General features: G+C 38.1%; 6 protein-coding genes across 10 annotated transcripts in view; 2 read left to right on the forward strand and 4 right to left on the reverse strand.

Moving 5' to 3' along the window:
- LOC121895748 (low choriolytic enzyme-like) overlaps positions 1-3573 on the reverse strand; it is a 4920-nt gene extending 1347 nt beyond the window's left edge. For both annotated transcript variants that reach the window (XM_042409174.1, XM_042409180.1), the window contains exons 1-7: positions 3465-3573; positions 3108-3138; positions 2914-2979; positions 2495-2647; positions 1654-1771; positions 1284-1462; positions 875-956 (exon numbers count right to left, since the gene is read on the reverse strand). In XM_042409174.1, coding sequence (XP_042265108.1) covers positions 875-956; positions 1284-1462; positions 1654-1771; positions 2495-2647; positions 2914-2979; positions 3108-3138; positions 3465-3527 — 692 coding nt within the window. In that variant the 5' untranslated portion in view covers positions 3528-3573. The remainder of the gene's footprint in view (positions 1-874; positions 957-1283; positions 1463-1653; positions 1772-2494; positions 2648-2913; positions 2980-3107; positions 3139-3464) is intronic.
- An 11547-nt stretch (positions 3574-15120) lies between these two features.
- LOC121897434 (high choriolytic enzyme 1-like) lies at positions 15121-20440 on the forward strand. Its single transcript, XM_042411930.1, has 9 exons — positions 15121-15209; positions 15940-15943; positions 16103-16180; positions 17224-17379; positions 18148-18268; positions 18595-18773; positions 19477-19558; positions 20053-20177; positions 20318-20440. Coding segments are annotated over exons 1-9 (807 nt in total). The 5' UTR covers positions 15121-15149; the 3' UTR covers positions 20320-20440.
- A 1349-nt stretch (positions 20441-21789) lies between these two features.
- Positions 21790-25339, reverse strand: fadd (Fas (tnfrsf6)-associated via death domain). Of its 2 annotated transcripts, XM_042411950.1 has the most exons (3): positions 25197-25339; positions 24688-24940; positions 21790-22428 (listed from the first exon to the last, which is right to left on the reverse strand). In XM_042411950.1, the coding sequence occupies exons 1-3, from the start codon at positions 25236-25238 to the stop codon at positions 22151-22153; spliced, it is 573 nt and encodes a 190-aa protein (XP_042267884.1). In that variant the 5' UTR covers positions 25239-25339; the 3' UTR covers positions 21790-22150. The 2 variants fall into 2 exon arrangements, with proteins under 2 accessions (XP_042267884.1, XP_042267874.1); XM_042411940.1 differs by having other exon boundaries at positions 24688-25314.
- Positions 25340-28125: 2786 nt separating this feature from the next.
- Positions 28126-95388, reverse strand: ano1a (anoctamin 1, calcium activated chloride channel a). Of its 2 annotated transcripts, none has more exons than XM_042411918.1 (25): positions 95248-95388; positions 82784-82920; positions 71161-71508; positions 67205-67303; positions 65528-65679; positions 62043-62097; positions 61346-61397; positions 60258-60313; positions 60071-60112; positions 55582-55646; positions 54911-55045; positions 50371-50531; positions 49007-49092; positions 44796-44867; positions 43390-43464; positions 41914-42115; positions 40925-41036; positions 40625-40682; positions 39652-39752; positions 38495-38637; positions 34824-34976; positions 33872-33924; positions 33494-33678; positions 33120-33225; positions 28126-31699 (listed from the first exon to the last, which is right to left on the reverse strand). In XM_042411918.1, exons 2-25 carry the CDS (start codon positions 82871-82873, stop codon positions 31457-31459), a joined length of 2844 nt encoding a protein of 947 aa, XP_042267852.1. In that variant the 5' UTR covers positions 82874-82920; positions 95248-95388; the 3' UTR covers positions 28126-31456. The 2 variants fall into 2 exon arrangements, with proteins under 2 accessions (XP_042267852.1, XP_042267844.1); XM_042411910.1 differs by lacking the exon at positions 95248-95388 and adding an exon at positions 92791-93166.
- A 17674-nt stretch (positions 95389-113062) lies between these two features.
- zgc:153993 (uncharacterized protein LOC767645 homolog) lies at positions 113063-122944 on the forward strand. The gene is made up of 6 exons (XM_042410253.1): positions 113063-113274; positions 115878-115926; positions 116492-116653; positions 118057-118189; positions 120071-120175; positions 120306-122944. Exons 1-6 carry the CDS (start codon positions 113205-113207, stop codon positions 120402-120404), a joined length of 618 nt encoding a protein of 205 aa, XP_042266187.1. The 5' UTR covers positions 113063-113204; the 3' UTR covers positions 120405-122944.
- A 5886-nt stretch (positions 122945-128830) lies between these two features.
- Positions 128831-134556, reverse strand: fgf19 (fibroblast growth factor 19). Of its 2 annotated transcripts, none has more exons than XM_042415441.1 (3): positions 134015-134556; positions 133782-133906; positions 128831-129986 (listed from the first exon to the last, which is right to left on the reverse strand). In XM_042415441.1, exons 1-3 carry the CDS (start codon positions 134223-134225, stop codon positions 129666-129668), a joined length of 657 nt encoding a protein of 218 aa, XP_042271375.1. In that variant the 5' UTR covers positions 134226-134556; the 3' UTR covers positions 128831-129665. The 2 variants fall into 2 exon arrangements, with proteins under 2 accessions (XP_042271375.1, XP_042271384.1); XM_042415450.1 differs by having other exon boundaries at positions 133803-133906; positions 134015-134555.
- Positions 134557-144179: the final 9623 nt, after the last annotated feature.

Below are 144179 nucleotides of genomic sequence, written 5' to 3' on the forward strand. Positions count from 1 at the left end.
TCTCTCATAAGTTGGAGAGTCCAAACCACAGTTAAGTACAGAGTATTGGACATTCAAATGCTGATGTCTGCTGGATGTGTGTTCATCATGTTCACCACAACAACTTCACAAGGTGATCTTATGTCATTTGTTTTTACAGCTTGTTGTGCTGCCTCCATTGGCCAAAAAATGAATTAAGTTGATAATATCTTTAATTTAATTTTTTTTTTTTTTTTTTAATTTTAAGTTTTTTAAAATGGCATTGGAGCAGTAGCAAAAGTTTTAGCAGGCACTTAAAGGTCGAGTTCACTTTTTTTTTCAAGCCTGTCTTAAAACAATATTCACATGCCCATATGTACATAGAAATAGAAATATTTGCATGCTGCAATCATTCCTCTTGTCCATACTGGCCATGAAGAGATCCCCCTCTAAGGTGATATACTAATATATAATGCAAGTGATGAGGTACAAAATCCTCAGGCCTTGCTCCCTGCGTAAATGCATTTTAAAGTTCATCTGAAGCTAACAAGAGGCTTCAACAGTCTGATGGACAAATCAATGGAGTAGCAAGCTTCCAAATTTGTAGTCATTTTAATACAAAATTTTGAAGTAAATTATTGTAAGTGTATATATATATGTGTGTATTTTCCCTCAGCTTTTTCATTGGAATTGCAGTAGGAGGGGATCTCTTCATGGCTAGTAAGGAGAGTAAGAATGAAGGAAAATGTCCAGTAACTCTTGCAATATACATATGGGTATGTGACTATTGTTTTAATACAGATTTGAAAAAATGTCAACCTGTCCTTTAAAAATGGCTTGTCATGTTATAATTACATGACTTAATATTAATGATTTGCATCATTATACTGTTCAGTGAGTGAACTATGAGACCTACCTTCCATAGTGCATGACAGAGCTGTAGTCATAGGGAGTGCCAAGGTTATTTGTCCGAATCCTCCTGAAGTTGTGCTCCTGTCCTGCAGGGGAATCACACAAGTCATTCATATTTGATATCTGTTTGATTACAGTTTGACAGTCAAAATGGCTGAAAAGTGCAGTAAGTGAAAAGCATGAATAGCTATATCTGCAGGAACTACATATGTCACTATTTCTGTACAAATGGTTGCTCATTCATGAGGTTGAGTCATTTATTTGTAGGTAGTAAAGGTCAGCTGTATTAATTGCAGTACCCTGTTTTTTTTTTTTTTTTTTTGGAAAAGCATTATTAAAGTCATAGTCATATTCTACATAATGAAAATCTTTTTCAAATTGTCGGTCAAGACTTTGATTGTAACGTAACCCACCACGAATGACGTTCTGGAGGAGGATTCGAACATGCCGGTCCCTGTCAGAGCGAGTCTGTTCATGGTTGAAGCCCAAGGCGTGGAGCAGCTCATGTTGGACGATCTGGTGGAAAACACACCCCTGGCGACTCAGTGACACTATCTGGCTGTTACCACGACGCCCGACAAATGAGTAACACCTGAAACAGAGCAGTTGATAAAACTATCAAACCATAAAAGAGCCTTAGCATTCCCTCAAGAATATCCCACATCGTGTCCTTAGACACACCATGTTTGTTGACAAACTCTGGTGTAAGACCATAGGTGTAAACAGGGTCTCTGAGTGCATTCAGGCATGTGAATGTGGTATAGTGCATTGTGTGGTCCATACCCTGAGCGAGACTGGATGTCCACAAAGTCCCTCTGTCTATTCACGGGGGTGAAGCGGACGCAGGTGGACTGAGCAAACGACCGCAGACCTCGAATGATGATGTCTCTCTCTCTGCGGGCTTAACAGAAAAAAAAACAAACACTTATTATCTGTGTAGTTGGTTTTATTGTCTTAATCTTGATGGGCAGAAAGTGATTCGTTCTGCCACTGTTTTAAAAGGGGACTGTGTAACTTTTGCTGAACAGTAGCCACTGTAGTAAAAATGGGGCAACTACTAGAGATGTAAATAAGAAATCACTTTGCTGATCTGAATCATTTCGTTCAGTTCAAAGATTTGTAGTCACTAACTATGTAAATGCAATTCAGTACATACAAAAGTAAATGAACGGATCATCGTTCAAATGCACCACATATCGACATGTTGTTCAGCACCGATGACTGTCTTTGGTTCAGTTGTATGTCCAGTTTGTTGGTAGTTATTATTGAGTTCAGTAGCTTCAGTTTAAAGATTTGTTGTTCAAGATTTGTGCAACACCTCTAGCCATTAGAGATTATGGCACATTGTATTTGAATATTGATCTGACACATGCTAAAACATAGCGGATGAGTAGCACTAGAGAATAGCAATAGTCTGCAAACTCACTCAATAATGTCTGTTTTACATATACATCAATCAATTAAGCTAAGAGTTTAAGCTAACGGTCATGCCAAGAGAATTAAGGCCGTAGCAGCAAAACCCCTGAGTGTACTGAACTGAGCAAGGGTGCGTTATATTTTGCTCTTCCATCTTTCACAAAACCAAAGTAATGCCTTCAAAAGCTAGATGGTTAGTGAGACTTACAGTACTGGTTGGAAATGCGGTAAGGTACGTAGACGTTGCCATCACTGGCTTTAGGCCACAGGCAGCCTCGTGCGGTGCAGGGGTCAGCGTTCCCTAGACCCGTTGGCACTGCTATGTCTCCAAACATCACCAGAGGTTCATCAAGGTCCTTTCCTGTAAAATGACATGATTATGGTTGAGGAAAAGTTTTCATCTTTTTACTCAAGCATAAACTCTCCTTATCCACTGACGGTTTCAAATATTTTAAGGCTAATATACTGTAATGCTTGCATTATGTAATCTCAGTTTAGATGTAAAATGATTGTCTTGTTCTTTGCATTTGCTGCTGGAATGATAATTTCACCAAAGATGAGGTTTTATCATATTTTACTAAATCTGTACTTCATAACACAAATCAGCTGCAGTGGAGATGAACATACCCAGATTGGCATTTGCCTTCTCTAACAGTGTGGAGACACTGAAATCATCATCCTCAATGGTGTTGCCTGTGGAATAGAAACAGTTAGTTCATGTAATTTGATTTAACTTAATTAATTGCTATATATTTACATTAACACTATATATTTACATCAAGCAAATACATTTTACTTTATGAAATGTTGGCATGTCTTACCAGAGGATTCATCACTCTTTTCGAATGAAGCCTGTGATAGGATGCAGAATTAAAAAGGTTTGTCAAATGCAACTGAATTGATATGATGCCTCTGTGATCTTGTCTGAATTAAATATTGTCTTCTGTGTAAATTCAGATAGTCAGTTGAATTCCTGCAGACTTCAATTTCAGAGGCTGCTATTGGATGAACATATGCATTTCTTTGTGGAACCACAATGGAATACAATGTAAAAACTAAAAGTATAAAATGAAAGACAAAATCCTTTTTGTTTTCTTTTCTTTTGCAATTCACCAATTATCTTTTAGAAACATTCTCTTTCTGACCATATTAATATAAAGGTGTCTGTTGATGCTTACCTGTACGGTGAAACTCTGGGCAGAGCAGAGGAGGACGCTGAGCACAGCAGTCTGGAGGATCATGGCTGGTTACAGGACAGCAACAACAGACCAAGAAGACACCCAGAGAGACAGAAGATCTCAACCTTATATTGGTGGAGAGCCAACTACTTCTCATCCAAATATGGCATGTTGCTCAATAACAGTAATGCAAGAAGTACTCAGATCCAACACAACAGTGTAAAATACTCCATTACAAGTAAAAGTCCTGCATTTAAAATCCTACTTAAGTAAAGGTTAATACATATTGTCAGCTTAAGTTACTTAAAGTATTAAAAGGGTTAGGGTTTTGCAGAAAATTGGGATAGGAACAAAGATAAGTTTTCTTTTCTCTAATCTTTTCATTTCCTGTTAAAATATTAGAGAATTTAACTTGTTAGTGCCTCAACAATGAATTAAACAAAATAATCTGAGATGTTTAGAGGGAAAATATCTCTTTAGTGGCACTGCTAGGCACCACAAATACATACCACTTTTTTAAGAAGGGGTAACATGCCAAAAAGGTTGGGAAACACTGATTTTATCTTTAACAATGCATTTTATTTTATAAAGTTTATCATTTGTTTTTTTAATGTACAATTTTAAGTAGCAAGTGACTAAAGCTGTCAAATGAATGTAGTGTAGTAAAATGTACAATATTTGGAGTGGGTTATATGTGTAAAGTGGCTTATACTTGAGTAAAGTACAAGTGCCTCAGAATTGTACAGTACTTGAGTAAATGTACATAGTTACATTCCACCACTGCTCAACAGAGACTTACTGACAAATTCAGCTCAAGTGGAAGTGGTTATTATTGTTGAAATCAGGCTGTGGTTTTGTGTAAGATGTGGGCTTGTTTTGTATTCTGCTGTCTCATTTCCAAGCAGAAAAAGTATACAGCTTTTAACTGTAAATGATCTGTAGTGGTACAGGAAATACTTAGCCCCTTTACTGAGAAAATAGTCCATTACAAGAAAAAGTCATGCAATACAAAAGTTATATCAGTAAAAGCAAGAACGTATTATGAGCAAAACGTACTTAAAAGTATTAAAAGCAAATGTTGTCATTAGGTCAAAGAGCCCCTGTCAGTGGTATCATGTATTATATTATTGATGCATTAACATGTAAGCAGCATTTTAATGTTGTAGCTGTTGTTTTGTTACTATATTGATCATATGTTCTGTATGTAAAATCTTCATCAGCAAATTAACCAATAACTTAAGTAAATGTGGTAGAACGAAAACAATGTTCCTCATGGATGCTCTTCACCACAGGACATACTGTATGTGGGTATCACTTTATCTGCACTAAAATTATCAAATATTTTTAAATGTTTTTGAAATGCAGTGGTAGTGATAGAACCACAGGAGGTTCTGACAAGACATATCTCACTGTTTGGAAAATCAATATTGATCTTGAGAATATATATAAAAAGCCCATTAATAGCTCATAACGCCTCCCAAATGAACAGGATGTTAGATAACAGAAACACTTGTGTTTGGACTGCATAGCTTTTAATAATTAAAAGACGCCAATTTTAAACGTATTGTTTTCATTTATGATCGTTTCAGATGATTATCCATAACATTGAGAATCAGTTCTAGTCTGCACAACCAAACAACAGTTGTCTATGAATAGTGAAGGTGAGAAAATTTACAATAAAAGCCTCAGTTTTATTTAGTCATTTATGAATTTAGTGATCTAACAATCTGGATGATGAATAATTCATAAGCTACTCATTTGACATCGTTCAATGATTTATATGGTGTTGCACTGAAACTAAATTAAACAAAACACACAGTTTCATCTAAGAATTACAATGTCAAATGTAAAAATATTTTTAATATTTTTATTAGGAGGTTATTTCTATAATACTTTATTTTAGTTACTATGACTCTATCAATGAACAAGCTCTTGAAGGAGGGCCTGTAGCATGTAACACAACCAAACTGAGCTACACAAAGCAGCTGCACAGCAGTACGCATAACATGAGCGTAAGATACATCCTCATGTTAATGTTATTGCATTCACATTTACACAACCCCTCTGTGGCTAAAATCAGAGGTGCACAGTTGCAAGACAATGTGTTGTTATACGACTTCTCTAATTGTGGGCACGGTTGCGCTGTGTGTTTGGTTTGCACAGAATCTTGCAAAACCTTGCAAGAAGAGGAACAATGATTAAGAGGAATCTGAGATTGGACATATGTATCAACATTCGTATCATGTAATGGACTGTTAATGGACTCCACTTGCATTCGTAGTGAAGAAGAAAAGAATTCTTACTTGGTCTTCATAAATGCAGGCTTTTGGTATTTAGGACTGTATTCATAGTATTTAATACACATTGCAAAGTCCAGTTTGTATCTGAAATAGAGCGTATAGCCAGCAAATAGCTTTTTCTTAAAGGAACAACAATAATGAAAGTTTCCATTAAATGCAATCTGTTTGCAAATTAAGTACTATATTATATTCCATTTCTCTCATAACATAACATCATGAATTTGGCATTGCCTGGCATCGTTGAGCTTGTGGAAGTATATAAATGCATAGATTCATATTCTCTGGGTCTTGTTACGGTTTTGACAAAGGTCCAGTTAGGGTAGCCACAAGCTCTTTTCCCTTTCCTTTCCCTCTCTTTGGCCTTGGTACTTGTGGTGGTGATGCAGGGTTTAGATAACCCCCAGCTTGGTGAGAGTCAAAGAGTATTGATGTGTGTGTGTGTGTGTGTGTGCGTGTGTGTTGGGGTGGGTGGTGGTGGTGGTGGTTTGTAAGGGGGGTTGTGATCCTAACATACAATAATCTTGATGCATTTTATGATTATGGTGTATGGTAAAAAAAAATAACTGTGGCAAAAGGAATATTTTACAGGGGAATGTGACAATCAATGTTTATTTAAACAAACAAAGAACAAGTGGTTCATATGTTAATTCAACAACATTTTGCAAAACAAAGAACAAGTGGTTCATATGTTAATTCAACAACATTTTGCAAAACAAACATGAACTGTGTTAAAATCAGTGAAAGAAAGATAATGAATTAACATTTTGATTTATGTTTTATTACAGGTACCTCCGTATGCATTTACAAAGTACAAAAAAGTAAGAATAAATACTTCAAATGACCAGAGGATCTCCCATTTTGAATGTATAGCTCTTTGTCACTTAAACAGTGCTCACATAAATATTATTATAAAACACAACCGTTCATATTCTCAGTTCAGGTTTCAAAGATCCACTGGGGTATATGTCATTATTGTACATACACAACAACTTCTTACGCACATACAAGTTCTCATCACATTGCATGCAAAAGGGACATTTCTAAACAGGAAATGTGGCTCAGTGTTGACACATCTATTGATGTAAGAGGTGATAGTGTTGCATGATGGTTTTCTGTAATCCATATTTGTTCCAGGTTCATCTGCAGGCAAGTCTCTAAACTAGATGTCATATCAGGTATGTTCTATTGGTTGATGTGAGTGGAAATTATACAATGACCTGATTTATCATCAGGCCAAGTAAATGAAGAGGACAGATTCTCTGAATCAGACAGACTGTCTTTCCTCCAGCTAATAAATATTACTGCTTTGGAAATAAATGCAGGCTTTTGGTATTTTGGCCTGTATTCATAGTATTTAATACACATCACAAAGTCCAGTTTGTACCTTAAATAGAGAGTATAGCCAGCAAATAGCTTTTTCTTAAAGGAACAACAATAATAAAAGTTTCCATTAAAAGCAATCTGTTTGCAAATTAGTACTATATTATATTCCATTTCTCTCATAACATAACATCATGACTGTGGCATCTCCTGGCATCCTTGAGCTTATAGCAGTATATAAATGCATAGATTCTTTATCTTTCTGACTCCATGTACTGCATGATATGCAGGAGATTCCTGAGACTGATATATTGACATTCAATATATTAAAGAAAAACTGAAATAAGTAAGGTGATTTTGAATATCATCTGTATAAATCAATTTCTTACCTGTTTTTCCCACCTAAACTTACCTTTTTGGTTCAACTTTCACCTTAACCCTGATTATTAGATTAGAATTTATTTTATTCAACAGCTTTGCTGTGCAAATGTCCTGCTGCCTTATTCCCCCACCACACTTTGAAAAAGCATGAATTCCCACAGTATTTACACAGCTGCAAAGCTGTGGCAAGCTCCAATATCAGACATAACTCTGCATGCCAACAAAGTGATTTTGTACAAGTGTGCATTTCCCACCGTATTTCCATGATTCTTTGGGCCAAAGTGGCGCCAAGCGCAGTGCAAGTGTCTTTGTTATTTTAAGACCGACGCAGTGGTCATTTTCCCTTCCAGTGCCCACATTGTTAAAATAGCAATTGCACTTGCGCCCATCAGTGCGCCCATAGGCGTGTTAGTCTAAAAGTAAGGTGTGGTCAGGCGCATTGGCGGTGCATTGCTATCTTGAGGCAGCAGAGAGTGATTGCACTATTGACCAACAAAAACCTGGTCTAAAGTCAATGGCGCAGTGTTTCACTGTATTTTAAGGGCGCATTATCAGGACAGTAATATGCACCTACACAGACGGGTGCACAACATGCACTCTGCTTGTTACACACACAGGACGCGGAGCAGTGCACAAACATGCAAAAGGTAACAAATAAAAGGATTACAATGTGAAAGATTATTATTGTGTATATTAATATATTTAAAAAAATACATGTCATAATGCTTAGTCATAATATTTATCAGAATTAACTAAGCAGAGAAATGATGGATTAAATTGTTTAATTATTTGACCAAATCATGGTAATACACGTAGGTATTTAAACAGACGGACAACAATGGATCAGACACAGATTGACTTTCCTGCTGCATCAATACATGATGACATGAGGAACACATGAGGAAATAAATGAGGCGAAAACAATGATGAAACTAATGTGAAGGAAATAAATCTGCACAGCTTCTAGCTGCTGCCAGCAGCAGGATCAGAAACTTGAAGAGCTGATCAAGTCCTGATAACTGTGTTGATGATTCTTTACATGATTGAAATTAATGATTTAATTTTTAAACAATATTTAACAAATATTATTTAGCATTTTTGAGATTACAGTTATCAGGTTTCCATACTTTCAGCAATTAAAACCCTGCTGATTTGACCTGTTACTCCATGACTGAACAAAACCATTTTAAAGAAACCAAAGCTGTAATTAAAAAAATAAACCTTTTCAAAAACCAAACGAAGATAAATTTGCAAAAAATTAATGAATAGGATCTTAAACTGGTGGTCTGGGGCTGACCACAGGAGGGTCCAGGAGCAGCAGTTGGTGATTTGACCATGTGGATATATTTCTGTGTTTACATGATACTGTATAAGCTAAAACATGTATCTCAGCTTGTTTGCTTTATAACTCAGACAGTTTTAATGTGTCACTTTAAGACTCAGTATTTGGTTCTTTGGCTGAAGAGTTTTATTAGCTTTTAGCTGTTATTTCATGTCATGTGTTTCTATTAATTTCTAATACATGTTTGTTTTTTTCTTCTCTAATCCCATCCTGAACCTGCAGGCAGGTATGTAATCTATTCTAATTGTATTAATATTGTATTGTTCAGTATTGTAACTAATGTATCAAAGTGAAATGGTGTTGTTGATGTCACTGAGCAGAATACCTTGCAGAGGAGAACTCAGTAGAGTTTTCTGTCTCTGAACTTCTGGAAAGAGCCAACAGTAATCTGAGTGAGTGTGAGCTGCTGCAGTCCCAATGCTCTTCTTCTTCCTCTAAATATTATCAGTAGCAGTTCAACAGGTTTTAAACTGGCTGTTTGATGTGTTTCAGTCCGTTCCCAAGATGAACCCATCCTGACTGGAGGAGACATCGCCATCGACAGCGAGGCCGAAAGGAACGCCGACCCCTGCACCAGCCGAGGCTGCATGTGGGGCAAGTTTACTGATGGGAAGGTCTACATTCCTTATTACATCACCAATCACTCGCCCAAATATACTTTGTCTATAAACAGCAGGTTTTTTACTGGTGATGCAGCCTGTTGCAGCTGCATTTTTGGTGAACAAATTGAAATTGAGATTGGCCAGAGATCTGACATTTCATACTGCATATAATAAGCAAAGAGATAGGGACATGTTTGCTGTTTATTGTTAATAGTAAGCCCATTATTGGCAGCAGTCAGGCCACCTTCAGTCATGACATGACTGACATTCAAACACATGCACATGTCAACAAAAGGTAAAATACAGTGATGATTCACAAAACCAGTTAATTAGAAACCATGCATTCTTTACTCTTGTGAAATGAATTCATCCGTAAATCTTTCGTCTTGTTCAACAACCCCACACATAGACCTTCTTGGACCCAACATAAGATGACCCTGATTATAAGTTGTTGTTGTTTCGCAAAAGTTACAATTTCATTCATCAGAAATGTATTTCCGCCATGGCAGCATGCTATGTTAACATGCTAACATGCTAAACAATGGTGAACATGGTAAACATCTTTTGCTAACACATCCACATTTTATTAAGCAAAATGTTGAATGCAGAAATTAATGGATTTTTTTTATACTGTGGTTTTGTGGTGTGATACAACCCTGTCTGGTTTGAGACCAAAAAAGGATCAACATGAGAAGAAATAAAATGGTTCAAACTAGTGTTAAAAGATGTTTGACAAGACCAAGTACCCCAAGTACTTTCTCTCATCTCCACAAAATATACTCATGGTTAAAAAAAAGAAGCTGTAAGTATGGTGACTTCCTGGTGCCTCCTAGTGGACAAATAGATCCTGATCAGCATAATGAATGGGGAAATACAACTTGTAAAGGGACACAAATGATGAAGAAGCTCATTGTTTGACCGTGGTTTTCTGAATATGAAACTATCAACACTGAACTATTTAGCTCTGCAGCTAAATGGGATCCCTCTGCAGCAGCTGGACTCCTTTCTGAATTCAAATGAAACAAAGATGAACTTGTGTGTTTCTTTTAGGAATGGAGCACACCCTCAAGATTGCCACCCTCAACCAGGGCACTTCCTACGATTACAACTCTGTCATGCAGTACCACAGGTGAGAACAACTGGGTTTAACCATGAATATCCAGCACACACACACATGTTCACTCCAGCCCTGCTGTGTGTTATCATACATATGTGTGTTGTGTGTGCAGGATGTGTTGTGGTTCAGTCAAACTGCTGTGTGTTGTGCCGTAGGTATGCCTTCTCCAAGAACAACCAGCCCACCATTGTCCCCATCCCTAACTCCACTGTGAACTTTGGTAACGCACATGTGCTGACAGAAAGATCAGAGAAGATTGTCTCCTCATCCTCACCGCACAACAGAAGCTGCAGACCTGAACTCACCAGCACAACACTCAATCATCATACAATAAACTTACTTTGACTGGAAATTTTTTCACTCTCTCATCTTTGTAGGCCACTCTTAGAACTCCATGAATGAATTTGATTGTACATGCATGTTCCAAGCACTATTTTGGAGGCTCCAGACAGAATGCTACGACCTGCAAGTATGCAAGGCAAGGGTCATGTGACCTACAGTGGTTGCTGACAGTATTGGCTGCTGTTGTAATCTATCTACTAAAGCAAGGAATCTCTCTCTGTTTGTCTGTATGTGTGTGCGCATCTCTTGAACCATTCATCAGACCGACTTCACACTTGGTGGGTGCATTGCTGGCAAAAAAAGGGAGCGCAGTGTTGAATTTGGTGCAAGTTGGACATGTGAATGATAAATATTAATAAATTTAAACTCTGAATAAACAAGCCATCAGCTGCTCCGCTCTGCAGCGGCAGGGGGGGGCTTCTGGGCTCTGCTACTGCATATGTATATGCATATATATATATGTATATATATATATATATATATATATATATATATATATATGTGCAAGACATGCGTGAAGGACACACACACACATACAGACACACAGGGAGAGATTCCTTGCTTTAGCAACAGCAGCCAATACTGTCAGCAACCACTGTAGGTCACATGACCCTTGTCTTGCATACTTGCAGGTCATAGCATTCTGTCTGGAGCCTCCAAAATAGTGCTTTGCTCATGTGGCCCCCTGGTGGCCACAGGTCAATAAGCAGCTGTTTAATTATTATTTCTTCAGAACCACACACACACACACACACACATATATATATATATATATATACATATATGTGTGTGTGTGTGTGTGTGTGTGTGTGTGTGTGTGTGTGTGTGCGGTTCTGAAGAAATAATAAGCAATCTGCCTGTTCCGATCAGGCATGTTTTGAACGGGCACTGCACTAGTGTTATCTAATAGACACACTGACTGTGGCCCTGTTCACACCTGGCATTAACATGGGTCTTGGGTGATCCAATCACAAGTGGACACTCTAAGTACGTCAGTTCACACCTTTTTCCTGTGTTTTATTTTTTCAGAGACTTCTTGAAGAGATGACCTTGGAGGGGCACAGGCAGCTCACCAGTGAGCTCCTTCAGAGGCAGCCAGGGTTAATTTTTGATGCCTTGATGATGCATCAGCGCAGGCATAGTGTCCCACCTTTTGCTGCTACCATGGTGTACTTGTGGTAACTGTAAGAACATGCCTACGGACTGGGAGAGGAAATGCTGTGGCCAGGACCCTGCAAATTGTGTGAGCCTAATACCGCACTCCCAGGAAAAGTTCCCTGATCCTCCAAAGACATCACACTGGTTTCACACCTGGTCTCTGAGTTTCCTTCCAGGTCCTCTGGAACGTCCACACAGTATCTCAGGTATTCACACACCTGCCTGTTCATCATCAAATCATCTCATATTTATTTGTTACATTTTTTATATTTTATTTATTTTTATGCTTCTTCTATACATTTTCTATATTTATATATTTTCTATATTTATATATTTATATGTTTTCTGCATAATTATAAATTTTTTGTTTATATATTCACATTTGTGAATATATAAACAAAAATATATAAACAAAATAAAAGATATTCATCAAATGTACGCACTGTTATTCCCTCTTCTTGACGTTGCTGTCGCTTGGGATTGCTATGTCTATCACTGCCTTCTTCTGTTGTTTGTCGATCAACATGATGTCCGGTTGGTTAGCCATCACCAGTTTGTCAGTCTGGATCTGGAAGTCCCACAGGGTCTTGGCTTGGTCATTCTCAACCACCTTAAGAGGTGTCTTCCATTGTGACCTTGAGACCTCCAACCCATACTCAGTGCAGATGTTCCTGTATACTATGCCAGCCACTTGGTTATGGCGTTCCATGTACGCTGTTCCTGCTTGCATCTTACACCCTGCTATTATGTGCTGAACTGTCTCAGGAGCATCTTTGCACAGCCTGCACCTGGGGTCCTGTCTGGTGTGGTAGATCCCCGCCTCTATTGATCTTGTACTAAGTGCCTGTTCTTATGCTGCCCTGATCAGTGCTTCTGTGCTGTCTTTCAGTCCAGCCTTTCCAGCCACTGGTAGGATTTCTTGATATCAGCCACTTCTTCTATCTGTCGGTGGTACATGCTGTGTAGGGGCTTGTCCCTCCATGATGGTACCTCCTCCTCCTCTGCACCATCGGGTTTCTGCTGCCTAAGGTATTCACTTAGCAGTTCATCTTTGGGGGCCATTTTCCTGACCTTGGGACTGTATATATGTATGTATGTATGTATGTATGTATGTATGTATGTATGTGTGTGTGTATGTATGTATGTATGTATGTATGTATGTATGTATGTATGTATGTATGTATGTATGTATGTATGTATGTGTGTGTGTGTATGTATGTATGTATGTATGTATGTATATATATATAAGCTGTTGACAGAATAAACATTCCCTTTGCTGCATATTTGTATGTCTGGTCTTGTCAGGTCAGGGTGGGTGTTTTCCTGCAATGGGTGGATGGGTTTGCTGACAACAGCGTGTTGAATGTCCCACACTGATAAGAGCAGAGGAGTGGGTTTTTTTTTCTTGTGACAGATGTTTCAGATTCAGACTGTCAGCTCTCCAACATGCAAAAGGGGATACAGTGAAACTGCAGCTCAGATAACCAGACCAGTTGACAGGATTTCAGAAATGCTGAAGTCTGAATTCCCTCAGCACAACCCCAGCCCAGTCCCTTAAGAAACTTTGGACAAGTGACCAAAATAAGTCTGTACAATATATTAAATATTTTACCATTTTTATTTTTGTTACATACTGAGTGTAAATAAAACTCACGACACAAGCTTCACACTTCAGAGTTCTCTCCGCACTGCCAGCAACATAATTCTGCTGTAAAAAATACATATATTTCTTAAATACAAAGTACTGTGCAAAAGTTTTTACTTTTAGGTAAAGTTAGAATACTTTCAAAATAGAATAGTTTTTATTTATCAATTAATTTCATAGAAAGTTCAGTAAAAAGACGAGACCTAAATGAAATCAATATCTGGTGTGAGCACACTGCCGGTCAAGCATGTTGAGATCAGGGCTCTGTGGGGGCCAGACCATCTGCAGTTCTTGTGTGGTACTGCATGTACTGTACATCATGTGTAATTGTATAGTTTAAACTCCTCCACAGCAGGGCCGTAGCTGCCATTCAGGACACTGAAGATATGTCCTTGGTATATTTTTTGGGGGAATCTGGGCAGTTTGTCAACCTAGGAGGAGTAACTTTGACAAATTTAGAAAATAAGAACATGAGGTGATTTTTATGAGCTGATTCCATTATTTTAAAATTCAGTAATTTTAAATAAACATGTAAACAAAAATAATGTATGGCCAAAAGTATGTGGACTCTCCACATACTTAAGTATACTTTTGGTCTGGGCCCTCATGGTTAAGAGAAATGTTGATTCACATTTCTTATTGTTTTACCTTTTTATTTTTAAATTATACTTCCTCTTCTCCACATCACCAGTCATAACGGATATGGCTTATTAATATTATTAAAGAAACTCAGAACTTTCTTTTGTAGTTGCATTCAGAAAGGCAGTACTGTACACACCCACCGTCACACACCTGTGACAGATGCAATGTTTCACACAGGTTGCAAAGACTGTTTGAACACTGTTGTGTTCACGCGTTTTGATATAACATGTTGCGTATTAGCTCTTGTAGAACCTGGAGCGGTATAAAAGCTCTCATTGGGTGTCAGCAAGACACTCATTCTCTCTTCAGGCTTTCAGGTAAGGACCCACACTCCAGCTTTTATATACATGTGTCATTTACAGCCTCAGTCTGGCATGTTAGATTGACATGAGGTAACATTTTTTATGACGCCCATGCCTGTAATGCATTATAAACATATTTATATATGTTTTATATAACTCATAATGTGTTATAATCTGCTTAAAACACTGTATAATTATAGTTATAAGCACTCATAAATATTCATAATACTTTATAACAATAATCATAACATTATAAAGCATTTTATTATGACTTATAAGGTCAAGTATCATAATACTTCATAATTGCTGGTCACTCACTGACATTTGTTTTGCAAGGATCATAGTGTATTACAGTTTTCATAGTTGGAATACATTATAATCATTTTATAATGGATTATAATTACTATTATAATGCATTATAATGTATTATATATATTTCACTAATATAATGTTTTCCCGAAACTCACTCTGAAGACTAAAATGATTGAAATTTTGACTTCCCGTCTTCCTCCTCCTCTCAGGTCTGTTGTAGCCATGTTGGTTTTCTCTTGGTCTGTTGTGGCCCTGCTGCTGGTGTCCTCTTCCTGGGCTGAGGTAAAAAATACTAGAAACCACCACATCTCACCTATAGGACATGAGGCCTAGGTCAAACAGAAATGGAATATCATAAATGTAAATGTTAATGTGGAAAAATGGGGGACAAGGGAGGACAATTAAAATGAACTACTAGAGATAATCAGCCCATTAAATCTTAAATTGTTATTAAAACCCCAACCAAACCACTACTGTACCTATAGGCTGAAAATTAACCCTTTCATTTTCAATTAAATAAATAATTATTAAATAAATATTCACATGAATAAACTGAGTACACTTTACAAGTGAACCAACCAAAACTTTTGAAATAATTAATTAAACTCAACTTATTATAATAAAATGTCTTCCATTCTTATTTTCATTCTGTTTTATTAGTGTTGGTCACTGTTCATGACAGTGGTGTTATCACTAGTCATCGTCTCCTCACCTTTCATCCAATCACATACCTCCAGCCAGTCATGAGCAAGCAAACTACCAGATCTAACCAGTTAGCTCCTCTTAGCTAGAGCAATCACCAAGTTAAAGTAATTCTGAACTAACCAACTAGCTTACCAGGGTGACTCAAGCTACTTATCTAGCCAGCTAATTAGCTAGGCTGGGCTGTGAGCTTGGATTATTACTCAGCCTCAAAGTGAAAACCTGGTGTTAGCTGACTTGAATTAGGTCTTTGTGGATGTTTTGATGATGATGATTTTGCTCTTTTCCATGTCTCTCTGGATGAGTACAGGAAGGTAAGAAACCTGGTTTATTTCTTATTTCCTTTTCATAAGGAATATGTTATAATTGATGTCTGTGGAATTCCATTTGTAGTTGAAGTGATTCTGATGTCACTAGCATATCTGTTCAGAGTAATGATGTGCATACAATTTAATATACACTGTGTTGTGCAGACATTGCTTCCATTGAGGAGGACACATCCAGGGAGCTTTCTGTGAGTGAACTGCTGGAGAGAGCCAACAGAGACCGCTGTAAGTAGAGCTTCCCATAACTTAACTAAGTAGTTTTACTTGCCTATAGTTACCATTCTGCATTTTAAAAACATCACAGAATACAACTTTTTTTTTTTTGAGACTATGTAACTTTTGATAAGCAGTTGATACTGTGACAAACTCACAACGAGTGACAAATACAGGAAAATGTGAAATGCTAAAACATAGTGTAACAGTAGCACAGGAAGAATGATGAAGTCAACAAACTGATTGAGCAGTAGGCAGCAATGTCTATGTGTATTTCTACTAATGTATTGAATGAGCAAGGGTACGTTTGTTTGTTTGTAAGAGGAAGAATAAGCTATTTCCTTGTTCAAAATTTATATAGCCTCACTTTAAACATGACTGAACAGTTAAAGAGAAGACAAGTCTACCAGTATTTTTTATCCTACATTGAGCATATTTGGCTATCAACAGAAGAATGATTGTACTATCATTTGCCTCAATGCAATCTTTGTGTCCAGCATTGTTTTTCACTTTTCCACTATGAAGAAAAAGCAGGCATCTTCAAATCTACAAATGATAAGAGTCAGTATCTATGTATCTACTAAAGGAACGAATCCCTGTATGTATGTCCTTCATGGATCTCATGAACCATTCATTCAATCGACTCCACACTTGGTGGGTGTATGGCTAGGGAACAATGTCGAATTTGGTGCAATTTGGACATGTGATATGTTTAATATTAATAACCATTGAATAAACCAGTGATCAGCGAGCCGCTCCGCTCTGTGCAGGGGCTTCAGGGCGGAGCTTCAGGGCTCTGCTGACTGACTCCCACATGTCAAGGAGAGAGCAGAGACGAGGTGTGACACGAGTCAGAGAAAAGTGCTCTAAAAAGAGAAAAGTGGACGGTGAAAACAGAGCTTTTAATCAAGAATGGACATTCTTACCCCATGTCAAGACAAAAAGCGTAGCATTAGCAGTAGTTCAGCAGATCAGCAGCAGCGTGTGACTACACAGGAGGCGTTCAGGTAAATTTCTGAGCGTAGGTCACATCCAAACTTGTGTTGGACTTGCAGACCCTGACATTGATGAGCCCACCCTGATCGGAGGAGACATCGCTATCAAGTCTGAGGCAGACAGAAACGCTGACCCCTGCACCTCCCGCGGCTGCCTGTGGTTGAAGTGGTCTGATGGCAAAGTCTACATCCCTTACTACATCGCCAACCACTACTGTAAGCATTGATTGTTTTATTTAGATGGACAGATACATCCTGTTCACTACACAGACTAATGTCACATATCACTGCTTTTATAGTCACAACTAAATACAGATGGACTTGTATTTGTTTTTAATGCTTATTTTGAGAAACAATTTCCCTATATTTACATTTTTGCACATCCATCACTGCAACTATAATTTTCTACCATGAGTACATTTACTTTTTATATAGTGCATTTTCTTGTAATATAATACATACAATAGATTTTGAATGCAGGGCTTTAAGTTGACTCCACATTAGCAGATGAATGTGAAAACAGCCCTCTAGTGTCAAATTCTGCACAGTGAAACTCAAACACTCAAGCTTTAAACATCCAAGTAAAGTAACAATAAGCAAAACACATTTTTGAGTGGAGGGGGACTTTAAATTAAGAATTCAACACAGAAAAAAAATAAAACACAACTCGACTCTGCTACTGCACTTATTTCACCTCTTACTGTTACACTCACAACTGTCCCCTGTAAAACAACAGCAGGTAGGAACTAAAATGACCCTGAGTCAAGACATGAATCACCTAAATGTAAAAAGATATAAATGATAATGAAATGATTACTAATTGAGTAATAATAATGATACTTAAGTCTGCAACAGTACTATGTACTATCAGTTACACAACATGAATGAGCGAGGTAAACTTAAGTAATTCAAGTAAACTAAGATATAATATGTACATTAACTAAGGTTACAGATGTTCTCAACATCCCATATTTGTCCTGTCAGCCTCCCGAGAAAGGTCCATCATCATTCGTGGACTGGAGTCTTTCTCTGCAGTGTCCTGCATCCGTTTCAGACCCTACCAGGACGGCGATAGTGAGTGGCTGAGCATTGAGTCGAGGAGCGGGTAAGGCTCTGGCCGTATGGCTTTCTACACAACGGCAGGGTTTTAAACCATGCATGTTGGAGTTCTCCGAGTTGTTATTTGTAATTGTACACCCTCAACCAGCCTTGAGCCTCACTGGTACGCAGATAAAACCTCTGACGTAAATAAATACTTGAGAATAACAAAGAAATTCAGAATATTCATGTTTGAATAGAGATTTGAGAGAATGCAACATAATGACCTGCATACTTGTTACATTGTTGTGCTTTAAAAATCCTTGTAGAACAACACTTCATAATTCTACATGTATGATTTCTAAAATCTGCTTTACGTTTATGTGTTCACAGCTGCTACTCCTTTGTGGGTCGTCAGGGTGGTAGTCAGACCGTGTCTCTGAGCCGCCAGGGCTGTCTGTACCACAGCACCGTCCAGCACGAGCTGCTCCACGCCCTCGGCTTCAACCATGAACAGACTCGCTCCGACAGGGACAGCTACATCAGGGTGTACTGGGAGAACATCATCAATGGTTAGACTCACACACTCTCTCAGTTTCACCCTCTATTACATGACTTGTATTTGACATGACAAGTATTTCTAAAGTAAAGGCAGAAATAGCCTCACTGTTTGAAAAGAGAGAAAAAATAATCACTGTTTTCTGGCTGTTTCATTAAACAGAAGCCCAGTGAAAAAACATTTAAGAGGGAGCTCTGAAGCTATAGACTCAAACAGAAAACGTAAAGGGGTGGAGGCCTGGGTGGGACCGAGGCAGTTGACTGTAATAGGCTGAGACATAATATCTGCTTAACAGAGCAACGATTCTCAAAAGCCAGAGTATTTTCCCTCAGGTTGACCACAGTCAGTGGCTGTTAATAGAACTGCTTCTTCAAGGCTTCATCACTCAACCGTGTTTGTATAAAGAGCTGAATTTAACCATGTATGCAACCTACAGTCAGATCAACAGGCCTTCATTGTATCGTATAAGGTCATGAATGCAATGTGCGTGACAACATGAAAATAGGCATTTTTATATAATTATTTATTGATATTGAAAGTTCATTTTTTGCAGGCCAGATTTAACATTTGTCAAACGTGTGAAAAACTACTGGTGCTTTAGCTTAACGCATTAAGTTAATCTTTGTACAACTTTTTACAATCCTCTCACTCTGCATACTTAAATTTGAAAGTGTAAATGTATGATTTTACATGTACATTTTCTCTCATCTCTGCAGACATGAAGTACAACTTCAACACGATTAACACTCTGAACCAGGGGACTACTTATGACTACAACTCTGTCATGCAATATGAGAAGTATGGATAACTTCATGTTTGTGTCATCTACTATATTTGAAACATTTTCATTTATCTTTCACTTCCCCTGCAACTTCATACAGGTACTTGCTATCAGTGTCTGATAGCAATTAATATTGCATAAGATACGACTAGCAGCTTAGTTAGATTCAACGGTTGATTTCAGGTAATTCCACTGCCTGTACAAGACGTCCTTTATCACATGATAAGTGACTCTGGGGGAGCAACACGACTAATATGACTCCGCTTTTAATGGAATAGTTACGCAATTTGGGAATTACACTAATTCGCTTTCTTGCCAAGAGAGAGATGAGAAGATCAATACCATAGAGCGATTTCGATCTTCTCACCTATCTCTCAGCAAAAAAGTGGTTAAGCACAGTTCGTAGAACATCAAAATATTAAATAACAATTATCACATCACACTTGTCCCCTTTCAGGCAATTAAACCCAAACTCAACCTGCACTGAACTGCTGTTTCTATGATTCTCTAGGTACGCCTTCTCCAAGAACAACCGTCCCACTATGTTGCCCATTCCCAACAACAACGTGCCTTTTGGCCAGGCCACCCAGATGAGCAAGAATGACATTGATAGACTGAACAGGCTCTACAAGTGCTGTGAGTATACTATAAGCTGACCAGACTGAACACAAATACATTAAAGCACAGACACAACATTGTTTGAATATTCTATGAGTCCCACTAATGCAGTGTCTATCAAAAATGTTTCCTCCTAATGACATGCATTTCTTCTGCAGAAACTGCATGTCACCTTTGACCTGCCGCCCTGATGACATCACAGCTTGCTGATGAAGGAGATGAGGATGTGGGCCAGATTTAACTGATGGATTGTCCTGTAAAAATAAACATGCAAACTTTGACTTGCTGCTTTACTCTTCAATGAAATGGCAAAGAAAACAGACACATTATACAATCTGGTGATGTTACTGAGATAATGAATTTCAAATAACAGCCTTATGATATTTCTATGTCACATCAGAAATCATAACGGGCTTCAATCAGCTAATTTCCTTGTGTGATTATCGTTCCCACTCATGTTATTCTGAGTCAGAAAACAAAATAGTTTGACATTTTGAAAAATAAGCTATTACATTTTCTGGCTGGGAGTTTGATAAGATCAATATCACTCTCTTATCTGTCCTTTAAAGTCCCACTTCACTCAAAAATGTTTTTCTTCTTGTTCCTACAGTTGGATGTTTGAGCCTCACTGTGCAGAATGATGTCTGTGCAGAGTTTCAAACTAGGAAGCTGTTTTCACATTCATCTGCCGAAGCTTTCTCTGTGCTCACCAAAAATCTGATTTTAATGCATGTACCTTCAAGCATGATTTGTGACATCACAACTAGTTTGGATCCAATCGTGGTCCAGTATTCAAGTCTCCAGTACACATACACTAATAATGGACTTTGTGTCCAACTGTTAAACTTCTGGAATCTATGAATATTTGCATATTCATAGATTCTGGAGTTCTTAATGCGGGGGCAGTATATGTGATTTTAAGGATTTTAATGAGGTAATCATGTTAGACACAAATTATTATTCAAAGTAGAGCATTTTATATACATTGTAGAAAAGTCTGGAGGGGATCTTTAAAATATGAAGCTACAGCCAGGAGGCGATTAGCTTAGCTTAGCAAGAGGACTGGAACCGGGAAACAGCAAGCCTGGCTCTGTCCAACTGTTACAAAACCTGCCAACCAGCACTTCTAAAGCTCACTAATTAACACAACCATTCTTGGTTGTTTAATCCTTACAAACATTAGTGGGTGGACTTTCTTACCTTTTAAAAGAGCTAGACTAGCTGTTTTTTGGTTTCCAGTGCTAAGTTAAGCTAGCCAACTGCTGGCTGTAGCCTCATATTTAACAGATACAGTGCTATGGAATAAATGTATTTCCCAAAAAGTTCAACCATTTCTTTAAATATCTCATGATCTATAGAAACAAAGTCCAGTACAGGGATACTAATAAAAATCACTACCTCTGCTTTAAATATCATCTTCACAGGAGTTTTAAATGGTTGTACAGTATTGCACACTGAAGACTTTTTATTTTGGCAGCCAGGTCCTCTAACACTTTTTTTCCCTTGAAGTCTAAAAAAACAGTTCATAGTTTGACCTCCACCTTCTCTCACAAAAGCAGAAAGACTCGACTTGTCCTTCTAATAACACTGATGACATTAAATTGGAAAGTATGAATGAACATGGCACATGTAGATAAGATTTGTATTTTAATACAGTATAGTACAAAAACTGATTTCTTGGCCAACCTGTACAACAAATATCTCTCTGTAACAGGCAGAAGTGTTTGTTAGTGGTGTTGGATGCTGACATGTCAATACTAGCTAAAAGTCAAGGACAACTTGGATTGAAAAGAAACATCAGTTCAGCTCTTTATGAACACTTATCTTTCTAGTGCATATTTTATGATACACAGAAAGTTGAGGGTAAATCCCCAACAAAGCTGATTTTTCTTTTTTTGCAACATTTAATAAATCTATCAATAATATCCCTGATATTGCAGTTGATTTCTTTACTGTAAAGCTTTCATTTCTGTTCCAAAGCCTTATCTCCATCAAGATCCAGAATTTGCAAGTCTGTCCTCCAATTTATCAGCAGTGAGGTTGTGCTGACAACCCCTCAGGGCTTCAATCAGCTCCTTTGTCTGGGCCTGGGCTCCTCGACTCTTTCTCCACTCCTTCAGCAGCTCAATCACCGTCTCCTCCAGGTCTGTGGGATGCTTCAGGGAGATGGACTCCAGCTTCACTTCACTAAAACCCAGTTTGCGGCCCAGCTTACGCCAATTCCTCCCGAGATTCTCTGCAATCAACTGTGTGGCGATCTCCAGTTTGGCTGAAAAAAGAAGGGGAAAAATAGAGGGTTTAGAGAAAGAAATGTTTTGGGACAAAATTAACTTTGAAACAAAGAATTGTTAGGCAAAGCATAAAAAGCAACTATTCAAACACCCTCCCCAGGCAAATAGTGGCATTTAGCAGTCAACAGTGAAAAGTGGGAACAGGCCAAAGCTAATTTAGCTCATCCAACTTCCCCTCTGGAATTCCAAGTAGGTTTTTGCAGATGGTAGTCAGCTGTTCCAAGCAGATCAGAAAGCTACAAATCAACAGCTTAACATTAAACTGTAGCTAAACCATAGCAACAATACTGATGATCCATGCTACATTATCAGTTAACTCACTGGTTAAGGTAATCTAACCATTAGTTAAACTGACTACAAACACTAAAAACTGAAGCCTCTTTTGTCCTTTGCCCATGTTGGCTGCACATTTTACAAGACCTCCATAAGGCTTGTCCAGCTTCCCAGGCAACCTCCAATATTTGAAGCTACATTAATCAGTATAAAAGGGTTCATAAATCTTTCTACTGCCCTCCGATTGGCTGATCGACAACAACAAGAGACTACAGCTCCTGTGCCATTTGAGGAAACTGTGGTGGTATCATACTGACAAGAGTTGCACTAAGAAGAGAGAGCAGGCTAATCTAGGAGTGCCAGATGAACTCCTCTGTTAAAAGAAATGTTTTGTTCACTTTTCCACTCCCGGTGCCTCGCCTCTACAGGTTCATCTGTGGTGGGGCTACATAGTCTGCGTACGACACAGCTTTAGCTTTATTTGGCTAATGTCACTTCACTGTCTTAGGTGTGTTAGGCTATGTCGTTTTAGTTTGCAAAGCAAGTATTGCCCCCAACCCAACTGCAGCTCTCATACACAGAAGACCCAAAGATATTTAATGTACTACTATGTTAAGAGAAGAAAAAGCAGCAAATCTACATGACTTACTGAACAACACATACTGTGAAGTTCAGACAAAAAAAACTGTATCTAAGTTAAACTGACTGTCAGCTCAGCTAGCAGTGCTTCAGAATATTTCATCTCAAAAGATAATATGTTAGAATTCTGATAGATGATGTTTGTCCAGCTTTGTTGTCAGTCATGAGTATTGTTAAAAAATATCTACTGAGTGGACTGTATGGAGATGACAAGGAGAAAAGAAATAAGGGAAAGACTTTCACAGATTATGTTTGCATTGGCTGCTGACATTAAACGTATTAGAATGTAAATGCTATGCATGCATGTTTTCAGCTGAAGCAGTTCTGTTCCAGTTACACAATAAAGGCACCTGTAAATACTGAATCTTGTCAAGACATGGAAGAACAGCCACATAAGGAATTAACACTGCTATGGTGCAACTGGGCGTTCCCAGTGTATACAGCACATTCCATGGCAAGTTCACAGTGATATTGCGACATGGGCCTTTCACAGTAATCAGAGACACACTAGAGGCTGGATCTCTGCAGATTTACACATCAAACTATGACGTTTATTGAAAATAATGAACATACTGATATTAAGACTACATCTACCAGTCTACAGTGACTACATGTTGATACCAGGATATATGAAAGCATATACAAAAATATACAGCTGTCAGAGCAAACTACAAATTCAGTTGAAGAACAGATTTCTTTGACTGATTTTGCTCAGTGCATTGTCCACTTCCCTGAACTTAAAGGGACATTCCACCCACTTTATATGTCAAAGCCAAATTACATGTCATGATGAGTATGTGAAAACAGATATGATGTCATAGTCAGCTGATCTCAGCTTGGGCTCAGAGACAAGAAAATCCTAACAGAAAACTTGCATTACAGACAGAGTCTGAGGATCTGAGGGGCAAATGAAGACACCCTATTGCATTATGGGAAATGTAGAATCCAGTGTTTTTTTTTTATGTTGACCTATACTAGGGACTAAAAGTTAAGCTATCTCGGCCTCTGATGCCTAAAAACAATTCCAGCACATTATCATGATGAAGATCATATGATGGAACATTTTAGAGGTCACTGGGCAGCAGTAACAAAAATATCTCCATAACTTTATTCTCAATAATAATAATAATAATAATAATAATAATAATAATAATAATAATAATTATTATTATTATTATTGTTAGTAGTAGTATAGTTAGTAGTAGTAGTAGGGCCTAGTAGTAGTAGTATTAATAGTAGTATTATACTAGTAGCAGTAGTGGCCTGTCGTTTCCTTGAAACAGCAGCAGTTCCTTGAACACCTGCTCTGCGGGTTCATACTGTACCTCTCTCTGCTTCGTCCGGCTGATCGTCGGAATATTCAGACAGACTCTCAAAGCTGTTTAATTTCTCCGACAGATCGGGTCGTTTAATCCCGTCGAGGAGGTTGGACAGAAGCTTCGTGTTGTCGGCTGACAGTTTGCATCTCTCCCCCAGGACCTGAAACAGTCTGTGTCCGCTGTCGATCTTTTCCAGGTCTTTTTTTCCGATCACGTCTCGACACAGAAACTTCAGCTTGTCCAGCTCGTCCGGGGACAGCTGATTGGAAATATCCAGTAAGATTTTGTTAAACTGTGAAGAGCTCATGTCCCCGACAGAGACTGTACCTTCTCTGAAAGTTCTCGTTGTGTGAACGGTCTGAACTAGGAAATAATTCAGTTTTACTTTCACTTCCGTCTCTCTGTGTGGCTGTTAGTGCACAGGGTGCTTTTCATCTGGCTAATTTCTGCTTCCTCCAGTGTTCTTCCTCCAGATCTCACGAGTGAAACCTTTTTACGAAGCAAGTTCAACATACCTGGGATATCTTTTCGTTAGCTGGCTTCACTGAGCCTACCATTGGCCGTCCAGATAACCAGTGGTACGAAACTGGTTATCAACCAGCTCAGTCAACTCTGAGGTATCCAGCTACGAGCGCGTTCACGTGAAAGAGGCGGGGTTGTTAATTAGCAGTGACATCATCGGTGATACAAATACCTGCGGAAAACTTCTGTGAAAGTGAAATATAAACAATAGTCTGTAATCATACAACAGAATAAGAATATGGACAAACACTAGAAATGATTTCCAAATATTAAAAGTAGGCTGCGGCTTAAAGTACATGTAGGAATTATGATATATAACTTAAGTATAGAGGGAGTATTTTTTGCTATTTATTTAGAAACCATTCTGAATATGTCACATAAAAAAAGAAAGTTAAAAGTAATGCCAGACTGTTTCTGCTACCGAAGCAAAGAGTGGAAAAGCAGTTAATGACTGCTGAGTCTATCTGATTGTAATGTTGTATTTATAATCATGGGAGCTAATTAACAGTGTGTGTATTATTTTTCTTATAAAAGACAAGCTATTGTTTTTATTTCCAGTTATCATCACACAGTTGTCTGATGTTATTCTGAGCTGCAGTGATGGAATGAGAGTGTAAAATCATCCGCACTGTCAGCTGTCACTCTGGGGATAAAATCAACTTTGCACAATTAAAATGCAGCTAAAATCATCATCATGTGTTTAGTGTCGTAAATGACGTCTCTGTATGTTAGAAGCTCTGTTTTAAAACCAGAGTGGAAATAGAAAGCCTGGAACAATGAAATGTTTCTACTGACCTATAAAAATATATATTGCTCTTTTTTATTTGCTTTATTTTATTTATTTTATTTGTCACAATTGTAAACTCAAGACTTTTGTCCATTTCCATTTAATTTTTGAGATGGACATGAGAGAGGAGACACGGAGAGAGGAGGCTCCCGGAGGAGTTTAGAGCAACCACACATGTATCCTCTGCGGAAGTTTTTTTTTTTTTTTTTTTTTTTTACCGGATGGCAACATCCCTTTGATCAAATGTGTTTATTGATTGGTTATTGATTGGTCAGCTGATCTGACAGTCAAGCTGTTGTTGTAATACAGCAGATCAGGAAAACTACCTGTGGAACAGGAATAACGGCACCTACTTTTCATATTTATTCATAAAATAAAAATGACTGAGTCATGAATAAATCATAAACACTCTTGTAACTTTATTATTTTCTTCATGAGCCAAAAGACTTCTTCTTTCCTCGTCTCCGTTTCAGGAAAATATGACGTCACACAGCTGCAGTCTCCTATAAAATCTTCCTGAGCCTGAAAAACACATCAGACTTTCACAAACTAAATACGCAACATTTTATTTAAACATATTCTGCATGTTACAGCTGCTATAGATCTATAATCAAATGATAAAACATTTGAACAGTTATCGGGTGTTTTCCTTCCAGCTATCACTACATAGCAATTATTAAGTAACACTTTAAAGTCTTAAATAATTGTACATGAATTTTAAGTTTAAACTGTTAATTTACAAGTTCTGCATATTAATCGCAGACTTCTACAAATGTCTTACATCCTTGCTGGGAGCAGCTGAGACATGAGTGAGGAAAGCGAGGAGACATGTTAGCCAGATGAAAAGCACCCACAGCCTCTCTCTTTCTGCACACACGTTTCTGTGAAATTCCTGGAGAGCTGCTCATATTCCAGGTGTGGATCCAGGATAAAAAATATAGCATATAACTTTGTAACTTCACCTAAGCTTAAGCTCATGGAACTCCACTGCAAATTCACATTTCTCTGACAGATGTGGTCTGACACAGATGTGATAAACTCATTCTGATAGATGTTTTATGTCATGGTTTGATAGTAATTCAGTCAGTACAGTCTGGTTGAGTGTCTTGTTACCATCAGCTGCATTAGGTCTTAGCTGCAACGCATGAAGGGAAAGCAGTGCCAGGGCATGTACAGTATATTTGGGGAAGGCACCTTCACAGTGAACTTGCAAGTGAACTGCAACCTGTGAGAAAATGTATTTTACTGCAACATGATGTTAGTGGCCTGTACTGAACACTTATGCAATGATTACTACATCGTTTAAAAACTAAAAATATTAAATCTTTAAAATCTAAAAAATAACAAAAATGTGAGTAAGTCTAGCAGTGATACTTTTTATGGACGCCATGAGGAGATGTTTCAGCTGCAAATTAGACAGTACTCAAGAAAAAGTACTTTCAGAAACTGTTAATGCATTTGTTATAATGTAAGTACCTGGTCCAGGTGACGCCATTTCTAATTACAGTAAACTTGTTTGATGAGTAAAATCATTTCTGCAAAGGAACCTACTGTAACATACTGTATAAATGTAGTGTGAGCAAAAAGTTCAATATTTCCCTCTTAAATGTTGCAGACAGAAGTGTGAAGTTGCACGCAAAATGAAAATACTCAATTCCAGTATCTCAGAATTATACTTTTATTAATGTACTGGAATAACAGTACTTTTGTTACTTTTCAGCTCTGTTAGAATGAAAGTAGCCAGTGTGAGATAGATTAAAAAACAAACAAACATCAGTACAGTCAGTATAATGCAAATCTTTGTTTTTGAGCATTAAAGCAACATGATAAACCTGGTGCCTACGGGGTACCTGACAAGGTACAGTGCCATCTTGTGGCCTTATGGGGAATTGCGGCATTATATTACATTTGCTTTACACACTCTAGCACCGTCTACTGTATATATTATATAAGTGAATGTGGACATATGTCATTTCTTTAACATTATTTCCCCTTTCCAGCTCCATGGGAACATCAGCATTAAGTGGACAAATTACAATTTATGAATATCTGACCCCTGTGTATATTTCAATTAATTATAAATGTAATTACAAGAGAGTATTTGTTGTTTTTTTATATAAATGTCTCCACTCAAGGCAGGTCATCTTTAATTTATTTGCAGTTAGAGTTTAAACAAAAAAAGACTCAAAATATCAGAGACAGACAAGTTGGTTATACATGCATATACACTCACTCAATGTGCTTTGACATACATTATAATAGACATTTAGACATAGTCACAACTCGTAGTGTTTTATTGATGCTGTAAATACAACATGGCAACAGACGGCAGGACAGGCGACATCCCATGAAGGTCTCCACATGTGACATCAGGTTATCGGCAGCACTTAATCTATCACTGAATATCAACACTAACCCTACTTACATATACAGTATTAACAGCGTTAACATTTGGTAAAAATAACATGTGCAGTTATTGCTCAAAAGAGCAAGTCGTATCCCAAAAAGTACTGCCTTTTGTGATGTCTTTTTTTTGTATTAGAGGATGTTTTCCCAGGTACCTTCCAAGATACAGAGGAATAGGTCCATATCGATAGTTTCTAGTACATTAAATTATGAATTAAAATTAATAAAATAAGATACCACTGTCACTGTGAAAGTCTTGTAACTCTAGTAGATGGATCTGTGGTCCCCTGTGGGCTAATAAAACCCTTTCAACACATTAAATACACTAAATGCATTGTCATGACAACAGATATACAACATTTTGACCTAAAAGTGAATATATATCACTGAAAATTAAAAATTGAACAGTACATTCTATCAGTCTGGGTTGAGGGCTTACATTTGGGGTAGTTCTACACATCTACAGCAGGGCACAAGATTTCACACACACTGAGTGCAGACTGCACATTTCAGTCTACAGTACTGATATCCAGTCACCTCCATATGTTTTTGCAGTTTGATACACATAGATACATAAAGAAATATAATTCAGTCTTTGTGCTTGAATAGTTTTACTTGTAGCTTTATGAAAATGCCTAAGGATTTATAAGGTAAATATAAGGCAAGATAATAATATTGAAACTGTGCTGCCTTTTCAGGTACACTGTATCCCTTTGTATGAAAACTGTGCCAGTGAAGACAATCAGTCAACGGTTTGAACCCCTGCTGCAGCTGGGCGAAGACAAGGCAGGGAAAGTGAGTCAGTAACGCTGCCGCCTCACTCAACAACAGTCACTGTAGTGCTTATGAGTAAGACACTGGCATTGCTTTCCTGCAACGTAAAGAAGTTGCAAATCCCAACCTTTGCAAAAACAAGTCCCATTAAATTAAAATCCCAAATGGATAGGCAAGATTCCTCAATCCCATTTGTTCCAAGATGCAGTTTTCGGATGTCATATGAGCACGATGGCACACACTGTTAATGCTATACACACGTACCACTGCACGTGACTTTAAACATGACTACATTCACTTCCATTTTCAATACAAAGCCTTAAATCTGTCAGCGGTAAATGATTAAACATACATTTGAAATGGACATTTTAATTTCATTTACAGTTGCAAACTCTCTACGCTAACTACCAAAGATCATTATGAGCTGCTGCATGTGGAACAGGAACCTCCAATAAATGAAGCTGAGCAGCTTCTATGCACAGGTTTGTATGGCTTTTATGATCTTTATCAGTGAAACGAAAACAACCAGTCATCTCTTGGGCTATTTAAAGCTGTACTTTGACAGGTGACATTAGTAACCTGCACTCTGCCTCAGGTGGATGAGAGAGGAAAAACACTAAATGTTGGTGAGTCCAGATTCCTGTGAATGTAGAGCTTGGTTGCAGTTATTTCAAGCTGCACTAAGCATTTTTTATATTAACAGTGGATCAAATGACTATGTGCAGTGTCAAAGGTGTTGCTGGTAGTGATGAACCCACGGAGGATTTTCACCCTCTAGTTCCTCTCAGCTCTACTGAGCATTTTAGTTTGTTGTTTTGTTTTTTGGCGCAAACTCATAATTGACCTTGTTTCCTGCAGAAGCAGGAGGCTGGTTTCAGCTGATCAGCCCAGATGAACACACTGTATGCCACCTGCACAATACAAAATGGCAGACAAAGTTAGACATTAGTTTGTGTCAAGTCCAAAATCTAGCAGCTGAAAAGCCACATATTTTTTTCTGCTCATTAGCTGTCTTAGCTGAAAAGCCAGAAACATGACACCAAATGAATGTTAACGTTACTGTGTGTTGAATGTGTAAATAATCATTTGCTAAAATGTATTATAACTGTATAGGGAGATAATGTGTCAGATGCTGTATTATCAGCTTCTGCTGCCCCCAGGTAGCCAAAGAAAATTACATAATGCATTTTAAGTAACACTTCTGGAATTATTTTCAATTCACAACTTCATGTGTAGAAAACATTGCTCTCTATACCCAATACCAGAGGAGGTTAATAAGAGTAAATAAGACTTACAGTAAGTATGTACAGCATCTCAAGAAGGTGAGATGGAGCACTCCTATGTAATCATGACATCACTTTGTGTTTATAGCATAACTCTTGCCAATTGCAGCGTTAAGACTTCCAGTTCATTGGAATGAATAATAATGTGACTTGTGCTTCCAGGAATAATGCCACTGAGCACTGTTAGGCTGTTTGTTCGTACTCAGAAAGTAAAAAAAAAGTGAGCAATATGGTGCTTCTACAAGAGAATAGTACAAATCAACAAGCTGCTTTATGCAGACAGTTGTCCAAAACTTGCGATCCATGCCAACAAGCAAAGCACATGTGCCTTACCATAATGCATATTCAAAAATGTACATTTGTAAGTTCCTGCATTTGTATATAATTGTGCAAAAAAAGGGCCTATCTGAGCTTTACACTAGCAAGACAGAGTAGAAGATCTTCTTTTGCCTTGCATCTTACTGAGGAAAGGAGGAAATTCTGCTCAGCAGGACCATTTGGACGGATTGCTGGAGGCTGTCTTCTGTACAAAAGCTGCGTTCATGTCCCGTGGGAGAGATGAGCTCGCTCCTTGAGAACGTGATTCACATTAGATTCCAGGTGGGTTTTGGCTCTGTTTTCTCTCCCAAATTCCTGCCAAGTAAATGAAGCTAATGGCTTGTTCCTTTCAAATACATCCAACTTATAATGTTTTGTGATCACAAAACCTATGGCATTTTATTGTCTAACTAGTTGCTGGATTTTTGGTTAATGGTTGACACTGTAACACCGCAACATGGGAAAAGTGTTGAAAAGAGGTTTCTAAGGTGAAGGGATTCTAATGTGAACACGTCCAAGTCGCAGGTTGTAAATACCAGGTGATTCCTGCAGATATTCCCAAATAATGTGAATGCAGTAAAAGCTTTGCTGTTTAATGGATAACTTAACCTTTACCAGCTGGCTGCAAGCAGTTAGTTCGTTTACAGGTTGTGTATTTGTTTTCCCGTCATTGGTAGCTGGCAGTTCAACAGCAGTTTGCATGTGACACTGGCCGTGAGCGGGGCTGTGCGGGGCTGTGGTTGGCGGATGAGGGGGAAGTGTAGTTGTCCTGGTTGTGGTTGTCCCGTGCTGCGAGCCTCTTGCCCTGCTCCTCCTTCATGAAGAGCTCCACCATGAGGATCTTCTCCTTGTGGATCTGGAGGCTGATGTCCTTGGGGATGTCTGGGATCAGCCAGTCCACAAAGTCACTCATGAGCATCACCACATTCTGAGCAGGACGAAGGAAGAGAGAGCACATTAATACACCTCTACGACACTATCATCGCATAGGCAGAGAAAATGATTGTTTAAATTAAACTTCTATAGTAAAAGAACCAGAGAACCACACTTAAGGAATAGTTCAACCTTTTTGTAAAAAAAACACTTTATGCTTTCTTGCCTAGAGATCGATGAGAAGATTGATACCAGTCTCATGTCTGTGATGACTACAGAGTGAAAGCTGGGAGGTTACTATCTAAGCTAGCTGGCTCTGTCTAAAATTCAAAAACAGACCTAGCAACACCTCTAAAGCTTATTAATTAATACTGACTCAGTAATAAGTAGTAGTCAGTAGCACATCAGATCTATTTGTAGTTTGCTAACATTAGCTAATATTAGCTACTGGTTATACCAGACCAACTAAGGCTATAATAGTAGTGTACTGAATTGAACAATAGGGTATTATATCACTTATGAATTGTGTTATTTCTTCAAAAGTTAATAGCACCCCGTTAAACGAAAAAGCATAGGAAAGCAGTTAGCTATGCAGTCCAGTGTTTTTGCTGCTAACCTACAGTAACAATGTAATAATGAATTATCTTAAATCAATTTTTCTTTTTCCCCAGTTAACACTAGCTATCTGGGTAAGATGAGCTTCCAAAATACTGCAAATAAGTAATGAGTCAATAAAAAAAAATAAGACATTGCATCCCTCATATATTTTACTTTGACTAGGGTTCTTTGATTTTTTTTTTTTTTTTCCTTTTTTCTTTTAATGATTATCAGTATTAGAGGCCTCTTCCTGTCAGGAAATGTAATAGATTAAAAGCTATGAATGATTAAAATAAAACTACTGATAATTAATAAATATTAATAATTATTATTGAAATTATTATTGATAAAAATAATAATACAATTGATAATAATAATACAATTGACAATACATTTGATGTATTGTACCAGAGTTAGCTTATAGCTAATTTTCAGCTGCAGTCGTTTGGCAGGTCACAATTTACCGAATGATTTATTTTCCTGGTGGGAATGGGCTTCCATATACAGGCTTTACACAATTGAGCATTTGTATGAGTAAAACTGTAATCTATAAAGTAAAGATAGTAAATATTCTGTGTCCTGTTTTACAGACAAAGAGCTGATGGTGAAAAATATACACCAGTAAAAAATAATTCATGTGGGTTAGTGATAGTTGTACCCATGACGTGGAGATTTCATTTTAGGGTAATAATATTTTGCCGTCTTGTTTGGAGAATTGATTATATTTTCACTCAATTAATTACCCTATATTTCACTCAGAGGCCATAAATTGATTAAATGACTTGGCTGCATGTTTGTTTCTTTGCCTACATACAATATGAATGACAAAAGTGAGTGAACATTATCTAATTGAGCAATATATGTGTGTTGTTGCGAACCTGAAAGACAACAACGAAGGCGAGGCGGGCTGCCAGAACAGCCCAAAACTCCTTGGAGAGTTCATATGGTGTGCTGGACCAGGGAGGCTCTCTGTAGTCTTTATACCTGAAAATATGATTATTTTCAAAACATATTTAAAAAGGTTTCATTTGATGCTTCACAATTTGTCAGATGTCCATATTATATTCCCCATAAAAATCAGATCATCACGTTAGCAAATGCAATAGGGGTCTATGAGAGATAATAAATAATTTATTGGGGGATATTGGCAAAAAAAGGTCAATTTTAAATGGACAGAATATTGTCCCGATAGAATAATAATCTTAGTCCATTTCCCAAATCAAGTCCACCCAGCTGTAAATTGACATCTTACCTGCATATTTCTACCTTGTAGCCCAGGTGCATTGGCTGGAGAGGGTCTGTGCCTGGCTGAAAGTCACTGACATTGAAGTAAGACAGAGTGTGATTGACGAAGCCGTGCATGGTGCCGTCAGGGCTGTACATGTACTGGTAGACGAGCCGTGGGATGAAGTCGGAGGTGAAGGAAATGACAAAGGCCTGAGGACAGAAATTGAATGATTAGGTAAAACTGTATCTCCTTCTTGTTTTCTTGATTTACAGATGAAAAGAACTCCATAAGCTGATGCTGACTAAACCGTCATTTCCCAGCTCTGTTTTGAAGCATTATTTGTTTCAGATCAGCTTCAGCATGTTTTGCAAGCACATCTGTGGAGTGACTGTAAAGACTTACATTAACGATGACTGCTACCTTGCTGAGGCCTCTTAAGAGGTTGTACCAGATACCTGCAAAAAGAGAGACGATCCTTCATTATAATCAAATCATCGGCTTCAACATGCTGATAAAGTATGGGGTCAGTAAGGACCAGCCACCACTAGATGGCACAAACACTCTGAGGATCAGAGGCAGACAGACAATGGTATGTTTTGTTTTAGGAATGTTACAGGTAGGTTGTTATGAATGTGAGATGCATGTTAAATGAAAGGTAAGTAAAGGACTTAAAAAAGTGTACTGGTTTACACCTGTAAATGCCCTATATCTGGTACATTTACAGATGCTTTGATGTTCAAGAATCACTACCTTTGCAATTATTAAATTATCATATCATAATGACATCCCAGTATGTTAAGGGTCATGTTATTATTATTATTACATTAGCTTCTATCATTATCTTATCATAGATTACTCGTTCTAATATGATATCAGTTTTGGCCAGTAGATGGCAGTAATGGTTATGTAATATCATTAACTGCATCGCTGTAATTGTTTCGTATGAGTAAGTTACATCCCTCTGACAGCGGGGCCGAGCACCGATTACACGGTTCAGTATTTTGTGTTTTTGATAGCAACAGCTACAAGCCCTGTATTCATGCTTCAACACTGTTCTGTGCTGTAATTGATGTTCATATTAAAATCATCTGGCACCTAAGTCGCCAGTGTCACCAGTGTGTGTAACACCTTCAGTGTGTCATCACAAATTTGGAACACCTTCCAAATTTGTGATGACATCAACGTTTTCAACTTGAATTGAGAATTGGAGTTTGTTTTGTGTAAGGTAGTGTAATTTGTATTATTGAATCCCCACTAATGAGAGCGATGAAGCTGAAAACATTCAGAGGAATAAGCAGCACATTGGAGAAAACTGTTTCTCAGTTTATTTTGGGCGGGGGTGGTGGACACCTACCAATGTCTTTGGCTTTGACTGCAATCGGCCTGCGCAGCTCCATAACAAACTTCTTAGCATCCAGGCGAATCTCTATGATGTTATTCAGAAGAGCGAATAGTGGAGCCAGAGGGAAGGAGGCCACGAAAAGAGTCACCATCCCAAACTGGATGACTGAAGAAAGAGAAGACAGGCGTAATGAGCGGTTGTGAAAGTTACTGAATAAGCACATTATCTTTTAAACAACTGGACAGACAGTTGTGTAACACTTGACTGTCAACCACCTATTTTGAGTGAAATAAAATCTGATGCTATCACTCAACACGGCACATGACACATAAAATGGTACAATTGATATACATTTTAAAAACAGACATATTGACATTGTGCAGTAAACCTGCAGATAGCTGATGATAGATAGTTAGTTATAGTGCAATCAAATACGTAAAAGAAGGCCAAAATCAACACAAGGTCTAACATTCTGTTTGCTCTAAAGCCCCTTTATCACTGCTCACTGTAAAAGTCAGTAAAACAAACACAACAGTAGTAAGTTATTCAATACTATTCTACTTCTACCTTGAGGAAATATCAGAGTGGTGCCAAAAATATGCCTAAATGCTCCACTGCCTTCCTGATCTCACACTCTAATCCACTGTTTACTACTACATGCATTTAAAATAATCAAACCTGCAAAACTGCTTCATTTCTGTTTGTCTGTGTACATGTTCAGCTGAGTACCCCTGGAGCTCTATAGATTTTCTGTTGGATAATATGGATGGAATCGCTAGAGCACTACAAAAGAGATTTGCAGTACAGAGCTGCACCACAGGCAGAACTTTCAGTTGATTTAAAGCTACATTCATTTATTTTTTGGCCACTTAGGGGCAGTATAGTTGCTAGGTCCCAGACATCTGAATTGCTGCCCACATCTCAGATTTCTTCAGTGATTCAAACGGGTCTGGTGTCAGGCTCACTGATGGATGTTTCCACTGGTTGGAAAAATAGTTGATCAATCAGTTGTTAGTTGGTGTGATTAAGAATGGAGATGATATCTTCTGACATAGCTAGCTACATAGTTACATCCATGAATGATAGCGACAGAAAAATGTTGTTAAGTGTAGAGCAGCTGTTGTAAGTCAACTAACACAAATAACTCTTAAAAAAACAGATTTATTTAATTTATGTGGAAAACAGTTAACTGTTCCTAGCAATCACTACCACAACTTCTATGCTGACTGAAAATGACTCTGGGATGAATACGCCACTAGGGCAAAACAACAAGAAATCAGCTGAACATGAAGCCTGAATGAATGAAGTGAAGTTAATTATCAGATTAACAGTAGAGTCAGCTGAAAAGTGACTTATTATCACCTTTAAAAGCAAGTGTGTTGGCAATAATTACCCATTTACACAGCTAGCAGACATGGAGCTATTTGGAGCCATGTTTTTGGTCACCTGATAACTTATTTGGTGCTAGGCAGTTAGTGTGCAGTGGGTTCATCCAGTTTTTTTCCGGCTGTGTGCTGCTACTGGAAATTATGTTGATGAGAACAGAATTTGTGAGCCAGAAAACCAAAATAATGAGCAAAAATAGGCTAAAAAGCTCAATAGAGCGAAAGAGGAACTGCACAGTTGGATTATAATTCTCTGTAGGTTTGTCACTAAGGATCCCTTTCACATTACACACAGTCATTTGATCCATTGTAAATATAAAAATTGACTAGTGTCGCTTTAAAGTGGTTATTCATGACATTTTCAACTACTGCACATACAAAAAAAATGCAATAGTGATTCAATCAATACTCAATTAAACAGAGGTGAAATGATCGATATGCTACTTTATATCAGACAGACTCTGCAGTGTAACCCACACTGATGCTCCTTATTTGCTTCACTGTCAGCTACTGTATGTTGCACTTTGCACCAAATAGTTTGTCAGATCTGACTCACCGCTGTTCACAGTTATGACAATCAATGCTGAGCCATTTGTGAAGTGATTGGTTTTGTGGCTCTGTTTAGAAAAGAGGGTGGAGGCAGGTTTTGTCATCATCGGACTTGTCATTCATCTCTGGTGCTGTCCTTCTTCACATGTTCAAATGTTATTTGCAGTGAAACACAATGTAAATTGTGAAAGACTGCAATCATTTTTTTGCTAAGACATTGTATCACAAAGACATGCTTAAAAGATAAGGCTGGGAATTTTCTATATTTTTCTTATTGTCAACAAATCTCATGTGCAGAGCCAAACCATCCTACTTTCAAGTATTGTGTGTGTATCTAAAGTCTGATAAAGCCATAGTTATCCAAAAACTATTAAAAACTTATTAGTGTTCCAACGTGGTTCCTTTTGCAGAGCATCACTATCTTGTTGTGCTGCATAACATGTACTACAATATACATATTTCCAAAAACTTCAGTACAAAGTCAAGAGATTGTGATATGTGGCAAAACAAGCTAGTGCAGCTCTGTAAATGGAACCGTGTTTCTGTGCACGTGCAGTGGCAAGTTACTATCTTATCACTGTTTTTACTCTTTGGAGCCATTTCTAAACAAACTACTGTAGCAACTAGTCTACAACACAAAGGAATAAAATATATCAGACTTTGGATACACACACAATACTTGTTAGTAGGATGAATTTATTGTTGGTATTGGTCTTTTCACCAGCCTTATCCTTTAACTCAAGGTTCACTGACTGGCCAGCACAGAGACATTACGTGCTACCAGACACAGTTAAAAATGTTCAATACCCAAATGGAATGCAGTTACTGCAGCAACCTTAAATATTGACGCAAAAGAGTAAGAGTGTTGAACTTGATGCAGCTTTAATTTTCTCAGTGGTATTGGGATGTTTGCTAAGATGATAAGCCTCAGCCAGTATTTATCATATAGATCTCTTCCCCTCTAGTGGGATGAATGGATCAACTGCTTATTAATGTAGATCCTTAAGGAGCAATTATATGGTTGCAACAATCATGAGCTTTCACCAGCCACATTAAAACAAGGACGCTTTAATCTACTTATCTTCATTAAACACACACACACACACACACACACACACATGCATGCATATAAATCTCTGCTGTGCGTGAAGCATGGTCTGGCCAAGGTTTCCACATCACTGACTGACACTGCGTGTTATGAAATTGGATTTTTTGTTAACTTAAAGGTCAACACAGCGTACTTCAACATGGAGATTAGTTTGTGTGCTATAGCAGTTGTTTTTTATCAGACAAATATGTTTGCTAGTTTATTCTATGAAGCCAACAAATTGTGCTGACACGAGCTGGCATTTACAATGTCAAGCAACGGTCAGACATGAAGCAAGAGCAGAGAAACAGGCATGACTGAATGTGTTTGTTGATACATAGAAGCTGTGTATTAAGATTATGATTTCAAAGTGGTTACAGCTATTATGCTTGTTAGTTTTGACCTTAACATGACATGATGTGCAAAGGTTATAGTGTTAAAAGGGCTGATGTTAACAGAGAGCACATGCATCTCTCCAGCATCATCTTTGAATCAGAGTAGTTGATTCTAATAGAAGAGATAAATATGAGAATTGCTGCTTGTTTATTCTATTAGCAAACACCTGGCACATTAAACAAATGTGTCAGCTATAAGAATGAGGAGGAAGCTCAGAATTAGGACTTTAGGATTAGACTGCAGATGACTATTAGCAGATGACTCACTCATTTCCATGTACTCAGGGCTGAGGCCAACAAAGGGACCCAGGATGTGGTCTTTTTCATGCCGATGCATTGTTTTGTTCAGCTCCTCTTCTTGCTTTGAGTCCAAGTCCGACTTCCTCTTTCGGAGCAGTTTCTTCAGCTTCCTGTACAAACAACAACAAATAACCACAGAAGTAAAATAGTTTCTCTTTTTACTGCTCTTGGGGCATTTTGGGTCTTTTTTCAATATTAAATATACAGTACATTTTCAATAATTGTACTTTTACAGAAGTTTAAAGGGAAAACTCCTGATCGTCCCCAGAATAATCCATTAGATAATTTGTCATTGCACTGCAGCTTTTGGGGTTTCCTTAGAATACAGTATGAGGACAATGAAAGTCAGCATTTCAATTGATTAATGTAAAAATCATGTTTATTTGGAAAGCTTCAGGAGGTTTGCGCAGCTTGTCCCAATATATCTTGTTTTTACGAATTCTTGTTTTCCTGAATCCCTACAATGGAGGAGGTCTGGCCAGTACAAAGTTAGCATGACCCATAAGGTCACAGTTGCCACATTTGTGAGAAAGACCTTTAAATATGGAGCTGGAGCCAAGCGGCAATTGGCTTAGCTTAGTATAAAGACTGAAAGCAGCAAGAAATAGCTAGCCTAGCTATAACAAACGACGCAGTAACTTTCCAGAGATGCTGCACAGAAGTAGAAGGATGGACAGATGTTGAAAGTGAGCAGGTATATTTTCTAATTTTGGATCACATTGATGCTGCTTGGGTCATGTTCTGCAGTAATTGGTTAATATCAAACAAGATGACAGACTTGGATATTACTGCATGTCTACAGTGTTATAACTTTTTACTGTCCAGTGCACTGCAAGGATGAGAGGACAGAGACAGAGAAAATTGCAGGCTGAAAGAGTTCAGCAAGGTGTCGTCTAGTTCCCAGGTGAAGAGAATCTGAAAACCAGACAGGCCTTCAAATGATTCCTCTCAGATGCAAGTACAACTGAGTGGGTGTGCATAATTTGTTCTATGCCTTGCTGAACCCACGTATTATGATCTATGCTGAAAGCTTTTGTAGTTACTGTATGCGGCTTGTTCTGTGTGTTGGAGTCATGGGAAGTTTACGTTTTGAGCATGCTGCATGGTGTATGCTCTGCACTCACGGTATGCCAATCTCGAACAAGTTGTTCTGGATGAGCTGCTTGCCGAGCATGGTGATACACAACTGGATACATAACTCCATGAGGCAGCCTGCATGGGCACACTGGAGAGAAAGAAATTGATGAAGTGTCAGAAAGTGACAGGAAATCAAATAGAGGCAGGGGGACATAGAGGGAGGATGATACTTTAAAGAGTTCACAGTGAAGAGTGAAGTTAAAATAAGTGCAGAAGTAGACCAAAACCAGTTCATACTGGGGGTACAAAGGCAGAAGCTAAATGTTTATGGAAGTTCAGGGTTGCCAATAATAAAATTTAAAACATGTAAACATTTAATTATTTTAAGATTTCACATGCCATTAGTGTATACAGGATGTACTACAAAACTCATAAACTATTTTAATGTGTTCTCAAAATTTGAAAGTCATGTTTGAAAATGCATAATTATAATCAAGTTTAAAGTTAGTTAACTGAAAGTTAACTGAAAAACAGTCAGTGAGGAGCACACTATTTTTTAGACTGTAAGCTAATCTGATCGGTTTTTCAAATCTGACATTTAGGAGTCAGCACTGTTATCTGAGATAATCAGGGTGTATCCGTGTGTGATGTCATCATAACTAAGGTGTCCATGCTAACTGGTGGAAGGTTTTTCCAAAATGGAACAAAAGAGGAAACCACAGCCTAGATAAAGAACAGACAAGTATTTTCTGGCTGTTGAGGAGGTCTGAACCTCTCAAATCAAACTTGCTGACTTTTTTTACTGTCATGTAAGAAAAAAGCCTCAGTAGCATCAGTTAATTGCAGCGTATACCAATAGTCTGCATGAGAGGTGTTTAGGGAACAGGCACTGTTCTCTTTAAGTATTGAGAAATTGGCCCATTCCAAACAGGCACATTTTGAACAGGCACTGCACTAGTTGAGAAAAATTTAGAATAACAGCCTAAACTTTTAAATTGCACTATGTTTAGTGTGAATTACCTCTTCCATTCTGTACGATCCAACAACATACAGGTAGTTTCCTGGCCGCCCAACAAGTCTGTGGACCAAACACAACCATCACATGCTGTAAGCCTATCAGTTGATAGACAGTATGGTTATGTTCACATGTACACAGTACAAACATACTCATGGTACACCATATTGTATTATGTGGCTAAGAAATGGTAGGCGAAAGCAGTAATCGATTAGCGTATTTGAATAATTAATGATCCACAGAAACTGTATATAAAATAACATGAAAATGTGAAAAAATGGAACAGTTAGAGGTTGTTTTCTTACCTGCCCCTGAAAAAGGCCAAATAGACAATGGGTGTGAAGGCATTGACAAACTTCAAAACAAAAGTTTTGAAGATCAGGCGCTGTTCAAAGCTCTTGTCTGTCTTTGGAACCTCTGAAAAAGTTGACACAACATGAAATGAAATTGATGGTCTTTACATGTTTGGTTGTACTTCCCTTCATTAGCCATTTATGTGTTTTTATTTTAAAATTCAAGTTTGTGTTTTCAAATGTAGCACTTTGCTGTAAGTGTAAAAAAAATGCTTAAAGTGAGATTTTGTAACTACTGCTGAACAACTGTGGCCACAAGTGGTGATTACAGCCTAACGGCATGCTGAATTTTCTTTTCCCAATATTCTTTTGACTCAGTTGCTTTAAAGACATAATCATAAGACGACCTGAACACAAGCTTGTGGAATACAACCACAAGCAGGAAACAAAAATTTCTTTTGGTGAGGAACTGTGTGCTGACTCATTTTTATTATTTATTTTTGATAAAGCTATTATATTGTTTATCTGTGACATGCTAAATCAGTGTAATTGTAGCACAAGTAGAAAGTCAACAAACTGACTCATGAACATCATAGCATAATATAAAGTTGACTAGCATTAGCTGACATTTGCCTCTATAAGCTGCTGATCATACCAGACTAAGTAAGGCTGTAGAAGAAAAACCCCTGGATGTTTTGAACTGAGCAAAAGTGCATTTTATTGGTTATGAATTGAACTTTTCATTTGTAAAAGGAAGATGTATTCTTCTTCTTCTTCTTCTTATTCTTTTCCAGAATGTTGTAGAATGCATGCATTTCATATGCAAACTGATGAAGCACTTTCTTTACTTAACTTTTATTTAATATCAAACATGAAACAAAGATATAAGCTTTATGTTTTACTATTGTTCTCTCTTCCCTGCTTGGTATGAGAATGATCCAGTCAATCTGCAGTCAGTAACAAATGCTTGATTTGTGTTTCAACAGTGAAATGTGCCTCACCCAGTGCGGTGAGCCAGCGGGCAATGGCGGCGTAGATTTCATCTAAAATGATGATGATGATAAGGTTGATGATGGCAGCGGTGGTTTTGACGGTGGCTCGAATGTTGTAGCGTGCTGCAGGGTAGGTGCTCATGTGCAATGCTGCCTTAATACTAATACGGTAAAGGATGACCCCGAAGACTATGGCAAAGGTCACAGTGATCTATAAGAGGGGAAAAAGAGGAGAACACCTGATCTGACAATCTGCTGTAAGATAAAAGGTGGGGAAGATGTTTACAGGGTCACTGCAGGTGAGACACACTGACACATAAACACCTACATTTAAAATAACCAGTTATTTTTTTTATTAATTATTTATTTTTAATTTAATTTTTGTTTTAAATGAAGTAAAAAAACAAACAAAACAGTTGTATCTCTAAAACAAATAACCCAGCAAATTTGAAAATATATTATGGTACTACACTTTAGCATTCAATCATTTTTATTGAAAATGTTCAGAATAAGAAGCCTTTTCTTTTAGAAGGCTGTTATTCTAAGAATAAACCTTTTCAGGCTGTCTATCTGTCTAGGCATGTGTCTACATGTGTTGTATAGGATGGAAATAGTGAGGGCGGCTGTTCTGACATGCATCATTACCCACCTGAGCCTGTTTTACTGAATTATTGCACTAGTGTGCAAAGCAACAAATGCTGCAATATAAAAGCTCAACCAGTCCTGATAAGTTGTGGGTTCAGAACAGCTTTTGATGATTTTGTTGCATAAAGCTTTGGGCTAGCTTCAGATTCAGTTTTGGTTTGGACATTTTAACCAGCCACAACATCATCAGCACCACCAAAAAATGAGAAGCCCACTACCTGAACTAGAGATAAAAGGTTCGCTCAAAGAACCAATAGCATCAGACCTTAGCTTTGCTGTGAGCTAGCATGATACACTTTTTTCATTCTAATTCATTCAAATTGTAATAAGTCACATTATTTTCACCTAATTTCAATGTCAGTCCTAAAATAAAGGAGGACCTAGCTAGATTTGTAGCCCATTTTGAAACCTTTAGCCACCAGCTACCTTCCTCTTTGGTTTAGGAAACACACTTTCAACTTGCAAGTGTAAAAATCTTTTTTATTGTGCAACAAACTGATTTTTTCTCTCATCTAGATGGGTAGAAGAGTCTTTCGGGATTCTGGGAATACCCCCAGAACAGCAGGTTTGTGTTGTTCTTTTTCAAACACTGCAGAGTATTTATCTTTTAGAGAAATGGATGCTTAGATCTGTGACTTGGATGTAATGTTAATACATGAAGCACACACTGGGTTTACTAAATGTGAACCCTGCTCTCCCTTGCTGTTTTGTTGTCTGGATTTGCAGTTATTTAAAGAAGAAAAGGAAAGGGTTAAAACAAATCATTGCTTCAAGTGTCATACATGTGTTAAAAATACAAAGGTTGATGATGAACACTGGAGGGAGACTGTTGAGACTCACCATGAAGCCCATCATGACAACTGTAGTCAGGTAAGCTGGCAGTCTGTCTGTACATGTCAGCTTCACCTTCTCACCCTAAACAGACACACACACAGATATGTGGAGGACATAAAATATTTGAATCATTAACAGCATCTTCAGCTGGTTAGATCTGCGTGTGTGTGTGTTTAATATGTGTCTTTATGCTGCCACAACCTCATGTCTTTCTGCCCTTTCAGCTCTTTATGCCCTGGGCACACAGATGCACACAGCATACACACACACACACACACACACACACACACACACACACACACACACACCATAAACATACACACCATAAACATACACATGATAAACCTACACACCATAAACATACACACACACTATGGGGCTCCAGTGGAGCACAGCTAATTCCGCCCTGAGCTATCATGTCACATTCAAGCCTACTGAGAATTGGGTCAGAAATCTCAGGCGACTGTATATGTGTGTGTGTGTGTTTCCTCTTGTGTATTTGATGAACAGGAAGACGTGACCTTGGTACGAGACAAAAGGCAAAAGGCTAATAATCAACACGCACACGCTCGACTCCAGAACATGTCAGAATAAATGTCGTCAGTGATTTTTTTACTACATAATACGTTTCATTGTTTCATCAGCGCTTTCTCTTCAAGACGCTGATTTAGCTGCAATTAGATTTTATTCCTACACTTGTCAGCTTTTTGACTGTTGCTGTGCATGTGTATGTGTGAGCCTGAGAGAATATCACAATGGAATATGTGGAATAAGTCAAAAAGAAAAAGACCCAGGTTTTCAACTTGGTGTGGTAATTTGAAGGGAGGGTTAAAATATCATTTATGGCAGATAAAAAAAAAATACTTCTATGATTCAAATGTATTATTATGTCAGATTTTCTCCAATTTCTGCTTCTTTAGGCTTGTGGTGATCAAATGAAGTAACCTGAAAAAGGGGAGTAATTTTTTTAGCTGAACAATTTACCACTGTGGTAAATTGAACCATGGGTTTGCACATCAGTCCATTAACTACAAATCTCCAGCATGCTATGTGTAAATTGCATCATACCTTAGTAAAAACAGTTACTCTACTATTTCTTTTTGAGGTTGGAACTGTTGGTGGTAGGTGGTAGAGATTAATGTTAGAAGAGACAGAGGTAGATTTCCATTGGAGCACACCATCCCTTTATATTTCTGATTACAGTGACATTCATGCTATGTAAAGTTACAGTTACTGCACTGACACTACTGGGCTGCTTGTAACAGAAAATGGTAACAGTTTATGTGTTGATTTGGTAGAATCTTTTTGCCAGGATTTCTGAGAGATGAAGTCTTCTGCTTTTTGGGATGACTCATCGGACTGTGCGGGGACGGTTTAAACACACAGCTAAAATGTAACTAAGTCAGTTTTACCTTAGGGGTCGAATGCTCCTGTCTCATTGTCTTTTTCATGACCCGGAACTCATACTCAGCTCGGTTGTGGTCCTGGAAAAACAATCAGTTTAGAAGTTACAGTTACTGATACTATTGTATGTTACTGTTTAGATCCTTATGGAATTTCAGAATGGAGACAGACATGAAAAACAAAATTAGTATAACGCTCTGTGCGAGAGAAGTGAGAGAAATGCATTAACCCACAATGAAGGATAAAGTGGACAAGATAAAAACTAAAATAAACTGTAGTTTGATGTTGGAATAGCCCAGTGATACCCACACTCATTTTTCAAGTCATGGAAACTATGTGTACTATGTGTGCATGTAAAAGCTTGTCGTACTTTGGCAGACACTTCAACCATAACTCTAACTGTACAAGAACAGCATGGCATTTTTAGAAATATGCTTGTTTGCTGAATCAGATAACAAAATCACATCGATATGATCTCTGTGTGTCCAGTACAGACTGTTCCGGTACATGTTTAGCCTAGCTTAGCAAGAAGACTGCTAGCTTATACTGTAGCTCCATAAAAATCAAGGAACTACACTTTCCAAAAACTGACAAACTGTCTTATTTAAATGTCATGTTAGTTAGCAAACCATTCTCACACCACTAAGAAACTACAGTGTCTCATGTTCATATTTCTAAAAAACAAAAAATGTCAAGAAGAGTTGCAAACTTTGGTTAAGTAGCTAACTCACTAGAACCAAACGTCCTGTAAATGTGTCTGTGGTGGACACACAGAGACTGATATCCATCTGACTCTGGGTAAGACAGCAACTATTCATGTTCCCTAAGATTTCAAACTGTTGCGTAAATCATTGTTTACTTTCCTAAACCCAGCATATCTTATTTGTAAAATAATCCTTTCATTGTGAGGAATATAATATTAACATTTCATGTCCATGTAATATGCAGCCAGAGGTGTGTGAATGTGCACCCATATAACAGTAAAAGTTCAGCCTGCAGTGAGCCCAGAGGAGTGAGAAAGCATTGCATATACAGAGGAAATTGCATCACTAGAAACTTGAAAAGAAAGCTGAGGGTTAGACAGTCACTTTTGGCCTGGAGGTCATGCTAATGTACAAAAGGACAAACAGAGTGAAACAGACAGACAAAAAGATCCAAATGCAGTTAAAAGGCTAACTGGCCTCAGAAAAACAGCAAATGACTATCTATAGAAACAGGAAATGTGGGGAAAGAGAGTAGGGGAATGACAAGCAACAAATGAACCAGGGACTCGCTGCTCAGGGAATTTACGCCCATGTGGTATGCACCCTAACCACTCAGCTATCAGGTCACCCCCTTAGTATTATTATTCTATTATTATTCTGGGCTGTAAAATCAAAACAATAGCTTGAAGATGCTAAAATGCTCAGTAGAGCTGAGATAAACTGCAGAACCTGGTAATAATTCTCTGTTGATTTGTCATTTTTCTTCTGCTGGTAGTACAAAAATACTGATCAATGCAGCTTGCTACAGTTCAAAGGAGTGAACTCTATACACTGCTCCAATCTCACATAAAGGGCAAATTAGAACCAGCTAATGCTTCTTTGATCTCTTTTGGTCCTGTCAAAGGTTGTGTGAATTTTGAAGAAGCATATTATAAGTTTTTATAATACCTATTATAAGTATACGTTTTTGAGAAATTATTGCTTTGACACACCACTGTCTCCTCAGCCAGCACGTCCATTTGGGACCGATAACAGCAAAACTGAGCTGAGCTGAGGGTCCATCTTTCCTACATGGCAATATCCTGTGGTCTGAAAAAAAGTGGAGCAAAGAGTAGGAGTGAGATGCGAGTTGAGTCAACAGACTGTTCTGTCAACTCTGCTGCCATCAGCAGACACAAACAACGGCCACACTAATGAGAGGCCATAGGGATGGCCAGCATCAGGATGTCCCTCAGAGAGTGAGAGAGAGAGAGAGAGAAAGAGGAGGTGAAGAGAGAAACTACGCGGGAGCAAAGAGATTAAGAAGATGTCAAGTGAAAGGACCTGAGGCAGATTGTTAAGACACCTTGAGGGAGAAAAGGTTAGCGTTAGGTAACAGCGGCTGCAAAAATGGATCTAAAACAGTAAGTCAAAAAGAAAGAAGATTAAGTTTAAATATAAGAGACGGCAAGAGATAAAGCAAGCCGGATCCAAACCTTATGTTCCTCCTGCAAAATACACCACACACATAAAAACATAAGGACAAGATGTCAGTCAGCGGTCTTTGTCTCTGGAGATTCAAACATTTCAGTGTCACTTTTAGAACATTACAGAAAAATTATAAGAGCAAAAACATTTTCATAAAAAGATTACATTGTTCCATTTCATTATGATTTAAAAAAGAAGCTTCAGTATTGATGTCTGGTGGTTTGATGTGTTGTGTGGGAACATTTTTGTTGAGAGATGACTCACTACAGAAAAAGCCAGACGAGTTACATTCATCTGCATATTCTGACCTGTGCCTTCATGTTAGCCCTATTGGTAACACTTTGCTTTCCTGCTGTTTAGCAGTATACAAACATTTAATAAATAGTTTTAAACACAATATGATGTAGTTATAAGCAGATATGGGATATATAAGGATATTTTAAGGCTTTATTAATGTACAGCTAAAACTTCTCCAATGAAGAAATGTGTTTTACAATTTTGTCATTCCTTATCTGTTTATCCTTATGAGTGCCTTTTCAATTTTCCAACTACTATTTGTCGCATTCATTTCGCTATGCAGGAATTCTGCTCATGATTTGCAACTTACTCGGTAATCCATTACAGAACATCATGCCTGCTTTGATTGTTGTCAAGGCCACATTGGCACATCAACCACATTGTTACATGGTAATGCATTTTACAGTGCAGATTAATATGGAAGGTCTACACTGCATCAGGTTTTACAACAATAAAAGTGACAAGTTGATTTCTGTAGCGCATTAAATTAATGGAGACAAATGGTTTTACTGAAAGAGAGGAAAGACATACAAAATCTAAAAAGTTTATGCTAGAGGATTGAAGAATATCATCCTTTGAGTATATTACGTAGCGTTAATTAGCCTTTTTGTTTGGTGACACAAGAAATGTCCATCTTCAAGGTCAAACAAGGACAAACAATTTATAGAAATGAAATAGCCTTACAACACATCACAATATGATTTGGATAATTAAACCTGGTTAAACAATGTTAAACCTGAGGGTTGCTATTCTCAACTCCCACAAGACATCTTCAAAGTCTAAAGATTACAACAAAGTACAAACAATTTGGATGAATGAAGTGGCTTCATAACTGACCTAAAAACCTATCACGAGAATTGTGAGAAAGTTTCAGAGTGACAGAGACACAGAGCGTCCCCGTAACCATAGTAACTCAATCTCACTCTGCCTGCATGTGCACAGCATGAGAGGAGAGGGAGACGGTGTGCTGCTGCCAGAAGAGCCCCTGACTGAGATTACTCTGAGCAGCATGCATGAGGATACATTACAATATAATAGATTTATATAATTTATGTTTCTGGCTTTTCCCCTGATGGTCTGAATAACTTGCTGCTGCACAGTGCTGCTATTGCATTGTGCTGCTCTGTCTTGTCTGTCTGTGTGCCCTCAGTGCCCTCTTTTCGCTCTGTGACGTTATCAGTTATAACTTTATTTTTCACTGCGTGAGAAAATTGGTGTATGGCATGAGATTGTGCGAAAAGTGTCAATTGCATGAGTCTCATGGTCAATGTGTGAGGGCTGGCAGCTTTGACTCTCATGTCTGTGCTCTAAATTTGAAGCTAACGTCAGCAGACAGTTAGCTTAGCTTAATATACCGACTGGTACCGGGGGGAAATATAGCTAGCTCTATGTAAACAAAATCTGCCTACCAGAACCTCTAAAGCTCACTAATTAACATATCATATCTTATTTATTTAATCCATACAAAAAGGAAGTCTCTGGCTAAGCCAAGAAATAGTCCCAGCACCTAATTCCCCATAAAACCACAACTTGTCACTCTTTAATAACCTGAGCTAACCACCTCTTGGCTCTAACTTAGGGTACAGACACAAGAGTGGTAACGTTAGCCTATTTATGTTCTCATGTAACTGTTCACATGAAAGCAAATAAATGTATTCCTCAACATGTTGAATGATTCCTTTAAACTACACTTGTGGGTATATATCATCTTTCCAGCTTGTATTTACAAGAGGTGCGTTCCATTATCTCACCTCCTCCTCCTCACCGAAGCCTGTCAGGTCCCAGATATAGTTGAGTCGCATCTGACGTCTCTTCCAGTGCTCCATGAAGAGAACCGCTACACAACCAAGCATACACAGATAACTGAAAACAGGCTAAAACACAAGCTTATTACATGGAAACTTTTCTGTATGTACATATACCACCACCGTCTATAAATGACAAAGAATATAGAGTGTGAACATGCCCACTATCATATTGACAGTCTTGCTATATATATGTTACCTCTGTTTAAAGTAACTGATAAGATGAACATGTAGTTATGCACAAATGTGTATATTCTGTACAATGAACAGATTTTATATAATTCTATTAATGAGATAAATATGTATTTTTTAACCTTTTGTACAAATATGCTGTACGCTCATTTATGGACTTGTGAACTTTCATTTACATTTTTTTTAAATTACATTTTATCCATCCAGTATGTAGGGTTCCCTCAGAATTTCACTATCACAATATCACAGAATTTTTTTAGATTCAAATATATATATATTTTTGATGGTGTCATATATGATTGACGCCACTTATGACTAATCATCAGCTGCTAATGTCATGGAAATTTCCTTGTTAGATGATTGTAGTGTTTGCAATTATAGCATTTTTTATCTGCAAGAGAAGAGAAACTTAAGGGATAAGGCTGACAATATTAATTTCTTGTTACGTCGACAAATCCCAAATCTCCTCTTACTGAAGATGCATATAAGGTCCCAAATATTTGTTTCATAAAAAAAATCTGAATGAAAAAGTTCACTGTGGAAGTAAGTGGAGGTAATGAAGAAACCTTTTTTTCAATTAGCAATGGCTGCATCATAAATGATTTTTCTTTTGTATACATGCACACACATGTTGCTATTTTACTATTCCAATGATGCATCTCTCTAATGAAGATAATTACATACAGTATGATGGGTTTCTTCCTCATCTGTTCCACAGGTCTAGGTGAACCCAGATGGCTGTCATGCTGTGACTCTGTCAGACACTAGCTTCATCTAAACACATAACACCTCCCTGGTCTGTAAGCCCTGCTGCTGCTAACAGATGGCAGCATGGTTTGGCAAGACATCAGAGGAGGACCGGCTACATTTTCATTGGGTGTGTTTATTCAGGAGTTACCTCTATGGATTCATATTGTAAATTTCATGTGTAACTAAGGAACAGTATCCAGGTTTTCTGCGAAAGCTGTACTGAATGGATTAAATAGTGCTGTATTAGCTGGTACAGTTCCAGCAATGCTTAGCTGCACAGCCTGCCTTTGTTATGTTCTACTCATCTAATGATCTTCATCAGACCCCTTGGTTGCTGTTTTTAATATTGGATGAGAATGTGTCCTTACCCCAGAGAGCCATGAAGATGGAGAAGAAGACGGTCGCTGGGTTGTCGAAGAGGTGGCTGGCTCGGGCTGTACCACATGCTGTCACCAGTTTCCAGTAGCTGCAGGCGCGGTCGCACAGCGGACACATGGTGATGTTGTTCCTTGGATCACAAATCTCCATACTGACAAAATAGAGGTGGATGGAGAAGAGAAGTGGAAGACAGAGGGAGGAAGGTGAAAACAGGTCAGACCAAGAGTCTAGATTGAGGCTACAGGGCTAACACAAAAAATAAATCAAGTGATTCCGCATGTTCTTTGACTGAAGTAAGCCTTGTTTATTTACAGCCTGTTCTAGCGGACAAATTCTGGGGTATCAAATATGATTTAAAAGAACCAAATATTGCCATCTAGCAGTCCTGCTCATGATTTGCGACATTGCAGTAAGACCTAATACACCCAGATGGAGTGCTACCTCAGGATAAACAGAATGGCAAAATCTCTGACAGTCAAAATTTCTATCGCTTCAAGGTATGTACTGTGTCATTGTATTGCACAACTCTAATTGACATGCTTTGCACATGTTAAGTCTGTAATGATTTGATGTAGCAATCACGTGTTTGTGTGGATAGGTGGAGTCATTCTGAGGTTGGTGTCTAAGCCTGATGTTTACCATCCAGATTCAGACCACACTGATAGAGATCTCCATATTAAGTCATTTGCTCAACTGAAATCTTATTTACTAAAAAAAACAAAACAAAACAACTAAATGAATGGAATCTTTTTGCAGCACAGAGTCAGGAATGAGACAAATCAAAATGCAGAAATTCACTTTGTACAGTGTTTGTAAAACTATTGCTATGAAAATGTCATCAGATTTTTATGCTGGCATAGATCAACAGCAATAAAGTGAATCAGTTGATTTGTATTATTTTTTCTATGCATTCATTGAGGATTATCACCAAGCACAGCTTCCCTCTGCTCTACTGAGTGTTTTAGCGTCTTTCAGCTCCTTGTTTTGGTTTTACAGCCCATAACTTTACTGATTTGTTCGGTCTCACTGTTCTTGTCAGCCTTGTTTCCAGCACAAACATTCCTCAAGTAGACAAAAAACATGACTCCAAATGAATGCTCATGTTGCCCTGTGTCTGCAGGATGTATAAATAGGAAACTACAAGGTGATAATACTACTAAAACCCAATTGGCCAAAAAATCAATGAATGTAGGTTTAATGTATTTAGCATTTGAACATTTGTTATGCTAAATTATTGCTAACAAATAAATAAATAAAGTTTTGGAGTAGAAACAACTTATGCCGGCTTTACATCAAATGACTTTTCAAATGATTTCACTGTCACGGACAAATTTCCAATGTCGGAATAAAACCATGAGAGTTTTGCTAGAGTTGTGGTGCGCTCCCATCATCTTGATCGTTTGGTGTAAGGTGGTCAAAAAATTCAATTTGAGCTGTCTTAAGTCTTAACTGACTTAAGTAATTTACGTTTTCTTTTGGCTGTTTTTTTTTTTCAGAACAAACCACTGCGCACACTAGGGCAGCTGTGGCCAAAAGCAGCTTCTGTTTCTGCTCCATTGTACAACAGTTTTTCTTTTAAATTTCCACAAGAAGCAGAACAGGGAAATAATTAGGAATCTAGTTATAGTCTTGAAAATAGTGACCCTGCCCTGATAGCAAATTTCCTTTGGTATGGATGTGGGCCAAATGAACAGCAAAGATGTGGTCCACATTTGGAAGTGAATGACGGGCCATATCCGGCCCAAGGGTACAACAGCTATAAGTGAATCATAACAAAGCCAGACTTCTACTAGGAGTAAGCCAAATACAAAAAGTTGATATGGCTCATAGCTGGGCCTGATATGAAATATCTGTATGGCTGAGTTCTGTTAAGGCCTTATGGCCCTTATGTGACCCACATATGGCTGAGAGACCAAAATCTGTACTTATCCCAGAATTTAACCTTAACTATACCACACCTGTGATCTGGCCCACATTAGAAAGTGAATGATGGGCCAAATCTGGCCCAAGACTGTAATAGCCTTAACTGAACCATAACACAGCCATGAGTATTATCCCAGAATATTACCAAATGGTCTATACTTTGAATCTTAAGGCAAACAGTCCAGAAATCCAAACATTTTAAAATGTCAATTTAATATGTCAAACTGGCAATTTACCTGTTTTTATACATTATGTGTTCTATATGTTCTGTATTTTCCCTAATAAAGCAAAGGTTATTAAAAGTAGTAGTTAATTAAGCCTTGGTTTTTGAAAGTGTTATTACTGCAATTTCGCAAATGTGGCATTTTGTGACACCTTTCATAGGCTACTAATACAAACGTAAAAAAACAAAACATGAGTAACTTTTTTTTTCATTCACGAAATCCTTTCAACACAGGTCTGTGAGCCAACCCACTGGCAATGACATTCCTGATAAAAGCCTTGGAGAACTTAGAGTGTCAATTGAGTGCAAATAAAAAGAACAACAAGAAGTCTATAGTCTCTTAATTGTCAGCGTCATGAGTTATTTTTTGTCTTTGTTTCCTCCCACCATCTCTGTCACCAGCCAGGTGAAGCCACTTTACCATCAGTATTTCCACCTCCTTGTCTGAAATGGTTGCCATCATAAGGTTTCGTCTGACAGTGTGTAATGAAGGTCCTCTTCATTACTAGTATTTTGTAGTGTGAGCATTTTCCAGCAAAATTTGCATACAGTACTGGTAAATTAAGAAGGCACAAACTTGAAGGGTGGAATGTTTTTTATTGAGATTGTTGCATATATTAATGATGTGTGTATTGTAGATATTGTAACTGCCTCAGCTGGAACTGATTGAAGGCCAGCCATGTGGAGACAGACATATGAGCTCATTATGTTGAGTTACCTCAACATAATGAGCTCATTCTGGTATAACCTTTGCCAAAATGATGGTGGACTGAATATAGCTAACTGAGGCTTGATTATGCAATAATATAATGTGTCATGTTTGTGTAGGTCACAGACCTCTGTTCTGTCTCCTCTCCAGGGTGTTCAGGCTAAAAGAGTCCCCAGGCTACCTGAACACCAATTTAAAGGTTCTGGGAGATACCATGTGGTAATTAGTGTAGGGGTGTTGATGTACTTTAATCTGCTGTTCAGGTTTTCTGTGATTCTATTGTAATGTGTAGCATAAATCTAGATCAGGTAAACTATTTGACATGGGTGTAGTATAAATGTATTTTAATGTATTTGTTGTTTTTGTGTAGTTTTGATGTTAGGGGAGGGGCAGATTTCCCTATACTGTGGTAGGGGTCGAGGTCGTTGCCAGTGGCAGGCTATATAAGGCTGCCAGTTTCCATCAAGCCCTGCTGCTGTCAGGATTACATGCTGCCCGTGGTCCACCGTATTTTATGGGGAGAATTATGACTGTTGTATTGTGTCTGTGGGTGAAATAAACACATGGTTGGTCGGCACCTAACCTCTGCCTCAAGCCTCCTGCTTTAAAGTCAAGCCGCTACATGGCCATCCTAACACAGCCCCATGAGAAAGCAGAATACATGAAACAACAGTAGTGTTATATTTTTAGTCATATCTTTATTATATCTTCCTATACACACACACACATTTACCCAACCATAAGTACTTATAGAAGTCATTTGATGCTATCAGGGTGCAAGATCCCAAGTCTTTGCAAAATCTTCAAGTCTGTGACTAAAAACTCAGTGACCTATGACACATTGTCTTTAGATGTGAGAGGGTGCCAGACTTAAGTCTTTTAAAAGTCTTTTCAAAGTCTTCTAGTGTATGGTAGGCATAGACTAAAGACAAAACAGTTCATCACGCCAGCAACATTTGGAAACAAAGCTGCCTTACAGTCAATTTTTCTTATTACAAAGCCTCAAATACAATCAATACTGTCTGAAATGTGTTTTGTAGGACTGAGTATTGAAAACTGGCTTCAAATGTCTGGTCAGATTCTTCTTTTTTCTTTTAGACTGTTTTATTAAGACAAGGTTAGTGGTTACTTACAGTATGCTTAGACAACATTCAGCATGTGAAAACTTATTTTGTTACATAAATAAATGGTTTTGTGGAAAAAAGTTTATGTAAGGTAATGTTTTGTTACAAATACACCAGTAGCGTATTGGCACCAGTAGAAAAAATCCAAAGACATCCAGCTGGCCTTCTATCATTAGTTAATGGAACACATCAAAACAATGTTTAAGTCAACTCTGTCTTTACATCCCTGCCAAATAAATATACTGTGCACTGTAAGTTGAATTAAGACATACTGTGCATCTCAGCTAGTTTTCTAATGGACCTCAGTAAACAAGCTACATGTTATGCTTGATGTTAGGAGATTTGTAACACACCTACAACACCAATTAAAATATTTAAGGATCGCTTCAGCAAGAGGAGACAGAAAATTACTTTAGATTTAGACAGAAAAGATAGAAATGTTTTTTTGGAAATATTTAGTTTGGAAATGGGGTGTCTCTTTCCGTTTGTGTTTAATACAAATTGAAAAAGCAAAACATATGCAGGATGCGTGTGTGTGTGTGTGTGAGTACCTAGGTATGTTATCATCCACAGTTGCACAGCCATAGAGGAATACAATGACTCCCACGATGGCTGCAGGGATCAGCATCTGTGTGTAGACTCCTAACCAGGCAAAATAGAGTCCAACCTTCTCCCCAAAATACTTCCTGTAGGAGGAAATACCATTGAAAAGTGCAACATTTTATCATAATACCATTCCCTTCACAAATGAGAATATGGTGACTATGATTTGGTAATGTTTCTAAATATCAAAGCCACATTTCCCTTAAGATCAGTCCCTTCCTGTGTTTTTGGCTTTACTGATGCTGGAAATAATTTCTCACCAGCCTTTCACTCCCTCCAGCAACTGCAAAAACATGGTTTCTGCAGCAATCTTGGAAGCAGGATCATGTTACGATGTTCATGAAGCCACTGATATGATTATTCAAGGGACTGATAACACCATGTTCCCACTCTTTCCTGGATCACATTCAGCTCAGCACAGGACTATTGCTGCTGCAGAAGAGCATCAGTGGGGTCTCAATCTGTGTGTGAGCATCCTCATCTGTGTTTTCTGCCTTCAGGCTTTGTGAAGACAGTTAATGCTGCTGTCAGAGCACCAGCCAGTGCAGACATATGAGGGTGGGAAATGTGTGTGTAATTCACCAGACAGATATGACGAGAACACTGCTATGGATCTGACCTGATGAGTCCAATAGGCTGGTACTTGTAGAAGCAACTGTAGCTGGCCCACTCCTCGTAAAGCAGCTGTGAAGAAAAGCAAGAGACAATAATCATTATTACTATATCATCAATTCTCATATATTATATATTAGACGCAGTGTGTAGTTTTTGTCTTTATGTCCAGAAGTTTTCAATCCAGCACAAATATCAATATATACAGATGTATGGAGGAGATTTTCAGGGTTCGAAGAAAGAAACATGTTGATGGGACATTCTGTGCCTTAGCAATGTAAAAAATATATTGATAATACTAAACAAACAAAATACAAAAACCCAATTTTCATTGATTTGATTGAGTGATTGTTCTGTATCAGCCAGCAAGGCTTTTGTGACATCATTATGATTGATACTATGTGGTGATATCAGTTTTTTTTTTTTTTACATTATGGTGAATCAGCATCTGCAGTTTATACACACGCATCAATGTAGCTGTAAAAAAATAGACTGGATCAGTTTTATTGGAGAAGATGTCATTTCTTTGATGATTATGAACCCAGATCTCAAATTATAAATTATAAATTATAATCTTTTTCTAATGGTTTTAAAGTGGATTTACTGATGCCCATCCTTAACAAATTACCATCTCTGTAAAAGGTAGGTTCTGCTGATTTTTACAGTGTGTGTATGACAACCGTGCATCTGGTTTGACTGAGTTATAATTTTTAAATTAAGGGGTACAAATCTTGACACAAATTGCCTCCCTAGGCCACAAAGGCTTTATATGAAACATGTGCAAGAAATACTTAGATTCAACAACAATAACTTGACCGTGAATGAAAGAACGGCAAAGTAGAAGTGAATAAATTAATAAATAGAAGCAGTACTTCGTGGAACAGCAGAGTGGTGAGCGTGACATAATTCTATTGTTGTGCAGATGAAATTGCGGAGGAGAAAATGAATTGATGAATTTACTATGTGGGCTTTTAGTGGACAATTCAGTTAAAGCCCCCTGCCTTGCATTTAAGAATTTATGGTATTATATGTCACTGTTCATCACAGCCACTTCTCCATGGGACTGAAGATACAGTATACAAGCATAACAGCAACTGATGCAACATATTCCATGATGACATACTCCTCAGGGAGCAGAGACATGTGACATACTTTGAAACCACATGAGTTGACAATATAGTCACACATGGTCCCAAGCAGGTTCTGTTTGACAAGAAATCAATGCAATCAAAAACAAGCCTGCAGGCTAGACCAGGGGTGGCCCATGGCATAGGCCACATAGGGGGTCACCTAGGACACCAAATGAGTGGGACATGTTTTTCTTATGTTTTTTTCTTACTGACAGGTATGCTTGCTTTTATATAGCTTTTGGAAATACACACTTGTTCTCCCTTCTTAATGTTTTTCCTTTCTTTTTCAATGAAACGAAGTAGTCGTGTGCAAACCCACAAAACCTCAGTGTTATAGATGCTGGATACAAAAAACAATCAAACTAGATACAAGGACAGTTTGACCAACCACAGGTCTTCCTCAGGCAAAGGAAGACCTGAGGAAGAAACTACATACTCGGAACAAATATGAATCACATGAGAATGGAATTGGTACACAGCCACCACCACTGTTATTTATTTAAGTCACAGGAAGATCTATTACTGTAATAACAGTGCTGTGTGAATAAGGATTGAGATGACAATGCGTACAAGATGTGTGAGCTTTAGAGGTGCTGGTAGGTGGATTGTTTTACCTTCGGACAGAACCAGTCTAGCTGTTTCCCTGTTTCCAGTCTTTAGACTTCTGACTGACAGATATAAGTGTGGTCTTGATATTCTCATCTAACTCAACAAGTTTTGAAAGTGAATAAGCGCATTTCCTAAAAATGTCAAACTATTCCTTTAAGATGCATTTCCCTCTTAAATATTTTAGTCTATGAGCATAGGAGTTCATGTTTGACCTTTAGTAACAAAAACGAAAATCACGAAATAATTTAAGCTTTAAATGTCTGCCTACCAGCTTTTCAGAGCTTTCAGCTGCATTTCATGCTCTTCAACAGCGAATAGAGCTGATATCGTCACATGACCTAGGTATGGAACTTGCTAACAGTGGTCATCATACAGTATGTATGTAACAAAATTGTAACCCTGGTCTCAGTCCAAGGATGTTCTTTTTCATCCTTGAACACAGGTCATGTGATGACACCTGAGCCAGATCCTATCACTGAAGAAGACTTTGGTATTAAGTTGGAAGCCCTGAAAAGCTTGTATGGACCTTTGAGCTTAGCGGATTTTGTTACACATGCTTTAGTCTTGTTTAGTTTACTGACTGAGGTGTTAGTAAAGCCTGGACCGTGGAATTGAGGAAATTATAATTAAATGTGGTATTCATTCTAGACATGAATGGAGCTATAATTTATAATATTTTATGAATGACTTCATGTGTTCATGGAAGTCTGACCAAATGCTTATGATAATTAAAAGAGCACTGATACGTGTGTGTGGGTGTGTGTACATGTTCTCCACTGTGATTAAGCATCATGTGGTCAAACACATTTATATGCAAATCACTGTTATGCAATGGTCTTTACAATTATCATCAAACAGTTGACTGGATTTGTGCTCTACTACTGGTAGTAGGAACAGAGCACATAAATCACTATGAAACTGTGTAACATTTTCACACACAATCACACACTCCATTCACAGGCAGAGTACCAAGCTGCCAGGCGACAAATGAAGGTTTTTAATCACAAGAGAGAGGCCCAGAGGAGCTTTCAGATAGCAGATCACAGCAGACTGAGCAACAGAAAACTACATATTTGACATGGAATCTCTACATTTGCAGCCGAGGAAAACCCATTTCTTAAACAAGTACACACACATGTATATGTGGGATTGGGATATACTGTATATATACTATAAGTGCATTGTTGTGGAGGCACTTAAAGCACCAAGCTAAAGCTTTTCTGATGCTTGAGAACAACAGAGGGGGAATTATAAGGCTGTTGCCTTAGTGACACACAGCCTACGGTATAATTATGGAGAGTGTTAGCAGGGGAGGAGATGACTTTAGAATCAGTGAGAGCTCTTTCTTTCCAGTCTTGCCTGGTTTTATTCTCATACAGTGGGAGGTATAGGCTCAAAAATGCAAAAATGCTGTCATGCTAGCATGGTAATCTGTCATGCTTTGTTAGTCATTATTTTAAGACAATCCCTAAAAGAAATTGATCGCATGTTTCACTATCAAATATTGTATTGCTTTGTCACATTTGGAATGAGGAAGAGGCCGAGCCCTCCTGAACTCAATTACACTAGCTAACGCTCTTATTTTCAAAATAAAGACACCATTTCAAACATGAACCTGGTCAGTGATATAGTGAAGGTATCTTTCGTTTGATCTGTTCCTGAAAAAAACAGGAAAAATTGTTGGAGTGAGATATTTGAATATTATTATAATATTATAATATTAAATTATTTGAATTTCCCTTCGGGGATCAATAAAGTAATATCTATCTATATATCTATCTATGTAACACATTTGTAAATCTTATTGTGACGTGAAAGAGGTGCAGTATTGTGTTACATATATGTGACCATTTTTGCATATACCTCCTACATTTTTGGCATACATAATGTAAACACAGATGGGAAACCTTTTTTTTTATGGTATTAAAGGATTTCATTTCAATATTGGCAGCACTGGACTTCCATATATACTATGGTAATCTCTGTCATGGTATTACAAGGAAAACCTCTAAGAAATCTCAACCAACTGAGTGGCATACTTTAGTCACTCATGAATAAAGTGTATTGCTTTGTTGCATTTTGAATAAGGATGAAGAGAGAGGTCCTTCTGAACTCACTTAAAGGGAAATTCTCATATTTTACAACTTGCATCTTATTGTTTACAATTGTGGCCATTCTGACTATGGTTCAAATCTGCACCTACATAGAGATCTAACTTACAAAGCCAGCTGTTTGGTTAACCAAGTGGCAAAATACCTATTCATCTGCATTCTGCTTGCCCAATGAACAAAGTTTTACTGGAGTCGCGTTTTCCTGAATTTCCTCGAACAGAGGTGGGGAGTGAAAGTTAGCATGATCCATAGACAGATTGGTCACAATTATGAGAAAAATACCGTAATTTTCCCTCCTTCATTTAAAGAATAAAAAACATTTTTAAGACATGAAGAATTGAGAGGATTATATTATGATTATAGCTTATCTCTAATTAAAATGGAATATGAAAACAACATTTCCATAGTCATGTTTGTTATGCCCAGATCCTGCCAAGCCTCTTTTGTGAACATGAATATAATGGGCTTGTTTTTCCAAAGAGTTCTTAAAAAGAAAGGAACAGTTGTCTGGTTTCAGATTGGGCTTATTTTTAATCTATCCAAACATTGTTTGGACTTGTTCAACAACCGACTGATGAATGTTAATGAGCTTAACATGCTGGTGGTGACCTCTGAATTTATTGACTCCTGCACCTGCTCTACTTACCTTCCTGTCGTTAGGTTCTGCATTCACCCCCTCGATGTCTCCCTGTAACACACACACAAATCCCATTTTCAGTGATTACACTTAGTTTTTCAGGCACGTAATGAATAATGCATTTAATTAAACACAAAATTATAAGTTGCCATTTGACAGAAAGCTGCCTGACTGAGAGTGTGATAGTGAGACTCACATCATGCAGAGGATAAGCAGACGTATAAACACCATTGGCTAGCAGACTGGTGATCCCTGTAAAAAGACATATTCAACAGGATTAAAATCCAAGACAAGACACGCACACACACACACACACACACACACACACACACACACATACACACAGTGATGTAAGATTCAGCAGAAGAGCTCTCTCTAAACCTGGGAATAATGTTACATTTCCTCTTTAGAGTTATACTGTAATCCTTATAGTGACAATTTTGCAGAACACTCACTGTAGGGGGAAGCTGTGCATGACCATTCCAAGTCATCAACGTGTTTGTGGTAAATGGTAAATAATCCCTATCAAGCTTGTTTAAACTATCATTGTTCTATCTAAACTGCTAAAGTGTACTGTTATTCCTCTTTGGTGTTTTTCAGCAGTTACCAACGCCCTCTGCACTGGAGCAGAGCTGACTGTGGCTTGCATGTAGCTGGGAAAACCAAGACGGATTGCAATCAGATTTGTTACCTGGCCAATAGAGATGTGTATATGTGGTGAAGTGTAAATAAAAGGATATTTAGTTGCATATGACACACTTGAAATAACAACTGTAGATGGGGCCAAAGATTTGAGCTTGATAAAATATGTATTTCCTTTATTTTTGTATACACTTTTACTGTTAAGCACTTTGATTTGTGTGAAAATTTGACTTCAAATATGCTCATTCATTTATTTTTATTCCTGTATTTATTTGTCATTTCTGCCACCAAAACACTAATGTGAATATATTTCCTCTCTACAACTGACAACAAGGAAGCACTCAACAGACTGTTGACCCCAGCCAAGGCCAAATAATCTCATGAGCTAGCAGCTAGCAGAAATGACAGAATAGTCACATATGCTAGTTTAGATGATCACCAAAATTCCTTGAATTTCAAACAAACCCAGACATTAGTTTTGAATGTATTTTGCTCACAGACACAGAAATACACAGACAGAAAGAGACAAACACACCCTGCACTGTTTGCTGGTAGTAATTACACTACACTCTGATGAAAACAGGACAGATTAATTGCATATTGATTATCCCTTGTATTAGAGATATAGGGGAGAGGTCTTACCCATTGAGTATTTGGCTCGGGTGCATCTTGTCCTCTTCAGTACCTCATAGACCTGACAACACAACAGACATTAAAAACTGAAACATGAGAATGGAGATGAGAAGGAGGAGCTGAATATTTACTTGTATAAAAGCAGAGGTGAAATTGTGAGAGGGAGAATGAGGCAGGCACATCACTACGTATTATAACTCCATCCTCAGAGATGCAGTTGATCCGCTCAGTGTAAAACACAGAGCCCTACACAGTTTTATTGATGAAAGCTGAAGCACAGCTGGGAGCCAACAGCTACTGTGATTGAGGAGCTCCATCCAATAATGAGAAGTCAATCACATTACCCAGTCATTAGTTAAGGACTGCTAAGTGTGTAGGTGTGTATGTATATGTGTGTTTATGTCAATACAGCAACACATGGATAATGCACATTCACAGATAGTTTCACATAGAGCTGAGAAGTCTTATTCGAGTGAACTACACATCAGAAATCACAGTGTGTCAGGACTTTGTTGTTAGATCTATGTAAAGAAACATACGGAATCAGGGGACATTAATAACAAACATTAATACAACAAATCATACACATTCTGTCATTGTAATAACTTCAAGCTTAATTAAACCCTGTTTCATTTATCTGGAGATCATATGTGGGCTCCTGAAGAAGCCACCTTTCAAATATGCATCTGCTGACACCAATACTTACTATTGAGCTCCTGGTCTTGCTGTCAAAGAATTTGTCCCTGTCAGACAGATCAAATCTGGCAATAAAGAACAAAACAGGCTCAGTTTAGGTTGCAAATTCAGAATGGCCCATTGAGCATAAAGAGGGCACACTGACAATAGCATTTACATTATGTTTTCAATGTGTCCAATATCTTCAACGTTCAGTCTGAACAGCTCATGCTCCCAAAATGACAAAAATGCAAACATGAGGAAAAAGTATTGTTAATTGTATGTTAAAGTACAGCGGGGGAGCTGGCATTGGTTTCACAACTAAATGATAATGAGGGGAGGAATCCTTGTTGGCTGAATCATTTCATGCAGCTCCCTCTGCAGCCACAAAAGGCTTTTACTACTTTTTCACATATTCAGTATTACTCCCAACACCTGGAAACACACTTTAATGTGTAAAATCGGTGGAGTTCCTCTTATATACTGGGGTGTTAAATTGGAGTAGCAAATACACAACTGTGTATCGTTACAATATCTGATAACTAAAAGATAATTCACACCTGTCAGCCAAAATTGAGAATTCTCACTGGTTGTGGTCAAGTGCAGCTAAGTGATAGCAGCCAAAGCTGGCCAGTTTTGCGAATAGCCAACATCATAAAAATGCTATTGAAATGAATGTAGAAGGGACAAGGACAATCGTAGCAAATGTGATAACCTAAAAACATTAATATGAACTGACTGCTGCAACAACCTGTGACTTCAGGTCCTAAGTCGAGAGAACAAATTACATATTTACTATGTGCATGAATTAAAAAAAGAAATTACGCCTGACACTCCGTACATACTGTGTGAACACAAGCACTTGGACATTAGAGGGTCAACAATGTACAGTAATAGTGAGTTCAAGCAGTGGCAAGATTTCTACTGCATTTCTTTGTAGTGTCTCAGAAGCTGATTTCATCAAAAAAATTTGAGTGGGTTGCTTCTGTCTGTCAGCTAGTACTAGTGTTGCTGGTGTGTTTGACATTCTGTGAGTGCCTGCCTCATTCTCCCTCTCTGTGAGTTTAATTTAAGCCTTTATTTAGTCCTGTAGTGATCTCCCTTCAGCACATCTGATTGGTTAAGTCAAAACTAGCTTAAATCTAGGAACATTAAACACCATGTCTGATAAAGCCAGATTTAGTTTATGTGGTTTAAAAGGTCACATTACAGTGTAATTTATAACTAGGCTTAATCTCAGGGAACTGGCCCTGAATGTTTTCTAAATTGATGAAGATTAAGTGATGGAGAAGATGTGGAGGGTGATCTCCTGCTAGCTGTTAGTCAGAGTTGTAAATATAGCTACCCACTGCCCACTCTCTCCTCCATACATCCCAGCAGGCTGACGTTTATGCTAACATATTCTTCTTCTCTGATCACTGCCTTTGAAGGAGGCTTGTTTTTACTTGTTGGAACTGAACAGGAAGCATCTGTAAAGTCAGCACTTTTGCCTGTCAATCCAATTATAGTTGATCAAAGTGCTTTATTTTGTTATTTTCAAAAGCCTCCAACAACGAGTTGAGAATATGTAGATTCTTTTTGTGGTTCAGGCTAGCTGTGTTTGTTTCCTCAGGGGAGTTTCGGCACAATGCAGCAGGAGAGTGTCACGCTTTAGTTTCCCTGCCATGTTTCAGTGAGACAGCTTGATAGGCTTGTTGGGTGATTTTTTCGTCCAATTTACACCTCTGTGGTTGTTACTTCTCTCTGCTGTCTCAATAATTAAAGTCCCTGTGTGGCTACAGCTGCCAGTTTCATATTGATTTTAACTCAGAGGTAAAATGAAATGAAATATGGAAGCATAGCTGCACTAGGGCTGATGTTCTGATTAAACAAATCCTAAAGAATTTAGGTTCTTCTTTCAGATTTGAACTTTTCCAGTTAATAACTTTTAAATTGCAAAACTGTGGCTCTGTTACTATAAGAATAGGATAAGTGTGACATTATTAACCATTAGGACAAGTGTGACATTATTAACCATTATATCGTTTTAAGATATCTTCATATCAGGGGTGCTGGATTCATTTCAGAAGTGTGGGGGCCAAAAAGTGTGTGTGTGTGTGTGTGTGTGCATGTGGTCGATAAACCAGAGACTCTCATTAAACTTTTGCAGAGTAACTCTAGCTTGCCTGCACCACAGGGTGGGGTTTAATTCCAAACACAAAGCTGCTAACGGCTGTTTGTGGGAATAGATGCAAGCTTTTTTGTTCAATTACCCAAAACTACGAGTTTACAGGACAGTAACAATTCTGCGGCTGAGTAACAACAAGCAGGCAATGCGAATGTTAACGTTGTCCTTGTGCTGTAAGCAGCCATGCTCAAAGTCAATATTTAACGACAAATTGGAAAAAAACCCATTACTTTCCTGCTGCTTCACCTTTGCAAATTATCAACATGTGAAAATGTCGTTCATAGCCTACAAAAGCCAAAATAAATAGCATGCTGAATAGGTTTTGCCCATGGGCGTACTTGTCCTATTAAGAAAAAGTCATTTCACTTAAAAAATATTCTTCCCGTTTTATGTTTGCTTGCTTTATTTTACCTAATGTCTTAGGACGTGAATGATTGAAATGTCTTTTTACCATAAGTGTTGCAATATAGGGGCATTTGTGTGGATACAGTGATTTGTGACTTAAAAAGAATGTGGGAGGAGGGTAAAGTGAGGGGGCCAATGAGCCCTTGGACCCCCTAATTCCCATGCTCCTGCTTCATAACCATATTCACATCATATTATTTGGTAGTTTTGGGGCATTTTCTCGTTTGAATGTGCTGAATTTTGAGCCAGTTTTGACATGCCATCTTTGTGGCATCTCTGTTGACTGACATTTAACTCCATAACACCACAGAAGAGGCAGAGATCATTTCTGCCTCTTTTAAATTTTCTCAACTCTGAGCCTGCACAGAGCAACATCATCTGCTAAGAAAATATGTTTAGATATCTCAAATGTTTCAACACATCCAGGTACATCTGATTTTCCTAATGTAAGCTGTATTAACAGATTTTATGACCAATTGGGGGCAGTGCAACAAGTTGTAAAGTCTACATTGACCTACCATCACAAAGTTGTTATGATTAACTTGCTAGCAGATAGTATACTATTGTTTACACATCCAGCAGACATAGAGCAACATCAGCATTTATTAGGAGTCATGTTTCTGGCCACCTGTCAAATCTAAGTCCAATATTCACTCTCCTTCCAGCTTTGTTTTGGTCTCCACCAACTCCTGAGAAAAATCTCTTTAGCTGCTAAATGCTCCACTGTGTTCTCTGGCTAGTTGCTAACTTTGTCTGTCTGCTGTTTGGTACAGTGCAGGTATCCTAAATTTGTAAGCTCATATCTAATTATTGTGTGTACATGCTTTAATAAACGGATTTCTGTTAACCAGGTTATGTTTACCCTGATGACCTTACTGATGACTCAAGGGGCGCAAAGCTACAGAAGCGAGATGTATTACACTCCAAAGTTGAGATTTACTCACAGATGCTGCTTCTCTCTGGAGAAAGGATGAGAGAGTGATTTGAAGCTTTCTGGCCGGTTGGCGTCCACTTTTGGGTGGAGAGGAGCTGTGACTTTGTGAATGAACAATCGTATCTTCTCCACCACATTACTTCCTTGTTTCACATCATAAACCTGCAGAGGAAGCAAAAGAACCATGTTTAATTGGAATTTAGGGGACTCAGTATGCAGTTAATCCAGGTAGTCTCATTGATATCAAGATCTGCTTTTCAAGCTCAAAGTTAAAATGCCCTGGACTCTGACATTATAATTACTATATTTATATGTGATCAGAGAACAGAGTGAGTTGGCAAATTTTTACAGTGGGGCCTTATAGATGAATGATGTACAGGGCACCTCTCCTCTGTTGGTGACAGAAGACCATTCCACTTTTTATTTGAGATACAAAGTTAAGTGAGGAATTTATCATCTATGATAAAGCAAAGTGCACTGTGATACACAGTGTCAAGAGGCTTTAAGGTGAAAGGAGAGGCATGTATATATACAATATCACCATAATCAAGCGCAGACACACTGGAAGATTTGCCATTGGTTTTGCGACTAGAGGAACGAAAACATTATTTGTTTATCTACTTTCTCTTTTGACTTTCAGTTTGCCAGCCAGGTGTTCCGCATGGGTCTTAAAGTGAGTCTGTTATTTGGGGTATGAATATGGACAGTGAACAGGATTCCTTTGACCTTGAGAATAGAAAACATTTTGTTTTGCCAATATTTAAAACAAGCTTATGTTTGATAAGAAAGAGATGAAATGCATCAAAAGCAGACTGCAGGATTGTAATGGCCAGGTTAAGAGAGGAGCCTGTAATATATAAAATTGTATCATCTGCATAAAAATGTACATTACATTGTGGAGTGGCAGAGACAATATCATTTATGTATATAGTCAATAGAGGTGGACAAACCCTAGTGGGACACCTTTACTAACCTTAAGAGCACTTGAATTGGAACCACTAGAAACTAAAGAGGATAGCTTTTCCAGTAAAATGTAAGACTTTAGATAGGTCTATAAAATGAGCAGTACGGTGCTAATTAAAAACATCATTAATACAAGTAGTGAAGCTTTTGTTGTGCCATGACATGGTTGAAATCCTGACTGCTGAGACAGTAGTAAATAATTTGTCTCTAGAAACATGCTCAGTTCTGAGATTACTTGGGACTCTAGGGGAGGGTTCAAACAATGTTATTGATGTTTTTGGACTAAGTCAGCAAATGTTTTGTGCCAATATTCAATATCTTTGCACAATTGACAATCTTTTAACAATTGTCTGTAAAATGCATTGTGGTTAGGTTTGTGCTGCACAGTCCCAAAGGAGGGATTGTGCATGTCACTTGACCAATGTGTGTTGTGATTATTCTTGCATTTTACATTCTTATTGGATTTCAAACAAATTCTCAGCACAAGGGATGTAAAAACTGTCACCACAAATGATCATCATTAGGGTGTTATAACACTACATGAATGCAAAGGACAGGAAACAGGAAACATTCATCTTCTCACTTTTCACCACTCAGCACTGCAGCTCTGAGAGCCAGTTAACTCAGCCTCAAGGCAAGAAGAAGCTGGACCATTATACAGTACAGTACATAGACATTTGACAAATTGATTTAGAGATGGACAATTCGCTGATGGGCGGGGTACCTTCTTTGTTGGCATCTTGAGCTTCATGAACTCAGCCTCCCGACACAGGACATTCCATGGAGCATGGATCTTCAAGAAGCCGATTCCAGGGATTTTACCCTGAAATACAACCAAAATTTGCAAATTCAGCGATTACAGTCTATAAAACCACTGCAGAGGCATGAGATAGTACATGACATTTTCCAAAATCTGTAAACCACCTATATAGACGTGCTTTGGTTGACATATTGGAACAACAATCCAGCTGGCAGAACAGCGTGTTACTTTTTTGTCAGATGTAAAGCTCTGCTGTCTGTTAAAGTCACAGGAAAATCCTCTGCATCCACTCCAGCACAAAATAACATCCTTATTATGAGATTGTCTCTGCATCCTCTACTGTTATGTAAAACCACTCATACACTGCCAGACTCACTTCACACCTTTTAGCTCGGCACGCTGACCCGTCTGGATACAGAAATACATAACAACCAATCCAAACTAGCAGACTTATATAGCAAATACTTTCAGCATGTATATCTGTATGAGACATGACACAACAGCTGATTAAAGTGTTGTAAAATGAAGTTGCTGTTACAGCAGCAACACAAAAAAGATAAGAAAATATACTACAGAAAAATCAGAATGTTATGGCAGATGTGCGTTATATAATGTAATATGTCATTAATATACTGTAAAAAAGAAAAGGAAACTGCAACCCAATTTCACAATTTAACTTTAATGTATGGAGGCTGGAAAGTGGCATAATTATACAAGTCTTTTCATGGGTAATTGTAATTTATTTATCATTATTTATTTATTTATTTAATACATTTACATGACTACTCATCACAACTTTATGAACTGATAGTCACCATTATATATGCATATCATTTATCCATTTTTTTAAACAATAAATATAGTCATGGTGAAAAAATGAGAATATGGTAAACGTTTAAAATGCTAACTGTAATGGTAGCTTATTGTTGTAGTAATTGCATATAGGCTGTCACTATAAGCTATATAAATTCACCTATGCTTTATTGAATTACTATTCCATAACCAAGAACTGTAATTTTTATTTCAGCATTAAAAAGAAGGGGAACTAACTTTACTCAGATGTCTAACTTCCACTGAACACTGTGAGTTTCTGCAGAAGAAAAACATGTTCAGGGACAGAATAAATTATTTTTTCTTCTGTGATTAGTCATTACCAAGATAAATTGTTCTGGACTGTTATTCCTTGTCACATTCACAATCATATTATTATTATCATATTATCTTATTGATTCTCTCAATTATATCTTGAGTTAAATAACATTTGAGGTAAGTGTGACCTAACACAGTGGATTACTGATGTTGACAAATGCTAAAGACAAGCATTTTATCACCATGACAGCAGCCAATCATATAGCTAAATATCATTTTGATTCCATAAAAATGCAAAATGTAAACACAGTTTCTTGCTTTTTTTCCTTTTGGTAGGTGGCCATGGTATTTTGTGATAATACATTTCAAGGTTTCATGATGGAGTTGGCAAAGGAGACTGTTTCCATTATTTCCATATAGTATATAAGGCTAGATTATGTATTATCCCCTTACCCACTGAAAAAGTCTTTAATAATAATTTTGGTACACTCAAGCCACCATACACCTCCATAGGATGCTGTCTCCAAAGTTTGCCCACACATTTTAAAGCCATTTAGAGTGACGCTGTATGACATTTAGAGTTTCATTTATTACACTGCGGGTTGCTAAAAGCCCTTTTCAGAGCATATGAAGATTTCCAAAGGATCAAATTGCCTTATGTCACAGTCTTGCTCATGCAGTTTTTAACGGATGATTCACTGTGTGGAGAGCAGTGGTTGAATAAGTATTCAGATCCTTACTAAGTACTTGAGTACCAATACAACAATGTAAAAATACTCCATACAAGTCAAGATCCTGCATGGAAAAATCCTACTTAAGTAAAAGCACATAAATATTAGCAGCAAAATGTACTTAAAGTAGTATATGTACTCATTTCAGCCATCTGACTGATGAAGATGATACTTTGAACATATATTGAAATGAAACCATGTGAGAATATAGAGGGAAAAATCACCATTTGGTGGATCTGTTAACATCTGAAATGCGACCCCAACTACACACTGTTTTTTGTAAGATGTCATTATATTATCCACTATGTCAAATCTTCACCTGAAAAGTAACTAAAGCTGTCAAATAAATGTAGTGGAGTAGAAAGTGCAGTATTTCTCTCTGAAATGTAGTGGAGTGGAAGTATAAGGTAGCATCAAATGGAAATACTCAAATAAAGTACAAGTACTTCAAAATTGTATAGTACATTATTTTAGTAAATGTACTTAGTTACTCTCCACCACTGGTGGAGGATGCAACACATTCTCACTCACAACTCTACAGAACAGTGACAAAGAAAATATCACAAATCACAAAAAGCTCAGTTTCTCCATTAGAGAAAACAAATCTCTTTGTGTCTGTGGGCTCATGTAGCAAACACACAATGGTGACACAAAAGCTACCTGGAATATTATCTAGTAGATATACATGTTTAGATGAGATAAAATGGAATAATAAACAGAGTAATGTCAAAGCAATGCCCTGAAGTCAGTTCAAAACTGTGGATTAACTAAAAAAAACTGAAAACAATTAGCTGACTGTAAAGCAACAGATAACCAACTTAGTTTAGTTCTTTTGAAAACATTCTAAACATATTTGATATTTATTTTATCATATTATTGAAAATTAAACATAACATCCACCCTAGAGGTTATTAAACAGATCAACTAAATTGTCTGAATTGTGCATTTTATTGCCTGTCTATACAAGAAGCTATCATGGATTTTGCTTACATATTGCTTACATATCCAACATATTAGACATGCACTGGCATCACCAGTACAACGATTATGTTTTCCATTCTTGGAGCATTTTGCTCTGATCCACTTTATTCCTAGTATTTAACCAGACCTGGTGCCTGAGTCAGGCTGGGTCTAATGCCAGGGTCGGTCTTCTCTCTTTCTCTCTCATTTTTGGATCTGGATTTCGTTTAATTATCCCCAGGTGTGTTTTTATCAGATGGTTCACTTTTTTTTGGAAAATGTATTTAGGTATCAGGTTTGGGGTGGTTTTCCTCTGGTCTGTTTCCTCTAATTTGCACTTTGTGTGTATTTGCTTTAAATTCACATTTCTTTTAATTACTTTCATTTTAAAGCATTCTTTCTTCATATGAGGATGTCAGTGTGTTTTTTTGTCCCCACTGATGTCATAATCAATTCAGTTTTCTACATTTTTCTTTAATCATACTCATTTTACTGCTTGAATAATTGTTTCTTTTTACTCCAAATTAATTCTTCTTTGTTCTAACCTATTTGATATGTCATTAAATGCTGCCCCTTCACCCACAAACACACACACACACATCCAAGGTACCTTCTGTTACTAACTGTGTGCAGCATCACATGCTGAGCCCTATCTTCAAGCTGTGCCCATATGTACAACATAATGGACTATTCTCACCTCCTTTCAAACTGCTTGACCCTCATCTATCAGTAAGTCAAACAGACAAACATGTTGTTCCAGACCCTACAGGTCAAACTCACTTGACAATGACAATATAGTGAATTTAACGCTTGGTCAGTGGTTGAAACTCTTTTGTAGTTATTTTGTATCAAGTGGCCCCTCATCTGGTGTAGTGCAAGATAATCAGAAAAACTCATTACATTGACATTAAGAGGGCGACATATTGATCTGTTCAACGGATGGAGGAGAAAAAGAAATGGAAATGGAAGGCAAATCTATGCCACACACACATTCAAATTCCCAGGAGGTCCAATCCTTTCACTCTCAAGTCCTCCACTATCACTCACTCAATGTATAAAGAAAAGCGTGACAGCGGGAGCAACAGTAAGGGAAGCAGAGCTTAGTGAAAGGTCAATTGACAAAATACCCTCCTTTCTCACCTCTTCATCCTTTTCCAGCTCCAGCCCTGTCTCCAGTAGGTTTTCCTCAAACTCTTCCCGCCTGAAGCGCTTGTCATCCTCGTGATAGTCAGTCCGTTGCTCCTGGGCGGCAATCTCCGGGTCTTCTTTGGGCTGCAGCGGCGCACGGCTGCTTCTCATGCTCAGACTGCGTCTAAGCCTTCGAATGAAGTTGCTGTCACTAAACCTGGATGACTGGCGCCGGATACTGCTGGGTTTCTGGATGTGGTATGCCAGCACGTAGTCCACCCGCCGCCGGCCATCAGAAAAGTATGGGCCCAACCGATGACACAGAGGCGAGCCGTCTTCAGCATAAAGATTTTTCATTGGCTAGAGGCAAGACAGGGAGAAACAGAATGATAGATTACTGTAATTATAGAAACACTTCTTACTTCTTAAAGATAAGCATAGCGTTGACAAAAATGTTTGCAGGAAAGCAGCTGTCACATGCAGCAGCCACTTTCAAAAAGTCTGTGACAGCAATCCTCCATCTTGCAAGCATAACTTACCAAACACACACACACGTATGACACACAAACACACATGTACGCACACACTCACACACACACACACACACACACACATACACACACACACAATGTGAAGCAGGAAGCACCATGCTCCCAGTGCACTCCTGCTCTGTTTTCCTTCAATATGTTTTTCCCAATAACTCAACATTTTTGGCAGTTTGGGCCATTTCTGCTAATGAGGGAAGCCCTAAAACACACCGTAAAACATATTTAGAAGATTATTAGTTTTAGTCATCTGACACCATAGACATTTTTTCCTTAAATTGTATCTTTGTTTTCATGACACTGGCTTTCCAGTGAGCCTAAAACAGATGCATCAAACAGTTCAGAACTGTTTCATATACTGAAGGAATTACTTGCTCTGACTCAAAACCAGTACTGACACAATCTGAGGGGTCTTTGCTTCAATAAAGTAATTCTAAGACATTAGATCACTGTTATTGTAAATTGGCAGTAATCTTTTCAAAGTTGCACTTGGTTTTATTTACGTTTCTCAGGAATTTCTCTTAGTACATCACTATAAAGTCCATTCATTTCTTATGTACTAACTGCCAATAGAGCGCTCTGTCAACATTACAACCCTGTGTGCATTTACATACTACTAATTTGCAACAGAAAATGCCTTTTGTAAGAAAATGTAATGCCATCCATGACAACTAAAACATGATTAACAATTTTATGGCTATGTTTAGGCAAACCAAAGCACTTGGTTAAAGTTAGGAAAAGATTGTGGTCTTCGTTAGATTTTAAAAAAGGCAATGGTGACACAAGGCACCATAATATTTAATAAAACTGCAGAGGCAAACCTTTGTCTTCTATGCTTTCTCCAAAGCATATTGGGCAAACCATAAGTATGTACTTATGGTGGTGAAAGGAAAAAAAAAACCCAACATAAAAAAACCCAACTGAAAACACAAACAAAGATGGAGAGAGACTGACAGGCAGAGTGAAAGCACAAGGTAGGGAGGAGGAAGTGGATGACGTTGTTGATGGTTGTATCATACTTCATTCTCTGCAGTATATTTACTTCATGGTTCACTGGACTAATGCACTCCTGGGCACCATACACTTTCACACTTGCAATGTAACATCATTTACTGTCCCAGTGGAGAAGACCAGTGCAGATAGCGTAGTGCCCTTTGTACACAACATCTTATTGAACAGGGAACGACATACTTATTCATGTGCTTCTACAGCTGAAACATGTTGTACTCTATGTCATCAAATATTGAATGTACATAGCGAGTAGTCTCTGCAGAGTGATATGCATCCTATTTTTGTTTTGCAATCCCCAACAGCATTAAATGAAAGCTCCTGTTGTATTAAACCACTGCGGAATATAAAAGAATGCAATATGTTGGTATGCAGTAACACACAAATTTCACTTCATACTTTATTACACATTGTTTTGCATTTTGCATGGTAAAGCATGCTGTACTTAGACAATAACAAACCAATAAGCCACATAGTTATAGAAGAGCAGAATGATTCAGTTGAGAGGATAATAATTTATTGCACTCATAACGGTGCTTACTGGCCAATGCTTAGTGATTTACTCTACCCTACGTTCAGCAGACCTTACAGTACAGAATTCTTAGAAGGCCGTTTGACATATAAGGCCTGGTTTACAGTTAATACTAACATTAATCACATCCATAAAGGCCTGGACACACCAGGATTTATGCCACACCAGTGGACCAGTGGATGCACTTGTGGGGATGAAGTAAATCTGTTTTCACATGGACTCAGTTTTGTGACTGCCATTTAATTGGTGGTGTATGGTCAGTCTGCATTCACTTTCAGAACCTTTTTGACTCTTGATGTAAATCTTGCACTGTATTGGCCCAAATATAAGACTATTTCATCCATCCATCCATCCATCCATCCATCCATCCATGCATTCATTAATTTATTCATTCATTCATTGAGGAAACCCAGACATCCTTCATCCCAGCAACACCCTCAAGCTCCTCCTGTAGGATCCCAAGGCTTCCCCAGGCCAGAAGAGATATGTAGTCCCTCCAGTGTGTTCTGGGTCTGCCCCGGGGTGTCCTACCAGTTGGATGTGCCTGGAACACCTCCAGAGGGAGGCGTCCAGGAGGCATCTTAATCAGGTGCCCAAACCACCTCAGCTGACTCCTTTTGATGTGAAGGAACAGCAGATTTACTCTGAGCTCCACCTGGGTCAGTGCAGCATAAGCAGCAATGTGGGCATTTTACCTGACTGTTGTGGTGAAGACAGAGCTGAGCCAGAAGGCAAAGCTCTCAATTTACCAGTCAGTCTACGTCCCAACCTTCACATATAGTCACAAGTTTTAGGTAGTGACTGAAAGAATGAGATTGTGAATATGAGCAGCCGAAATGAGTTTCCTCTGGAAGGTGAGAGATAAAACTATACCTTTTGTGGAAATCATGTTTGAAAAAGTGAGGACTGTTTTGATTTGAGGATTAGACAATTGTGTGTTTGCAAGATATCCTTTTTGAATTGAGAGAATACCAATGTAGCATTATGGGCTGTTTGTAGTAGTCCATTTATAGTGTGTCTGTTAGAGTCAGTCTGCACTAAAAGTATTTTGTTAGCCCAGTTTAACCTACAGAAGTGTAATGGACTTTCTGGATTTGGGAAAAGCCAAGGGAGAAATAAATTCCTGATGAGTGAAAATGAATTCTGAGTGTCTCACTCTTTAGGTGCACTGAATCATTTGTCAGGCAGCCAAGAAGTATTGCCATCACAGATGATGAGACAGTCTGAAAACCGCAGGAGAAAATAAATTTGACTGCTTCCAAGAGCCTAACAGGAGAGTGTGTGGGTGTGTGACTGATAGACAAGCTACACAAATGTGGGATTTACCTTCTGCTTTAATGGAAGTAATTCACTTCTACGATAGAGAGGAAAAGAGGGTTCTGTCTGAACACGCTTTATAGTCCTCTGTAGACAAACACTTTTTGCTGAGAAGGTTTAGGTGGTTCCCTGTTGGTCATGTTTTTAGCCACAATAACATCAAGGCTCTATAGATGGAAATTTCAGTCCGTCACTTTGATCAGGACTGAAATATCTCAACAGCTATTGAATGGATTGCCATGACATTTTGTACAACATTCAGGGTCCCCAGAGGATGAGACCTGATGACTGGTGATCCCATGATAACCCCAGACAGAAAATTCCTGAGGAAAAAGACATGAAATATGCACAGCTATCTTGATAACATACTACTATCAAGCAGTGTGTTGGAGTTTGGTTTTCAGTTGAATTTGTAGTTGTTATTTATGTTAAAACACTGAAGGACCTGACTTGAGCCTCTTCATTTCCATATGTATGTTTTCATTATATATCCGCTATGCACTATGTTACATGTTTTGTATGATCAAAATAAAAATAAATCCTCAAATGAACATTATTGGTCAATTTCATTATCTGCATATTTGTTACTGCACCATATAGCAGAGGACTGTTGACTATTTATTTCCAGATCCACTTTCTGATCTGAGTGTAATTCTAAGAAAAGTCCTCTGTCTGACCTTGTCCAGTCTTCAGTCATCTGACTACAGATGTGTGTAGTCACTACCACTTGATGAACTAAACTCCAGGCTATTTGTAGGCCGGCTAACCCTATACTGTGTGTGTGTGTGTATGCGTGCGCACTGGCTGAGGTTATAGTATTTAGTATAGTACTTCTGGAGGCCATCTGACAAAACAGTGAGGCACACAGCGGTTATACACACACAAACACACACAGATTCTCAGTTGCTTCACTGACCCTCTTTAAGTTGACATCCAGTACAAAAGGCTAGTTGTTTATCACACTGTATAAACTCTGACAGATAGATGTGTGTTATGATTACATGACATGGAAATTTATTGTGCCTTGGGAAAATTATGTCATTGCAGTACCAAAAAGAAAAAAGAAGGAGACCAAATGTAAAAAATAGAACACATAAAAATAGAATATAAACAACTGTGGGCTTGCATAAACACACAAAAATAAAAATGAAATATGTGCTACATATAGCCTACTGTAGAATTTTGTGTGTAAACAAAATAAATCAGGACTAAGGTCAACAGCCACTACAGCAGGTCTGTGAGACTCGAATGCTCAGTGTAAAAAAAACCAAATTGTAACGTAATGGATAAAAACGTTTTTTGATCCTTAGAAATTGTGGTAAAGTAAATGCAAAAATAGCATGCTAACACGCTCACAATGACAATATGAACATGGTAGCGTTTACCATGTTCACTATCTTAGTTAAGAGTGTTGGCATGTTAACAACTGCTGACATGCAGATTCGCACTAGACGTTAAGTACAGCTGAGGCTGATGGGAATGTCATTATTTATTTGGCCATTAACCAAATTGAGAACATTAATATCTTGACCTGATGAGATGATGATAAGACGTAAGATGAAAGGTCAAAAGATCACCTGAGTGATTATACTTTCATCCTGAGGGCGACATGAATGTCTGTATCTAAATTTGTGGTGATCTAGTTAGTAGTTTTTGGGATATATCACCAAAAATGTCAACCTGCTGGTGCAGTTAAATAAAAAGTTAAGAGATCACCAAGTTCTTAGGATTATCCTCAGGGAACCATGAATGTCTGTACAGAATTTAATGGCAATATGCTCTTTTTTTTTGTTTGTTTTTTAGATATATACTGTATATAGAGAGTTAAATTAAGTAATTAAATTAAAGCAATATGGAGAATACTTCCCAGAGCCCCAGTCCCTAAATCACACTAAATGCTCACTGTGTGGCAATTAGTGTGTGGTAATCTGATTACTTGCTAATTTGTCTGAAAATATGTACAACTAAAGCACATTATGGATTAAAACGATGAGGCCTTTCAGGTGGCTCCTGCATTTTCTACCTCATCATGAGGCCCTGTGTCAAAATCTAGTCTTAACACTTTTATCATTTCATCTGATTTTATGCTTAGTATATATTCCATACATTTGTATTTAACAAGATTACCACATATTAAGTGACACAAAGCAAACCTGGGACTGGTTACTGTTCCAGTACAGGAGCACTGGTGGGTTTCTGGGGCACTGGACAAAATATAATGAAACTGCTTTGTGTAGTCTTCTATGTGCTCTGGATACCGGATGTGCTCTGTGGATGTGCTTCTATGATACAGTGTGCACTAAAAATATTTTAATATTAACAATAGATCTAATGGGTATGTGTAATATGAGAAGTCTGCAGCTCCCCTCAGCTATGTTTTAGGATCTTCCAGCTCATTGATTTGGTTTCATGACCTGCAAACTCATTTACAGAGCAGCAGACAGCTGTTTTCAGTGAAAAAGTGAAACTCAACCTGCATATCTGACCAGCACCAAATAGCAGACACAGTTAGCAACTAGCTGGTGAACATAGTAAATATTTTCAACATATTTTCCTCAGGAGTTGGTGCAGACCAAAACAGAGCTAAAAGAGAGTGAATGTTGGACTTAAATTCATCAAGTGGACAGAAATATGACTTCAAGTAAATGCTAGTGTTGCTCCGTGTTTGCTGGTGTGTAATTAGGGGATAATATGTTAATGTTGTGTTTACAGGTTCTTCTACTGCCTCCAAGTGGCCAAAATATTGATTAATAATCTTTTAAAAGCAACGGGATACATACACAAGGCACAGAGAGAATCAATAGAGCCCCACAGTTCATTTTTTCCCCTCAGACCTCATCAATATCAGCCATCAATTCAAATACTCTTCTCACATTATAGCAGATAATTTGGCCAGTGGCCAGTTTGTTAACATAAATCATTCAAACAAGCCATGAAATATGCATGGCTATGTCCTGCTCCAGTACTATGCAGGTGTACCCGATGAAATGACCACTCAAAGCATATGGACAGAAATGGATATGGGAGTCTGACGATAGCAAGTACTACATGAGAGTTTATGACAGCTTTAACAAGCAGCTGATAACCAATAAGTGATGTGTACATACTGATAGAGGGACAATGACAGTACATTATATGCTGAGGATCAGACAAGCCGCTGTCAATAAAGGAATCGTAAACTCAGGCTGAGTGCAGGTGAATTACCTTCATGCTTGTAGATCAACAATGAATCACAAAACTAATATTTACACATAGCAGGCGCTGAAATTAAAAGCTTTTCCCTTTAACAGCCACTAACCCACAGTACAGCGGTGTATGTTCCTGCTTGTGTGTGTGTGATAGGAAGTATTACGAGGGGCTGGCTTATATGTGTATGTATACGTGTATATGGATGTTTTTTTTGTTGTTGTTTGAAGAACCCCCAGCCTCATCCCCACCACACACACATCTTCAGCACTCTCTCAACAGGAAGTAGTCATAGCTGCAGAGGTCAGAGGTCACTTCTCAGAGGGCGCATGAGGATGTGGTGGTGTATGCATCATTCACCAATAGAAGCTCTTTTCTCACCAAGCCACCGGGAAATGAGGTTCTCCTCTCCTCTGGGCTTCCACATGCACACAGCTGCCTACACACACACACACACACGCACGCGCACACAAATCTCTGAGCCATAATAAGCTCAAGGCTGAGACAACCCAGCAGTTTTCAAGTCGATAATATTTTTCACAGCAGCAGAAAGCTTGATGTAGCAGCTGGAACAGGCAGTTTTTGCATTTTGAAGAGTTCAAATCTCAAAAGGTTACTCTGGAATTTGGACTTCAGTGACCACTAAGGCAACTGCACCATAATACATCTGGCCTTCTTCTCCCAAGCCCAAGTAGACACAGGACAATGGTGTTTGTCTATGGACATGTTAACTTAAATGGTTGATTTGCCCAAATAAGAAAAAACACATACTTTCTCACTTACTTCTAGTGGTGTCTAGATCATTTTAGGTTAATTTGTTTTGTGAAATCAGCAAATAATGTCCTTGTTACTCTGGGTAATCCACTAAACTCACTGTCTACTGTTTTCATAGTGACTGTTTCCTTGATAGGAAGTATTTGCAAAGAAATCAGTTCACAGTAAGGGTATCTCAAAATCAGAGGAATGCACCCAAAACTATCCACAAGAGGTAAGTGATCCTTGTCTTCACTTTGCTGTAGAGCAGTCAGTTTGGGAACAAATACGTCTTGTGAGCCTACAGGGAATGGTTCCTAATTTCTAAAACATAATCAGTACCTTGCAGTAATGACCACATATAATGATCAATTATTCAAATGAACTCTTAAGCCCGATTTTATATGCACTGAAATTGCCCTTTGCTGCTAAATTGTCAGGCCTGATTTAGTCCTAATTATAAAATACATTTTCAGCCCACATCCCAAGATCACGACTCAGTTATCTTGCTGTTTTCAGATAAAATACAGTTGTCATATGTTTACAACTGATTGATCTTAATTATCTTATTTTCTTAAAAGAGAAAATTATATTTTGTGCTCATATTTATCTTTAAAGAGAACCTAAATTACACAAAACAGACCTAATCATTTCATTATGTCGAGACAACAAATGTTTCTATTCCATGAAGCACAGAGGACTAGATAATTAGATGATTAAGAAATTACAATATTTCATAAAACGTTAGACCTACATTCAATATTGTTTTTGGCCACAAAGTTGTTATGGAAAATGTGTTAGAAAACAGTTGCTTAATTACACATCCAACAGACACAACAACAATTGCATTCATTTGTTGTAGTCATGTTTTTCACCATCTGCTTAATGCAAGTCCAGTATTCACCCTCCATTTAGCTCTGTTTTGGTCTCCACTCATTTTCTCCACCAACTTCCTGGATCTTTAGCTGCTAAATGATCAGCTATGCTGGTCATGCATGAGAGAGAACCAAAACTGTAAAGTTGCAGGCTGTGAACCAAAACAATGAGCTGAAAGATGCTAAAACACTCCACAGAGCTGAGGAAAACTGCAGCGTTGGATGATAATTCTCTGCAACTTCATTGTTACAAGCAGCTCCTTTTACATACATGTAGTCATTTGATTCATTGTTAATATAAAAATATTCCTCAGTGCAGTGCCCTGCTCCCCAGAGGATGAACCCTTCCCATTTGGACATTCCATTAGTGGTGGAAGAAGTACTCAGTACCAACACAGCGATGTAAAAATACTCCATTACAAGTAAAAGTCCTGCATGAAAAATCCTACTACAGTAAAAGTACATTATCAAAAGTACAAGTATTGCAGTAAAAGTAGTGGTTTGGTCCCTCTGACTGATATATTATTATATATGACATCATTAGATTATTAATACTGAAGCATCAGTGTTCGAGCAGCATGTTACTGTTGTAGCTGCTGGAGGTGGAGCTAGTTTCAACTACTTTATATGCACTTAGCTAGTTTAGACTGAACCACCCCTCCCAACCTAGGGGTCGGGCCCCACCAAAGGATCATCAGATAAATCTTAGGGGTCGTGAGATGATTAATGGGAGAGGAAAGAAGAAAAAACAAAGTTCTGATACACAAATCTGTTTTCAGTTTTTGAAAAATGTCTACTGAAATGAAAGCATGTGAGAAGTTCAGAGGAACTTCTGTTAGTCTGTTCCACCGCACAACACTTTTGTATTATGAGGTTTAATGAACATTGCAGCCTTTAGGGGGCCACTAGTGAGGGTATAAACTATTAGTTGTGTTTAATTTAGATCTTTGTTCTCCTATGTAAATGCTTTTCTCAGTAGCGGCTGTCATAATAATAAGTCTGATTAAAGAGCGGCTCTGAGCTGGAACAAGTGAATATCCTTCAGCTCAGGTGGCTCTTTAAGTGCTACTCTCTTCATAGTCTGTTCACCACTGCTCAAGATCGTTACTCAAGAGCTCTGTTGCATTTTAGTCATTGAAAAAGTGAAACAAATCACTTCCTGTTCTCCAGCAAGTGAGTGATTATAAAAGCAAACGCAAAAGCTATAGACAAGCTTTTACCCAGATAACTGAAGGGTTATTACAGAGCAGAAGCTTGTGCATTTATTTATATAAAATACAATAAATGACTACACTGAGACAACAAATACATTCCATGAATAAAGATACAAACTAGCAAGGAGGAAGTCTATCTACTGTAAACAAGGAATCATTGATGGTTGTTTGTTGGCCCTTTGAAAAGATGTGTGCACTACATTACTTTGAGTATTCACTACTGATGCAGTTTGTATGAAAATGAATATGTTGAATATTATTTCCATAAATAACAGAGACCTGAGTGCCACAGAGCATGTGTGGAATCACTTATTTACGACACCGTAGTAACTGTGTGCAGCACAATCATAAAACAGACCCGTGATTATCATCAAGGGTGTCATAGGTAGACCCTTGGTATTGGCCTTTCTGTACTGTATGTACTATATACTGACCTGATGTCAGTCATCACAATACAACAGAGGTCTTGTCCAGAGAGCACTAAAGTGATGTAATGGACTCACTATTGCCATCGATGGGAGCTTTCTTTAGGAAATCATTACATTTTTATTGTTTGTGACAATGCTGCGCAAGCAGGTACTCAAATTGTTGTGTTGTGTGTGTATGTGTGTGTGTGTGTGTGTGTGTGTGTAAATGTAGTATCAGCACATTGACTGTGCATACAGTACTGTGGGTGTCGACAAGATTTAAATGAAATCTTTTCCCTTATTGACACTAGAACAAATTAAAATTCATCAACAGCTCTCCTTGGATCTATTTCTAACATAACTGTAAGTCCAAGCAAAACAAAAGATGATCATTACGTCATAGTGATTTTGTATAATGGTGAGTTATTATAGCCATCTCTTTTGCCTTTAACTCCCAGTGCACAGCAGAGGGTTCCCCCCAGCACCTTAACCCCTGGACTATCAGCTCTGCTGGTGAACGTGCTGTTTTTTGTTTTTACAACCTCAAAGTTTAATACAACAGAGGTCTGTGGGAATTAACGCAGCTGAAGTTAAAATATTCACCAAAATTACACATTTACAGATAAATAGCTGAAAGACTAATCACATGCATAGCAAAACTCAGACCGAGAATCTGAACACGTGCACCAAGTTTGGTTACAATAGCTTAAGCCAATTTTATGTAAAATTGAACTTAAAGACACAGGTTTAAAGATGTATAATTTCAAAACAGATTGACGTATCAGTATTTCCTTGATAACTTTAGATCAGTGAAGTCTGTAAATGTTCCTGACAAAGTTTCAGGACGATTGGCCCAACAGCTTCTGACGAGTTCTTGAAAATAGGATTTTGAGAAAATTGAGAAAGAGTTGCAAAACTTGACACCGGAGCAAAGATGCAGATGAACTGAGAGATTAAATTGATGAAATAATTTTAAGCAAGGCCAAGCCACTTTCGAGATAATTGTGAAAAGGTAAACTTGATTATTACAGCACCACTTTGAGGTCAGTATCATTTTATGAGCCTGAGTAGTGGGTGGAATTTGCAAACCATCTGCCAATTTTGGTGACTTTTGGTCTTATGGTTTTTGCTGCTTGAATGCTCTTCGTGGAGAAGAAAAAGAACAAGATGATGATGATGAAGAAGAAGAAGAAGAAGAAGAAGAAGAAGAAGAAGAAGAAGAAGAAGAAGAAGAAGAAGAAGAATGACAACAAAAATAATAGGGCAGCGAGCTTTGCTGCTGGAGCCCTAATGAAAGATTGAGTCACAGAAGCTAGTGGAACAGAGACTAGCCTGGATGTAATGTCATAATATCAGCTCTCTATATGTTGATGATTCTCTTGTCATAACTGTGGCTCTAAACCATGGTAGGGAAACTTCTGGTGTGCTCTAATCAGAGCTTTACCAGATATTCAGGGTTGATGAACATTAATGTTAATCACCCTGAACAGCATGGTTGCAACTGTGTACTGGCACGTCACTCTCTCTCTCTCTCTCTCTCTCTCTCTCTCTCTCTCACACACACACACACACACACACGCACACACAATTTTTTTCAAGTTTTAAATACATTTTTGTCCACCATCACTTACATTGAGAGCACTTTAGAAATTGATCTCTTAATGGCCAGTATGAACAGGAGAAATAATTACAGCAAGCTGAACCTGTGCCAATGTGGGCACTTGACTATCGTTTTAAATCAGACTTGAAAATTTGTTAACCTATTCTTTAAAATGAAAACATGGATGTATTGTCTTACTATGGACTCATTGGTCTTGGTGTTGACAAAGTCCACATCCAGGTTCTTCTCCTCGCCAGGGACTGGCAGGTAGGTGTCATTCCTCCTCATTATGCCGGGCTCCTCCTGCTGGGAGCTGCCTGAGTCCAGGGGAGAACCTGAGAGAGGCACAGATAGGTGGATTAAGCATTAGTCAAGTGTTTAATGAAGAGAATACTGCATAGGTTGAATTGAAGGCCAAATTTCCAAACTGCCTTTTGACTCTATTTCCCTGTATCCTAGTTTTGAATGGCCCTCATTGTGAATAAGCAAAGAGCTGCAATTGTTGTTGGCTGTGACAGACATATGTGAGTCTGCATATAGGAGAGTTTTTAAAACGTAAAAAATAAGTCATGTGTTCCCTGTCAGGGACACATTGCCTAGTGAGACTGTTTCCTGCCTCCTGCCCATTGCATGCTGGGATATAACCCTGGCTGAATCCACTTGCAAACTGAATCAGGAAGTCTGCAATTGATGTAAAAAAAAGTAATTATTACTGCTACTAATAAGGGTAAATGTTACTATACATACCAACCAAACCTGATATACTAAGTAAAGTAGCAGACGCTGCACATATCCTGCATAAATTGCTAATATCAACACTTTTAAGAACTGTTCAGGATAATTGACAGAAATTTCAATTACTAATAGTCACTAATAGCGTATTTCATCCCTCGCAGACTTGACGTGATGACAGTGAACACGTCACGGTATGTATGACAGAAGCCTGCAAAGGTTCAGTCCACATAAGTCTGGACTGTAGCCCTTTCCCAAACCGACTCCTCCTCATTAGCCCTTCACTCCACATGAAGTCACACTCACAGCCAGTGGTGTGTAGTCTACATGATACGCAAGTATACACCATATACCCACTAATAGACTAGGTGCGTATATTTAGCGGAGTCCCAGAGCCACTTCTGGGATAAGCTCCGGCGGCCGCATCAAAAACGGTGGGATCCCGATGTAAGAAAGCTCCAGGATTTACATATACCCACTTAAAAATGCGCAAGGATATGTAACAATATAGTTTTGTGACAGAACTTTAACTTCAGTGATTTTATTTCGCAAATACCAGGTAGAGTGTAACTGCAATAAAATTTACAAAGGCTTGGCACATCGCATGCAAAGCAAGGAATTTCTGTGTGACCTTGGACTCATGTATGATGCACTGTCTGAACTTGCAAACCTGTGCCAGCAACTCCAGGCCCACTCAATCACACTTTTGAGAGCGGAACAGCTTCTGTAGTGCATCGTCTCAGTGCTGGTGTTCAAAGACTCTCCAGGAGGGAAATTGCAGGAGGCACTGAAAGCACAGGCTCAAGAACATTTTGGATCAGTTTCCCTGGAGTCAAATGCAAAGTTCAAACCAATCAATGCAAAGCACTTCCTACAAAGTCTGATCAACAACACGGAAAAGTGCCTCTAATTTGAAGGTGAAATGCTTCGTGATCTCAGCATTCCACACACAAGCAAATGGCCATCAAAACCTGGCATACAGGATGGTGAGTCACAAGTGAAACAACTGACCGCGCTTCAATCTTTGTGAAGACCGAGGAGTTAATGGTATGAGAGATTTCCTTGAGCACCCACACAGTGAGCCTGAAAGCCTAAAACCACTCATACGATGCATGCAGACCATCCCTTGCAGTGCAGTATGAAAGGGGTTTCAGTCTTATGAACAATGCATGCACGGACAAGAGATTTACAATGTTGTTGTCCAGTGTAAATAATTTGATGACAATCAGCATCAATGGGCCCCCTGTAAGTCTTTTTGAGTGAAGGAGGTACGTCACAACATGGTTGAGGAGCCGTTGCTCTGCTATGCAAGCGAGGAGGCAAAGCACACTTCAGATGCCTGACTACAAACATATTTGGACAGCTTTGTAGACTACCAGGCTAGTTACCCCATGAACCCCCTTCTTACCCCCCTACAAACATTATGCTACTGCTCTGTAGCCACCCCACGCCTCCTCTTCTTACCCCACCCCAAGGACACTGCCAGCAAACAGAAGAAACTGGACCAGGTGGAACAGGAACTGGGCTGTCTGTAAGTGTTCCATCCTTTTTCCAGGGCTTGTGGGCTAACACACAGTGAACCCAGTATGCATTATTTGATGGTGTTGATAAATACCTTTTCAGCCTTTATTTATTAAGGAGTTTCGTCTTCGTCTCGCAGCAGTTCTTGGATGCTTTCCCCTGCATTTAATCCGATACGTAGCTTGAGTTTGACAATGGTTTGGATTGTGATGAAACTCAATGTGCAAGTGCACCATTGACTGTCAAAGCAGTTAATGACTCCTCTGTCTCCTCCAGCTGGGCAAAATCACCAGGGATGGTGATTAACACTACAATGGTAAAAAATCAGTCCAAAGTGTTTAAATCTCCCAGCTGTAAATGTCATTGGCTGTTAAAGTTTTGGGTTGCTTATAATAAATTGTTAATAACACATACCCAGTCTTTCAGAATGTTCTAAATTATGCGTGGATGAATGTACTGTATGCGTCAGTGAGTGTGGTGGTGCTTATGGGGTGTCGCTCCAGGAGGGGCTCGTATGAGGCTGGGAGGGAATCATCACAGTATACAACACACTAGACTACACCACTACTCACAGCTGTGGATGGCTCTCTGTATCAAGGAAGAGTGTATGCTGTAAATAAAGAGATAAACTCTCCACCATGTGCAGGAAACAGCTGTCACCATTGATACTGATAGACTCGCTTAACTGTTATTAGGTTATATTACGAGCAGTCACTGTAAAAGTAGAATATGCCCAAAATATGCATGTGCTTATTCAAGGTTTCTTTAAGACCTGCAGGACAAGCTACTGTCCACTTTCACAGTTTACAGATGTAGAACGTCTCCCGACAGGACAATGTTTTATTGTATTACTTTAACATTACTACCTACAGCAGGTAAGAGAAAATATTACATTAATAAATTAGTAATAATTAATTGAAGACTCTCTAGTATCTGTTTTTTCTTGAGGAAACTGAATTAAGTGCTTTTTAAAGTCGTTTTAAAACCTGCAGATACAATGTTATTGTTGTTGTGCAGTTATTGTGCTGTGATCCAGCTGTCATGTGATTTGTTTGATGTCGTCATTGTACAATTCCAGCCAGTACTGTCTATGAAAATATGTATTACTTAATAGTTTGTATTCTCCCAGGGGAACACAGATGACCCATCAAGAACATCTTCAGTGTGTAATGAAGCTCTGACCAGATGACAGATCAGTCAAGATACAGCAATATACTGAAAGCACACGATTAATTATCCAAGTCTTTATCTCTATCTGCACCTACAGTGGATCACAGTCAAGGAATATGATATTACAACAACTCTGACTCTATAGTTAATTAATAAAAACTCAGGAGGAACCATGATAAGGAACACAGTTTAATGTCTAACAAATTAGCATACTTCCCAAAATGTCAGAGATATACAATATGTTGTATCACTTTACTTAGATTAGTACAGTTCCTCATGTAAACATGAGGAACTGTACTAATCTAAGTAAATGAATAATAAATAAAACACATTTTGGAGTGGAGGGGGACTTTCAATGTTGATGAGGCTCAAAGTTGTGTAGTCGCTCTCTAGTCTTCTTATTGTTACATCTGCTTTTTCCGGACATTTAATCACAGACAATTTCCTCAACTTCAAGTGTAAATTAGCAGTGATAAATCAGTTTCAGCAGCCATTTGTACACATTTCTATTCCTTGTGTCCATATTTTGCAGCCCTTCATAAGAACACCCCAAAATACATACTGCATTCACCCAAACAGAGATTTTTAGAGGTGCCATTATAGCACTTTGACAATGAAAATTATTGGAAAACACTAGTGAATAAGGACAAACTCTATCCCACTCATTTGTGCCCAAAAAAGGGTCACAGATTCTAAATCAAGCTGACTGTTTGAACAGGTAAAGACGGCCGCCATACTAGTCAGAGGCTTAAACGATGGGTTCACAGTTTTTAAAGTTTGTCTTAAAACAACAGTCAGGAGCCCAAATGAGCATTGTAACAGATATTTCTTGCTGTAATCATTCCTCCTGTTCATACCGACCATTAGAAGATCCCTTCATAATGCACTTACAATGTAAATGATGGAAGACAAGAGCCACAATATTGTTTTAAGTAAAAATGTATTTAAAAGTTTATCTAAAGATAATATGAAGCTACAGCCATTTGAAATAGTCAAATAAAGTGGATATCTACCAAATTTAAAGTATTTTTAGTAAAAAATCTCCATCTCAACAGAGTGTTTCCCTCTTCAGCTGCAGTGGAAGTATAGTAACAAAAAGAGGAACTTGGACACCAAAAACACTAACTTTGAAAGATATCTAGTTGATCACTTTGGACAGCTGAAACCTCATAGTAGCCTCAGGTAAACTTTTAAATACATTTTTCATCTAAAAACACATTGAAATTCACATTGAATATTGATTCTAATGGTCTGTATGAACAAGAGGAATGATTATGGCAAGAAAAACCAGTTTCAGTGTTCATTTGGGCTCCTGACTGTTGATTTAAGACAGACATGAAAAATTGTGAGGCCGTCTTTTAAACATATGGGACCATATGTGACCATAATATGGTCATAAGTTTAGAAAAGTCATCTTACCAATGTTAGAGTGACCTTCTTTGCCCTACGATACACAGAACAGTCAGTTCCCATTACTTTACAACATACACAATGACATTTATGCACAATCATAGTGCTCACTTCCAGAAATTGTGAGTGTGATTGCAGTATGGCCTTCAGTCACCATTTGAAAAACTTGGTTTTCCTATAATTTAAAGTGAAATGAGAGCTGATGAAATCGAACTGTAAGAATAATCACAGTTGTTCCTCTGATTATGACATTATGACAAATAATAGACACACTGGGCTTAAAATTTACTTTGGCTGGATATTTTTCTTTAAAGGACTATGCTGGTGTTTTGATATATTGGAGCGCATTAACAATCACAAACTACACATCAAATACATTTTGAATAAGTCTGGTCTGTAAAACAGAAAAAAAAAAGAGCTGGGAGATGTTAAACAGCCTTGTTGAGCTCAGGGGAACTGCAGAGTCGGGTGATGATTCTCTATGTTCATCAGAATGAGCAACACCTTTCATATTATACAGTTATTTGGTTTATTGCTAATATAAAATATTGATAAGTGCAGCTTTATGCATATTTTTTTGACAGATTTACTACTTTTCAGGCAGTGAAATAATGACGTGACAGTGAAATAATGTATTTTTTTATTATTTGTATTATCACCAGGTCATAATTCAGCTGCAGGCAGTGACCATTTCAACAACTGATTGTTCTCTGAGGCAATGCTACTAGAAGATCAAATCCAAAGCAGCAGGCAAACATGGATGTTGTGAAAATGTGAATAAAATCACAAAAACATGTAATGTTCTTTGTAATGACTCACCCCTGTCAAGTTTCAATGCTCTGTAAATTGATGTTCATAGTGTCCTGAAATGAACTGAAACCAGTGACTGTCTGCAAGGTACAAAGTCTGTTTAAAACCTCAAAGTATGGCAATAATATAAAGTATAAGCAATTTAGTTAATGGGCTTAAATACACAAACCACCACTGTGGTCCATTAAAGCGGCGCAAGACCACCTCACGACAGTGGTTGCAAATGTTATTGAGTAGTAATCTGTTGAAGACTGTCTGAATCTCTGTCTTCAAAAACCTGTAAAGTAATGTTGGTGAGGTGGTTTGTAGTTAATGGACTAAAACACACAAACCCACCAGTGCTGTGTGGTTCTTTAAAGCTACATGAGACAACTGTGCATGCTGGTGGCTGCAAATGGCTGCAAAGGTATGTTTTCAGGAATGTTTCTTTCACTGTGTCTTCAGTTGGATGTTTGAGCTTCTCTGGCAAGAATGATGTATGTTCAGAATTTGTTTACACTTTCATCTGCTGAAGGGGAAAGTTTCTCCATGCTCACATGGAATCTCAGTATAAGACATGTACCTACAAGCATGATTTGTGACATCACAACTAGTATGTTTAGTATGATTTTGTAATTACAGGAACCACATTTTCCTGTTGCTTTAATGAGACGGAGTGAATAATGCAAAATTTGCGAGTAATCAGTGTAATTTCCCTAGTGCAGGTGCCCCAACAGCAGTCACACAATTGAGCTTTATTACTGTTGCTATGGCTATCCACAGTTTAAAGTGCCCTTTCACTCAAAAACATGTTTTTCTTGTTCCTAAAGTTGGATGTTTGAGCTTCATTGTGCAGAATGACGTATTGCACATACATCATTTTGACATTTTGAGTTTGACACTAAAAGGCTGTTTTCACATTCATCTGCTGAAAGTGGAAAGTTTCTCTGTGCTCACTGAAAATCCAATTTTAAAGGGCGGGCCTATGACAAGGATTTGTGACATCACAACTCGTTTGGAGCCAATCCTGGTCCAGTATTCAGCTTACACAACTGTGATGTGGAAACTTGAAGCCTCCAATGGACTTTACAGTGAAATAGGAAACAACTTGTGTCCAGCAGTTAAACTTTTAAAATTAAATATATTTGCATATTTATAGATATGGTATAACTTTTAAGTAGATAATTAACTAAAATAAATAACTTTTTGTGGAAAAACTATATCAGACACAAATTACTCAAAGTAGAATATTTTATATACATCTTAAAACATATCTGGAAGGGATCTTTAATATAATGCTGGTTACTTGTAGTCAATAGCTGATTGGATCTTTAAAGTGTCCAAGCAGGGGGAATAATCACTGGGAAGTAGGTTCCAGACTACCCTGGTAGTGAGTCCCCTCTTTTTGATGCTGCACATAAGAGATTAGCTGAAAATATTTACAGCCCCTCATAGCTGCTATATCTCATTTTACAGTGGGTGCAAGTAGCTTGTTTATTATACGGAACAAAAAAACTTTTAGAAGCCAAGAGTGGTGGATGGAGTGAAAGCCAGCATTTTAAAAAAAATCACTCTTGGGAAGGAGGTTGGTGTCGATGGTTGTGTGTACAAAGTGTATGACTTTGACACAGCAGACTGCAGTTCACATTCCGCCTCCAACCAACAGTCATCATGATCTTTCCCTCTTTACCAAGTAGTTTAGTTGCCACAACACAGCCAAACCTTAACCATAGAGGTTTTTGCAACAAACAACCTATTTTGTTGAGTGGAATATAATATGCAATGGGGTTTATGGACAATGTGGTCTTGTTTTAACAAGCAGTAAGAATACCACATTAGTTTTTTTTCCAGCTAGGCCTCCTTTCTTTAAAGCAAATATAAAGAGGCATCACAATTAATATGACAGTGAATCACTGAGGCCTATATGTGCACTTGACCTCCAAGCTGTGAGGTAATACCGTCTCAGACAGGGAAATGCCTCAGGTGAAGTGTGCAGTAAGCATGAGGGGATAGATACGGTTTGTTTATAGTCTATGCTGGTTCAAATACCTGAAACAAACTTGATTTTACATGTCTGGCAGGACAGGTTTGACCCTGTACAGTACAGCAGCCTCTTGTGCATGCCTTAACACGCCTACATTAATACAAATCAAACATGAATAAATTTCTATGCCACATTTAATTATAGTCCTTTTAACATATGTTTTTAATTCAATTAGACACAGTTAATGCACAGATAAAAAGGAAATACATAAGGGTGTGTAATGTATTTCATCTCATTTCATTTCTTTATTTGATTTGTTTTTATTTAAATCTTTTTTTTTATTTTAAATCTTCCATACTTATAAACCCAGTCGTGCAACTATTAATCAATGTGTGGTCTACAGTATGTCCTATGTAATATTTCATGTATGTTTCATTCTATGAATAATGCATTTGGTAAACTAGTCTGAGTTAGTCACAGGAAATCCTCAAGCCTGTAATCAGAAAACATCTTTTTAAAGTAATGTACAATAATATAAAATAGTTCTATTTTGTAGGTTATTATATGCAGTTATAGGTATTCCATAACAACACATCCCTGCCCAGTACTTGATATTATCTGCCAAATGTCTTGGAAGAGAGCCTAGACAGGCGGCACCCAGCGTGAGTCTTGGATTTACTATCACAACATGAAATGTTTTCAGTATAAATCAACTTTTACCACTACGATGAGTCCATCTGTCTAAAATTACAATCTAGTTGTGTACAATAGGTTGTCATTTTATTTTTATGTCCACCTAAATATGCAAAAATCAGCATGTTGGTATGGTAACAGGTTAGAAATTGTAAAATGTTTCCACAGATCAAGATATAATCAGCAATTTCTAATGAACAAGCTAATTAGATCAGAGGCCTGATAATGATAATGTCTCCATATAAAAACTGTAACAATCATTTTGTATTAAGAACTAGTAGGCTACTGGGAAGGCACAAGAAGGTAGCAGAAGCCAGAAAACACACAACCTGCTGAAATATGAAGCGTTAAACCTCAGGACAGCTATCAACCTGCCATGCCTGATGATCCGGGGCGGTTTACACTTATCATAAGAAAATCTACCAGGATGTAACAGTACTATTGACAATGATGACTCTGTGAGTGATGTGACCTGGCAGTGTGTTTACACAGCCATCAACCCCTGTCTGTACATATCAACCACTAATATTTATATGACAGAAAGTGGTCCTTATTTCGTAGGAAAGAGCTACACACCCACAATTCCCATAAATCTTTTCCATTTTAATTCTATGAATAAATGTCTCAGCATATTGCCTTCTTCACATTAAAATAATCAAATCAAAACAGATCATCTGAGTGACATTTATACTGTATGTTTCACTTCAAATTAATGTTTGCCTCATTGATCCAAGTTGTTATTTTGTGTTTAAAGCTGCACTCGTCAATATTTTATATTAACAATGGTTTGAATAATTACGTGTAGTGTCAGAGGGGTCACTAATAGTGACAAACCCCCAGAGAATGATCACCCCCCACCCCCGACCTGCCCAGCACCACACAGCAGACAAAGTTAGATATTTCACTCAGGAGTTGATAGAGACTAAAACAGAGCCAGGTGTACACAAACATGATTCCACATGAATGATAATGCGTCTCCATGTCTGTGGTTGTGTAAATAAGCGACTGTTTGGTAATGCACTCACCATAACGACTTTATACAGTGATAATATGTCATTGTTGTGTTAATAGATTGTTTTGCTGCCCCCAGTGGCAAAAGAAAACTAATTAACTCACTAACTAACTACTACTACAACAAAGAAATTGATGCAGCTTTAATTGTATTCAAATTCTCAAATGTTTCAAAGATCTCACTCTGAGAGAAATGTTCTCAGTTTATGAGAACTTTGATGTGATGATACATGTAAAGAGATGAGTGATAATATCAGGTTATTATCCAGCTGCCCTACTATATGTGAAAAAAAAAGAGAAAACAGAACTATTCCTTTAAGACAGGGTAAACTGTTTTGTTGTGGTTATGCTTGGGTTTACATGTCACACACAAATGACTTTTCCAACTAACTGCACAAATGTGGCATGAGACCAGGTTAAAGCAAACAGAGCTAGAGTGTGATGGAGCTGCTGTCAAAAAAACAAATATTGCTTGTGCGGGCAGCCTATTATAAAATCCGAACTATCCCTTTAAGGTTGTAAGAAGTAAAAACAGTAAACGGACATCCTTTCTGTACCAGCAGGCCTGTACTATGCTTGCATGGTGAAATTACTATCATGTGTAGCACTCATATCCATCAGCATCTTAATGTAAAAAGCTAAGTCGATGAACTCCAGGTAGCACTGATGAGAGGGCTCCCTCCATAAAAACATGTGGCGCTGTATCAGTGCGCCCATGTGCGTATTATCAACAGCCACAATCCAACTAGCTGAGCCAGAGGGAATGTAGGGACATCTCTGACAGTGAGTGCAAAGCATTATTTTCTCCCAACGCGTCTTAATTCAGCGAGTGCGCACAAATCCAACGTTTCTGACATTTTTAAAAGAAATCCATGCGGGAATAAAGCGCTCTTACCGGGTTCCTCTGTACTATCATGATGATTCAAGCTCCCAACCAGCTCATCTCCATCATCTCGACGCTCCATTTGGTTTAAAGGGGGCTCAGGGTCCTCACAGAGACCCTTACCAGATCTACTCTGCCGTCGCTCTCCACAACAGCATCTATCCCTCCGTTTACTCCGTGGCTTCACAGCCGCCTGCGCTGTTGCATGGAAACGCTGGACGGAGAGCTACCACTTATACATCCTTTGGGGAAAGCTGATAGACTAAAAGATGTCAAACAGTTCCTTGCTGAATCTGTCTAAAAGGAGTGGGAAAGGCTTGTATGCACACAGAGAATTGATCTAAATGAGATAATTGCAGAAGCTGTTCCCAGTCTGAGTAAATCCTGCCTGAATGACATGTGTCAGAATGAGACTATTCTATGCAAAGACACGTCTCCTCCGCGTGTGAGGACGCTCTCTGTCTAAATGACATTATCCACTCACGGCAGTGGAGTGATAACGCGCAGGGAAGCACAGTATAAATCGTGCCAAAACGGTTCAGAATGATGTTGCATTCAATTCCCATAGGAAAAACAGAATAGCTTGGATTCTCGGTTTACCTGCCCTCTGCTCTTCTAGGTTTTCAACTGGTAGAATTGAGACTGTTCATCTCAGCTGTCAGCTAGTTCATGATACGAGAGTTTTGGAGTGGAGCAAATGCCCTATAAAAGGCGATAGTGCTGTGTTATGTGGCCGGCTACAAATAGTCTATGAGTATTTGACCACTATTATTACTGTAACACCTGTATGTTTTAGTTCAGGTAAGGCTAATATAATGTTGGTAAATTGATTGCATCATCATAAATTATGCTGATAGGTCGGGGTTAGAGCAAGACTGGTCATAGTTTCATCAGCCATGACTTGAGAAACAGGTTAATTTATCAGATAATAGATGTAATACTTCCTCATCCAAATGGTTAAAGGAGTATTAGATGATTCTGGAAATATCTTCTCAACAGCAGTAAGTGTTGTTAAATTGTCTTCGGCCTTTTTCAGAGTTCACTGGGTCTTGTCTATAATGCATTATAAACATACTGTGTTATGATCTGCTAATAGCACTGTACAATTATAGTTTTAAGCACTCATAAATATTCATAATGCTTTATAAAAATAATGATAACACAAATAGGAAGTGTTACCGTTTTTTTAAATCAGATGGTTAGCTCTGTGACTCAAATGTGATGATAATACATGAAAAGCATGAACTAGAGATAGCGTAAAAGAGGGTTTTGCTCACAGCATATTGACAACTGACCTGACTGAATCTACATACTTTAACTTTACTCATTTTAAAAACATAAGACATCTCTTTTTGCGCAAATAAAGCTATTATGGGGTGACATATTAAGTGTGAAAAATTAGGGGAAAGTATGCTTCCAGTAGCTATAACCATGAGACTTTAAAGCCTTGGCATTTCCTATGGGTCTTGAATGCAGCATTGTTCTCCAGCTCGAGCATCACTGCGCCAGCTGGTGCCGCCCACACGCGCTGGGGTCTTCCAGTAGGCGCGAGGTGAGCAGAGCGCACGAGCGAATGCTGTAGTGGTCTCGCACAGAGACAGACAACATCACAGCAAACAGCAGAGCGGCATTAAAGGTCGCACTAACACCTCCTGGAATAGAATTTGAAGAGGCTCCCAAAACACATAAGCAACAGTAACTGATCAACATGAAGCAATTCTTTAAGTTCAGGTATGTTAAATAAGCTGCGTAATGGACAGTTTGTCGCTTTAAGTCGTTTTTACTACATCTCTCGATTCAATAACGACAAAAGGAAACATTTTCTTCGTTAATCGGTTCCTTTCCCTTCATCTCTACAACTATGTATGGATGTGTAGACTGTAGCCTGGCTGCTGTCAGTGACCACGACGCGCTCCTTACACCCGGAGCTTACAGGGAGAGATACGGAGCGCATTCACACTTCGCACAGCCCTTCATCGGACACCTATGCGGACCGTCTGCGCCCTAGGCGTACATAAAAAATAACGAGGCTTCAAATCCGAATGTAGATGCAGTATTATGTCCACAGATATTTTTTTCCCCTCGCTTCATACACACACCAACCATTGAACAGTCATCTCTGGCGTAATCAGACACATGGGAAACCTCAGAAATGCGCCTCAGGACATAAAGCATCAGTTAAGCCTCACGCGACCCTAGGTATAAAGGAAACTCCCAAATATTTACCACTTTCTTTTTTATATTGAAGTCAAAATCACCACCCAGTGACTGTTTACTATTATTCAAAGTACGGCAGAAACAATAATGAGACGTGACACATCATGAATAGCCTGAGGAAGAGAAACCTAACAAAAGAAAATAATGTGCCCAGCCATTAATAAACACAAAGAATGAAAGAAGAGCAATGAAATGCAGGTTTCAGCCCGATTTAAAGGAAAGTAATGAGTAGGATTTGAAATGAATATTTACCTTGTCTCCAGAGTTAGAGAGGATCCGTTCGGGTAGAAGGTAAAAAGGACTAAGTGCAGGTATTGGCCAGGTAACACTTCCCACTCACCTGTGCGCAGACAGGGCGGAGGAGGAAGTGCTTCTGGCCTCCTCAGGTAAAGTCTCTCCTCCCACACAGCAGCTCTGGGAGAACATGAAGTCATTGGTGGGTTATGCAACGTGACAATGTAAAGACCAAGGACTGCTGATTGGCCAGGAGCCCGGAGAGAGAATATTCTAAAATAAACCTACAGTAAATGTTCTATAAGATCCGCACCTGTGCACCTGTCTTTTATTTTGGTTGATGATCAAATATCTGCAGGTTTGTTTTTCTCATCTTTATGTAATGTTACTGGACTGAGATAACATGTTTTCAGCAAAGCAGACAAAGAGTCTCCACATGAGACAAACATTCACATACAGGCGTGTGTGGACTTGCAGTAGACCGCCGGGTGGCTTTCCAGTTCCGAAACACACCCCCACCCCTGCACTCACTCTGAGAAGAGGATGGTCATTCAAAGTGACATAGGAGTCAATGCAAAGCAATCGAAGTAGAGTTCCTATGAGAGAAATAATGTTGTGACTTATCAGCATACAGTGTATGGAAGAGTCAGATTGGCTTGTGCAAACCAACCAACCAAAAGTCTCCATCCAGGTGTGTTTTCCTATCAACATTTAAAGATAGATATCTAAATTTACATATATTTACATATAAATGGGTCTTTCCAAGGTGCTAGAAATTGTTTTTGACGTGGTTCACACAGTACACACAGAATAAAAACATACATGTGGCCAAAACATACACATAGTGTTAATATACTGTATTATACATGAGTCAAAGCGCTAAAAAATGGCAGGTGAGTGAGATAAATTGCAACACTTTAACAGGTGTGTTAAAGCCACAAGAGTGGCAAATCAAAACCAGGGAGTGCTGTTTGCAAAATATTTCCCAAACGGGTGTCAGTGTGGACACAGTGGGGGACTGATGATTGAAATTCAAGCCTTATGAGGGCTGTAGGTAAGCGCCGGAGCAGGGATTGTCTGAGGGAAGGGAACTGTGCATTTACACGATCAAGGCTTTGTCCTCCTATTGTGTTTCTCACGAATACCAAGACTTCCATGGCCCTGGGTGTTGTTTTACAGGCCACACCCAAACCTTCAACAAGACTCAGAAAGACTCAGAAAGAGGGCTGCCATCACTGAAATACAAAGTGGTAATGGCTACAGCATGGCTAGTTTCTTTTCCTGTGTAGCCATGATTTAAAACAAATCACAAAACACATCTGGGTAATACATTTTATTTCATACAACAATGGAATATTTAAAAGAAAATAAGATACAGATAAAGAAATCAGAAGAAACAAATTGCTAAAAAAGGACACAAGAGAAGTAGAAGCACACATAAATCTACTTCTGTGCATTGGGGTTTGTAATAGTATGGAGCCAATAAAAGTTTTATTTCTTGTCATGATCTTCCACAAAAGCACACCTAGAAGAGGTCACAGCACCGTACATCCACACGAGGATTCTCAGGTTTAACCGTGAGCATACACATCATCCCACACATGCATACTTTCAAGGAAAATCTTTGGTTCTGTCGTCACTACAGGTATGTGAAGTGTATCCTACTCTATGAGTCATAGCTGTTCTCGTTAACTAATGCTGATGCAAGAGTCACCACTGAAATCCACCCAAGAGTTTTAGCTTTCAAACCAGTTCTACAGAAGTGTGAATGTTATGTTAATTCACGGCATGGTTTCCACAGAACAGCAGCTAGTTTGTAATGTAGTTCTTTATTTAGCCAGCTGGAAAACAGGATTACAATAAGGAAATTACTATTATTTATTTGCATTTATCATTATAAATAAATTTACTTTATTAATTTCTCCTCACTATGACTGAGTAGAGAAAAAAAAGCCCAATCCCACCATCAAACAAAGCATATTAACACCAATAACCTGCCACACATAATGATATATATTATTTTAAGAGGCTGAATCAACAGAAAAACAAAATACATATTGTTAAATATCTTTGCTGATATACACTTTCCTTTTATACACATACTGTATATTAGTGACTTTGTGTCCACAAATATAAGCAAGATACAATGAAAACTCCCAGAGTGGTGCCCCGAGAAACAGCAGAATTCACTGTCACATTTCTTAAAATAACCTTGATGTTTGAAACGTCAGCCGTGAAGAATGCCTTCTGTTAGAACTATTAATAATAATAGCACAAGTTGTGTTTTGTTTTAAGATTAAAACCTACTGCCCTCACTGCAGCAGACTGGAGTCAGACTGCAGTAACTGAGAGATGCATGTTAAATGCATGTGTGAAGGTCTAAGATCAAGTCACGTCTAACCTTTCCCCCATAGTGCTGGTGGAAAGGGGCCCACCCAAGAAAACAGGTCTGTGTTGCAGTACAGTGCTAACTATGTCTGATACTCATTTCATCCACCCAACAGTAACTGTTTTGTTTTTTTTTAAATGAAAAAAATAGATTAACAGATAATTTCAACCTGGTGACCTGAGCTGTATGGCTTCAGAGTGTCATGTCAACACATCCCTTTATGTGCATCACTGTAGTATATCTGCAAAAAAAAAAAAAAAATTCCACACGAAAGTGCAGTTTCCTCACATTCCTGAGAAAAGTGACAAAGTGAAGTAAAGTAGTGGACAGTAGTGGAATGTTAAGAAATTCATCCTCTTGTCCTTGATCTTGACCTTGTAGTGACCATGAACCTGCTCCAGATGGGAGCCGGTAGAATCACACAGGCATCGTTTTATGAAAAAGTACTTACCCAGCATCCAAAGCCAAGACTATAGTATCTGATGTTGTCACGATGATGGATCCACAGCTGTAGAAAATCCCACCCGCCTAGGTTAAACAGTAGGTGGACAGGACTTAGCCTTAACCTGACACAGGTACACCTGTCAAAAGTTCCGTCTCAGACCATGTTCAGTCCTTTGTATCATTGTTCGGGTGGTTAATATCGGAGGACCCTTTTACTGTAAATTAGGGACTGATTAGGGGGTCGGAAGAGGAGGAGGGTCTTGTAATTTTTCTTTTATCTAAAGGTGGGGTAGTCTGACTTCTTTTGAGGAGCAGGGGAGGGTGTTTCATTTTTTTCTTGTCCTAAATGGATAATTTATTATATTTTAGCCTTCCTTTGCAATATAGTAAATGGTTACATCAAAGAGACAACTGTCAGCACAAATGCAGAGGACAACAGATCTATTTCTGTGCAGTGGGTCACACATTAGATATTTAAGTTTAAGTTCAGGTACATGATTAAACAAGTTGTAACATTTTAACACTATTATAGTATTTGACATATTGCTGGGAGGGTTTTACAGTTTTCAAGTCAAGAGGAAGGTTCGAAGAAAACTTCCATAATCTTGGGTAGGGCCTTGCTTTTTTCTGAAATTTTCTTGAAAAAAATAAAATTTTGCCCTCATGACCTCAGGAAGACTAGCGACCTCTTTGTGGAAGCTAATAGGGACCCAAATAAAGAATAAGAATAAGAATCACCACCCCAATAATGCTTGCACAGTCCCTAGTCCTGGTTGAATGAGTTTAACGTTACGTTATGCAAATTGCCATTAATTTAGATCAACTTTACTGTTCTTATCAATAATAGTTTCCAATTGTTTGTGGCTTACAAAACATCTGTAGCAGGTAAAGTAGAGGTGACACACTTGGGATCAAGTTTTGCCACCCAACCTCCAGCATCAAATTCAGCTCAACATTTCAAATAGTGCCAACAACCAACTCGGAATAATCAAGAAGCTTCTTCATCTCTCAGTTATGAGTGAATGTACTGAGCATACATGTCAAGTCTCAGACTGAAGGTGTGAGTTTCTCAGCATCCCTCTATTGACTCCAGCCACCTCTGTCACCTCCATGTGCTCCCATCTTCTCACCAAAGAACAAATTGTACTCTGGTGGAAATTTTGAAGAGGAATTTGGACCAGTAATACAGCAATATTGTGTTTCTGACCTCGACACAATGTGTGTGCTGTGATGCTGCCAGAACCTTTTGAATCTCTAACGTACCTTTTCAGTGCTTTTATTCCACGTGCTTTTCAGTGAGCTGGATTTATTCTTAGCATGAATGGCCTCAATGGTTCTGAGATTCCCAGCTGTCATCCACTACAACACAAGATCCTTGTCTGTGCTGGCTCTTAACATTGTGAATAAACACATGGAGACAGATACTGCCAAGAATTCAAATTCTTCAGGGTGATACAATACACAATCTCTGTATCAATGATTTGTTCTTCTTTGTAGGTGTTATTGTCCTGTGTAGAAAAATCACATTTAAGCCAGAAAATACAAGTTTCATCAAAGGAACCTGGAGTGGACCTCAGGTTGGATGAGTAACAAAGAAATATTTGGTAACACCTTCTATGACGCCCATAATGCATTATAAACATACTTATAATGTGTTATAATCTGCTTAAAGCGCTGTATAATTATAGTTATAAGCACTTGTGAATATTCATAATTCTTTATAACAATAATCATAACGCATTATAAAACATTTTATAATGACTTATAAGGTCAAGGTAATCGCTGGTCATTCATTGACTTTTTTTGCAAGGAAAAAGTGTATTATAATTATCATAGTTGTAATACATTATAATCACTGTTATAATGCATTATAATGTGATTATAAGTTACTCTTTAAGTAAACTAAGTCTTTCTTTAAGTAAAGTGAGAAAAATGTCATTAACTCTATGTGTAAAGAAGGAGGGTTCCCATACCAGGTCTCAAACCCCGGTCTCAAGCAAACGTGCCCAAAATAGACTTCCATTTAAGCCTGAATATTTCCTCAAGTGAACAATGATTCTCAAAATCCCGAGAAAACTCCTGAAACTATAACTTCCTGTAGAAAGAAAATATGCAATTTCAAGATAGAAGTGATGAGTTTTTGAATAGAAACAGTAGAGTCAGAGGGTTTAGAGCAGTATGTAGCAGACATCAGAGGAACTTCAGCACCGGCTTCACCACTCATCCAAGGTGACACTATGGTACATTTACCCAGACTAATAGTGTTGACATTCTCTAAATCTTACATTCAATTTCTTGATACAGAGTAACAATGAAAGCAAAGAGAATGTCTGCAGCGGAAATGAGTGCTTTGCTAGATGAGGGACAGCTTATTTGTCTAGCTTTAGTGAGAAGCAAGACAGTAGAGCTGAAGATTACGACCTGCTCCGTGTCATCTTTACTATCAACAAACTCTACACAGAGGAAACACATAGAGGGAAGTATGAGGCAGCTTCAGGGAACCAATATCATTTTGTTTGCGGCGACCAACACAATGTTAACACAGTTTCGAAGAGATGCATGTGTGCTACAAAATAGCCCTCTATTTACCTTTTTAAATATGCAGGCTGTAACTATGTAACACAAATAATTGCCTCACAACAGTGGTACTGTCAGTGTGTAGTGTTTCCTCATAAGAAATTCATGTTCCCTATAAATCCTGCTGATTCATTTATTCATTTATATATAGTTTTTTCATTATTAAGTTACATCAGTCATTTTAGGCTTTAGGGTTTTATTGTAGGATTTAATTGCATTATGATCATAGATATTCATGGTGTGTAGTTTTTTTTGGGCTATATTTAAATAGGGAGGGGGGACAGACTGCCTCACAGGTGTTTTTAGGTGAGAGAAGAAACTGCAGCATGCAACAATTATGTGCACCTGTTCATTTGCAACCTCCTCAGTAGATTCAAATCAGTGTGTAAATTAGTGTGAAGCAGATGTGCATGGTTCTGTTTGATCCTTCTCAGAGGTTGTTAGAAGACGTTTGCACATAGATTACAACAATATACACATGTACCCACTACAGGCTTTCATACAGACATTATACATCTTTTTTTATGTGCTGTGCAGTGCTCTCCATGACAAGTTGACTGATTTTGTAAAATCAGTGGAGTTCAGTGTGGAGCAATTACAGTGAACGAAGCCTAAAAATCAGTGGCTCAATGGAAGCTGCATATTAATGAGAGCTCAGAGAGTTTTATGGTCAAGCAATATCTGTGAGGTTATCATAACTTTATATGACATTACAAAGTTATCAGATAAAACTTCAATAACTTTAACCATTCGGCTTTCATTATATAATTAGCCAACAGTTTAACGTGAACGCGCTAAAAGGTCAAGATGACGCTGGTCGGAGATAGAAAATGATTGTTCCTAGAAACCGAATCATCAGAGGGTACTTACAGTGTGTGAGGTCTGTGTAAAGCATGGAAGCAGCAGCTACCAGAGAGGCAGAGGGAGGGGGTGGGAGAGAGAAGGGACCCCTAACCCTGCTTCTGATGATCTATAACTACCATTTCCTGTTGTGATTCTGAAGAGAAAACTTTCTTAAAGCTGTAATATGCAACTTTTTTAGACATGACACAATTAAAATATGCAACATTATCTTTGTCTGTGGTTTTGTGTATTCATTCTCCCCTGTTTGCATGAAACTGGCTTTGCCGGTGATGTCATAATGTTGTGGACATGTAGCATGCCAGGTGTGGTGTAAGAGTTTGGCTGACAGAGAGCGAGCCGATCAAGGCTGTGGTGGTAAGGGAGGAACATTCTAGAACACACTGATCACTATCATTGTTGCACTCATCGTCTTCTCCTGCATTTGTTTACCAGTGATCCTTCCCTCAGCCTCAGGCTAGATATCACCCTAAGATAAGTGGCAGGTACTCTGATGAACTTTACCAGCTAAGAGCAGCACAACTACCATTACACTTCCTGTCAGCTTGTTCCTGATTCCAAAATGTTCCTCCTGAAACCACCTTCTAGTATCTGTAGTATTTCTCATTTTCTACATAGTTAGAACAGTTTTTGGTTACTTCACACAGAGGCTATCTGGATTTGGGAATTTAGCTGTGCTGTTCTCACTGGTTTGAAGTGCAGTTGGATAAAGGTGATGTAACATGTTTCTGTGCACCAATCAGAATTTAGCAACATTTAATTTCAAAATGCGACGACACACTTACACAGTCACACTTAAGAAAATTTGCAGATTTTTTGGATGTGAAGCTCTTGCTAAATAATATATAATAATATATAAATAATATTTATAATATTAATAATTAAGAAGGGAATTCCCCCCCCCCAAATTCTCTCATTTACTTATGTTTATTTTGTGTTATAGAGAACTAGTCAAGATTTGAAACCAAGTTTCAGGGGCTTTAAAGTATCAAAAGTACTGAGACAAATGAGTAAATGGATCCTGTGAATGTTATACTATATTCTATTAATGGATTATTATTTCTGATGCATTAATGTGCATGTCTGTGTGTTCAGTGGACAGACTGGTCCAGTACGTGCTAGCTTGGTGCGGAGGCTGGAGGTGTGCACATGCAGTTTGACGTTTTAAGTTTTAACTCCAAACTTGTCTTATTTACATGTTGTGTCTTCTTAGCTGGCTTGCTAATGTTGGCTAATGTGGCTATAGCCACTGGTAAGGCTACATTCAGGAATCAGCTGGTTTAGTTCAGAGCTGGAGGCTGTGAGAACATTGCAGCAGTCAATGCGGCTAACGTTAAGCTAGCTGTTGATGTTTAGTAAATACCTCCAAACTACAGGCGGACTGCTTGTTCAATCACATCTCTTTTTCTTCTTCTACATGTATTAGACACAGAAGTTGTGACATGAAATGAAAATGTTCAAGTAATGTACAAATACCTAAAATCTGTATTTAAGTACGATACATGAGTAAATGTACTGAGTTACATTCTATCAGAGGAAGTGTGCTTCAAGAAACACTTTCATCATTTCTTACATTTAAGACAAAAAACTCACTCATACAGACCACTTTCATGTTATGATTGTTTTTTTATATTATTGTTTGTTGGTTATTATTTACTTTATTGTTTTATTGTTGTACGTTTGTACATAGGTGCACTGGTTTTTCCTAAGATGAAAAAAGGAAAAATAATAAAGTGAAAAAAAAACATAAAGAAGAGGAAGAAAATCTCTTTGCATGTCTGCACTGAACTTGAAAACACTGAGCTGCCTGTATGCTCCCAGTCTGCCTTATTTATGACAATGATACCCTATACATCAACTCCACCATGACTCTGCAAAAAGTAGTAGTAAGAACTGGCCAGTTTCCCCATTGGCTTTGTTTACATTATGTATAGTAGAAGTAAGCACTTACACGGAAAGAGGAAAGAACATGTTGACTTAGGATAGTTCCTCTGTACTTTTTCTGATGAAACCCAGTTCCTTTGTCCTGTTTTAATTGTGCGAGTCAGTCAGACTAACATGTATGACATTCATTCATTTCTTATATGTTACGTAATTTGTGTCTTTATCTTGCATTCATCTTTAATTCTTTTCATTTGCCCCAGCTGAACTATCAACATCCAGTGACAGATGACTGGTAACACTAATATTAGTCCTGGTTGCCATATTTAGCATCAGTGTGAACAGGACCTAGGTCAAGCAGCCCTCCTCACACCAGAGTCCCCAGCAAAAATAACTCCATTAACTGTTTCCCATGCACCATCCTCTCCGCTTCCTGTTGTCCCCCCACTCCTCCAAACACACAATCTCTATCTCTCCGTCTCTCTCTCACACACACACACACATGCACACACACACTTCCTGTCATGACAAGGCTGAAATTAAAACAGGCTGTTAGTTTGGACCCCTCCGCAGCCGACAGTGAGATTAGGGGCATTTTCTCACAGTCTTATGCAGATAGACAGTGGTCGGTCAGGAGTGATGGGATACAACTTGGCAACTTTGTGTGTGCGTGTGTTTTCACGTACGACAATAAAACCTATCTTGACAAAAATATAATTACTTTAAAATTAACTCTTGTAGCCTCTGCTTTCTTAAAACTAAAGATAAAAACAAAAACAGGCTGCTTCCAGGTCATAATGGCCTTGTAGTTTTTTTCTCTCACACATACACCCTGTAAATGAATTGGCCCTGAAGGCAAAGCTACTGTAAGCAAATAAAAGAAAGACTTAATCCTGTGTGAGCGTGCGCTTGTGGGTGTGAGTGTGTAATCAATGATCAGTCACGGTTCACAGGAGTTCTTGTAGTGGAGGCATGTCAGGACTTGACAGTGATGTACACATGGAGACAGTAAAGGGACCTGTTAACAGACTCCATCAGCTTACATTAAAGGATAAAATTCACGATTTTCTATATTTTTCTTATTGTCAACAAATCTCATGTAGAGCTAGGGGTCATGTGCTGTAGACCTCTGTTGTTGTTCAAAAACTATTAAAATGAGCCACGCCGCTGTACTGGGTGACATGTTCCTTTGTACCTGAAGACAGTGGCTACAGTAGTTTGTTTAGAAACCGTCCCAAATAGTAAATATAGCAATAAGATAACCATCAGGGTTCCTAGTGCGACAGATGCCGCTGCACGGAAACATTACAGACACCATGTTTACACAACCTCTTGACTCTGTATTATATTATAAATTACTCAAAGAACTTCAGTACAAAGTCAAGAGGTTGTGATATATAGCCCAACAAGCTAGCAACACTCCGTACACCAAACCATGTTTCAGCACATGTGCAGTGGTGTCTGCCGTACAAGGAACCTCATTCCTGAGGGTTATTATTTTATTACTGTTTTTACCATTTGGAGCCATTTCTAATCAAACTACTGGTCTACAGCACAGAGAAATAAGATATATCAGACTTTGGATACACACACAATACTTATAAGTAGGATGAGTTCATTGTTGGTTTGACTCAAGTGGCAACAATCACGGCTTGACATTGAAGCCAATGTGGAAGTCCCTTAAAGAGTAATGCCACTGAGGTCGCTAGGTGACTGCTCCAATAGACTCCCATTCAGAAAGCGTCACTTTCTCTCATGAAATACTAAGTCAATACATTTTTTGTCAATGAGTGATAATGGTCTCAATCTCTAGATTCAGGCCCTCTGATAAATGTGCCGATGGTCATTTTGGAAATTATTTCTCCATTGATAAGATATAAGACGAATAGTAGCTTTGATGTCTCTCATGTGGGTGTTGATTGACAGCTGTGATTGACAGTTTGCACCCCGGCTGCAGGACTTGCACTGAGTTGGACTATTGTTACAATATTTCGGTAAGCTTAATGTTACTTGATAACGATACTTGCTGTGTTGGTTAACTAATGTTAGCACCGCTAAGTCTGCACCGCTCGGTGTTAAGTTAGCGTTAGCTTTGGTCTGAGGTAGCAGGGCATGTTTCCCCGCACTACTTATATGGAAGGTCCTGGCTCCAAACGGAAAAGATGGCGCCGACAATAAGCAGCAACTCTGGGCTTCAAACCAGCTCCAATGCAAACCAAATGGTGACGTCACATCTTGCTATGTCCATCTTTATATACAGTCTATGGTTTGGCTCTGTACATGAGATGTGTTGACAATAAGAAAAATATAGAAGATCGCTAGCCCAATCCTTTAAGGTGAAATTTCCTTGGCTGTCTGGAAGCAATGTAAAACCTAACATTCATTCATTCATTTCAAGCCAGGCAGCTGTTTTTCTGTAAACAAGCCCTGATAAACCCATTGTACATTAGTGATTAGCTTGTTAGCGACTAGCTCTTGAGCATAGTGAAGTTTTTAGCAAGCCAGATATTTTGAGAGTCAATACTGGTCTTAGATTCATCAGATAGCCAGAACAATGACTCAAAACTAATGTTAATGTTGCTCAGTACCTACTTGATGTTTAAATAGACAACTGTTTGCTAACACATTAGTCACATAAACCTTAGAAGGTGATAATATGTCAATTTTGTGATTACAGCTTGTCCCACTACCCACAACTGGCCAAAAAAACCCAAAACAGTTAATACTACTTTACTGTAATTATCAACCAAGGGTCCAAAAATGACTTCAAAAAGAGAGAAAATTCATTGAATATATTTTGGCTAATGATAGACTTCCAAAGTGACCTGTTTTATCATCACTTGGTTACAAAAATGGGTGAAAAAAATGTCACTTCACTTCACAAATGACAAACAGTTGTAATTGTAACAACTGTAACAAATTGTAACTGAGCCTCAAGTAATGATTAGAGGATTTAAGTACAGTTAAAAACCGGCACATTAAAATCATTAAGACAGGTGAGACAGACAACATTCTTCAAGATTAAACACACTGTAAATGCTTTAAGACAAAATTTTAATTAGGCTGTGGTCTAAGTGAAGTCCTGGCATCTGCTTCATCAGAGAGGGGTCATCTTTCTGGATTCCTCTCAAAGGTTTCAAGTTACACTTTGTCATTGTCATTGTGTTTGGGTTTCAGGGTTGGTCTCACAACACTAAGACAAAGTAAACCTGATCTTAGCTTCCCCGAGAGAATAAAAAGATAATTGATAACTAACTTTGGCAAAAAAACTATATATTATTTCTATATTCACCAAGTATACCTATAATGATATTTTCTTGAATATGTTTAAAGGGGTTTTACAGCAATACACTAGCTAAATACAAATACCATAAGGCTTATCTCCATTATGACCTTAATGGGGGTGAGGGCAGAAAGAAAAGGTACAAATCATCATACATCTTGTACATTACAGTAAAACATTTACAAAACTACATTAAGAGTTAGGTACATTCCATTATGGTAATCTTTTAGTTTAACTAAACAAAATAGCCCAACTGTTGTTCACCAAAGAATTGTGACAACAATTGTGACCAACTTGTGAAAATTGAGTCTTTTTACATTTCTGTTGGTGAACAGGTTTAAACAATTGAAATACAGTGTGACAGAGCCAGGCTAGCTGCTTCCTCCTGCCTCCAGTCTTTATGCTAAACTATACCGATCTTATCCTGACTCCAGTTCCCTACGTAACACAGACATAAGATTGATATTGATCTTCTCATCTCACTCTCCGAAAGAAAATGAATATTTCCCCAAAACTTTCACAAAAGGGTAGGCTGACAACCTAAGAATACAAGGTAAGACCTTCTTTAACTCACATTTTTGAATGGCAGGTATTGTAATACAAAGATTAACAGTAAACAATAACTAAATCAAAGTGATTCATATTTAAAGATTAATTAAAACAAATTAAAACAGTTCAAGTTTTGAACTGGTTGCTTTGTTTTCCACACATTTTACATGGTAATGACTGATGTTACATGTTTAAGGCCCTATTTCCTCCAGCCATTATTTACATATCAGCACACTGTGATGCCAGTGGAAAACTACCAACATGTCGGGACCCAAACACTCGCGTGGCTGAACAGAAACTTGACAATCTGGTTTTAGTTGAGTGATGCAGGTGGTGGTGGGTGGGTGGGCGTGGTGAGGGGAGACGAATCATCAAAACAATCAAATTACACTGCTCCATCTATTACACACCCACTGACTATTTACTGAAAAGGTTGCAAAGCATGGAGGCGCCTGCAAGTCGGGGTGATATACGTGGCTCATCATCGCCATCATGTGGCGGTCTTTAAATCAGGTGTAAAATAAAAACTCATAAGATCAGACTGGTTTCACTTTCATTTTAATACAGTAATCAGCAACATCACAGTAATGTATTATGAAAAAAGCAACTTTGTAGCACAGTTAGTGTTATGTGCATCCAAGTATTTGTAAGTAATTGTGCTCTGTGTTTTTCCACTGTCCTCATCTCAGATCAACATGTCTTTCTAATAAATCAACTGAAACCAGTTTTTATTAAATTGAAAGGTGGCATCATTCACCCAAACATGTCCTCTGGTTGGACTTAACTCACATTTTATTCTGAAATTCCAATATCACGTTATATTTTCTGTTGGTGCAGCAGATTATATGATTATATGGTTGAGGGAAGAATTAATAACATCCATCAAATTGAGAATTATTCTCCAAAAAGGCATAGTTAAAGAGGAATTTTGAAATTTTAACATGGGAATGACCTGCAGCACACAGACATGACATGAAATGAAAGACAGAGTCCTGGAATGACCAGCTTAGAAGCCATCCATCACTCAGACAGGACAAAAAGAGGTTCCCTGGCAGTTTAAATGAGCCTGAACTACAACTATGAAAAAAAAATTCAGCCAAACATGAACTAAACTCTAGGTCTGACAAAAAAGAATTATGATTTTTAGGTCCAGAACTCATTACGAAACTGAATCCAATTACTGTAAGCAGTAGGAGTATTTGTTGAGTTCTTTGCTGAAAATTGTTCATTGAGTCTGTTATTCTTTTTGTCCCTTTGTCTGCTTTTCAGTCATGCTTGTAGCTTCCAGCAGCATCGGGTGAAGCTCTTAAGATTTCTTTCTTTTCTCTATCACTTTTAATAATGTGGGGTAGAGAGGAAAGACCACCCTGACAGCTCTGTGTGGCAGCCAATCAGCAATTAAGCCAACACAGTTATTTTAGATGAATCTCTGAAAGCTCCAATGTGTCCAATATTTAGTGCCATTTCGGTAATGATGGATGAGAGGACTAAACTAAACCTGCACCTCCTCCCCAAGTGACATCAGTGTCATCGCCTCTACGCCAAAAACAACACAATAAAACTGAACAGAAGACACATGTCTGTGCAACATCCACTCAGGATGAGCCAGTTGCTTCCCTCAAACAAAACAACATTTCAGCATTTCTCGGTTTTATTTGGAGAAGCCCTTGGATTGTAACAACTTAATCAATTAATTTAGTCTCTCCGTAATATGCTCCACACAAGTACGCAAATGGCAAAATCTGGCCCCAAACGCTGTGAACATCAACGTACCAGTGGGGGTGATACACCTCAATCCTCAATGAGGCAATATAAAGCTAATCAGAGTGTTTCCATGACCACAGCTGTAAACAAATATGGGTTCTGTGGAGGAATGTGTACTGCTGACCTGTACTGCACAGAAGAAAGTAAAAAAGAAAACAGAAGATGTTGTATGCAACCTTTGAATTTCTCAGAGAGGAAAGACGACAACTTCCTGCGTGAATGAAGATGTGTCAAAGTGTCATAAATTTGTTGAAGTTGTCAGTATGATTGTTATGTTGAGTGAAATGAATTCAAGTGAAAGGGGTTCCCTTTTTTTATAGCACCCTTAGCTTCAATGTTCAAGCTGCAGTTTGCGCTTGAGTTGAGTTTTTAAAACAAAATGATGTGTGAAATCAATGTAGCATAGCTCAAAGTGTGTTTGCGCCCCCGAGATGCACATATTGACAGATGAAAACCCTGCTCCATGATCTGTACACACAAACACAGTCAGTCCTGGGAGGAGGTCTAATCAGGCTGAGTGAGTATCCAGGAGCCTGCCTGTAGCGCTCACAGCTGACAGTGTCATGCAGTTTGATGCTTCAGTCATCTCTGAGGGTTCCAGTGAGAAGAGCCAGAGTAGGGTGATGGGTTTTCTGCAGGGTTTTTTTTTTATATGTTTGATTCAAAATAACAGCCTAAATAGGCATGAAAGTGAGTAATTGCCACCCTACAGTATATAATATATAGTTCTAACATATTATGTTAGTTAAGCCTCTCATAAAGTCAAATAAGAAAATGTGAATCTGTGAGGCAGGATTTAAACAGCAAGAGTTTTTGCAGAGCTAAGTAGCTTTAAATAGTTATCATATTACCTCACCACTACATGAAGATATGAACCACCAACAAATTTACAATGCATAGTGAAAAAAAGTCACTTCCCTTGGCAACCTCAATAACTCATCGGCGAGAGCAGAATCTCTCAGTGACATGGCCACAGCAACAACACATAACACTACTGCAGTCTCAAAAAGAAAACTACACATACATGAATTTGTTTAACTTAACCACCAAAATTATGATCATATGATCATTTTTAACCCATCCCAAATTACTGTGCGTGGAGAAGATTTATTAGTTTAGATCCCCTTTAGTTGAGTCATAATTTCTCAGCTGAACATATTTAGGAACAGAGATGTCCACGTGAACCCAACTGACATATAGAATTGCATATATATAGGCTACTTGTATGTCACTCGTAGGGCCAAGGTGGATCACAAGAAGGGCCTGCTGAAGAAAACACCCTCATGGCCCTCATGGCTCTGCTTTATTCACAGCAGACATTTTGACATGTCAAAGCAAGAGAAGCACAGGAGCAATTATTGATGGTTGAATCCCATTCATCCCATTATCAATAATGTCATCAGTTCCACCTATGCTTTTCCTGCTATGACATATTAAAATGTTTTCTGTAAAGAAGGCTCATTAGATCTTCTGGCTGCATCTTCTTGCAACAATAGTGTAGCTCTACCAAACTGGAAAGTTATCAATACATAGTAAAATGTGCCAGAAGTTGGGTGAGTATTTCTATGGAGGCCCAGTATTCATGTTAAATGATGTTTTGACCTGTCAGTGCAGTAGGTATAAGGCTGTGCCATCATAAATCTAGTGGGCCTCATTACAGGCAACACCACTCTCTCTCCCTGACCTAACTTACCTTTAAGCTGGGTTTAAATCCTTCTCTCAGCCAAGCAAAGAGCAGATACTCAGCAGCTTCATCCATCCTTATATCTACATTGTATGTGCTTGGGCTCACTGGCTTGATCATCTTCATTGTTATGTCCTGCTCAATAGTCCAGCTGTCATCCCTAGCTTCACTAGTCTTATAATTATATATTATAAATGATATAAATAATAATGTGTTCAAGCCTCGACAGCTGGCAATTCTCATTAAGAACATGGTCCACAAATAATTGTGGATTATTTTCAGTCATTTCATTTTCTTGATGGAACTGAGTGACTTGTGTGTTCCCAGTGGATCCTAAAGATGTCTCCAACAGTCCTGATGACTTGTACTACTTAAAAAGGGGAGCTAGGTAGAGAACAAAGTTATGACCAACCAGTGTGATAAGCACAAGAAATGTGTGTGGTTATCTTGCCAACAGATCTTGTTTGTGCAAGATTTCACGAAGGTGACCAGTGGCACTGGCACACATAATCACACTTTGACAATATGAGTCACCTCAATGCCACACTGCAGAGGGAACACATACCTGATGGCTTCTGATGACTAGAAAGTAAGTTTATCAGCTGAAAGGGAATAACTTTGTACGTGTGAACTGCCATGAATGATAGATGATGGGAGGAATCACACATTAATCTGCCTTCCTGACATCACTGACATAATCAGAAGAAGGCTGTATTGTTTCTGAGATTACAATGTGTCTACTTGTTGAAAAATGTATATTGAAACTGAAATAAATTGGATTTGCATGGGTGTGCCTCTGTGATGAAAATAGCAGCCCTAAATAGGTCAAAACACAAGCCTTGACAATAAAACTACAACGTGACTTTTGCTAGTGACACCCCTCCTCCAAGTTCACAAATCACAAAATATGCACAAGCAAATGCTACAAAGAAAATGCCCCAAACAAAGCACCACATGTAGCCCACCATGGCCTCACTAGCAACACACAAGGGACCTATTTCTGTGCTTATCACTAACCTACAGTAGCCTTAGTGGAACTGAAGTGGACCTTCTGGCTATGGGTTCAATCCAAGTCCCAGGAACAGTGCCAGACTGTGAGGTGATTTGGCTTAGTGGCAATAGTAGGAAATGCAGGTCACATTATGTCCATTGGCCTAAAAAGACTCCCTATACACAAACATTAAAAAAGAAACAGCTATAAAACAAAGAACACATGTCTGACCTTCACCCAGAAATGACTCTTATCATATTTGATCCATCTGGTCCAATAAAAATGAAAAAGTCTCATAAAGAGCTCAGCCAGAGAAGGGCTGTAATGCTCACACTCACTGACCAAAACCACTGAAGCCAGAGGAAGACTCAACAACTTTGTTGGTGTATGTCCATGGTGAGCAGATCTTGGTACATGGAGTTCATTTAATACGTCTATGGCTACACCTATTTGGGCCTTTTTGGTCTAAATTATTAACCTGGTGAATCTAGGCCTGAACTTCATTCAGTTTCTAATCAAGCTTTTCTACTGCAGACATTTGGACCTGTCATAGCAGGAAAAGCTAATAACACTGATAACAGCTTCCAGTAAAGTTCCCCGGGAGCCGATACAGAAATGGAATGCAGTTATTATTAACACCATTAGTCACACCTGTGCCAAATTATCTGCACAAGAAGAGTGTGCAGGGATTACTGGCCCAATAGATAAACAAATATAACACACCAAACTATTTGATTTTTAATTAATTGATCAGTCAACTGACAGAAAATTAATTACCAACTATTTTGGTAATTGAATCATTGTTTTAATAATTTTACGAGCAAAAATGCCGCACATTTGCTGGTTCCAGCTTCTCAAATGTGAGGTCTTTATGTTTTTCTGAATGTCTTTGGATGATTAGTTGGACAAAACAAGACATTTGAACTCATCAGTTTGGTCATTTTTCACTATTTTATAGACAAAATGATTAATGCAAAATGAAAATAATTGTTAGTCACAGCCATAATCTCAGTTGAATAATGACTGAAGTAAAAAGTATTAATAGCAGGTTTATAATAACGCAGTTTATACTGATTGAATAAATGTAAGACCTCTTTCCCAGCAGACAAAGGCAGGTATATGTCTCAGTTGTGGTTATCACGAGAAATGTTTTCACTTGGTCCACAGAATTTGTGAGAATCCCACAGATCATATATCATCTTCATCATCATCATATTTCATTACTCTTACACAGTAGTGTGCGGGGATGATGAATACCTGCTACAACAGTGAGATCATGTTGTGACAAGAGAGTTGAACGTGACTTGGTTATGTTTTTTGGATGTTATAGGGTAAAATCCCTGGATGTGTCCATCCATGGTAAAAAACGAGGCGTGCCAGCCGGTTGCGGCTGCGCGTTTCCGTGTTACTTCCTTGTTCTTCTGTGGAAGCCTTAAAGTTTTCACGGAAGGGGCACATCCGGGACTAGAGTTTTTATTCGGCCGAGCCCGCGTTACATGTTAGTATCAAACATCTATCCTGTCGTTGTTCGCTCCCAGCTGACAGAAGAGCCATGGCTGACAGCAGAGAAACGGAGAAACAAGAAGGAGAGCAGGAGCCTCAGGGTGCCGTGGGTGGGGAAGGTATGTGAATGTTAACTCACTAACGTTAACTAACCGAGCTGTATATTCACCAAATCTGACTAAACTCCTCTCAACAGCGTGAATATTATATTTAAAAGTGAGCTAGGTCCTGTATAAACACATTTAGGCCACTGATGAAGAATAAACAGACCGGATGAGTATTTCAGATCTGAACTTTTAGCCAGCTGTTCTGGTTACGTTAACCGCATACCTGCCACACTTTAAGTAACCTGGTTAAAGTGATGTTTTTGTGTGGCTAGGTGGTGGCTTTTTATGTCCTTCTGTTAATCCGTTAACTGTATAATCTATACACTGCATAATCTATAAATTAGACGGTATAATCCAAAAACCCAGCAGAATCGTGTACTTTAAAACCGGCTCATCGCTGCTGGTTGAACCATCTTTCGGTTCAGACTGTTGAGAGAAGCTGGTGAGTGTTGAACTGAGTTGGTTCTGATATAAAGACCTGTAGAGGCCTTATTTTTGTCCGGTCAGGTAACTTTCGTGTGACAAACAAGGTAATAAACCAGACCGTATGAGTCAGCGTGTTATTGACAAGTTTGGACGAAGTTTCAGATTCTATTTGATGCACAATATGAACAATATCTTCTGAAAACATGAGCAAACATGAGAGCAATTACCACCAAGAGCTACATGACTGACAAACAACGATGACAGCTTTATTTTGCTATTAAAAGACGAGGGCGGAATTACCGCCGATAGTGTAAGGTGAAGATGACGTCACGCGAAGACAAATGTGAAAGAGAAACTTTGACAGCAAATATATAGCCTATATGATTATGTAATACTACATATGTGAAGATTTTACTGATGATTTATAAAGATGATCTTATAAAGATTTATAGCAATTATAAAAGAAAAAAGACTCGTTGTCCATTTAAATATCACACTATTATAATGTATATTTTGTCTACAGTAGTAACAGACATTGTAGTCCTCTCGATCAAAGACATGATTCATTCTGCTATGACTGAGCAAGTTTCACATTCATAGATCATTGTTTTTAGATGAAGTATCTCGTTACAGTGATTCTTTGAAAGTTACTAAAGTCTCTATATAATCTGTAGCTCTGTGAGACATAAGGAAAGTATCTTTATAAATGTTTTATAAATAAAACATTAAATATAATCTCCTTGTTATATCTATTTTCTAATATTTTACTGGTGTTTACTGCACCCACTCATATTTTTGTTTAGGGCTGCAACTAATGATTATTTTCATTATCGATTCATCTGCGGAAAATTTTCTTGATTAATCAATGTAATCATCGTGTCTTGTTTTCTCTGACGAATAGTCCAAAACCGAGCGATAATCAGTTTAACTTTATTTATGATAAAGACAAAGATTATGTCATCATATTTGAGAAGCTGAAGTCAGCAAATTTCTGCTATTCTTGCTTAAAAAAAAAGGCTAAAGCAATTATTAAATTATCAAAACAGTTGCTGATTAATTTTCTGTCGACTGATTAATTAGTCTACTGATCGTTGCAGCTCTAGTGTTGTTAATAAATGTTGGAAAATTCAAATGATATTCAACTGCAGTTATTAATATAATGAATAATATTTTACTAAGGCACTGCACGTAATCTGCTGAAAAATAGAATTGCAAAATTGTGGTGTGGATGAAAGTCATGGTAGAGATTTGCCATTTACACTCTGTAGTGTGTATTTACATCCAGACCTCTCTTAATGTAGTGGTGGAAAAATACAGTAACCAAAGAGCACTAATAGTGTGACTCAAGGCAAATCACAGTTACATGTTTTCTTTTGTATTCAGTTAGTCATGTTAGTATTTACCTGCAATAAAAATATCACCATGCCAAACCAGTAGGCTAATTAAATATGACGCTCCAGGCAATGATTTCCTCAGGCCTGCCACTGCTGTTGCCACTGTCTTGCTGCTGGAAGGCAAACCATCACTCCCAGTAAGGATTGTGCAAATATTTGACAGCTTCCAGTGTACCCTCTTATGAGTGGTACACTTATACTGCAGTTTTTGCAGAGTGAGTAGTACAGGACGCTGTACTAAACATAGAAACATCAGCTATAAAACCTCAAACAAACATTAGCCATGTTTCCATCCAAATGTAATGCAAATGTTAACTCGCTTTCCAGGAAAGCTTCTAAAGCACATTAATGCATTATTACTACCACTTACTGTTCTATGAATATTAGGAGCTGGTTCATCAAAATAAATAAAGTCTGGTGCCATTAAACAATTGCACAAAAAGAGGACTCAATGAAATGATGAATGAGAGTGTCAGTCAAACCGCAAACGATGGAAAATCAAGTAGAAAACATGATGCTGCATGCGCTCCTGTCTCCTCATCACTCCACACGTCTGATGTTTTCATCTCTTCAGTGGAAGAGAACTTTATTTTCTTCTTGTGAGATTTTTTTTGATGTGCAAATTCAAATGTGAAAAAAAAACAGATTAATAGAGATGCACCTAATAAATGTAAGGAATATTTTGTCTATGTAAAGAAAATGACATTACTTTCTTATGCCTTTCTAAAAATTTTACAAACAATGCAGATAATAATGAAATAACTGTGAGTGATAATCATCCTCTCATTATTCCAGATGTCATTGACGATCCCATCATGGAGATAGGAGCGGTGGTCCTCAGAGGGTAAGTCTTGTCTTAACAGCTTGTTAAAGGACCATACCTGTGTTTTTTCATGCTAGTCAGTTTATTGCAAATTGTATACTTTACATTTTAACCAACCCATAGTTTATTAGGGTTAGGGTCAGGGTCAGGGTTAGGGTGTTTGAAAATCTACTTGCAGAGACTGTAAACTTGCATGAGATGCATAGTCCATATAGAGCTGAGCCATATGCCGAAGTAATTCAAATTTTAGTTTCGGCATGATGTGTAAAATGTTTACACAAAAAGTAACGCTACATTAGCTGTCGCGAGGCAGCAGGGTTATCCATGTTGCTACTGGAGCTGGAATCACTATATATTATAAATCCTAATACAACCACTTTGTCAAAACACACAGTTATATTATATTACCATCTTCCCCACCATTTGTCTCTTGAGAGACCACAGAGAGGTTTTAGTTAATAAGATGATGAAGAAAATGTATGAATGTATGTAATGTTTGTATGATGATCAGCGTTTGCTTGGCTTGTAACCTGCTAGTAGAAGCGTTGGTGGCATGCCCTCGGTGAAGCAGGTTTCGCTGTTGCAGGTACGTGATCGAGCGCATAAATACGGAGGACCCTGTTCGGCATGTCTCCTCTGAGGATCTGGGAGGAAGGCCAAATGAACAACAGGATCCACAAATCAAAGAAGTGGTGGAACAGCTGCTCAAGATTGCAGATGAGCTGAACAAGAACGCTGAGCTCCAACGGTAAGCTGCAGACAGATCCAGTAGATGTGCTCTTGTCTGTCCAGGATTTTTATTGGTCAACAACGATCACTGTGTTTGAATGTCAGTCTGCGGTTTGAGTATTCAAACACTTGAACACAATCGAACCCTGTCATTCACTATACATACCTGTTGTGAGCAGAAGCAGAGTGTAAAACCTGTCTCTTGTTTAGACTGTGTTAAATATGAGACATGTTTTACATAATGCGCAAACTTTTGTGTGTGTGACTGAGGCTTTTGCTCACTCTTTGTCTCACTCTTTGTAGGGACACTTTTTTTTAATGAAAACATGTTTTTTGCCATCTATATTATCTTCATGCAGACAGTACAAGCTAAATGATTATTATCTGCTAGTAAATGATGCACTGCTTCTTCTAAAACAGACAGCTCATATGCATAAATTTAAGAATATTTAAGAATATCTTTGTGTTGTCTACTCTGTAGAGCCCTATTGAAGAAAACTCACACACAGTTTACCTGTAGCCAGATTTAACCTGATAATAACAAACAGTCAGGCTCATGTATAATTCAATATTTCAGCTTTTAAAAAATGTATTTTTGCCTCAACTGCTGCTGGACATTGATTATTAACATCAGAGCAGGTAGCACAACATGAACATGAACAGGCTGCTCACTTTTAGCCTCTGTAGTCTTGTCTGCAGAAGTTTTATCGGCCTTTTTGACCTTTTAGGTTCTTGTACTAATTAGTGTGTGAAGTAATGAGGTGCTTTTGACTGGCAATACTGTCTCTGAATCCAGTTCCACACAGCAGACAGCACACAACTTTTTATGGCACTTTTTGTCAGAACTGGGGTTGGACATTTGTTCTTCCTCACTGTCACTGTGTTTCCAGAAATTCTGACACGTTATTTTTTATCTCTAAACAGCCTTTTCTTTCATCACTTTTTACTTTTCTGTCTCTTAGATTTATTCAATCAGTATCCTGCCCCCCAATTTCTGCTTACAAATTGTCACTTAGTGTCACTAATGCACACTTGTCATTTGTTGATGCAGCTTAGGGAGAAATGGGGAACATTTGTTTTGATGCAGTGGATCTCTTACTAATGCAAACATATATATATCATCATATTTCAATGAATTGTGCAGCCCTAGTGCATTCTGACTTGTGATTTTTACTAGAACCTTGCTAGAAGAGCAGTTAATGAATAAAGGTTTCAGTAGCCTTTAATGTGCAGGGAAAGATGAACATGTTATGAGTATGAACGCAAGTGGGACTGTTGAACTGTGAACCAGGGATGTTCTAATATCAAATGTTCATGCTACAAATATTATGGCCAAAAATATCATGAAATTCATCAAAAGCCAGTGCACACCTCTACTATGACCATTGTTACATTTTCAATCTGTCCATTTCTTCCTATCAGACTCATCAACCAGGTTCAGGGTAATTGTGCTCAGGACATCTTCATGAAGGTAGCCAGGAGCATCTTTGCTGACGGCATCAACTGGGGTCGAGTGGTGGCTCTCTTCCATCTGGCCTACAGACTCATACACAGGGTAACGCACTGAACAGACCTCTCACACACGCTGGTGCCCACAGTGTTCCTCCATTCTGTATTCCCAGTTTTTATTTCAGTGATATCCTCAGTATTACTTAACATAGAAACACGGGACTCTCCCGGATAATGTTGCGATCCTTTAGGTTTATGTTATGACCACCAGTTTTAAATATTTTTGACTTTTTGCCTCAAAATACTACAATACCCATGAGCCTCAGCTGCCATTGCTGTGGAGAAGAAGCAAGTCAGAGGTGCGCATCAGAGCGGCACAGCTTCCGACTGCCATTAGCTGCACATGTAACAGAATTTTAAGCTTTGTTATTAGATGTTTCTTGCCGAAATGCACCTTAGACGTCGTAGTTAACTTCCACCTCAACATTTTCTACGTCCACATGTCCCTTTGACTTTTTATCAAAGAACTAGATATTTTCCAATGCAGTTGTTCATCTTTTGAACTGATGATTCGCCCAAAATAGCTGGGAGCACTTCACAACTTTCTACAGCTGCAATTATCACTCACTTTTTGTTCTTAATTAAAGGACAGGTTCACGATTTTTCTAGAGTGTCTGAAAACAACAGCCAAGAGCCTAAATGAACATTGAAACAGGTTTTTCTTGCTGTAATCATTCCTCCTGTTCATACTGACCATTAGAAGATTTCTTCATAATGCACTTACAATGGAAGTGATGGGGGACTAAATCCACAGTCCTCCTTCTGTGTAAAAACGTATTTAAAAGTTTATCTAAAGCTAATATGAAGCTTCAGCATCCAAATAAGTCAAACCAAGAAGATATCTTTCAACAATACAGTCTTTTTAGCGCCAAAGTCCCTCTTTTTGTTACTATACTTCCACTGCAGCTCAACAGGAACAGGAAACACTGTCCGAGGAAACACAAAGAGGAAATTTGATGCTAAAAAGACTGTAAATGTGTCAGATATCCACTTGATATGACTAACTCAGACTGATGAAGTCTCATATAAGCTTCACATCAACTTTTAAATGACTTTGTGGACACACTGTTTATTTTGGCTCCTACCTTGCACCCTGTGACAAAAAACATGCAGTGCTCCCCCAACACATGTGGGCACTCATCCTGCACTTCAAATCTGTGTTCAAAAAGTGGCACATTTCTGTGTGAACAGAGCTTCATTTGTGGATAATTTAAGGATTTCATTCTTAAACTGCTTTCACACATGCAGTCTATCACTGAAATGTTCAGGAACATTTCCTGCATGGGCTCATGTGTGAATGGGAGGAAGGATTGATATTCAGGGAAATCTGTACCGCCAATTTCCCACCTGAAGACCTAGTAACATTTCAGGCAAAATGCAGGTACGGCTGTGTTGTGAGTGAAAGCAGTAACATTGCAGGGACAAGCACATAAAGGGTTACATCCATCTGACGCTTCCACACGGAGCGAGTGAACCAATCACAAGACTGGATGTGTGGGTGACGTACTGCGAGTTGGGTGGTGCTTGGTTTCATCCGTTCGTCTGTTTTCAACATGGCAGCCGCGTCACAAACTTTCTCCTTTTTACGACTAAACTTCCTAGTTTGAAAGTTTGATCTGAGTTTCATGAGTTTCGCCCTCTTCTTCTGTTGAGTTTTATGGCGGCTGGCATCCATAAGTGTTGCATGACCGCCGTCTGCTGGACTCTCCCTTGCCCCATCTATTCCGGCATTGCCATGACGTGTGAAAAGGCGCAAGACGGAAATGTTCTTGAATTTAGCTGCATGTGTGAATAGTGAAAATCACTAGAGGTGCCTGAAAGGTTATTCCAGTAATTTACTGGGAACTATGTGTGAAAGAGGCTTTACATTACACACAAATCCCTGAAAACTTGCTCTGACTGGTGTTTTGGTTTTGGTCTCTTAAAGGCACTGACCACCAACCATCTAGAAAACATCAGACTAGTCATCAGCTGGGTTCTCCAGGTCATCAGAGAGAGGCTCTACTCCTGGATTGTTCAGCAGGGAGGCTGGGTAAGTCATTCATTGTCCATAAAAATCTGTCAGTAATGTTTGAAATGTTGCTTTAAGACTTTGTGGTTTATAAGTATGGACTAGTCACTTGGGTCCAAAGCTCTTAATCTTGCTTTCTTTTTCATTCCAGGAAGGGGTGATCAATGGCATTTCTCGGTGGAGGACAGTAGCCATAGCAGCTTCAGTAGTATTGGTGGCAACCTTTGTTTACTACAGGAGGACACGCTGAGAACATCAGACCTCACACCCTCACAACCAGGGCTGCAGTCCCAGCCCCTGGATAAACACACCGTATTCATTTTTGATAGACATTTTCTAGACATGAATAACAACCACTCCTCAGCCTCCATCTTGTAAACCAGAGGAGGCCAAGCACTGTACAACGAGGGAGAACACCTCCTATCTTCTCAGGTTTCCCAGAACAAAAAAATGCATGTACAAGGAGCTGTCTGCCGGGCCTCTCCATCTGCCTTCACCAGCAACTATTCCATATCCTCCATGGAATTACAAGAGCTGCAGCAGCACACCCTACGGCAGCATTTCTGCCAACAGATGATGGTATTTATGAATAATGGATGTAGCTGTACACATCTTCACATAGACCTGAGGACATGACCCTACCTGAACCAGGTCTCAGGTCCACTCTTTCTAGTCCACATAGGTTCTGATTGGGGTCCAACTTAAATTTCAGCAGGTCAGCAAAATTTGGATTGTACCTGATGGGACATGAAGAAGAGTCTGATGACATCAACAGCATATACTGCATCGTAAGTCAGCCAATCAAAATTTAACAAAGTACTGACCTGGATGTGCTGTAGCTTCATCGCGTTATCTTGCACCTGTGCCTTTAAGAAAATTGTATGTTGGCAAGAGGCGGCCATGTTGGCTATTTGCTGTGTATCAGTTCAGAGGTTGCATTTTTAAAACGTGAGCTGGATAATTTAACAAGGGCAAGTACTGTACACCATCCTGAAGCATACTGGAAGCAGAACATCAGCAAACTGAGTGTGAACTACCTTTTGTTGACTGTTTTAATTAACGGACAGGTCCATGTTGAGTTCAGGTAGATAATCAAGTTAGACCTCTACTTATCTGTCTCAGCAGACTTCAGAAGAGTTGCACATTGGGATGGGCTGGTCTAAGAAATGAATAATTTCCCACTTTTTCTTTTAATGATACCCTTGTGTGAAAGTGTGCTGACTCATGTAACAATTACATAGTTAATGCCATTAGTTTTAATTATTTCAACATTTCTCTGAGAAATCGTGTGTTTATCAGTTAGCAGTGAGCCTCACCCTCAGTTGCTAAGAAGTCAATCAGACATACTAATTCGAAATGCCTCGTTGTTGCAACAAACGATACATCACAGTGCCGAATTCATCGGAAATTCACCCAGAATCTTAGAACGAACTAGTTAATGTATTATAAGTATAATCTTAAAATTCAGCTTGCAAAAGAATATTAACTTGTTGTTGGGTGTTTCTCGCTGAAATGTTTCTTTTTAACTCCCCTCCTTTAAAGGATAGGTTCAACTCTGTCTTAAAACAATATTCAGGTACCCATATGAACACTGAAACATGTTTTGCTTCCTCTCGATATTGGACTGAAACAGGTCCCCTCTTAAAACAGTTTGAGTGTATGTGTTGCTGCTATCCTTCCACTGCAGCCTGTGCAAGACTGTAAATTTAGATGATACCCACTTGATTTGTCTACCTTGGACTGCTGAAGCCTCGTATTGAGAACTTCAAGTGAACGCTGGAATGTATTTTTACCCAGAGCAACTCTGTGTTCCACATCTCTTCCATTGGAAGCACATTAGAAAGCGATCTTTTAATAGCCAGTATGAACAGGAGGAATGATTACAACAACAAAACCTGTTTCAATGACCATTTGGTCACCTGACTAATGCTTTAAGACAGACTTGAAAATGTGAACCTATCCTTTAAGTTTTTATGTACACAGTACTGTACCTTTGAGTTTTTACCAAAGAAGCAGTGTGGTGGTTTGGTGAATTCTCCTATTTTAGACAGTGAAATAGTCACTTCATTGCTGGTGTTTACAGAGGGTCATTTTATTAGCTAATTAACTATTGTATGTATAACCATCACTTTACTGTGAACACGTCTGAATAGCACACTGGCTCAAGTATCTAGCTAGTAGATTCACGATAACATTAACATCATATACTTTACTAGCAAAGGTATAAAAAAGCTGTTTGTTCAATGTTTGTGTCCCGGTTAACAAAATGTGAAGACTTTTGTAATGCTGTAGTGTGGAGAGGAGAAACAGGTTTTTGAAAACGATGTATCATTCACAGACGTTGGCCATACCAGCAGTGTTAAGCTCATTTCTGTTGCCTCTGTCTTTCTGTGATGAGCTCCCGGTTATATGTGACAAATATTGTCAGCCAACTGCATGAATATAAAATAGTGGTTTGACTGGAGAAGTCAATGCAGCAGCCCAGAAACTGCTGCTAAGTCTGGTTAGCAGGTTTGTGACCCAGGATCAAATCATTGTGTCATGCAGTCCAAATAAATAGAAAGATGTAAATGAGAGCAACTTTATTCTGTTTGACTTAAGTAATAAACAAAAGGGCAAAGGCAACAGAACAAATGTCAAGCTGCTGATAGTGAATGGAGGAGCCACCTAACAATAGCACACCATTTGGACAATCATACTCCTTTTTGTTTGACAACTGAAAGAAGAAGAGACTTAAAGTGCTCCTCCATTCAAAAACATGTTTTTCTTCTCGTTCCTTCAGTTGAATGTTTGAGCTTCACCGTACAGAACGATCTATGTGCAGAGTTTGACACTAAAAGGCTGTTTTTACATTCATCTGCTGAAAGTGAATAGTTTCTCTGTGCTCATTGAAAATCCAATTTTAAGGGGCGGGCCTATAAGCAGGATTTATGACATCACAACTAGTTTGGAAGCAAACTGTGGTCCAGTATGAAACTTACACAAGTGTGTTGTCGAAACCTGAAGCCTACAGGCCACATACACTGAGAATGGACTTTACAGTGAAGTAGGAGACATCTTGTGTTCAGCAGTTGAATTCTGAGATGAAAAATATTTGCATTTTCATGGTTTATGGATTTTTTTAATGAGGGAGAAGGAGTAAATGTAATTTTAAGGATTTTAAATTGGTAATTATACTTTTTTGTGCAGTAAACATATCAGACATTGTTCCAAGCAGAGTCTTTTTTATGTCTGAATACATCTCTGGAGGGGTCCTTAACATCTGTCTTCTCCATTTGTCCTCCACTGTGAATTGTAATATTTTAGAGAACAATCTTAAAATGATAAAATGTGGATGGAAATTCCTTTTTTTTTTAAAATTTTTAAATGTAAGCAGTGTTGTCAAATGTGTCCACATGAGTGTGGTCTGATCTTACTCCTCAGTGAGATGATGAACTGTGAGACATATGTAGCTCTACAACATTACAGAACTGGCGTACTCACCCAACTTCATAAACTAATGATCCTTATCCAGCTGGGTTGCTGTGTACAGTATTTACACTTTATTTTCACACACACACTTCTTCAGTGGATGAACTGATGCTGGTAACCTGTAAAACCTCTGTGACTGTTGCAGAAAAACTGCAATTTTGTCCTTTTGTCTTTAAATTTGTAATAATCTATTTACATTTTTAAGTTATCAGATTAGTGCACATATAAGGAGGAGGAATAGCCTTTTTAGAGTACGAGAAACCCTTGTCTATTGCTCTCTGGTATAACTGGTTTATAGATAAAGGAGTAATTATTTTAACTACTGCTATACTTATTCCAATGTGAAAGGGTGGGATGATTTGATATGGGGACAGTTTGAGGCTGGCAGCAGGCCCAGGTGTTATCTAGTGCCATGTGAGCTGTTGTCAAGGGTTTTTGCTACCTAAACCATTGTGTACTCTTCAGAGGGAACTCATATTTATATGCCGTTTTGTGGTGTTTATTAAGGTGACATAAGGATATTTTATTGTTATAAATATAAATTTTATGCTTGGACTCTATTTGTGTAAATACATTAAAAAATTCTTCCATTCATTGCTTGTTGTGTAAATGTTCTGAGTCAACCAGGTCACAGGATATTTAGTGAGTAGCTCACATGGCAATCATGTTGATGGAACTTCCCAGGTGAAGATGTTGATCAAGGTGTTTTTGAATTGTCTTTCCAAATGAAAGCCCTGACATGAAGTGACTTTGCTCTCTTGTCCCAGTTTTCACCAACAGTCCAAGTTTTCACTTCTAAATACACCAAAGTGTGCAAACCTGTTAAGTTTTGTCACTCCCCCACTAGGTTTTGTACTCCTGGCAGTGTGGAGATAGCTCTGAAACAGCATATAAGCCTTCAGGCTGGGAAATAATACAATTAATTGAATTGAATATGTAAAATCCAAAAAGAAAAAAACTTTAAAGGCTTTTTCTATCAGGTCCAGTTTTTCTGGGATTGGGCCGAGGGATTTCCTTTAAAAAGGAAACAACTGTAGCAAGCGAGCATACTCAGACATAGCAATTACTATTTAAAATGAATTATCTTTTTTTTTAAATGATGACAAATTGTCTCGTCCTGAAAAAACATATTCAACAGGAAACATGCTGTAAACACAACATTGACATATCACCTTTTCAAGTTTATATGGTGAACATGTTAGCTAACAGTTGCCTATTTAAACCCAGCAGACACAGAGCTGCATTAGTGGTCATTTGGAGTTGTATTTGTGTTCACCTGGTGAATGTAAGTCAAGTATTGACTCTCCTTTAACTCTGCTTTGCTGTCCGTTACACTGTAAAACCCGATGAGTTAGTTCAGCTCAAACTGTTTGAGGAAACCGATGGCCTTGAACCATTTAAGTTTATTAAGTCAAACAATTTAAGCATGAGCAATTCTTTCATTTACATACAAGTATTTATTGTGAAGGCAACTTTGGTAAATAAAGTTGATAGTACTAATTCCACTGAGTTCATTGAACTTAAAACTAAGAAGTATCTTTAGACTCATATGTAGCATTTCTCCAAACTTATTAAAAATGTGCTAATAGAATTACCTGAATTAAGTAAAACTACCTTAAATGGATCTTCTTTACACAAATGTTACCACTAAAATTATAGTTTATCTCTGCCTGACTGTAAATGATATAGTTTTGATGAACAATAGCAACCAGCCTTAATGAAAAAGAACTAACATTACCCACAACACAACTAGAGGGCTAAATCACAATATAAACCTCTAACTATTTCATTCCTTCCTTTGTCCCATTGTTTACTTAAGGCTATTTCAGAATAAACACAAGCACCATCTTCACACCAGTCTTGCAATTAAGACAACAATATTTTAACATTTAACAGTCAACATTCAGTTAAGCAAGGGGGAATACAGTATTTTCAAGGCTAGATAATGTGACACTCATTACACAGCAAAAATTAAGTACCATACAGAAGTGCTCCAAAGGCAGCCAACAGGGTACACAGTAGAACGTAGAAGGCAATTTTTATATTCATCAGTGAGGTATTGAATTTGCAAATAATTGATATTTTATTGAACAATGAATGTGTTATAGAATGCAGTTATCACGAGAATAAGATAGCACTTTATGTTGCTTAGTGTAATAAAACATGTTGAAAAACTTAGAGACTTAAATCAAGAATGTTTAGAAATATAAATTATTGCACAGAAAATAAAATGTTGATTCAGTAAATGTTTTTCAATGTGCATAACAGGTAGGCAAGCAATGCCTTAATAAATTTCAAGAGTATATGGCTACTCAAAATGTACCTCATTAATCATGTCCTTATTTGAAAATATGAAAATATACAGTGTAGTACATTCAAGTATTTAATTTAATGTAACGGATTGTCACACGACTATCAGTTTGTGATATGATTTCAAAATGGCTTCTTGATCTCATTACACTGAATGACCTCTAATGAACCGAATATTTGGGACAAAAGTCCCCTGATGATTTTAATATCAATACAAAACAATAATGCAAAATCCTTTTAATATAACAATAGTAGCACTCATAAAAATATGCCCAGAAAGTGAAAGTGTACTTTTATTTAGAATTTTATATATTTAGTTAAAAATGTAATAGTGATATTGAAGTTCAGACCATTACACTGAATGACAATTTTGCACTTCATGACATTATTTCATACATATATTTCCACTTCATTTTCTCCAAATATAAGTGAAATGATAAAGTAGACAATATAGTTCAATGTAATATGTTATAAATGTATTTACTTCTCTTTTTTGTGAATTTAATGTATCCAGACCCAAAAAAGGCTCGTCTCGTTTCTAGAGTTGCATGGAAAACAAAAGCAATGTGAGATTGTAACACTGGATTTTTCAAACATTTTCAGACATATAGACATGCGATATTAAACTATTCAATTCTAAGCTCTTTATCCAGATCAAACATTCCTACAATGATGAATTCGAAAAAAAAAAGTACACTAGCTGAGTGGCTCTTGAAAGGCATAGGTATGTTAGCTAGCAAGCTAACAGTTACACTTTTAACATAAAACTTTAACAAAGTAATGTTACTCAGCATCAGCTATCAAGTGACCAGACTATCAGGTAACGTCAACTTAACATTATGAAACTTTTATTTCTGAACCAATAAGTATGAACTGGCCTTCTTGCAAGCTAATTTACGGCTAATGTTTGCACAGCTCAATAACATTAACATTAAGCTAACACGTTTCAATGTTCACACAATGCACAGCAAGACAAACAATAACTTATGCAAACAGTAATAAAATAACAGAACAAAGTTACCTCGAGTTGAGGACAAAACCATATATGTGTCATGAGTCAGCAAATCAAACACTGTAGTGCAGCAGGTGCAGCTTGTCCGTTACTCCAGTGCTGAGTGCAAAATCTCTCTCTCTCTCTCTCTCTCTCTCTCTCTCTCTCTCTCTCTCTCTCTGTCTCAATTCAATTCAATTGGCTTTATTAGAATGGCTGCATACAATACAACATTGCTAAAGCATATTTACACAAACTAGGTAGGTAAGAGTAACATAAGATATAAAACATACAACAAATGAATTATTAATGAATAAACATTAATTATTAGCCATATGGGACAGGGGTATAACAGAGGTGTGGAGCTCATGGCAGCTGCTATATGTCTTGCTGCCAGTCTACAGCAGTCCTCCCTCTCTCCCAGCAGGACTGGAAGTGTCTCCCAGTCACTTAGATAGAGAAACTCTGGGAATATTTTTATTATTTTTTTCAAAATATTGGTCTGTAATACTTTGATATTGGTTGCAGTGAGTTAAGAAGTGCAGCTCTCTGGTCACAGTAAGAACACAATCTCTCCTCTCTAGGCAGCCAGGTCTGTCTGTGCCGGCCTTCCTCCACTGCCAGGTTGTGTTCACTCAGTCTGTACTTAGTCAGTGTTCTTCTCAGTTTTCTATCAGACACTGTGGTCAGGTAGGTTGCCACAGTGTACCCTCTGTTTAGGGTTACATATGTTTCCATTTTGTTCTGGGATTTTGTTAGTTCTGTCCAATAATCTCTGTATTTTTCTTTTTCTTTCATCATAATTTGGTTTGGTCTAATTTTCTGAGTGCATGTGTCCTGAAGCTGAGGTGGTCCTGGTGTAAAGACTTATGTGGTTGATGGTTTGTTCAGCCTCAGGACAAGTATGCAGAGGGGAATCCTTCCTGGGTTCAACTCCTGGCAGCACAGGGCATTGTATGAAAAGCTCTCTCTAGGTGGGCAACTAATGACTATTTTCGATAAAGCTGACTTTTTTTTTTTTTGATTAATAGTGATACAGTATCATCAGATGCCTTGTTTGTCCTACCAACACACCAAAACCCAAAATATTCAATTTACTTATTAAACAATGAAAAGCAAGAAAATTCTCACATTTGGGAAGCTAGAAACATAAAATAATGGCAATTTTCTTGAAAATGTACTTACGTTATTAATCAATTATCAAAATAGTGGCTGATTATTTTTTTGTCCATCAAATAATTTTAATGCTTGTTTTTTTATATGACTAACATCAGAGCCAGGCAGGCAGAGCCAGCTAACTTCTGGTTAGCTCTCTGCTAACTCAAACTGGGATAAAATAATTGAATTGTCCCGCTCTTCTAGACTTGTTATGAGACCAAATGGATCAAATTCTGCTGGGATTGTGTGACGCTCAAAATAATTTATCCACCATTTTACAGCTGCAACAGTAGCAATGAAGTAGGTCATGGTGGAGCCTATGACGTAAGCTGAGGATGTGTCGACAGGGTTTTTGTAATTACTCTCACTGCCAGAAGGGGGAGACAAAAGTCCTGCACTGCAGCTTCAATCGTCTCTTTGTTTTGTTTAACACTTCTGTATTGTGTTAATGTGGCAACCTGTAGGGGTGGCTTCAGAGTCTCTGTTGTTCCAGTAATTACTGCACATGCAGCTGAAAGCTCAGCATCATTAATAAGTGGACTTTTTAGCATTGATTCTCTTCCCTGTATCCTTAGTAAGTAGGTTGTAATAATTGTACCTGTAACCAAAATGACCAGAAAATAGATGATGTAATGTATGAAGCACTGTCTCATGCTGCATAGAGACTGATACAGGCTCAAATGTATATGAATTTAAGAAATGATTGATCTATTTTCATCAAGCATGAATGACATACATGACTCTGCTTTATCATGATGACTTTATTCCAAAACATTTTCTACCAAACAAGGCAAACAGGCAACACTAACACAATGCCTTCAATAGAGGGTACACATTCAAACTGCTGGACATTTTAAATAAACAATAAATACAACAATACTATTCTACAGCAAGAAGACAATACCGTCTTTTTTTTGTAAGTCATCTTAAAGTGAACTACAGTAATGTTTTAAAGCAGTAAGTTTACCAACATCCTGATCTGCAGGTAGCCCTCTTAGGTTCAATGAAGCAGCATATCATGAGATTCTTGTTGAGTTAAAGGAACACTTTGGGATATAAATGTGTTTTTCTGTGTGTGAAAGGGCAATACTTGGCAGAATGTCTGAGTGTTCCTTTAATATCATGCTGTGGCGCTGCCTGACTATTATTGTGCCATTCTTTTCCTTTTCACAGTTTCTGTAAGCAGTATTCTTTGTTAATGCACTGTTACAGATCATGCCACCTTCTCTTTATTCCAAACAAACCAGAATGTCAAACACATCCCTCTCTGAGCTTTGTTCCAGGAAGAAAGAGCTGCACTCTCCAGGTGTTCAGTAAATGCATGGACTGTTACTGATAGTGAGAGGATGAAACATTAGCACAGTATGAGTATCACTCTCCACTCTGCAGGACTCTGCACTTGTATTCTGTTCGGTCATATCTGACTGGACAGTGCTGGCAGGATGTCATAGCATCCTCTCTGGGTTTGGAGCAGGCTGGACCTGCAGTCGGTCCCTGGTTCTACAACATGCAGTCTGAGGCTTCAGACAAAGCAGGACACCCCAGGAAACATCCATTTACCGGTGTCTCAGTGCTGCTATCTCATCTCTTGTGGAAGCTGGGACTGTGAATGATTTGAGAGAGCTTTCCAAAGGAATCCACGGTATCCACAGGTTCTTCTGTTTGTGCTGTGTTCTGCCCTGGCTGGTTTGGGACCTCCAGTGCTGGGGATGAGGCCTGATCCAGGGTGCTGATCCTGGGGAGGAACTGGGCCAGAGCTGGGACGCCGCGGTCTCGACCCTGCAGCCTCTGCCGGTGGTTTCCCAGACTGAGCATCGCTCCATGTCTGTCAGATACGTAGATGTTGTATCCGTCTGGCAAGATCTGCTCCCTGAAGGTGCAGTCATCTCTGCTGTAGGTGTGCTGTAAGAGATGGGGGACATTCACAAGATTTTTTTAAAACTTATTTTTAATTTCATCAATTGCAATTTAAGAATTATAGGAATATGCACTACTAAAATACAGTATCAACTAACATGATTCAGGTGGGTCCTGCTTAAGTACCTGAGCCTGTATCAGTAACAACTAAAAGTGAAATTTTGGACTTAAAATTAAAATAAGTGAAATTTAAGGACTGAAAGATAAAAGTAAAAATCCTTCACTTTTATAATAAAATATCTTTTTAAATGTCTTCCTTACTCCACTTTGCTTCTCTTTTTGTTTCCATTTCAGTCAATTTGCTATAGTTCATCACTATGTATGTGTATATATCATAAATACATCAGATTGTTAATTAATTTCACATTTGAAATACATCACACCAATAAAATTAACAAAAATGTGAACTTCTGAAAGTTAAAATCATATGCATATATTACTAAATTTCATGTATTATTACTTTTTTAAATCAACAATTGGGCAGATGAAGTAAAAGTAAATCCTTGTGTCTGATTGTCATGCATGTGATGAATCACTGCTGCTCTTAAAGGTAACTCTAAAGCTGGATGTCTTTGACGTAAGAGCTTATCAGGAGGAGTCAATGTAGATACATAGAGCCACGCTCAACTCTTCCTGTAATGCAACGTCACCCAGCGAGGCCTATTTGGCCAGTCAAATACAAGTGCACATTCACATTACTTGTGTGAACACTGTATTTCTATTGTTTACTTTTGTAACAAAAGATAAAATAATTGGAGCCGTGATCATTTCCCAGAGTTGTAAAATCCTGTCTCTGCATATTATAAACCTCTCTGCATCATTTTGGTGTCTGATAAGCCTTCAGACTCATAAATCTCTTACTTAAACTGGACTTGTGAGGTTGTTCATTGTCTCACAAGTACCTGAAACAATTCAGCCTTCAGTATTTTTTTTTTTTTTTACGCAGGGCTGTTTCTAATTTAACAGTAACAATTAAGAAAGTCACTACATAAATGTGTCTAGTTCTTCACTCTCAGTGAAAAACTAATTGTAATAACTGTAATTCATATTTTTGATAAATACAGGCCATGATCTTGATGAGTGGCCCTGGGTCAAAGTCTGGCTTTAAGAACTTCGTTTTTTCCTCTGATATGGTGCAAATTCATAAATTACAGTAATTTGTGTTTTCCAGCACAGGAATCTTCGTCCGTGGTCTTTGTAACAGCAAAATATATTTTAAATGTACTTTTAATTGCAGCTGGAGTCTTACTCTTATTTATTTGTGCTACACTGGCCCATCTTGCAATGTTACTTTTGGTTTTCTAATATACAATATATACTGTGCTCGTATCTGTACAGGTTTAAAAACAAATTAGAATGGCAACTTCCATTAGGATTGCATGAATGGTGTTTTTAGACAGAAGGCCCCTTTTTATCAAAAAAACATACATATATGGTTCTGCAAGTTCTTCGACAGCTGTTTACCTTGGCCACAGAGAGCCAGCCAGAGGCCAAGGTTGTTGTTGCTGCTGCTGGATCTTTTCATTCAAGTTTTTTACTTTGCAAACACATCCTACCCTGCACCACACCGGACAAAGGTTGATGAACCGATCGACTGTTTGAATGAATGACATGCAGAGTTTTCCGAACATGGAAGCTGATTAACAACATATGAAAGCAGGAGTCTTGTGGTCAGTCACGTCTACAGAAATTTGTTTGGACCCTTTGAAGATTTTCTTAACACAATTCATTCTATCTGGATTTTAGAGAAGCTTCGTTTTTTTGTTTTTTTTTTAAGGTGCATTGCTAAGTTTTTGAAGGGTGCAATTCATCCACTTTGTTATCCAGCTTGTAACAGCAGGTAGGCTAATTGTGAGCAATAATTCATTTTAATTTTTGCAGTCATACTGTTTGAGAAGTCTAGGTGCCATTTATGAAATGACACCCTGTTTCTCACATATGATCTGTAGGATCATATATGAGAACAGCCAATATTAAAGAATGACACTAGAAAATGCAAAGTTTTCTGAAATGTGGAAAGGCTGAGTTTAAAGTTGAAGTGGAAGTTGCCCATACAAGTTGGAATAGCGGTGAAAATGAAAGTGCTGAAAGCTGTTGAATTTTCAAGGTAAAAATTTTAGGTGTAAGCTCTGAGTGAAGAAGTATCAGTTGAAGTGAAAGTACTTAAAAGAGTTGAAACTTCAGTTGAGCTTCAAGCACTTCAAGAGAGCTTCAAGAGACCAGCTGACATGTGATATGAAAGCAGATGAAGTATCAGCTGAAGTGTAACCACTGAAAGCAGCTGATTGATCAAATATAGGGAAGTTGGAACCTCCCGAGACAGCATTTGGCCGCTTGTCCTGCTGTTGTTACAGCCATGTCTGAACTAGCTCTGGCCAACTGACCTCCACCTTTAAGCTGGGGACATTTAATCAATGAATGTATTTGGCTTGTGGCGAATTGTATTCATTAAAGGCTGCTAATTCATTTTCTATTTACCATCCCTATCTAGACATGCAGAGTGAACTGCCTGACAGACTGTTGAGCAAGGTTAAAGCCAAAACACATTATTATCAATGATCAATGAAGTTATTTATTTGCTGTTGCAGTAAGATCACAGTTCACACTCCATACAGGCACAGACACAAAGTAACCTGTCTGTTTATTTGGCTCAACATGGCTAGAGGTGCTACACAGCTAACCAACAAAGTTTGTTGGCTTTGGGTTTTGTTCTTAGCATCAGAGCAAAGCGTGTGTTAGCAGCAGCAGCAGCTTACTGGTTCATTTGGAATTTCTTCTAGAAGTGTTTTTAAAGATGTTTCTCGGTGAAAAGAAACTCAGGAAGAACAAAATGCTCAAAAAGATAAAGAGTATGGCTTTTTTTTCTTGAATGCTGGGCAGTTGCTGGGCGGCATCTGCTGACAGGCAGGGGAAAAGTGATTGGCTGAAAGGTGAGGAGGCTCTGTCATGAAATGTTATGAAATAAAAGTGTTTCTGGGATAAATGACATTTAAACTGAAAAGAATCGTGAGCAGACGTCACGACATAAAACTGAACTCCAGTAATGTCAATATGAATGGTAAAGTCACATTAATCTGAAAAATTCTTGATTCACTTATTAAATATCAAATTATTTAATTATTTTCACTCATTCATTATTTATTTTATTACATTAAAGCATATTATTTGCCACACAATATCTTATGTAATTTAGGTCATTTTGGTGAACACCATATGATCCCACTTTATTCAGATGTTTGTTCTGTTGTGTTTTAATAATAAAGAATATTTTGATTTACAAGCTGCTTTGTATTTCACATGTGTGTTCAATTGTTTGAATTGTAAAACATTCATTTTGATCTGTATACAGTATGCTGGACTATTTGCAGTATAAATGTTTCACTACGGACATAATTAGCATATGAGTGTATGATAATTATTACAATAAGACCATATATGATGAACATAATGCACGTGCGATATATTTACGGGACGCATATTATTTGGGGCAACTGGAGCATTTAAACTGGTCAAAGACAGACTGAAAATCAAGTTGAAGTATTTAATAAAAGTTGATATTATGATTATACAATTCACTATAGTAGATCATATTACCAATTTATTCACATCCAGTCTAATTATAAATCATTTTGCAGCGATAATTACCTCACTTGCTAAATAAAATAACGCCCTGACATGTGACTTCTGAAGACATAGGACCATTGATTCGTGAATAACGTTTGCAAGATTAACAATTACTGCATTTATAAGCAACAGATTCAGAGATAAACTGGCTGTCACCTTGTCATATGAAATCCTTACCGATGAGTACAGTCTCCCATCGCCCTCTATGCAGAGAAACTGTGCGGCTGCTACTCCTCTGATGACAACACAGCCTTGATCCACAGGACGGATCTCCAGCAGGCCTGCAGTTCAAATGTTCATCAGAGTGAAAAATGCCACCAAAACTGCTCCACTCATCAATTTACTCACAAGCATCACAGTTTGTTGCTTGTCAAAAATATTTGACTTACTGTGCTGAGTTTGGTCCGCAGAGCCGTGGATCTGCCCATCCCCACTGATCAGAAGGTGCAGTCCTGGTCTGGCGGCGTACAGGTGCCTGAAGCGGACCACCTGGCCCCAGCCGTGGTCGATGTGGGGCCCCTGATCCGATAGAGGCATGCAAACAAGTCCCATAGCAAAAAACAGGTTGGCAACGGATACAGTGACCAATCTCGGTTTCATGATTCTTCAAACCCTGTGTGAGCGCTCTGTTGCTGCTCCCCCCACTCCAGTGTGAAGTAAGGTAGTCTCATCTCAACCCAGCCTTTAAATTTGACCCTTATCAGCTGCTGATAACCCTCTTTCCCAAATCCAGTTCCCAGAAGCAGACCATAACACACCCCTGCACGACATCCAACTGGATCATAGCTCATTGGCCCCGGTCGAGCCCCAACCCGAGCCCCTCTCTGGTCTGTGAAAAAATGACACTGATACTCATAACTGCCTCCCTGCTGGAGATATTGTGGAAGAATTTGAAATTTTGAAGCTTTAATGATGAAAATTTCTGCTTGGTAATTAATTTGCATGCTGAACGTACCAGAAGACACTAATGATTTAGTCAAGTCACTCATCCTGTATATAGTTGATACCTTTTTGAGGAGGAGTGAGGAAACTTTCACGCTTTTAAAAAGGATTTTGGCATGAACTCCCAATGCAGGACACAACTGGTGGCTGCATCTGCCCCGATGACCTCTACAGAAAACTGACTCCAGGTACAGCTCAGTGTAGTGAACATGTCTCCCTCAGCCATACCAGTAGACCTACATATAAGCCACATGCAGTAAAGGTCTGTGCAGGTCAACCAGTAGAGCCAGAAATAAATAAAGCCTCAAATATGCATCAACATTTGTGGAAATTATACATTTTACAACTACTGCAACTTGTACACTGCTGTTTACAATAATGAAAGCCAATCATCATTACCTCTGATGCTGTATCATTATTATTAGTAGTAGTGATGGTAGTATAGTGCAGTGCATTTACTCAAGTACTTTACTTCAGTGCTTCCAGTACATGGTATTTTATACTACTCTACTACATTTCAGAGAGAAATATAGTACTTTTTACTTCCCACATTTATTTGTCAGCTACTTTACAAATTAATATTTTACATACAAAACATATGATGAGCTTGTATAATATATTGCAGCATTATAGGTTTAACTAAAATGAGCTCCACCTCAACCAACTACAACCATCAAACAGCTACATTAATGCATCAATAATAATATTCAATAATATAGGATAATTAGTATATTATGTATAGGGGGGATTGGTTCTGCGTTGAGAACTTTTATTCTTGATAATTTAGGTACATTTTGCTTTTAATATTTACATATTTTACTTAAGTAATATTTTCAGTGCAGCACTTTTACTTTTAATGGAGTATTTTTACATTGTGTTATTGATATTTTTACTTAAGTAAAGATCTGAATACTTCTTCCACTGCTATAGTAGTGGTAGTAAAATATACTGATGGAGTAACATTAATTAAAAAACAAAACAAAACAAAAAAAATCAGTAGAAATAGTAATGGTAGGAGCAGCAGCAGTAATAATGAGTGTTGCACGAGGTCTATTAGTATAACAGTAGTAGTAGTAGCTGTAGTAGCAGGAGTATGAAGCAGTAGCAGTGACAGTAGTAGTAAGAATGTTGTTTTTGTTGTTGTAAGTTAAGAGTCTGGCAGAAGGAACAGTTCCAGTCTAAACAGACCTTGGTTCATGCCTATAGACTGCATGTCTTACGTTGATGATCACGTTGCACAATTACGTTACATAAAGTGCTACCAAATGTATTCTGTCAAATTGCACATTTTTTTATTTGTGGACAGGGTAAAGTCTACAGATTGGGCTGAATCCAAGCGGAGCTGTGAGACTGGGTCACTCCACACTAAAATAACAGACTTCTTTCCGCTCTTATCACATTCTGGCCTGTGCTTCCGATGCTCTGAGTTGCATTTACATACAAGTTAAACTGTAATGGAAAGTAAACATCACCATTCACGAAAAGGCAACCAGAGGCCCTGATTTCAAAACCTTATCTTTTTGTAAGTTTTTGGATTTGTAAATTGATCCTCTCTGAGGGAAGATGGTGTTACTGTCTGTGCACGTTGTGGCACTTTGACAAGCGTGTTTTTTAGGGAGCTTGATGCATATGAAGTCCGTCTCTTAGTACCTAACACATCTGCACACTTTCTGTCACTAGATGGCAGCCTGGAATATGAATGTATCTCTTCAGAGCACAAGGTAAACGTGAAGATTTGAAGCAACTGTGCTGTGTGTGGAGAACACAGAAAGTCAAGTCACCTTTACTTATATAATGTTTCAAACACAACAGAATTGACCTGAAATGCTTTACAAACAATGATGATCAGAAGTAAAATACATGAAGCTGTAGACACAGAAAGATGTCCAATAAACAGTCATTCTCCGATAGCACGGACACATTGTATACTCTATATAAAAAAGAAACTGTACATCACTTTATCATCACTTGCATCAGTTATCATCATTGCTTGAATAATCTTTAAGTTATTTATGAGCCCTTCATCTCTTATGATGCCAGAAAACTCCAGCTCTGCACCTGCTTCATCAGTTGAAAGGTTGTGGGGTATAGATAGTGCTGTTCCATGAGGATACTGATGGGTATAATGGTGTTTATCATACTATAAGTAGTTAAGATAATCAGTGAAGTGGACTGTTCATGATTGTTGAGTGAAACAATGACACATGAACACCATTCTCTCATGCAGGGGATATGTATACAGTCAGCTCAGGCCAAACTGGCTGAATGTGCATGAAATGTAGAATTTCACATATTCCCTCTACATCAGAACAACAGAGTCCTCTGAAAATGAAGCATGAAGCATCAGGCGAACTGTTGACGACGTACATTCATATCACTTATTTATCTATTTATTCTATAATGTTTAGTTTCCACCTGAACTTTCACAACCATCAGTGGTGGAAGAAGTTTTCAGATCCTTTATATAAGTTCAAATACAGCAATGTAAAAATACTCCATTACAAGTGTAAGTCTTGCATGAAAAATCCTACTACAGTAAAAGTACATTATTAAAAGTACAAGTATTGCAGTAAAAGTAGTGGTTTGATCCCTCTGACTGATATATTATTATATATGACATCATTAGATTATTAATAGTGAAGCATCAGTGTTAAAGCAGCATGTTAGTGTTGTAGCTGCTGGAGGTGGAGCTAGTTTACACTACTTTATATACAGTTAGCTAGTTTAGTCCAGTGGTTCCCAACCTAGGGGTCAGGCCCCTCCAAAGGGTCAGCAGATAAATCTGAGGGGTTGTGAGATGATTAATGGGAGAAGAAAGAGGAAAAAACAAAGTTCTGATACACAAATCTGTTTTCAGTTTTTGGACTTTTTCTCTAATCTTTGATTTTTGGTGAAATATTGGATCATTTGAACATTTATTGAAATGAAACCATTTGAGAAGTTTAGAAAAATCATTATTTGGTGGAGCTGTTAACAACTCATAGACATGTGAAATGTGACCCCGACTACACACTGCTTTTTGTAAGACGTCAAAAGCCACAAAGGTTGGAAACCACTGGTTTCATCTTTAACAATGTGTTGTATTTTAAAAGCTTGTTATATTATCCATTGTGTCAAATGTTCATCTGAAAAGTAACTAAAGCTGTCAAATAAATGTAGTGGAGTAGAAAGTACAATATTTCCCTCTGAAATGTAGCATCACATGGAAATACTCAAGTAAAGTACATGTACTTCAAAACTATACTTATTTACAGTACTTGAGTAAATGTACCACTGATAACCACAATAGTAATAGAAAATTGGGTTGTTGCAACTATAGATTAAAGCCTGGTGTTTTCACTTACATCTCTTGACGTCTCTTCACTCTCCTGTTGCACCTGTCAACTGGGACAACTTTATCATTCTTATTGGTACATTTTAACATGGTTGTGATATCATTTGAGGCAATTTATCAGATTTCACACAGCTCCCTCTGAAGCCACAGAAGGCTTTACACTACTTTTTTCATGCAGTAGTAATCCTTAACACCTGGAAACACACGCTGATGTGTGATATTTATGGAGTTCCAGTTTAATCTTCGCCTTCCTATTGACCTTATGCATGATCTGTCTAGAAAACTTGAACTTTAAAAATGTTGGCATTGGGCATAACAAATATATTGAATGAAATCCAGGGTTTTGCAGAATCAGTGTTGGTGTCTGATGAGGGGGTTGCCTGATTCCCAGCATACTTTTGCTGAACGTCAACCTCAGCAGAGATCTAAACATATATATATATTATATATATACATATACATATATATATAACTAAGAATATAGAACACCATATTCCACCAATTCATTAAGAGGGTAAAACCGATGACATAATAGTCAAAACAGTGTGACATTGTGTAACGTAGAGGAAGTGATGGATCCTGAACAAAAGAAAAAAAGTCCTGCCAGCAGCCACAAGAGGCTGCAACGGTCATTAACCCCACAGTGTGGAAGTGTTGGAAAGGACACACAGACTTTGTTTTAGATTCTTGCCAACAGTGGAGTTAAAACTGTAATATTTATCCTGAGGAAGAAGCTAGAGGAAACCTGATCTTTTAGGGGAGCATGAATGGTTTCTGTGCATTTGATGGAGATTTGTCAGTGTTGGATGTTGATGATTCTTTTGTAAAAGTGTTAATTTGAGTTTTGTTTATTTGCACACAAAGACCAACAGAACGTATTGATGACTTCTACCTAAAAAATATAAAACATATTCACACTGTTAAAAATATACTGCATGTTATGACAACAAAGAGATTGTATAAGAGAAATGATATATTTTTTAATGCTCTATACTTTAAGAAAGATGAAATATCAATACATTTGGAAAATAAGTTTCATAAATTTGGAGTGCCATATCTGAAAATCAACCCCTGCTCATGAGATGTTTGGGAAAATGAAGTTTACATGACTGTCAGGTTGAAACAATCTGAGAAAGGAACAGCTGCTCACAGCTCAGACATATAATAAAAGGTTAGGAACTAGTGCATCAAAATGATGGGCAGACCGACAGATTAACCGACCGAGTGACATCTGCCATCCTTGGGCCTCTTTAGTGAGGCAAAAATCTACAAATCTATTTATACAAACTACAAACTTGTCAAAATGAATACACACAACATACTGTAAGTGAGAAAACCTTTCAAGAGGAAATTGTTGATCTGTGTAACCCGTATACATACGTATATCTTCAAACGGTGAACTTTTCAAACTCCTGAATGTGAACTTATTTCTGTTTTAAGCTTGGTTACGATGCATTTTTAATGAATTCTTTTAATTTTTAAAGGGGTTTAAGGAAGATTTTGTCAACTGTAATCCTTTTTCTTATAACTGTAAAAAAAATTCAAATACATGCTTTTTATCAAATAGCAGCATCTTGTACTTTCTGCAACCCTGTCATTTCTATGAGACAGGGTTGACTCTCTGAAATGTTCCAGAGCTGTTTGTGAACATTTGTTTACTTGGTTACAGGCTCTCCAGTCCAGCTGATGAAATGAGCCACACAGACCAGACTGCGACAGCATGGTTTGACCTGCTGACATTTGAGAAGCGTGGCTGCCTTGTATGATATGATGATGCTGTTTGAGTCAGAGCTGGCCTGAGCTGTTTGCCGGCTGAGAGACACTCTAGGACATAGCAAGATGATGTCAGGCCACAAAACTGGGCTTTTGTGTGAGGCGGATGTTGCAGCCGTGCAAGCAACCAACCTACTGTATGTGGGCTTACACCTACACTGATTTCCATCACATCACTGGAAGGCAGACAAATATGCTTTGTAGTCTGACTGTCTTACCTTGGACTTGCAAATGCATTATTTCTTTTTTTTAAAATTTGACTTTTACAGTATGTATGTGACTGAATTAATTAAAAATGAAATGAAATGAAATATTCTCAATTTAATATAATGATTAAAGATTTCATATTTTCAAAAGTGAGTCATAACCACTTTTATTTTAAACTAAATTACTATCAACTGACACATATGATGGGATCCATTATGGCCAGTATAATCCACTCAAAGTAATCTCCAGTTGGGTAGTAACTACTTTTTTCCAATAGAGGGCAGTGGTGATGCTTCAAAGGAAATGCAGCACTACAGGGTCCCCAAATGTCAAATAGGATTCATCAAAATAATTAAGTAAATAATTGAATTCATAAATACTTTGTTATTCTGTGTTGGTAGAATCTCTGGTGAGTGATTGTTGAAGTTATGTCCGCCCCAAATGAACAATAAAAGCAAATATGGTTGTGATGCAGAGATGTAAAAAGCTAAACATGCTAGCAACAAGCCATAGTTTTCACCAAAGCATAATGAAATATATGGCTAAAAACACAAGACATATTTGGTCATATTTTGGTGAAAAGGTGAGATTGGTGGATTACAGCAAGAGTTATTTGAAAGGTTCTGGAGATTTTTACACACTTCTTTTGCCATTGCTGTTGGAATCAATTCTGAATCCTAGCTAGCTACATCTGTCATCCAACACAAAGGAGCCAAGCTATACCAAGTAATCACCATACTGAGTTAGCGTGTAGTTTAACATTAGCATATTTAGTCCATATGCTTTCATAAAGAGGAGAAAAGTAGTTTTGAGTAGATTTAACATTTTTACCTACTGAAGCTTCACGCTAACTCTATAGTTCTTGCTCTATTAAAACAATCGCTATGTTGTTTTGCTATATGAACATTAAGCATCTATAAACTTAAATGCTACATTCAGGAAATCTCTGCTAGCTACATTGTTGTGCTTCTTTGCTGTTCTAAAACACACCTGTGCTTAGCTGCAACACTGTTGCCAGTTTGCATGCTGAGGAAGGACGTTTGCAATCAGATAATATCCGGTTACCATTCAGCAGCCAGATAAGATGCTGGAATTGAGCTTGTTGATTTTTTATCATTTTCAAGAGACTCAGGGTGGAGAAAAACAGCGGAGGACAAATCAAGATGTCACAAGACTCCTCAAATAGCTACAAACAGCCACCCTTTAATCATTTCAACAATCTACAGCAGTTCTTACAGATGGAGGACATTTGGAGTCCCATACAGGTTCTTTGGGCATGTGGACACACCTAGAGGTTGGGTGTTATTTGAAATATTTCAATACTAGTGCTAATATGATAAAGAGTTTCGTACAAGTTTTGGTACTGATACCAAATACTTTTTTTTCTCTATCGAACTTTGAGAAATATTATTTTCTGTAAAACCTATTGTCTAAACACAGGGAGCAGTACGAGAGCCTAGCCTGAATAAAATTCAGTCTAAAATTTGCAAAACTTTGGTTTAATCCAGGAACTATCTGATCCAAAGAATAAGACAGTGAGATTATTAATTTAACTAGACATTCAGTGTCAACTTGTTGTAGTTTTTGAAACTCAGTGCTGTGGACATATAGTCAGTACCGAAATAGTATTGGGGTTTAAAACTCAGCTCTGTCTCCACCAGGTCATTAGTTTGAGTGGCTCTTCACTTTCCTGCTTGTACACAAGTTTAAGGTGTTATTTTGTTTTAATTCACATTCTCTTCTGTTAGATTTTTTGTGAATTTGCTTAAGACTTGTGCGTTATTTGGATGGAAACATACACATACTTTTTGTTTAGGCTGTAGTAGAAGTGCTTGTACTCCAATATTGTTTCAGTGTTCAGCCTTTGATAAAGTGATAGGGTCGACGGGACACTCAAGTCAGCTGCAGCTTTAGAGTCTCGCTAATAAGCCGTGACCATGAGCTCTGTGTGTGTACAAGGCAAGAGTCCACGTCATTTCCTAAAGTCACACATATACACCACAAGCAAGTACACAGGAAATCACAGTGAGAAATGGGTGTGGGAAATGGGAGGATATAGGGAGTCTTTAGAAGTACCTTCAGTTTACAGCTCAACATCTGGAGCATCTCAGACAGGCGGATGATAACTGCCATCTTCCCACAGAGACAGACAGAAGAGTGCTTTTCTTTGAGGGTGAAGCTCACAAAAATCACAAGTGTTCAATTAAGTCTGATGAACTTGATTGTTTCTGCTTGGATTTTAAGCTCCATATTAATGCTGTGATCTACATGAGATGAGATACAGTATGTATATGAGATAAATGTTACTGATGAGTATTTAAAAAAAAAAAAAAAAACGCAAGAAAAATAATTTATTGTTTGGTTTTCCCAGTTTTAATCAAATTTAATCTGATGATTTTTGTGAATTGTGTGTTGCATTGTGGGACAATAGTGTCCATGAACATTCAGTAATTGATTGGGTTTCATGCGTAAGCATATGAACTTGTGTCATTGTGTCATTCTGCCTGCATGAAGTCACTACTGAAATCATGGTTATATTTATTCATAGAGAGCCAAAGGCCTGGCGTCACTTTCTGTCTAGCTGTGCTTTGCTATCTTCTGAAACTTTCATTCATCTGTCTTTCTGAAAAAGTGGAATGAGTTGCTCTGGTTTGCTGTCTATATTCTAAGATAAATGACCACCTACTACAGCAGTTGCTATTTGAACATGATATGAATTATACAAAAAATAATAATAAAATATATATACGTATATATTATATAATATATGATACGACATTGTAATAGTTGGTTTCTTCCATATTCATAATATCCACCGACGCTCTCTTCTAATGTTATATTTCCAAGTCTCTGCTGTCCACCAAACGTCTGCATCATCTGGGCCTCCATGTCCTGCTCTAACACAGACATGTATGGACTAACCTCTGCCACAGAACTTGCCTCTTCTATTGAGTTTGTGACCTTTGACCCACAAAGGTCTTGGGCTTCTGGGAAATGGTGTTTGTTTACGGCAGTTAAAAACAGACATTTTTATGTCACTACTACATTTTTAAGTCACTACTGAAAAATGAACATGCTGCTGAGCAAGGTTACGGTAATGATTCACTTTTACACATTAGTGTTACTACAAATGTCCGATTCACTAACAAATCAGGATGTTTGTTTACATAAAACAGTAAATGAGTTGCATTTAAAACACATTTAAATGCAATCATTTTCACATTGGTTTTCTCTTGGATTTGTTTTTTTTTCCAATTGTTTTCATTCCAGTGGATTCCAGCTGAGTGTTTCTAGCCCTCGTCTGATGGAACAGATATCACTAGCATTTCACTTGCACTATACGTGCACAAACATGACCTGAGGCGTATTTTAAACCTTTAACTCTATTTTCTTCCATTTTATGTGCACAACTACAGTGACTGTGTGTTGGACTCTGAGTGCTGCCAAAACTCTGGTGACCGACACACAATACTGAACACATTCTGTGTAGAAGGAAGCTGCTTCTCTGCTAAACATGCTGCTTCCAGTGCACAGCCTGTGAAGATATTGTGTAAAGAGACTGGAGAGGCTGCTCGGTAAAATGTTTTTTTGGCCACATCAGGCAGTGGAAACAAGCTGTAAAGTAAGTTTTACCAAACTGTTGCCTATTTACATATTCAGGTGACACAGAACAACATTAAAATGTGTTTTGAGTTGTGTTTGTGTCCACCTGATGAATGTAAGTCCAATATTCACTCTTCTTTTAGCCTGTTTTGGTCTCCATCAACTCCTGAGAAAAAGAAATGAGTCTGAGATCATTTGCTTTGGGTTCGTCACTATGTGCAACTCCTGTTACATACTGTAGACAGAGTCATGTGTCGTAGCCATAGTCAATTTATGACTTTAGCTAGAAATCATGCACATTCTGTACAAAAGCTTGACAACAATCTGAAAACTTAAACTTAAAGGAATTAAATCAGAAAAAACTCTTTATGTACAAATATTTTGGAAAATGGCAATTAATAATTAACCTTGTAAAGAAACTGAAACCCAAATGAGGTTTTTATTTTCATTGTAAGAAATGTTTTCCCTTTGCAGCAAGAAAAAAGTATTGTTCAGTCCACAGTTCTAACTGTTTTAGATTATGGGGACTACTTTATATTACTTTATAGGCCTATCACTATCTCTGCATTTCATTTTCAACATTAGTCACTGTAAATTATACATGTCAACTGGATGGACTTCACTAAAAATACAGAGAAAGGTTCATGCGTACCTTTTGATTTTTAAAGCCATCCTTGGTAAACCTCCTGTTTCCC

The sequence above is a fragment of the Thunnus maccoyii genome, chromosome 1, assembly GCF_910596095.1.
Source record: "Thunnus maccoyii chromosome 1, fThuMac1.1, whole genome shotgun sequence".
Taxonomy (NCBI): Eukaryota; Metazoa; Chordata; class Actinopteri; order Scombriformes; family Scombridae; genus Thunnus; species Thunnus maccoyii.

Bases quoted from the DNA above. Each gene is read 5' to 3' on its own strand.
- LOC121897434 (XM_042411930.1), top strand. From the start codon at position 15,150: ATGTTGGTTTTCTCTTGGTCTGTTGTGGCCCTGCTGCTGGTGTCCTCT. The intron at 16,181-17,223 runs GTAAGTAGAGCT...TTGGACTTGCAG, and splicing joins GAGAGCCAACAGAGACCGCT to ACCCTGACATTGATGAGCCC. The intron at 18,774-19,476 runs GTTAGACTCACA...TCATCTCTGCAG, and splicing joins CTGGGAGAACATCATCAATG to ACATGAAGTACAACTTCAAC.
- fadd (XM_042411940.1), bottom strand. From the start codon at position 24,988: ATGAGCTCTTCACAGTTTAACAAAATCTTACTGGATATTTCCAATCAG. The intron at 22,429-24,687 runs GTACAGTATGAA...TTCTTTTTTCAG, and splicing joins GCCGGACGAAGCAGAGAGAG to CCAAACTGGAGATCGCCACA.
- ano1a (XM_042411910.1), bottom strand. From the start codon at position 92,860: ATGGAGCGTCGAGATGATGGAGATGAGCTGGTTGGGAGCTTGAATCAT. The intron at 44,868-49,006 runs GTGAGATAATGG...TTGTTTTTCCAG, and splicing joins GCTTCGGTGAGGAGGAGGAG to GACCACAACCGAGCTGAGTA. The intron at 34,977-38,494 runs GTGAGTCATCTG...CTCTTTCTTCAG, and splicing joins CCCTGAGTACATGGAAATGA to TCATCCAGTTTGGGATGGTG.
- zgc:153993 (XM_042410253.1), top strand. From the start codon at position 113,205: ATGGCTGACAGCAGAGAAACGGAGAAACAAGAAGGAGAGCAGGAGCCT. The intron at 113,275-115,877 runs GTATGTGAATGT...TCATTATTCCAG, and splicing joins GGGTGCCGTGGGTGGGGAAG to ATGTCATTGACGATCCCATC. The intron at 115,927-116,491 runs GTAAGTCTTGTC...TCGCTGTTGCAG, and splicing joins GGAGCGGTGGTCCTCAGAGG to GTACGTGATCGAGCGCATAA.
- fgf19 (XM_042415441.1), bottom strand. From the start codon at position 134,225: ATGAAACCGAGATTGGTCACTGTATCCGTTGCCAACCTGTTTTTTGCT. The intron at 133,907-134,014 runs GTAAGTCAAATA...TTTGAACTGCAG, and splicing joins TGCGGACCAAACTCAGCACA to GCCTGCTGGAGATCCGTCCT. The intron at 129,987-133,781 runs GTGACAGCCAGT...CATCTCTTACAG, and splicing joins TAAGGATTTCATATGACAAG to CACACCTACAGCAGAGATGA.